The sequence below is a fragment of the Mesoplodon densirostris genome, chromosome 4, assembly GCF_025265405.1.
Source record: "Mesoplodon densirostris isolate mMesDen1 chromosome 4, mMesDen1 primary haplotype, whole genome shotgun sequence".
Classification (NCBI taxonomy): Eukaryota; Metazoa; Chordata; class Mammalia; order Artiodactyla; family Ziphiidae; genus Mesoplodon; species Mesoplodon densirostris.
Window position 1 is genome coordinate 57,021,673 of NC_082664.1, and position 144,179 is coordinate 57,165,851.

The 144,179-nt window shown below is 36.7% G+C and overlaps 1 protein-coding gene and 1 pseudogene across 1 annotated transcript; one reads left to right on the top strand and one right to left on the bottom strand.

Moving 5' to 3' along the window:
- Positions 1-5,884: 5,884 nt before the first annotated feature.
- LOC132488062 (14-3-3 protein zeta/delta-like) lies at positions 5,885-73,667 on the top strand (annotated as a pseudogene).
- Positions 73,668-76,072: 2,405 nt separating this feature from the next.
- On the bottom strand, positions 76,073-76,429 carry LOC132488063 (transcription elongation factor 1 homolog). The gene has a single exon (XM_060096061.1). It carries the CDS (start codon positions 76,427-76,429, stop codon positions 76,073-76,075), a length of 357 nt encoding a protein of 118 aa, XP_059952044.1.
- Positions 76,430-144,179: the final 67,750 nt, after the last annotated feature.

The following is a 144,179-nucleotide window of genomic DNA, read 5'->3' on the forward strand; positions in this document are numbered from 1 at the left end:
AAAAACATGGGATGGAAATATTTGCTGCAAAGATAATTCTATGGTATTGTTCATATTACAGTGTTAGATATCCTTCATTTGCTCCTCCAAACCTATTCTTCTGTCTTCTCCACACTGCTCTGTGACCTTGCCCTCTCGTTTCCCTTGATGTGACCAACAGGAGGTATTGGCAGGAATCAGAGCGTAGAAGAGAGTGAGGGCAATGTTATTTCTTCCCTTCTCTCCTTTCCAGGTCATCAATTGTTAGTGGCTGCTTTTCTCTGAATTGTAGTAACTTCTCTTTCCCTTGACTTTTTAGGCATAGGAGTGATAATGGTCTCCTATTCTTCTTTCACCAAACAGGGTGTTTCTTCCTGCCTTGATAGTTTGTCTTAACTCTTGTGGAATCCTTGTCAATTGTCTCTGTACTAATTTCCTAGGCCTGCCATAGCAAATTAATACAAAGTTGGTAGCTTAAAACAAGAGAAATTCTTTCATGGTTTTGACGGCCAAAGGTCCAAAATGAAAGTATCAGCAGGGTTCATTTCCTCTGGGGGATAGGAGCAGAATCTATTCCATACCTCTTTCTCTTAGCTTCTGGTGGCTGTCAGAAATCCTTGGGGTTCCCTGGCTTGTGGTCCCATCTCTCCAATCTCTGCCTTGGTCTTCACATGGCCTTCTCTGTGCCTCTCTGTATCTTTTACTTTTCTGTGTCTTATAAGAACACCTGTCATTGAGTTTAGAACCAATCCTGACCTAGGATGATCTCATCTTGAGATCTTTACCTTGATTTCATTGGCAAAAACCCTAATTCCAAATACAGTCACACCCTGAGGTTCCAGGTAGAAATGTTTGGGAGGATCACTATTCAACCCACTATAGTCTCTTCATTAAACTCTCCTCACTTAAGCCTGTTGGGCCCCTGACTAATAGAGGTAATGGTTCTAATATATCAAAATAAGAAAAATTGGAAGATTAAAATGAGGAAAGATGATAATTCAAAACAAAACAGTGGCATGGCAAGACTAACACTACAATAAAAACTAGAAATATATTTTCTAAAAAGAACTAGCAAAAATATAATTCTACTGTCTTAAAGGAGCACTTTTCTTTAGAGTCCTTTAAGACAATATACTTCTAGTTGTCTTTGGAAAATCTACTTTAGAAAAATAAGTTTATTTGATTTATTTGAAGTCATTCCCCCTACTAGAGAGTTTAATAAAAAAAAAAAAACCAAAAACTAAAAAACCCCTCAAAACTGGTTTAGGTTTATTCTTCCATCTAACATATATGAACTGTTGGGGTTCAGATATAGGCCTCATATTCCTTAGTCTGAGATGATTAAACAGCATATGTTCCCCACTCCATGATCTTATCAGCTTAAAAATGTATAATTGAATTGCACAGTATTCAACAAAATTCTTTAGTAGAGGAAATCAAGGAAGACCAAGATGCCAATTAGGATGATATTTGTTCCTGATAGTAGCAGAAAACACCCACAGAATACAAAAGAGCCAGTCATAGGAGCAGAGGATAAAGCTGCGGCCCTGAACAATCTGGGCCTTGGGGAAGACCAAAAACTCTCTATAGAAAATAGAAATGTAGGAAACCTATGCAGGATATGTAGAAAAGGAAGTATAATGAGAGGACCACAGAATCTGGACCCAACCAGAGTCAAGACTATTCTTTCAGTCATAGAGGGTGAAGCATTTTCATCAGTTTATGTTAAATCTTTCCCTCCTCCCACTGTGTTACATTTAAAGAATTTGTGCTTATTAGCTTTAGAGAAAAATGTGTAAGTTCTTACTCCTGAGTGTTCAGACATTGTTGATGAATCCTTTGTAATTCTTTTAACCTTGTCAATTAAAGAAACCCTCCAGGTTTTGTTAAAAATAGATATTGAATACATTCTTCTCATCTCTAAGTTGACTCTGTTGAACCAAAGAAAACTAAAACTCTATAAGACCCATCCCTTTCAGAATGTTGCTTTAATAAACTATTTTATAGAAAATCTGGATGTGCTTCACAGTGTGTACAGACAAGGTCTTATTCCTGTCATTCAGCTGAATAAACTAGAATGTTTAAATAGAGGAAGTAATCTCTTTGTTTCTTCATTATTCTTTGAGTAACCTATTTAAAAATGACATTTTCCTTATTGTGAAAAATGCAAATATTTTAATATTTCTAAATGTTTAATTTACATTGAATGATCTAGGAAAAAGTCTTTCTTCTCCCATGGTGGAAATGAAAAATTGTGAAACTGTAAATCTGTATATATTTTCATTCAAATAAAGGAAAATAAAATACCATTTCATGAGGTAAAAATGTCTTGATGAGTAACCGAGATAAATATGGCATGATATAAATTACCTAATAAACAGCTCACAACTGTGACTTATTTAATACATTATAGTTGACTCATCCTCCCTGTCCACATTAATGGCTGAGCATAAACCATTTTTGTCAGTGAGATTTTATTCAGATTTAAAAAGAATAATGTAGTTTATAATGGATTTAACTACAGTCATCAACTCTACACCATCCTGTTGCTTTCAGATTGTAGATTGAACATATGTTTTAAAAATCTTAATATGTCATACAATCAGAAGTGTTTTATGTTAATATATAGCTTTGTTCATCTGATTACAGCATCGGAAGTACATTAAAGTTTTATGAGAGTCTTATAAAGTTCAACAGTTTGATGGAATACTAAACAGAGTAATCACCATACTTTATGGAACTTTATTCTGAGATGAGTTAGATTTTCTCAAATGATTATTAGGTGGAGTGACTCTTTCAGATCATTAGCTTACCACATTCCATACATGAGAAAGGATGGTGCCTGGGTCTAGCTAGAGTCCTGAAAGATTAAGAATATCTCTCCAAATATTCACCATGTCACCAAAAAGTGACTCACACATTGGAAAGAGAATCCCTTAAGTATGTGATGACAAGCTTTTCTTTTATAAAACCTCAATAATAAATCCCCTGTCCTCTCTATCTCTAGGAGGTCAGAAAACTTTTTCTATAAAAGGCCAGATAGTAAATATTTTTAGTTTTGTGGACCATAGTACACCCTCTTTCTGTCTCAGCTACTCAATTCTGCCCTCTAGGTGTGAAAGCTGAGCAGATAACATGTAAACAAATGGAGTGACTGTATTTCAATAAAACTTTTATTTATAAAACACAAGGGGCAGGACTGATTTGGCCTATAGGTTATAGTTTGCTAAACCCTGTTTGTAAACTTTTTGGCTAGCTGCACTTTTCTTTTTTGGGGGGGAGGGGTACGTGGGCCTCTCACTGTTGTGGCCTCTCCTGCTGTGGAGCACAGGCTCCGGACACGCAGGCTCAGCGGCCATGGCTCACGGGCCCAGCCGCTCCATGGCATGTGGGATCTTCCCGGACGGGGACACGAACCCGTGTCCCCTGATTCGGCAGGCGGACTCTCAACCACTGTGCCACCAGGGAAGCCCTGCACTTTTCTTGATGATAACATTCAGAGAGAGGATCAAGGCATCAGGCTGTTCTAGTTTGCTTCGGTTTTTTAGCCAATAACCAAAGCCACCAGAACAGGAGAATGAGCTTTACCAGTCCCAGGATTTCAAACTATGTGGTCTTGACCACATAATACATTTATTTACTTTAACTGGTGAAATCAGTGAGTGAAATAACAGGTTTGAATCTGGATCATTTAAGAATTCCCTGCATGAAGGTTCATTAAATTATGTACAACCCCCCCAAACCATTTCCTCTGATATCACATTATCTCTTAAATACTTCCAGATTTCTTTCCAGACATTTTCTGAGGGTTCAGCTGGCTAAAACTCAGTATCCCTGATTACTGTTTCTTTCATTTGCATGGAGATTTTCTAATAATAATAAAATGGGTGAAGGGGCTCTGTTTCCTCACTTGTAACCTGGAAAGTTCATGTCCATTTTAATCTTTGTGGAGAACTTCACCTCACTGAATTCAACTACTACCATAACTTATTGGCAAATGGATGTAACTGGATCTTCTTCCTCATCTCAGTTACGTTGACAGCCATTCAGACTCTTTTCCTAATTTTACCCACCAGAGCATTTAAAATTCTCTCTCCTCTTTGCCTATAATCCAATGTGAGTAACACACTTTGTTGTGTATTTTTCTTATTTAATAAATTGCTTTCCTCATTTTATGAGATCCTGCCAATCACAGCTGATCTTGTAGTATGTGGCAGCCACACTTCTCTACCCTTGAGGTCTGATGAGATGCTGACTTCCAGGGAATAGACATTCTTCAGGCAGCATCAAAGTACTCCATCAAAGAATGGGAAGAAAGCAGAGCTTTTTGGTTTCCTCTTTGTGAACTCTGTCCCACTGAGTTGGAGTTATCACGGGGTCCTACTCTTCAACTGCACTTTGCCTTCCTTTGTAGGCACTGATTTCTATCAATATTTATATAGTGCCCTTGGAATTGATGGTATTTGGGGAGGTGGTACAAACCATGCATGTATATGAGAATTGGAAATGTCAAAGCTTTTTTTCAGATAATTTATTCATTCAACAAATATTTATGAATAGATTGACCATATAATTTACTGTACACACCACGACCCTGACCTTTCTTTTATTTTCTGAAAAGATATAAGATGGAAAATATAGACAAAAAGCATGGTAATTGTATTCAGTGAATGCTTCCTATGTCTGTTCCAGACCCAGAGAAATAGCAGTGGCCAAAGCCTGCCCACAAAGAGCTTTCACTGGAGTAAGGAGAGACATAATAAATAAGCAATAAAAAGGTTAACCTTTAAAAATAATTTTTCCTGGGCTTCCCTGGTGGCGCAGTGGTTGAGAGTCCGCCTGCCGATGCAGGGGACACGGGTTCGTACCCCGGTCCGGGAAGATCCCACATGCCGCAGAGCGGCTGGGCCCGTGAGCCATGGCCGCTGAGCCTGCGCGTCCGGAGCCTGTGCTCCAGAACGGGAGAGGCCACAACAGTGAGAGGCCCGCGTACCGCAAAAATAATAATAATAATAATAATAATTTTTCCTGCTTATATAAATTAAATACATTATAGAAAAAAATTAAATTCAGAGACTTTCTGTTGTTACTGTTGCTTCCTTCTTTTATATATTAGTATAAGGGTGATTAAGAAAAGTTAACCACTGGTGATTAAGGAAGTCTAAAAGCAGACTTCCTGGGTTTGAGTCCTGCCTCTCCAAGCTGAGATGCTAAGAAGGAGACTGAATAAGTTAACACATGGAAAAGACTTACAATTGTGCTCAGCACATAGTAAGGGTTCAGTAAGTAATATGTTACTTTTATTATTACTTGACAAGGACACTACATTGATGAATCTTCTGAGAACCTGGAAATAAGATTGTCACTATTCAATTGCAAAATCAATACATCAGAGTAGAGATATACAACTTTTCTCAAAAAAAGGATAGTGTTTCAGGGCACAAGGACTATATTGTAACTTTTTGCATGGATTAATATAGCTAAAACATTACTGTGTCAATCAGCTGTGGGCTTCGTTAGCCATAGATGTGTAGAGAAAGGAGAGCTACAGTGTAAATGTTGGTATTTCCTACCAAACGCTCCCAGGAGGGAGGGAGTCTCAGTCTGATAACTCCGTCAAGTGTTCCCCTCTGTTTTGGTAGGCATCCCTGGAACAAGTGCCCTGGAGCTTATGTCTGAAGAAAAATATCTCTTTTTTATTTCCCTTCTTTTTGTTGGTTACCAGATAGTCCTCTAAAGTAGCTCAAGCTTGTAGTGGGAGTTTGGCTGATTAACTTCCTCGTAGAGCAGTTGGGATTTAGTTTTCTTTGCTAGGCTTAAAATCTAAATTGGATTTGAGTTGTACTAGGTTACTAGTTGTACTAGTTGTACTAGTTTTTAAAGGAATTGCTGTCTTATTTTGGGGATGGAGTACAGAGTCTTTGATTTTATGGCCAGCTTGGATATAAAAGTTCAACCGTATGACATTGCCATTCTTGTAGGTCAAAATTGTCCAATATTGGCAATAGTACCTGGTTTAGTCGAAAGCCTGGGCAGCTGGATGTAAGCACCTGGTTGTGCTCACTGTGATTCGGCTGCCTGCCTCTGCTTGGCTGGCCGCACGGTCAGAGAGGACTCCAGCCAGCCAGCCAAGTGCGAATCTGTCTCTTCAGGATGGCTGAAAGCCTCAAACAGAACACATCCTGCCTTGCAGCCTCTTGGCAGCAGGCTGAGAGTGGTTAATGCAAGTGCTGCTACTGCTCTTGCCAGACACAGAAGAACTCATCTTCCTCGAGGATTGGTGGACCACGGGGGGGATAAATCTGCCCTCCAGACTCAACTGTCTATGTGTGCCAGACCCTTTCTGTAGTGATGATGAACTGTAACCCTTATCTCTCCTCTTCAGCTAAGCATCCTTTTCTTGCCTACTGGGTCTTGAGAGCCTGCATGAAAGCTCTCTTTGTTTTATCCACATTCTTTAAGACTAGGCCCTGTATGAAGACCCCCTCATCTCGGGGATGGGAATCTTCCTCTCAGTCACACTGACATAGCAAGGCCAATTTTGGCTTAGAGATCAAGGAAGGGAGCTGTAGTTGAATATTCTGGTCCTATTGGAAAGATCATCCTTTTGGTTAGAATCTTGCAACAAGATGTTTTCCCTTCATACCATTAAACATTTTATTCATCGAATTCCTTCTTCAGATTCCAGGCTCACCCAACAGCCTATCATCCAGCTTCTCATGTAGATATGCCCTGTCACATGGGCTTACAAGTATTCTGGTTTCTGTGACATTTATTTCTTGTTATGAATTAATAAATTTGAATTTGGATTTATATCATAGTCTTATGAGTTTAGTTCATGTAAATTTCTGCTTATGAAAGATGTCTCTATTTACAGTGTGCCAACACAATCTGCTTTCTAATCCTCTGAGAAAAGAAACCAAGACAAATTCAACAATGTAAAGAGGCCTTTGAGGTCTATTAAAAGTTGGGCAGAATATCGTTTTCTAGTCAGACAACATGTACCTTATATCACCGTGGGGCTGAACATGAGTAAAAGCTTCTTTTTGCTTAGCAATTTTTACAAACACTGTCTGCCCACCGCCCCAACAAAAAAACCCCAAACCTTAATGCAAACACTTTGAAGGATTTCCTGCCTAGCTGTTGTAAATTTCTAGCTTGGAAATTTTTAGGATATTAGATATTTTGGGGAAAAAAAAACATAATAATGTTAAGTAGTGTATAATATGCCAATTACATAGACATACCAAAATTTGTAGAACAATACCACTGTTGTTGAATATTCAGGTTTTTCATATATTTTTTTATATTACAAACATCTCTATGGTGAACTGTCTCCTTGACGCATTCTTGGGCACATCTATTATCTTTCCCTTATTATAAATTTCTAAAAGTGAGATTCATGAGTTATTATCTGTAGTCATTTTAGGCTCTTGATATTCACACTTTCATTTTTTTCAATGAAAGTATGAATTTGCACTCCCACCAACTTTGGAAGAGACTTCATTTCACTGGCACTCATCAATATTGGTTTTATTCCTGTTTTTGAATCTGTGCTATTGTTATAGGCAGAACATACTACTGCATTTTTAAAAATTAAATTTATTTTATTTACTTATTTTTGGCTGCATTGAGTCTTCGTTGCTGCGCGTGGGCTTTCTCTAGTTGTGGCGAGCGGAGGCTACTCTTCATTGCAGCACGTGGGCTTTTCATTGCAGTGGCTTCTCTTGTTGTGGACCACAGGCTCTAGGCATGCAGGCTTCAGTACTTGTGGCACGTGGGCTCAGTAGTTGTGGCTCGTGGGCTCTAGAGTGTAGGCCAGGAGTTGTGGCGCAAGGGCTTAGTTGCTCCGCGGCATGTGGGGTCTTTCCGGACCAGGGCTCGAACCTGTGTCCCCTGTATTGGCAGGTGGATTCTTAGCAACTATGCCACCAGGGAAGTGCCTACTACTGCATTTTTATAAGTAGATTTTCCATTATTTCTAGTCAGACTGAACTTTTCTGAATTTTTTCAAGTGTTTTTGGCAATCTTACTTTTTCTTAAAAAAAAAAAAACCCACACATTTCAGCCTCCTGATTGATGTCTGTGAAGCAGGCAGGAAGAGAGAGTGATGATCCTGGGAGTCTGAGGCTCAGAGACGCCAGTTATTTGCTTTCCCTTTGAGCAGTGGTGGGATCCTTGGACTGTAGCTCTTCAGTGACAGACCACTGTGACTAGAAGAGCAAGCCTGTTTCCATCAGAGCTTTTATTGTGGTAGCTGAGGTTTTTATTGTAGTAACAGATACCTTTTCACACGGTGCTGGAGGCTATGTCATAGGTTACAAAGGAAGCTACTCAATTTTATATACAGTAAATGTACCTTCTAACAATCAATTGACCTAATTCAAATCCTTTTTTTTTTCCTGTTTTTTTGAGGTGTGCATTTCAAGCAGCAACCCCAACAGTGGCATTTATTGTATCATCCTAAAGCAAAACATTCTCCTAAAGTCAAACGTGGTACACTTGAAAAGCAAATTTTTACCAAAACATGATTTAAAGCAGCACTCCAAAATAATTTGTTTACAATTGGTGGGCCTATTAAAATGACCTCCTAAAGCTAATCACCTGGAGAACATTATGGAATTTCTTGCTGAAGAAACCAGTCATGTAAAGGGTATTTTCTGGTGTCCCCCTTGGACTCTCTCTTGTCTCTGGTGCTTGCAATATCTGAAGAAAACCTGAAGCATGCCTTCCTAAATGTCAAAACCCTTAATCTCAGCCAGTGCTCTTTTCATTCTCAGACCCAGCTCTTCTCCTTGGGGTAGCACAGAGGGCAAGTCTCTCATCTGCCTCTAGACTGGCTGCTCTCACTGGGAACTAAGAACTTTCAAAGATGCCACAACTTATTGTCTGCATTATGTTGTGTTATTTTCCTTAAACTCCCAATAACCTAATCTGCATCTTTTCAACTGACCAGCAGCTCTCACTTGTTTACTTATTGGAATCTATTTTTAAGTGATGTAAATTACCATTTTTCAAAACTGTACACATACTTTTCACTTTACAATGTATTATAAAACATAAGGTGTGTTATACATTCATAATGGTGGTATGTTACTCCCTTTTTCTATTCACCTTTATTCCTTTTCCTTTTCCTTTTCCATTCCCACAGAAGCAGCTCCAAACCTTTATCATTTTTGAAATTTCCTAATTCAGAAATGTATTCCTTATTCTCAGTACCAGCCTTATTCTCAGTACCAGCCACCTTTCTCAACTGAGCAAATAGCAATTATGATCCCTCCATCTTTCCTCCTTTCCACCTCTAAATGCACTTACAGATTCAGACATCCCTCCTAGAGGGGAGTTCTCTCTCTTTTCCAAGCTTTATTCCAGTAAATATTTCCTCTTTCTTATAGCTTTAGTTTTTATTAGTTTCTTTACCTCATTTAAAAAATAAAGCTAAAGTTTCTCCCTCGTAAAATGTTAATTTTACTTCCCCCCAAATACTTTCATCCAACTTGAAGCTCAGCTTTGTTTACCTTTATCATTAAATTTCTTGACCAACTATCCAACATTTTTGTTTCCATTTGCTTGCCATTAATTTAAACCTCAACCCACTGTAATTTGAGGTTTGATTCATTCCTAAGACAGAGAGTTCTTTTCAGGGGCACTGGTGAATTTTTAATCAGATAGTCCATTTGAAGTATTTTCATTCCTTTTCTCCTTTTCATTCCTTTGACTCGCCACCATCATTAAAATTTTTTCTCCCATGACTTCCATGCTACCAATCTGTCTTGCTTTTCTCTCTTCCTCTTTGAATATTCCTTCTCAGGCACCTTCAGTTTCCTCTAACAGGTTACTTCCTGAGTCTCAGGATTCCAGAATGGCTTCTCTTGTTCTCTCTTTTTTCCTCTCTTTTCTCTACCTACACACACTCCTAGACATTCGTAACTCTTCCCATAGCTTCAAATTCTATCTGTTTACTGTCTGTAGTATACATTCTACTGAGGGAGAAATACAACACAAAACACACAAATCAGACAGTTACAATACCAGATGGTTGTTACTTGCATATGTGTGTTATTCTCAAGATATTACTAACCCCAATCATTTCAATCTTAATGATTTATGTGTATTATGGTTTGGCTAATTTTAATGTGCAAATTAGAATCAAAAGGCACAGTGAAAGAGATTACATGTTCCATGAGAGCAGAAATTGTTGTACTCCTTTGATTCCCTGAAAGACCCAGGATTAGGGCTTTATACATCCTAGGCATTCAGCAAATTTATGATACTTGTAAATAGTCACCGTGACAGTGTGTGACTGTGCTTGCTTGAGAAAGTTTCTCATAAAATAAAATACAAAGGATAAAAATAGATGCCACTCTTACCAACTGCAATTTTCCAGAGATTATTGAGGTCTTTGAGAACTGCAAATAATTTTAGAAATAATCTGGTCTTACCTCTTTGTTTTATGAGAGAAAATTGAAGCCAGAGGGGTTAAATGAGTTCTTCAATTTCATTTAGCTAATTATTAGTGGCAAAGCAGGGAGAATTCAAGTTTCAAGGCTCAGGGTTTAATGTGCTTTACTTTATAAAACGGTGCTTATAAATAGCTAAATTTGTTGTCAATTCTGGCAGAAAAATTAGACTTGTTTTAACATCATTATTTTAATTAAATAAATAGCCCTTACTCCTTACATCTGAATCTATTTCTTCCCTCCTTGACACACGAGGTGCTTTCCAGGTGAAGTGGGGCAATTGCTTTACTCAGCATGGTGAATAAAGTTTCCAGATTATTAATGTTGGTGATTATATTGCTTTTTTACATGACATCTTTTTGTTCCCCAAATGCACCAGGTAGCTATTTTATATCTAGCTTTATCCCTTATTTGGTCAACAAATATTCATTGAAAATGTACTTTATTCTAGTCATAATATTGGGAACTGAGAATAGAAAGATTAATTATAATTCAGTCTTTGCTCATAAAGGTGGTGTCAACGTCCATTGAAGATTGATTGTAATAACATATGAAAGTGCTCTGTTAATTGTAAATTATAGTAAATATATAGTCAAAATCATCAACTAAATGCAATTTAAACATTATAGGTGCTATAAATGTGTATGTAAATGTGTGTAAATATATGATACTGTGTGGATACAAAAGGGGTAGATGTGGGAAAGAGGAAGACAGAAGGTTATTATGGTGACAATCTCTACATTGAGTCATGAACAAGAGTAGATGCTCTTGAAAGGATGATGGTGGGAGGGTAGAAGTAGGAAGCAAGGGGTAAGGGACTAGAGGCAGAGATAGCAGAGGAAGTGAAGGCATGGAAGTGTGAATTAAAAGCAATTCTGTGAGGTTAGAATTTAAGAGGATGGGGTGGGAAGAGAGACTGGCAAGAGGCTGGAGAGATACGTAGGAGCCAGATTTTTGAGGGGCTTCGTATGTCCATGGTGAGGAATTTGTTCTTCATCCTTGATGTATGGGCCCATAATTGTCATCACTTGAAAGCATTATTGAGCATACCTTATATATGTATGTCTCTATAGTATTTGCTGTGGTATGGAAGGAAGAACCCTGGATTTAGTGTGAGCAGACCTGAGTTCCAGTTCTTATCCTTTTACTTATTAATGATGAAATTTTGATCATTCATGTAATCTCTTGGGACCTCAATTCCTCTATTTGTAAAATGGAAATAATAATTCACAGGGGATCAAATAAGAGATATTTGGAATTCAAAAGTATATACAGTGGTAGAGCATTGCTATTCTGATTATTTCAGGGGCAGAAAACTTTTGGGGCAAAGAAAAGAGTAAATGTGTTGATGAGGGTGTCATGCTACAGTTTGCTTCCAGTCGGTCCCCTGGGATTGCAGAGAGAAGTATAGCACATGTTGCTTCAGTGAGACGTCAGTTAAGAAAACAGAAACCAGTCTATGTATTCTGGTTTGGGTTTATGGATTATAGGGCTTTTGGAAGTGATTGGGGAGTGGATGTTAGGAAAGCTGCAGCTGAAAGATAAGGGAGCTGCCTTTGAAGGTCAAGGAAGTGAACTGTTAAAATTTAGCCTGAAGCACCCAGTGGGTGATTTTCAGATGTTTGCCTGAAAACCATTCTGAAGCTCACATAACATAACCTACACTTTTTAATACATATTTAGAAAAGCTTCACAATATGTAGAAAGTTTGACTAAATGGTGAATCATTTAGTTCTATGATCACAGGATGAAAGAAAGCAGGAGACACTATAGCAGAAATTATATAAGAAAATATCCAATTATTTTATGGAATTTGGGGACTGGAAAATACAAGTAAACCTAAATATCATGTTAACTATGATGAATGCAACTTCATGCAATACATTGAAAAATTGAAAGTTAAGTATGACGTGAATATTTTAATGATCCCCATTCAATAGAATATTTTGCAACTGGATTGTTCATTGGATTAATGGTTGGAAATGGACAATTGTAGCTGTGAATTTTTAAAATGGGGAAGAATACTGCGTTTACAAGTGAGTTTTTTGAGATCATTAAAAGAATGATTTTAAGTACTAATAAACAGATACCAGATCTGTGGTAGGGATCTGTGGTAGGAATTCTCCAAGATGGCTCCCAATGATACCTACTGTTGGGGATTTAGGCCCTTGTGAAATTGTCTCTCCTTGAATATTCTGGACCTAGTGACTTACTTCTAACCCATAGAATCCGTAAAAAATGGTTGGACGCCATTTCTGAAATTAGATTACAGAGGACTGTGACTTAGGTTTTGCAAAGATTCTGTCTTGCTCATTCTCCTTGCTTACTCACTCTGGGGAAGCCACGTGCATGCCATGTGACAGGAAACTGAGGGAGGCTGATGGCCAATAGCCAGTGAGGAATTGCATCCATATTAATTAATTCCATTAATTAATTCATGTAACGAACTCCATTTCATATTTAGAAAGTCATCACTCACCTTGAGATAAATGTTCACTCACATTTTCTTTAGTCTTTTTATGTTTTTATTTTTACATTGGATTCATTTAGAATTTATTTTAGAATCCTCCTTTTCAAAGTTGCATTTCTTACATTCAGGCCACAATGATCCACCACTGAGAAAACCTTCTAAACTTTACTCAGAGATTCCTGAAATCTAAGGCATTTTCCAAGTGATTTCACTACAGTGACCCATTTACTCAACTAATGATTTCCTGCGTTGATCCAAACTCTAACCCTGAAAGTACTCTTAGTCCAAATGTTGAGCACAGATGTACAGGAAAGAAAATACACAGTTCTTAAAATAAATGTTAGCAATCATTCCACTTAGGAGATGTGTGATTATTTCCTCTCCACTTAAAAAAAAATTCAATCAAATTCTTCTGTAAAAGTGTTACTTCCTCCATCTCTATGTGGGGAGTTATAAAGGAATACACTTTACAAATAATTAATACTAAAGACCACATATAGAATCAGGGATAATGAAGACATAACAATTGACTATAAATTACCACTGCATTATGCATAGCAAAAACCTGCCTGTGCTGAAAATCTGAGGTGTTACTTTGTAAAACAGGCTGTACATACAGATCTAGTGCCAGAATAGTTCCATGAATAATTCCTTGTCTAACTTTCAAACAAATTGGAATTGTCATTCTACTTGGCATTCTGATGACAACAAAAAACACTTTAGGAAATGCTTTTCTTCAAAATCATGCTGATTGGTACAAGCCAAATTTTGATTTTGGTGCCCCGAGTATTAAGAATAAAGTTTCATGTTTGAAGATAAACTACTGACTGACCAAAAGTCAGCATGTGCATTGAGTTGTCTTCTGGGCAGTATAATTTGCATAGATTCATCACCTTTTCTAGACTAGTTCCCCAGAAGGATATAACATGTAGCATTGTACATCGTGATTCTTATCACCCAAGGATTTCAAATCATAGGCTTCAAACTTGTGTGTGTGGTTGAGGATTCATTTTCTCTCCCTTGATTAAACAAACAATTTTAAAATGTCTTTGATTATTGTAGTGTATAAATGCACTAATAGCCAAATATGCAACTCCAAAGTGAAGTGTTTATATTTAGCAGAATCTTATAAAAATTGTCATTTTTGTAAATTAAAAAAGGTCAAACATCAGCAATTTCATTGCGTTTAACCTAAGTAATAAGGTTAACGAGCAAACAGTGATTAAAGTTCTCCTAAGGAAAGCAAAAATTGGGAGCACATTCTTAAGTGAGCTGTCTCTTTGTTTTCTTGTTGTCATATCATAGAAAAAATTTATTCCAGATTGAGGAAAACATGGTAGTTGCCTACCCAAACTCTCTTACTATTAGAACCCTGTTTTTGCAAAAGTCAACAGAGTATCCAGCTTAGGAAAAACCACAGAAAATCATGGTTTTCAAGAATCTTTGCAGTTGGTTATAGCTATGTGGCATAGTTTTATGATATAAGTGGAACCTAATAAGTTGGCTTTTGGGAAAATTTATAGTTTCATTGATAAAAAGAAAAGAGTCACTTTGCAAGCAGTCATTTTGTACATCTGAAGATGAACACTACATGTTAAGAATTGTGGGTCAGGAAGCTACATAGAACTTAGGTCCTTAATAACTTCCTTGAGCTACCTCGGGGTGCCTGTCTCCATACTTGATCTTATGTGAAAAAAATAAACCCCCTACTGGGTTAAGTCACAATTAGTTGAGCTTCTATTATGTGTTTCTTAACTTCAGTTCCTGATGTATTGCCTAGAGCAGGGGTTCTCCAACTTTAATGACCACCTGGAGATCTTGTTGAAACAGATTGCTGAGCCCACTCTCAGAGTCTCTGATTCAGTGGATCTGGAGGTGGATCCTGGAAATTTGCATTTCTAACAGGTTTCTAGGTGATGTTGATCCTGCTGGTCCAAGAACCACACTTGAGAAGGATTTAGCAGGTTAACAGACATGAAAACAACTAAAAATACTATGGAAGCTGCTTTCATTGATTCTATATCAAGTCAAAGGATAAATAAGAAAAATTGCATCTAAATCTTCCTGAAGGCAGAGGAGTGAATGGAGAGAGAATTTGAGTTGAAGAATGATTATGAGTGTGCTAGGCAAATAAATGGGAAGGGATGGAGAGGAAACAATTGGTGATGGCATGGAAACAGAAAAGCACTGTGGTACTGGAACTGTGGAGATGTTGGTCTATAAGCTAGAGACATGCGCACCTGTGTGTGCGTTCGTGTGTGTGTGTGTGTGTGTGTGTGTGTGTGTGGTATTAGGGTGATTAGGAGGATTCTGTATGTGCATAACTGGGGCCACATTTTGAAAAGTTTTATATACTGTGGCAAGGAGTTTAGATTGCATACTGTAGTTAGTGGGAAAACCATTAAAAAATCTAAGTGTAGGGACATGTTCCATGTGTGTGATAAAAAGGATGCTATACGCAGTGTGGAGGACAGGCTGGAGGAATAGAAGCATAGAAGCAGAAGAGAAGTAAAGGGTGCAGTTGTTCAGGTTGTGTTGATTTTCAGTTGAATGGCTTGATTTTAGTGGGAAGATAGATATGAATCTGAGTAAGAGTATCATCTGATCAAGATGGAATTTTCAAAATCCTTACTAGTAGCTGCATAACAGCACTTAATAAAGAACCACCCCCCTCCCTCCAGCTGCTATCCATCAGAACAAGGCTAGCTTCTTAACGGTGTTCCTTCTCCAACGTTGGATGTGGAGGTGGGAGTGAGGGTCCTTAATTATCAAGAGAAGATGTGGCAGTTCTAGAACCCAGAACAGTTCTCTAAGATCTCTTTAATATGTTATAAATTGAATCCAAAACATATATACTATCTCAACTGAAGCGTTAATAGTCTTGGTTGTTTCTTCAACAGGGATAAAGAAGTTCATAAGCGCATGTCACAGGGGAGGGCCTCTGTCACAGGTTGACACCTGCTCTCCCATATAGCATAGCACCCAAGAGACACACATGAATCCTGAAGAAATATCCTCTGTATATTTTTATCTAACCACAAATTTATAAAATTTTATTTTAGCTGGATCTATATAATATTTACATTTACAGTTCTTGTCATCAGTCAAACCAAGAGGCAAGCAGGATAATTTGACTTTGGAAAAAAATGCTAAGATATCAGGGATTTATAAATTGAGCTACCTCCTTTGTTTCAGTTGACATGTTTAGGGGCATTGGTAAAGAAGCCAGGAGGCTGGCTTTCCAGGTTAAAATTACTGGCATGTGTAACAGCTTGGTAATGACACCCAGGTGGTTAATTTCTCACGTTTAGAAACTCATTTTTCTTTCCTGTTCACTTAGGGAAAATCAGAGTACACAGAATGGTTATATGGTACCCAAAACAAAACAAAACAAAAATACAAAAAATTTACAAGAAAATGATTTATAAATGCATACCAGCTTTTAACTTATAATAGGGGTCCATAGGGGTGCTATGGAAGGGTAGTGTTATCCCAAGAACCATCATCATCCTCTTATCTCCTGGACCCATGCTTTCTTTCATCACGATACTAAGGCAATCAAATGATTAATCAGAAGTGTGCTTGGGGCTTCCCTGGTGGCGCACTAGTTGAGATTCCGCCTGCCGATGCAGGGGACACGGGTTCGTGCCCCGGTCCGGGAAGATCCCACATGCCGCGGAGCGGCTAGGCGCATGAGCCATGGCCACTGAGCCTGCGCGTCCGGAGCCTGTGCTCCGCAACGGGAGAGGCCATGAGAGGCCCGCGTACCGCAAAAAAAAAAAAAAAAAGTATGCTTGGTGAGCAAAGAGACTTGTGTCGTTTTGCAGGACTTTTAATCTGGATGGGCTGATGTAGAGGCTGATGACCTTCCTCCAGCACTGTGAACCTTCCTATTGCCTGAATCACACAGACCTCTTAGACTGTCTGTCTTTTGCACAGCCCTGGAGAATCATTCATAAAATGGTCATTTGGCTCTCCAGCTTTACACAAACTACCATATTTCTGTCATGAAACATTTTCTGGACAAATTGGATATTACTATATCATAGGTTACCTTAACAGTAGTTAAATTTTAGATATTTTGATGCCATTTAAGCAAAAAACTTATTCTTTAAATTTAAGTAATATGCCTTATTCTCATTAGAAAAAATGATTTCTTAGTATGCAACTGCATTTAAAAACACCATATATTGGGGGTTTTCCCCATTAAAATGAAAACCTAAGTTTGATGCAAGAACATAGGAACACAATAAACTAAATTTTTTAAAAAATCTGAACCATTATAAAAATTGAAATATTTTGTTAACGTATTTTTTCTTACAAAAATGGTAATATGTTGAAATAGCATTTTATGCACCAGATTTTTAATTATATTATGAATAGTATGTTTTCCTATTGTAATAAATATTCTTCTGTATTTGTATTTTAATTGATGAATATTATTCTACTATATGGAGATATCATAATTTACTACATCCTATTGGTGGACATTTAGATTCTTCCCAAAATTTCAGTAGTATAGATAATGCTCTAATGCAAGCCTCTGTTTAAATATATTTTATTTACATCTTTGATTCTTTCCTTACCATTTCTAGAAGAGTTTTGCCCTTTACATTGCCAAGTGAAGTGTACCACTCTTTTATATGACCATTCTAATCCATTGTATACTGACGTTTTGTCTCAAGTACATAAGGTGGTATCTTCTGATTACAATCTCAGAATCTGGTAATCTGGTCATTTTGTGAATTTGGAGTCTGCAGTTCCCTGTGTATAATATTATCGTGTATGTGTATATATGTACACACGTGTTAAATATAACATATATGGCTAAGAAAGTAAAGTAGATTTTACTTTCTTTGAATTTAGATATTTGTTTCATTAGCTCCTCTATAAGCTCAAATTTAAACTTTCTAAGTCAGAATTGAGGAATTGTTTTTGAAATAATTGATACGATTTATATTAAGTTCCACTTTGGGACTATAACTCTAGTTTATTTTGACCAAAAAAAATTGATATGTTGGAAATAACCCGTGCTAAAAATTCTTTTATTCTCATTTTATCATTTTATGTGTTTGTGATTTAAAGCTTTTACAAGGCTACCAATGGTAGAAGATTCTATTGAAATTTTTATATACATAGCTCTGGATCAAGAGGTGTGTGTGTGTGTGTGTGTGTGCACGCACATGTGTGTGTATCTGCATGTGAGTGCATCTGTGTCTATTATGGAAATAGATGTGTGTGTTTGCCTTTGTCTATCACAGAAACACCTATACTTTTGTATATTTTTAAAACATTTATAGTTATTATCTTGGTGTTGCAATATATAATATACAATTCTTATAGAAGGAGATGGGCATATCTCTCTTTATAAGGAAAAATTTGGCAGAAAAAAATTCAGAGGTTTATTCTTTCTAGATTCTTTAATGGATGTCCAGTCCACTACTTAGATACTAAGTTATAACTAGAAAATGCTTTTTTTCCCACAATAATTATTGGACATATAGTTAATTTGCCCTACCTTTAAGACAAACATTTTTAAACTGGGAGCATTGACTCCTAGGAGTGCATGAATGGGCTTCACAATGTGTGTGAGCCCACCAAAATTATACAGTCCTAACGTTATGTTTATGTGCATTTGTGCATTTTTCCCTATTGTGAAAATTCTATCATTTAAAATTCCATTCTCCGAAGGCTCTGTGACACTCAAAAGGGTTAATAATCATAGTTATAAGATGTATTAATTATGCATCAGAAAACATAATTGAATAGAATATCTATAAATTGGGAATCTAGGGATTTCAGGATATTCAGTAACATGGTGTTGTGTTTTCATATGTGATTTGACCTGTCAGAGCACAATTCAATTTTTATTGTGTTGCACAAATTGGGTAGTTGAAACAGACTATATTAGGCACATAAAGGTTTGTTTTGTTTTGTTTTTGTTTTTTTAAAGAGTGAAGATGTTGCAGAAAAAATAATCATAGCAATTTTTTGGTTGTTCAACTCAAGGTTAATTTGGATAATTGCCTATGGTCTAATCTTGAGTTTATTTGTCATTTATTTATTTGTTTGCTTGTTTATTTATTTATTTCAGTAAGTGAGGGAGCCAGGATGAAAAGAAATTATGTCAAAGAAATTAATAGTTTTATCATTTGTTTGGCTAACTAGCTTATAGTTAATCTTATACATTTGAACCTGTAATATGCAGGGTACTTTGTATGGTGAGGAATTGAGGGTATATGGAGACGTGTAAGAGATGGCTCAAATTTTCCAAAAGCTCACAATCTAGAATGAAAATTAAGTTTATAAGACCAACCACAATCTAAGGTAATGTACCTTATGGCATGAGTAACTCAAAAGCAAGACTATATCATGTCTATCCACACTATCACAATTAGGAATAGTTTCTACTTACAGCAGAAATTTGACATGGGACTGTATTTGAAAATGTAGGTTTTATTATTATTCGTGTATGGTGAGGTTAACAGATCAGGAGACGACTGCCATTGAAAGGATAGTTCGTTACAGTTCCCAAGAGGAGGGGGCACACCGCACAACTTGGGGTCCCATTGGGAAGTACTAGGGTTGGTCAGGAGGCAGAGGGAGGTGAGAGGAAAACATGGGCCAGAACCTTTATTGTGGTTTTCTAGAGAAGGAACTGGAGAGGCAGGGTAAGCAAGTTTAGGACTGGTGAGTTGAAATAATTTCTGTGGGCTCTGGGGTGTAGGGACTGCCTCTCCTTCCCTGATACCTGGCCTTGGTGTGATTACAGAAAGAGGATAGTGGCCCAGAGTGTAAGACCCCCAAGAAAGAGGTTGGGCTAGGTGGCTTCTAAATTGATTAGTTTGCATAAGAATGGCATGCTCCTGGGTCAGTTGTTTGCTCTTTCTGAGAATTAGCTAGCAGTGGGAGGGGCAGCCTTTCCAAGATTAGCAAGGCCCCAGATGTCAAAACATCAGAAAATACAGAATATAAAAAAGAATGACTGTTAACAGATATAAGGCTCTTGAGGCTATTCACTTCCCCATACTATTTTAAAACAATAACAAAGTATTGGACCTATTTACTAAATGCCAAATTGTGAGAAATTCAGTCCTTCCAGTGGTCCAGAAATTGGTTAGTTTGTAATAAGATTAGTTCTTAGAATGTTTCCATTATGAATTGATACTATATTCATAATATTAATAAAATTATCTGAGGAAAACTTCCATTAATCCTGGTGTTTCCTATTCCTCCCCCCAGCCCCCATTATTATTTCAGGAAAGTTAGCAAAAGGATGAAAATATTGTTGAACTCTTAATATGTAGCAATCTTGTCCAACTGAAATATAATGCTAGCCACACATGTCATTTAAAAAATTTTAGTAAAACTAAAAATAGAGTTACCGTATGATCTAGTAATCCCCCCCCCCGGGCATATATCCAGAAAAGATGAAAACTCTAATTTGAAAAGATACATACACCCCAATGTTCATAGCAGCACTATTTACAATAGTCCAAGACATGGATGCAACTTATGTGTCCATCGACAGATGAATGGATAAAGGAGATGTGGTATATATACACAGTGGAACATTACTCAGCCATAAAAAAGAATGAGATAATGCCATTTGGAACAACATGGATGGACTTAGAGATTATCATACTAAGTGAAGTAAGTCAGACAAAGACAAATATTACATGATATTACATATGTGGAATCTAAAAAAATAATACAAATGAACTTATTTACGAAGCAGAAACAGACTCACAGACATAGAAAACAAACTTATGATTACCGAAGGGAAAGGGGGTAGGGGTAAATTAGGAGTATGGGACTAACAGATACACCCTGCCATACATAAAGTAGCTGAACAACAAGGATTTACCATATAGCACAGGGAACTATGTTCAATATCTTGTAGTAATCTATAATGGAGAAAAAATAGAAAAAAAACGGATATATAAAACCAAATCACTTTGCTGTATACCTGAAACTAACACAGTATTGTAAAGCAACTATACTTCAATTAAAAAAAGATTATTTTGCAAAAAAAAAATTAGTAGCCACATAAATATTAAAAAAGTAAAATTAATTTAAATATATTATTTATATGCATGTTTAATATATAAAGTAATATATTTTATTTAATCCCATATATCCAAAATATCATTTCAGAATGTAACCAATATAAAAATTATTTATGAGATTTTTTTTCTTCTTTTTAATGCTGAATCTTTGAAATCTGGTGTGTATTCTATACTTATAGCACATTTAATTTGGATGTTAAATTTTCATTGAAATACTTGATCTGTATTTCAGTTTCATAAAATTTACAGTTGATTTAGTAGATTTACATATCCAAAATTGTTCCAGATGCACTTAGAAGTTTTCCAATAATTGAACTGGGTATCAGTTTTAAACATTTAAATTAAGTAAGAGTAAATAGAATTTAAAATTCAGTTCTTCAGCAGTACTATCTGCATTTGGTCAGTGGTTACTGCATTGGACAGTTGAGGTCTAGAGTAATGATTATCAAACTGTGCATTATAATCAGCCATGAATTATGTAAAAAACACAGTTTGCTGGACTCCACCTGAAACCTACTGAATCAGAATCTACAGGGCATTATATGATCAACAGAATAGTTTGAGGGTCACTGGAAACACCAAACATCCATGTGTCTAGAAACAGAGGAAGGAAGAAAGTTCTTTATGAGAAGGAAGTCTATAAATTCTTACCTAGGGCTTACCTGGTGGCACAGTGGTTGAGAGTCCGCCTGCCAATGCTGGGGAGACGGGTTCATGCCCCGGTCTGGGACGATCCCACCTGCCGTGGAGCAGCTGGGCCTGTGAGCCATGGCCGTTGAGCCTGCGCATCCGGAGCCCGTGCTCTGCAACAGGAGAGGCCACAACAGTGAGAGGCCCGCGTACCGCAAAAAAAAAATTCTTACCTAATTGGGTGCTCCTTATTCTCCAACCTTACTTCCTACAAATCTCTTCCTAATGTGCTCTTTCCTAATGTGCTCTGGCCTCTTTGTAACTCTTCCTCTCATGACTTTGAATTCAGTTCCTCTGGAATTATCTTCTCTTCCACGAAAAGCTTGGCTCACACAGATATCATCTTCTCAGAGAGGCATTTCCTGAGCACATGAAACATGAAATTAATGTATTTCCCACCATACTTTGTATCCTCACCTTTTTACTTATCAGTTTCAATAACTAGCATTTCATATGTTTCTCTATTTATTAGTTATCTCCCCCTTACTAGAATGTAAATCCAATGGGAAATGGGTCTTTGTTTACTGTTTTATCACCATCATCTAGAAAAGTACTTGACACTCAGTAAATCGTGTTAAAGAGATAAATATAAAATCTCATTCAGTCTGGAAGACTAGAACCTAACCACTAAATTTGTACAGCTCAGATAAGGTCAATGCAAAGTCAGCTCCAGTGTCTACAATAACCAAGTGCCCCTGATTGATTTAGAGCAGTGAATTTCTGGCCAAACTGACTTTTAGACCATATCTTGGGGAGTGTGTTGGACATATATAGTCAGTAACAGGCACTAGAGAAATAGAATACCATGGACACTGAATAGACTTTCACATTATGTAGTTGAGAGGATCAGAATGCTCAATGATATTTGATATCTATTCTCAAAGTAAGAAAATAGTTAATAGCAACGGTGGGGCTTCCAGCAAACAAGATGGCATAGACCCATTTTCCTCTGCTCTTCTCTGATAAGCATAACTATAAATCTGGTAATGGTGCAAGAGACAATGCAAGGATAACTCTGAAAGGTGTTCAGAAGAGGTGAGCTGGTTTAGGACACCAAGATGTGAGGCACAGCACAGCAGCAGGGTGTCTTGAGTCCCCCTGCCCAACAGAGAATGGTGTTCAGGTCCAGCATTTTCAGATGCAAATGGCAACAGAAGGCAGCCTAGGTATGCTGCTCTCCCCCGCCCCCATCCCCAGGTGGAATGGGAGTACCTCTGACAATATCAGGGGAGCAGGACATTGCCCACAAAGGGATCAACTGTGAGCCCCACCAGAGATAAGCATCCCGGGGAGATACTTCTTCCTCATGGGCCTGAGACTCTTCTTTTTGCAGAGAGATACTGAGGGGGCAGGCAGATTGGGCAGGGGAGCTATAGCAGGCGGCCTGGTTCGGGGAAGCCTCTTTGTCTCCCTGGGGACTCTTCTTCCCCACTCATAGAGTCAGGACAACCAGGAGCCACTGATAGGGGGGATCCTACCACAGTCTTCTCCCACTGAGAGAAACCCATGGCATTCCTGAGGAAACACATTCAGTTTCCTCAGGTGGGGCCAGGTGGGATCAGTGGGAACCCTAGGGGCATTAGATAGACCAAACTAGCCAAAGTAACACTTCTAAGCCTCTGAAAGTTAGACTGCCATTGGAAGCGGAGCCCACAGATGTAAGTTAAGACCCATGGGCTACACCTAAACAGAGTGACTGCTTGCTAAATAAAAGATTCAAATAGGACCCAGAGGCTCCTAACATGGCAGACAATATGTCCAGGATACAATATAAAATCACAACTTAAATGAGAAAAGACAATCAGTCCACTGATGTCAACACCAAGGTGAATCAGATATTGGAATTATCTGACAAGGGTTTTAAAGCAGCCGTCGTGAAAATGCTTCGACAATCAATTACAAATTCTCTCAAGACAAATGAAAAATTAGAAAACCTCAGCCAACACTTCAATTTATAAAAAAGAACAAAAGGGAAATTATAGAACTGAATGACACCATAATTGAAATTATAAAAACTCACTGGACGGACTCAATAATTAATTAAGCATAGATAATTGTTAGAGGATTATACATTCATTTTTAAAATAGTTACTGAGAATTTACAAAGTGGAAACAAGTCAGACATGTTACCTGTATAGACTGTCAGTGAAATAGAGGAGTTGGGTGTTAAATAAATCATGGCAGAAATAATTATAATTGTGACAAGTGCTATGAAGGCAATGCCACAGATAAGAAGTACAGACAATCATTCTCAAGGGTATGGAATTTGAAGGAAAGATGAGGAGAGCAGAAGACAATTCATGAGGAGAAGGACTCATTGAAGGGAGTTTGCTGAGTTTCCTGCAGGGTTCCTTCTGACTTGGTCAGCTCATGTTTGCCTCAGGAGTCTCTGCTGCCAGCTTTCTTGATAAAGCGTAGACGATCTGAAATCCTTATGCTTCCTCTGAAAATTAGGATTGTGATGAGGTGAGTGAAGGACGACTTGTAGGTTTCGGGTGTGGATGACGGGGTAAATAGGGCAACATTATTAGGACTGGTTGTAGAGGAAGTGAAACAGGTTTAGAACTGGACAAAAATGAGGTCACTTTTGCATACACTGAGCTGGAGATGCCTGGTTATCTGCTGCATCCTATTGGCAGATGGATTTGTGGTTTGGAGCTCAGCAGAGATCAGAGTTAGTGATACGGATTTGCCAGTCTTTAGCATGGATGGAGGTTAATGCAAGGAAGGAATGAGGTCATGGGAAGAGAGTATGTAGGATGAGAAAAGAGGGTCTAAGACATAAATGTAGGGATTGGGAGAAGAAGAGAGCCTGCAAAGATGAATACAGAGAAAATAGAGGAAAGTAATAGAAGCCAGATAGTGTTAACGAAGGAAGGAAAGGTTAATGTCAAATGCTGCATAAATGTCAAGGAGGTAGGAGGACAAAAACAATTTGCAACAAGAACACTCAGTGCCTTTGGCAGGAGCAGCTTCAATAATTTTTAAATGGAAAAAATGGAAACAGCACATATAGACTCTGTTTCTGGAAATTTGGCAGAGGGAGAGAAAGAAAGACAAAGGGAGGGGGTCAAGGTAAAGATTTTGTTTTTGATTTTGGTATGAGAACAGCAATTTGAATGTTTGTAGGCTCAGTAGAAGGGGCAAACTGAAGGGAAGAGATTGGGACCCAAATAAGAAAGGAGGTGGCAGATGAGGCAAGGTCCTGAAGTGGTGCTGGGAGCTGGATGATGGAGCAGAGGAAGGGGCATTATCCTTCATGGGGCAGGGGGAGGGAGGGATTCCTTTTCCAATGAGGGAAGGATCATTTATAAAAGGGCAGAAATTAAAGTATTATTACTTAATCCACTTTAATTTCCTTGTCATGTGGAAACAATGTGTCCTGCTAAAAATAAAAGGAGAAGTCATGGGTGGTGAAAGTTTGGAAAAAATGTTAGAAATATTAAGAGGAACAAGGAAAAGAAAATTGGAGGTTTTCTGGGAAGCATTGACTTACTAGTTGAGGTTAGAGGCACGTGTGTGATAGAGTCATTTGACTATTTCTTCAGCAGGTAATTTTTGATCGTGACTATCAGCTGATCAATTTTGGAATGAGAGTTTAAGGAAGTGTTGGCACTTTACCAAAGTCTTCACAAATGAAGTTGAATATTTTGTAGCATTGTTACTGTCAATGTTTATGTCGTGGCAAACTTTGTCAATTTACTAAATATATCACTAATTAGTTGATTAAAAACATGTTTTTCTTTTATTTATTATTCTGTAGGCACTTATCCCCGTTGCCTACGTCGTGCACAGTACTTTATCAGTCCCAGCGGGGAAGCCTAGAAAAGTCGCAATTCCTGCCTGCTATAAATGATCCATTTATTTGAAAGGAAATGAGAAATAGTGCAACAGGCAGGGAAGATAAGTAAAAATGAAAAGACAACTATTATTTTTGTTAAGGTCTACTACGTATCAGACATTGGACTTGAGTGTTTTATAGATATTATCTCAGAGGCAATATCAGGTAATGATTAAGATTGTGGACTCTGGAATCAGATTCTAAGTGCCTGATACATGATGGTGATTATTATCATCTAATTGATTTCACAATAAACGCAGGGAGTAGACATTATTATTCCCATTGTATAAACAAGGAAAGCGAAATTAAAGGGGTTAGATAATCTTGCACAAGATCACACAGTTGTGGTACATTAAGATTCCAATTTCTAATTGTGTAGCCTGCATTTGTTTCTGTGGACTCTGCAGCCACTCACCTAATGTATAATGTTGTACAAATTTCATTTTCCTTAGAAATTATGCTTGCAAAGTGGGGGGTATGCTCAGCATGTGGTGACATTAATCACAGAAAATGGACTGATGAAAATGAGTCTTATGGAGGGCATTAATTAGAGAAACAGAGTTAGAAAGACATTCTGGAAAGAGGAAATAACATAAGTGAAGCAATAGCCATGGGAATGACTTTTTTTTTTTTCTTTTTTTAAAGGCTGGGAAATGATAGGGAAGTAATTCTACTGGAGTTGGCCTCCATGCATTGTGAGATGAGAGGGTGAGTAACTATATGACTCATTTTCTAAAAATGATTTGATTTGTAGCTTTTGTTACTTACCTGTCCTTTTGACGTTATTGCATTTTAAGAAAAATTGGAGGGCTTCCCTGGTGGCGCAGTGGTTGAGAGTCCGCCTGCCGATGCAGGGGATGCGGGTTCGTTCCCCAGTCCGGGAGGATCCCACATGCCGCGGAGCGGCTGGGCCCGTGAGCCATGGCCGCTGAGCATGCGCATCCGGAGCCTGTGCTCTGCAACGGGAGAGGCCACAACAGTGAGAGGCCCGCATACCGCAAAAAAAAAAAAAAAAAAAAAAGAAAAATTGGAAATAATCATTTATATTCTTTCCAATTTAGGTCAATCCGGTGGGCTTATCCAGTTATGTGGCCTTTCTTTTCCTGTGAATCACTAACACTGAATAGAATACTTGTGCACAGCAAAATTTGTACATTAATACTTTTTTATAGATTGCCACATAAATACCAGCTATATTTCATCTGAATGGTTTTTGTTTCTAGGGCTTCCTAACTGGTTTCTTCATTTTCATCATGGCCCCTCTGTAGTAAAGCCTTTTCCCACAGTCATGGTGATCCTTGGAAAATCTAAGTCCAATTATGTTACTGCTCAAAATTTCTAATGACTTTTCTATTTTCTCAAAATAAAATCCAATGTTCTTACTCTCACCTATGCGGTCCTGTAGATCTTGTCTCGTGCTGGCAACCTCTCTGATGTATCTGCTGTGTTTCTTTCTCTATCCACATTGCCTTGTCCATCATTTCCTTGAACTCTCTGCTCAAATACCATCTAATCACTGGGGTCTTTCCTGACCACTTTCTCTAAAATTGTCCTGCTCTTTTCACCTCTCCCCACATCTGTCCCAGCAACCTCTGTTCTTCTTTACCTTGATTTTGTTCATATCACTCACCACCACCTGACATATAACATATTTATATGTTTATTGTCTGTCTCTTCCCACCTGATATATAAGCCCCATGAGAATGGGAACTTTGTCTTGTTCATTGTTCTTGGTATAATACCAAGAGCATTGGCATATAGTAAGTTCTAAACAAATACTTATTGAAGAAATGGAAATGAGTGAATAAAACTATTTTTACTAATGCTAATATATTTAACATTTTAAATTTATACTGGGGAGAATAGTACCTCTAATATGGGAGCTATGCTGTGCTACAGTACTTCACAAAATAATTGACGAAAACTTGTCATGCAGTGCCAGAACCCATGCTTATTTTCCTTATCCAAATAAGGGCTATTTTCATTATCCAAATACTATTCAGCACAGCGAAAGCATTTCCTAAAACAGACATGAATACCTTTTTTAAAAATAGAAAGTCATTAATGTACAGTGGATGGGGTTAACAATCCAGGGATTTGATTTGTTGTGAACAAATCAACAACAACAACAACAAAATTTGCATTTTTCTTTTGGTGAAGTGGTGACATTGTTGTGGAAAATCTGGGAGGGGTTATGAATGACAAATCTAACATGAAAATGAATTGCACTGCAAGCCTCTGCTTGAGAGAGTCTAAGAAACGCTAGAGTGGTTTATCTATATTTGAGATACAATATGAGACAGAGAGAGTTATTAATTCCTCTCAACCATCAACACACTTCATGAACTTGGATAGGTTCCCACACAAGCAATCAAACTCTGCCATTCCCCTTTGGGAACGAGCCAGACTGTCTTTCCTTTTTCAGTAAGGAGGCAGGAATTACTGTTTTGTCATCATAGTGATCTCTCAGGATAGAATAAGATGACTATAGAACCACTTGAGGCCAAATCAACATCCAAGTTTGTGTCTATCTGGGTATCCTCAGTCTAATCAGTTCAACCTGTTTGTCCATCTGCTAAGGTCAAATGAAAACTGGCAAACAAGAGAGTATTGTACTATTCAACCTCAAGTTTGTATCATTTGAATTCTTCATGTTCTACTTCCTTGATTTATAGATGCCTAGTAGCCTGGATAAGGCTGAGAAAAATGCAGTAGTGCGCTAACTGTAAATTATCAAAGACAACCAGGCCAGCTAGCCCTCTAGAGGTTTGTGTTGAAGAGATTGGCAAAGTGGCAAATCAGTAAACAGTACAGGCTTGTGGGTTATCATTGGCTTTTATGTGTGCCCCCAGATTTCTTGTTTTGGCATGACAGTCTTTAATAACGATTATATTACTAGTGAAGGTTTCAAATGACGATCAAGTAGATTATAGTAGAAATTATATCTGCATATGTTTGGTTGTCTACTAGACAAAAACATTGTTAGAAGTTCTTTCCTGACACCCAGGTTCTCATAAAAACATGCAAACACAGTGTGCTGCCTCAAGAGATTACAATCACAGTGGTGATATTCCTTTTTATATTTATGTTCTGAGAGATATCTCCCTGATGGTGGAATATATAACAAATTCCAGCAAACATCCAGTTTGAGAATGGGAGAGGAATTCCTGGCCCAGCACTGTTGGTCAACACATAGAATTCACTATGTTAAATGGTGTCAGACATATTGCCTCCAATGCTTGCCAACTTTTTTTCACTCAATAATGCCAACATTACCGCTTCATCATGCAAACAAACAATCCAAGCCTGAAATATTCTTCTGCAGATGTTAATGACAGCAATCTCAGAGGGAGCCTAGTTCTTGTTTCGGTACTGTTGTACCTCAGACCATCATGCAGCATTCTGCCAATAACAGGTTTTAAATTAAAAGTGTTTAGCTGTCTCAATGACTACAATAGAAGTGTTGGTGGCTGGCCTCTCCATGTCACCCCTAGGGTATCCAAAGTCACCAGAACACTGGATGCTTGGAGAGGAACCCTGCCTGTTTCCATCTATTCCCTCATCCCATGTCATCCTCTTTTTTCTGTGGAGCTTAAAAGACTTTCTTCCCAATAAGGCAAAACTAGGAGTTCAAATTCGAGTGATGTTATCTTGGTTAGTCATTCACTCACAGGTATTTACATTTTCTGGGGCTCCCTTTGTCCGTGGCACAGTTCCTGCATCTTTGGCATCATTGGCCATTATAACTCAGCCAGGAGACTTGCTACTGCTATCAGAGGAAATGTCTGCCGCCCCTTGGGTGACTCAGTTAAACTTGTTCTCTGCCTTTAGAAGCTTTTACTCTGGGACAAGCAGCATGGGCATGTCATATGGGTATGGGTGTGTAGTGGTAGGTATATCATTGTTTTAATTTGCAGTTATCTGATGATTAATGATGATAGCATCTTTCCATGTGCTTATTTTCCATCTGTATATCTTCTTTGGTGAGATACCTATTCAGATCTTTTGCTCATTTAAAAAAATTGGGTTGTTGGGGTTTTTTATGCTTGAGTTTTAACTGCTTTTTATATATTTTGGAGAGCAGTGCTTTATCAGATTATGCATTTTGAGAATATTTTCTCTAAGTTTGTGGCTTGTCTTTTGATACTGTTAACAATGTATTTTGGAGAGCAGAGGTTATTAATTTTAATAGAGTATAACATCAATTTTTCTTTAAAGTTCATGGATGATGCTTTTGAAGTTGTATCCATAATCTCATTACTAAACTCAGGCTTCTCTAGATTTTCTTCTGTTTCCTTCTAGACATTGTTTAGTATTTAATTTTTTTAACATCTTTATTGGAGTATAATTGCTTTACAATGGTATGTTAGTTTCTGCTTTATAGCAAAGTGAATCAGCTATACATATACATATGTCCCCATATCTCCTTCCTCTTGTGTAGCCCTCCCACCCTCCCTATCCCACCCCTCTAGATGGTCACAAAGCACCGAGGTAATCTCCCTGTGCTAGTGGCTGCTTCTCACTAGCTATCTATTTTACATTTGGTAGTGTATATATGTCCATGCCACTCTCTCACTTGGTCCCAGCTTAACCTTCCCCCTCCCTGTGTCCTCAACTCCATTCTCTACCTCTGCATCTTTATTCCTGTCCTACCCCTAGGTTCTTCAGAACCATTTTTTTTTTTTAGATTCCATATATATGTGTTAGCATATGGTATTTATTTTTCTCTTTCTGACTTACTTCATGCTGTATGACATTCTCTAGGTACATTCACCTCACTACAAGTAACTCAATTTCATTTCTTTTTATGGCTGACTAATACTCCATTGTATATATGTGCCACATCTTCTTTATCCATTCATCTGTCGATGGACACTTCGGTTGCTTCCATGTCCTGGCTATTATAAATAGAGCTGCAGTGAACATTATGGTACATGACTCTTTTTGAATTATGGTTTTCTCAGGGTATATGCCCAGTAGTGGGATTGCTGGGTCATATGGTAGTTCTATTTTTAGTTTTTTAAGGAACCTCCATACTGTTCTCAATAGTGGCTGTAACAATTTACATTCCCACCAAGAGTGCAAGAGGGTTCCCTTTTCTCCACCCCCTCTCCAGCATTTATTGTTTGTAGATTTTGTGATGATGGCCATTCTGACTGGTGTGAGGTGATGGCTCACTGTAGTTTTGATTTGAAATTCTCTAATGATTAGTGATGTTGAGCATCCTTTCATGTGTTTGTTGGCAATCTGTATATCTTCTTTGGAGAAATGTCTATTTAGGTCTTCTGCCCATTTTCGGATTGGGTTGTTTGTTTTTTTGATATTGAGCTTCATGAGCTGCTTTCTCTGTTGCTTCATTTGCAAATATTTTCTCCCATTCTAAGGGTTGTCTTTTCATCTTGTTTATGATTCCCTTTGCTGTGCAAAAGCTTTTAAGTTTCATTAGGTCTTATTTGTTTATTTTTGTTTTTATTTCCATTTCTCTAGGAGGTGGGTCAAAAAGGATCTTGCTGTGATTTATGTCATAGAGTGTTCTGCCTATATTTTCCTCTAACAGTTTTATAGATGTCTGGCCTTACATTTAGGTCTTTAATACATTTTTAGGTTATTTTTGTGCATGGTGTTGGGGAGTGTTCTAATTTCATTCTTTTACATGTTGCTGTCCAGTTTTCCCAGCATCACCTATTGAAGAGGCTGTCTTTTCTCCATTGTATATTCTTGCCTCCTTTATCCAAATTAAGGTGACCATATGTGCATGGGTTTAACTCTGGGCTTTGTATCCTGTTCCACTGATGTATATTTTTGTTTTAGTGCCAGTACCATACTGTCTTGATTACTGTAGCTTTGTAGTATAGTCCGAAGTCTGGGAGCCTGATTCTTCCAGCTCCGTTTTCTTTCTCAAGATTGCTTTGGCTATTTGGGGTCTTCTGTGTTTCTATACAAATTGTGAATTTTTTTGGTCTAGTTCTGTGAAAAATGCCATTGGTAGTTTGATAGAGATTGCACTGAAGCTGTAGATTGTTGTGGGTAGTATAGTCGTTTTCACAGTGTTGATTCTTCCAATCCAAGGACATGTTATATCTCTCTATCTGTTTTTATCATCCTTAATTTCTTTCATCACTGTCTTATAGTTTTCTGCATACAGGTGTTTTGTCTCCTTAGGTAGATTTATTCTTAGGTTTTTTATTATTTTTGTTGCAATGGTAAAAGGGTATGTTTCCTTAATATTTATTTCAGATTTTTCATCATTAGTGTATAGGAATGCAAGAGGTTTCTGTGCATTAATTTTGTATCCTGTTACTTTACCAAATTCATTGATTGGCTCTAGTAGTTTTCTGGTAGCATCTTTAGGATTCTCTATGTATAGTATCATGTAATCTGCAAACAGTGACAGCTTTACTTCTTCTTTTCCAATTTGGATTCCTTTTATTTCTTTTTCTTCTCTGATTACTGAGGCTAAAATTTCCAAAACTATGTTGACTAATAGTGGTGAAAGTGGACAACCTTGTCTTGTTTCTGGTCTTAGAGAAGATGGTTTCAGTTTTTCACCACTGAGAACGATGCTGGCTGTGGGTTTGTCATATATGGTCTTTATTATGTTGAGGTAAATTCCCTCTATGCCTACTTTCTGGAGGATTTTTATCATAATTGTGTGTTGAATCTTTTCAAAAGCTTTTTCTGCATCTATTGAGATAATCATATGGTTTTTCTCCTTCAGTTTGTTAATGTGGTGTATCACATTGATTGATTTGCATATATTGAAGAATCCTTTCATTCCTGGGATAAACCCCACTTGATCTTGGTGTATGATCCTTTTAATGTGCTGTTGGATTCTGTTTGCTAGTATTTTGTTGAGGATTTTTGCATTTATGTTCATCAGTGATATTGGCCTGTAGTTTTCTTTCTTTGTGACATCTTTGTCTGGTTTTGGGATCAGGGTGATGGTGGCCTCATGGAATGAGTTTGGGAGTTTTCCTCCCTCTGCTGTATTTTGGAAGAGTTTGAGAAGGTTAGGCGTTAGCTCTTCTCTAAATGTTTGATAGAATTCACCTTTGAACCCATCTGGTCCTGGGCTTTTGTTTGTTGGAAGATTTTTTTTTTTTTTTTTTTTTTGCACTATGTGGGCCTCTCACTGTTGTGACCTCTCCCGTTGCAGAGCACAGGCTCCAGACGTGCAGGCTCAGTGGCCATGGCTCACTGGCCTAGCTGCTCCACGGCATGTGGGATCCTCCCAGACTGGGGCACAAACCCACGTCCCCTGCATCGGCAGGCGGACTCTCAACCACTGGGCCACCAGTGAAGCCCTGTGGGAAGATTTTTAATCACAGTTTCCATTTCAGTGCTTGTGATTGGTCTGTTTATATTTTCTATTTCTTCCTGCTTCCATCTTGGAAAGTTGTGCTTTTTTTAAGAATTTGTCCATTTCTTCCAGGTTGTCCATTTTATTGGCATATAGTTGCTTGTAGTAATCTCTCATGATCCTTTGTATTTCTGCAGTGTCAGTTGTTACTGCTCCTTTTTCATTTCTAATTCTATTGATTTGAGTCTTCTCCCTTTTTTTCTTGATGAGTCTGGCTAATGCTTTGTCAATTTTGTGTATCTTCTCAAAGAACCAGCTTTTAGTTTTATTGATTATTGCTATTGTTTCCTTCATTTCTTTTTCATTTATTTCTGATCTGATCTTTATGATTTCTTTCCTTCTGCTAACTTTGGGTATATTTTGTTCTTCTTTCTCTAACTGCTTTAGGTGTAAAGTTAGGTTGTTTATTTGAGATGTTTCTTGTTTCTTGAGGTAGGATTGTATTGCTATAATCTTCCCTCTTAGAACTGCTTTTGCTGCATCCCATAGGTTTTGGGTCATTGTGTTTTCATTGTCATTTGTTTCTAGGTATTTTTTGATTTCCTATTTGATTTCTTCATTGATCTCTTGGCTAGTAAGTATTGTATTGTTTAGCTTCCATGTGTTTGTATTTTTTTTACAGGTTTCTTTCCTGTTATTGATATCTAGTCTCATAACATTGTGGTCAGAAAAGATACTTGATACAATTTCAAGTTTTGTAAATTTACCAGGGCTTGATTGGTGACCCATGATATGATCTATCCTGGAGAATGTTCCATGAGCACTTGAGAAGAAAGTGTATTCTATTGTTTTTGGATGGAATGTCCTATAAATATCTATTAAGTACATCTTGTTTAATGTGTCATTTAAAGCTTGTGTTTCTTTATTTATTTTCATTTTGGATGATCTGTCCTTTTGTGAAAGTGGGGTCTTAAAGTCCCCTACTATGATTGTGTTACTGTTGATTTCCCCTTTTATGGCTGTTAGCATTTGCCTTATGTATTGAGGTGCTCCTATGTTGGGTGCATAAATATTTATAATTGTTATATCTTCTTCTTGGATTGATCCTTTGATCATTATTTAGTGTCCTTCTTTGTCCCTTGTAATAGTCTTTATTTTAAAGTCTATTTTGTCTGATATGAGAATTACTACTCCAGCTTTCTTTTGATTTCCATTTGCATGGAATATCTTTTTCCATCCCCTCACTTTCAGTCTGTATGTGTCCCTAGGTCTGACGTGGTTCTCTTGTAGACAGCATATATATGGGTCTTGTTTTTGTACCCATTCAGCCAGTCTATATCTTTTGGTGGGAGCATTTAATCCATTTACATTTAAGGTAATTATCGATATGTATGTTCCTATTACCCTTATCTTAATTGTTTTGGGTTTGTTGTCGTAGGTCTTTTCCTTCTCTTGTGTTTGTTGTATTGAATTTAATATTTAAATCTGTGACCCATTTGGAGTTAATTTTTGTGAAAAGGATAACTTGTATATCTATGTTTAGACATTTATTGCATATGGATATCCAATTGTTCCAGCACCATTTGTTGAAAAGACCATCCTTTCTATATTGTATTGCCTTTGGTCCTTTGTTAAAGATCAGTTGACTATATTTGCATGTGTCTGTTTCTGGCTTTCTGTTTTGTTCCACTGATCTATTTGTGCTGTCTTTTGCCAGTGTCATGCTGTCTTGATATAGTGAGTCTTGAAGTTAGGTACTATATGTCTTCCAGTTTTAGTCTTCTTAGTATTGTGCTAACTACTTCACCTTTCCATATAAAAACCTTAAGATTAGATTGCTGATAGCCACAAAATAATTTGCTGGGAATTTTTGCGAGGATAGTGTTGAATCTATAGATCAAGTTGGGAATAAATGACATCTGAACACTGTTGAGTCTTCCTATATGAACATCAAATATCTCTTCATTTATTTAGCTCTTCTTTGATTTCTTTTATCAGAGTTCTGTAGTTTTCCTCAGGTAGAACTTAAAATATTTTGTTAGATTTTTACATGATTTTCCTGGTGCTTATATAAATGGTATTATGTTTTTAATTTAAAATTTCAATTGTTTATTGCTGCTATGTAGGAATCAATTGGCTTTTTTTAACTTTGTATCCTGAAACCTTGCTATTGTCACTTATATGTTCCAAGAGATTTTTGGTCTGTTATATGGGATTTTGGTATAGATAGTCATACCATCTGTGAGATAAAACCATTTATTTTCCTTCTGTTTCAATATGTATACCCTTTTTGCACTAGATAAGACTTTCAGTTGTTGTCTCTTGTTTCCTATTTTAGGGAGAAAACATTCAGTTTCTTTCCATTAAGTATAATGTTAGCTGTACATTTTTGTGAATGTTCTTGTCAAGTTGAGGAAGGTCCCCTCTATTCCTAATTTGCTGAGAATTTTTTGTCATGAAGGGATGTTGGATTTTATTAAATATGTTTTCTTCTTTAGCCTGTTAATGTGGTGGATTATATTAGTTGATTTTCAAATGTTGAACCAGCCGTACATATCTGTAATAAATCCTTTTTGGTCATGGTGCATAGGTCTTTTTATACATTATTGGACTCAGTTTATTAATATTTTTATTGAGGATTTTTGTCAATAGGCAAATATCTTTGATTCCCTTTCCTATGTGAATGATGTCTTGGCTGAATATTTGATTTTTGAGTGGTAGTCTTTGCCCCTTTGGAAAGTAGGGGTAAGAGATGGCAGGTTGTCAGGCCTCTTTGAAACCACTCAGTTCCCAGTTCTCCTTAGCTGCAAAGTCTAGAGTTCTTCTAAACTTTGAGGTCAGAAGGGTAGGAAAGAAACAGTCCATTTTTACAGGGGTAAATTTGCCCAGCCAAGCTTTCACCATTAGTGCAGAGCTTTGATATTTTTCTTAAGAGCCTCTACTTTTCGTCCTCAGGCTGTGGTCAAAAACAATGCACAAGAAAGTTGAGTAAGGACTTCTCTCTCTCTCATTCTCTCTCCCTCTCTTAGGAGAGCCTAAAGCCTCAATCCTTATTCATACCCTCTAGTCTCCCTCTGCCGGCTAAATCTAACAGCTGAAAAACACAAAACTAAGGAAAATTAATTGGCAATTAGCTTCCAGTGAAGGGGAAAGAGAGCAAAGACTCATGGTTAGAGCAATAACTTCCCAGAATCCCTGTGTCACATTGAAATCTATTTAGCTCCTCTTTTTCCACTTCCCAACATATAATAAATTTCATTTCATGCCTTTTAAATGAAATGGTAAAATGCATCAGAGGAGCCATCATTTTTGGTGTCAGCTATACATAAACTTTACACTTACAAAAGTATTTTACATATGGTAGGGGATTCAATTTAAGCCTCAACTTTACTGACATGGACACTACAGACAGAACTGAAGCAATTTCATGCAGCTTAGTTAGCATCAGAGGCCTTGGCAGAAGTCCGTGGAAGTGAGCTGTCATTGAAGTGGACAAGTGGAAAAGGAGGAAAATGGCAGAGTCAAGTGATGACAGACAGGACGAGTTCAGTATTACAGGTGAGACCACTCTCAATAACTCCAAAATAATTCAAGGTTTTTTACACGGAACTGGAGATCTTATGGGGATGGAGATTCAGTAGCAAAGCCAGGGAAATCCAGTCATTACTCTTAATATGACCCCTTTTAAACACCCAAGTGTGGCTTAGGTAACTCAGGTCACACAGTAGAAGAATGTAGAGAGGAATTCACTTAACAACTGTATTTAACCACAAAGCAGATCTGCTGTATCTTTTGACACAAGTCTTTTCTCTTTGTTCCAGTATCTTTTCTGTGTGTGATTTAAAGAGGAAAAATAATTAACACATTTTAATAAACTCCTCATTATTTTCTTGGATAATATGACTCTATAAATTATGCAGGATCAGTTGATCAAGGGAAAAGAATCTTTAGATGGTCAACAACTGCCCATGTTCATTTATAAGGAGGCACAAGCTTTTTCTCTGTTACCGCTACTGTCTTCCTGACATATCCAGCAGACCTTGACAAGTACAGCACATAAACCTTATTTCTGTAGTGATAGGAATAGGGCTCTGCTCCTGACTAAGAAACCTTTTGTGGAACTGAAGCAAGGCTTCAGTTCCACAAAAAAGAGCTGAGTCAATCTTACAGCTTGTTCAAAACGTAACTCACTATCCTTGCTTCATTTCACTGGGTTTCTGAAAGCAGCCCTGAACCACTTGTTGCTCCAAGTGATCTCTTCAATTCATCCATCAGTATGGGGTACCATTTTTTTATGGAACACCAGATTGCTTAGGAACCAAGATAGAAGAATTTGAAATCTGGGTCTTTCGTGCTTGGGAAGGAGTTTTTGTGCTTTTCCTACCCATAAACTCTCAACTTATATTCATTTAGAGTGTTTTAGTTTCTTATGTACAAAGAATGGATTTTCCACAGTTGATGAGGAAAGTGAAGAGGAGTGTGAATTTTTACTGAGCTTAGAGCTAACCTGCTTGAGTGACTAGGAGCATCTTAGAAACACACACTGTCAGTTTAAGAATGTGATGTAATCTTCAGGGGAATAGAGTATTGTTTGGTCCAGGAAAGATGGGATTTGTTTCATTTGATTTGGTAGATGGTATTATATCTGACAGACAGTAGCATTGGGATAAGTATAGTTTCTTCTCTTTTCTTTTGACTTGCATAAAGAAAGGATTAAAATAACAATAAAATAATACATTTTAAATAATATCCTTTTCTCAGTTATGTAGAAATAGAACTGAGAATGTGAGCTTCATTTGACATTTGACAGCTGAGTTGGAAAATCATTATAACTTTACTAAGGTTGATGCAAAGCAGTGTTTCTCAATGTGTTCTGATCAGCATCACCTGGGAAATTGTTAGAAATGCAAATTCTCAGGCTTCACCACAGATCTACTCAATCAGAAACTCTGGGGTGGATGCCCAACCTTCTGTGTTTTAATAAGTCCTCCAGATGATTATGGTGCATCGCTCACTCCCTCAGGCCCTTGAAGTCTTTGCTCAAATGTCATTTCTCAGCGAGGCTTCCATGTCCACTTTATTATATACTGGAGCAGCCCAGCCCCTTCCCTTGACATTCCCTATTTTTCTTACCTTGTTCTGCCCTTGTTTAAATCCATGCATCTAATCACCTTCTAATATAATATCTAATTTATCTATTACATTTATTGTTTGTGATCTGTCTTCCCTCATCAGGATGCAAGCCCCTCGAAAGCAGGGGTTTTGTCTATTTCATTCACTGTTTTGTCCCACACACTTAGAATAGTGCATGGCACGTAAATAGGTGCTCAATAAGCATTATTGAATGGGTTATTTTGTGAGGTCAGAATTCATACAAATCCACGTCTCTCCCAAAGCTCTGAAGCATTTCACACCAGGAGAGCTGAGATTCCATAGTGACAAGCTCCCCAAGCGTTTCCCCCTGCGCTCTTCTCCTCCCATCTCCCCATCCACCCCCTGACACATCCCCACAGCGTCCCACCCCTGAGTCATGCTCAGTCGGGTATGCATGTGTCCCCCCCACCACTCCTCCACCGTATGCTATAGCACCAGCATCCCAACCCCTAAATGGTCACTAGAGACCATAACCCTGTCAGGAAAAAAGGTAGATGGTTCACCCCCTCCCACAACCCCCTTTAAATTAGTTCTAGTCTCCATTTCTGGTTCTTAATGCCTTTGCTGCTGATTTATTGCTAGGAGCATGGAAGAAGGTGTTATCATTCTGTTTCACACACGATATGCTAATGAAATGTGTATTTTAAGGATCAGTTTTAGAGATAATGCTGTAACTAATTAATTCCTGTTTTAGAGGTAGACCCTAAGTGCTAAACTACTCTGCTTTTCTGGAAGGGTAGATTGGAGTCAAATCTTCTGTATTGAAAGGGGGAAATGTATTCATTTTGTTAATGGAGAATATACATAGTGAATCAGGGTGTAATATTGTAACAGTGGAGATTAGGTTAAACATAGGGGATGCTTTATGCCAGTGTCATGTTCTCAGTGAAGCCTAATCCGACCACTGTAGGTGAGGTAGCAAGTGCTTTCTTCCCCGTTCTGTCCATTCTTTCTCCCCCTTATCATCTCTGCTTTTTTTGTCTCTTCCAGAACAAGTAATATAACATTACTTCTGTTCTATTATACTTTTCTCATTTATTATTTTTGATATTTATTGTCTCTTCCCCCTCCCCACCAAAGAATGTAAGCTTCTCAAGGGATGGTATATTTTTTACTCTCTTGATCAATGCATTGATATTAGTGCTAATGAGATAAGGATAACTAAAACTGTGCCTGGCACATAGTAGGTACCCAATAAACACTTGTGAATGAATAGAATATACAGTGTTCATATTCTTGCCACTATAAGAGTGAAGAGTTGTGGGAATATAACCAAATGGAGAAGATAATTCACCTAAGGTTGATGTGGAGGAGCACTTATGCTGTTTGCCCAAGTTATGGGGTTTCCTTATCATATTAATGATTTTTTTTTTTTCTTTTTGGCTGTACCTCGCGGCAAGCTCAATCTTAGTTCCCCGACCAGGGATCAAACCCGTGCCCCCTGCAGTGGAAGCACAGAGTCTTAACCACTGGACCACCAGGGAAGTCCCACTAATGATGTTATAATGAACCACTTACAGGAAAGTAATATAATTGTAATTAAGAGTGGAGAAACAAGTGTTCCAGCGGGCTCATACACTGGAGGATAGTTAAAGGGGGAGGTTTGGGAGGATCTTTTTTTTTTTTTTTTGCGGTACGCGGGCCTCTCACTGCTGTGGCCTCTCCCGTTGCAGAGCACAGGCTCCGGACGTGCAGGCTCAGTGGCCATGGCTCACGGGCCCAGCCGTTCCGCGGCATGTGGGATCTTCCCGGACCGGGGCACGAACCCGTGTCCCCTGCATCAGCAGGCGGACTCTCAACCACTGTGCCACCAGGGAAGCCCCATTTTCTTCTTCTTAAATTCCCATCACCTCTACGTGTACCTGAAAGTTACACTCCTGTCCCATCAGTAACCCTTATAAGGAACACATTTTTTCCCCAAGTTATCATTTCAAATATCTTCTTTTACTAAAGAGAGTGCTAATTGTTGAAAGGACACGTTTAACTTCAGTCATCACATTTGTAGCCCGAGACTAGCTTATGATCAGGAGAAGTTGCTTCAGTAACTAAAGATAACACTGTTAAAGATAGACAGTGTTTAACACTTAAAATTCACCATGGTAGGTTCTGAAAAAATTAAATGAACAGCGAGCCACCTTTTTTTTATTTTTATTTTTATTTTTTGCGGTACGTGGGCCTCTCACTGTTGTGGCCTCTCCCGTTGCAGAGCACAGGCTCCGGACGTGCAGTCTCAGTGGCCATGGCTCACGGGCCCAGCCACTTCGCGGCATGTGGGATCCTCCCAGACCGGGGCACAAATCTGTGTCCCCTGCATCGGCAGGCGGACTCTCAGCCACTGCGCCACCAGGGAAGCCCCTGAACCACCATTTTTTGAAACTGTTTTATGCTTTATCCCTGGGCTTTTCCTGATCATAGCCCAGAAACAAGAAACATAACCATTTTCCCTAAGCTGTGGCTGTTCATCTCAGCTGTCATTGTCCCCCACTCTGGTAAACAAGAATGCACATGAAAGGAGCCATGTTGGCTTCTGTTCTTTGTGAGACTCTAGACACAACTTAGCATCTGGCAGATGGAAAAAAAATAGTGGGTGTGTGCTTTACTAATTATAGATTTCTAAAACAATAGCTATATCAGGAAAACCCGCGTTAAAAAAAAGAACAGCAAAGCATAGCTATCCACAAGTTCCTTCAGAGAATCATTCTCACATTTTAGGTGTTATACTTGAGTGCTTGCTAAAAAAAATCATTTTTAGCAGAAGAAAAGAAAACTGCACCCATAAACATGTCTGTGTGTGTGCCCATGTGAATGAGTGAGGTGAGAAGGGAAGAGGGAGGAGAGAGGGAGAAGGAGGCAGGCAGAGAAGTAGAGGAGAGAGACTTTGATGGATTTCCTTTCCAGGAAGTTTGGTTTAAACTTGTTTCCCTGAAAGCAGAAGCCCACCTAGGGGCAGCAAAGGTTTAGGACTCACAGATCTTGAGTGACAATTTCATAGTCAGAAGAGGACACTCCAGTTTTCTTTGCTGAAAGAGTAGAAGTGGGAAGTTTGCGCATGGGTTCAACGGTTCGCTTTGGATATTTATTTGCTTTGGATATCTATGTCTCCTAGAACTTAGGAAATGCCTGGATGAGGAATATATATGGAGATGAAAGAGATGTCCAGAATTTTATAGCACTTTTGTAAAATATAAGGGGTTTTCTGTTTCCATATAACATTGAACTTGATCCATATCAATAAGTTATCTGAATCTTCAAGGAATTAGGGTGTATTTGTACTTGAGGATATAAACAGTGAAATCCATTTCACAGTTGCATATTTTTCTGGCCAAAGCTAACTCAGTGTTAAGTAAAGCAAATTAACAGTGTAAAATATAGCTATTTTCCAGAAATTTATATTTTTAAATGTGATGTCATTAATGTTATTTATTCTTTTCATTCTTCTGTGGTATAATTTTAGGGCTTGATACATTTCATTAAAATATAACAGCGACCATCCAGTGGGCAGTAGACATTGTATCTAGTTAATGGCTCTGGCAAATTTAACCTTTGGGGGTAAGGGAAAGGAGGTCATTAACAAAATTAGTAACAATTACTGTTATAGACAAAGGCCTCTGAGCACAGTCTGTGGGAGTGGTCTGCTCTAGGGGGCAAACAACAGTGATGTGACTTATCTGTAGAATTTAAAAACAATTATCAAATTAAGTGAAAGTCAGTCTCCTATTTATTATCACCAAACACTTGGACAACTCTAAATGTCAGTTAACTTAACAGGCCAATTTTCCTAAATAATAGAATCAGTCAAGTTGTGCATGAGGACTGCACTCATAATCAATATGCCCAATTGCTTTCCTAAAACACTTTGAATGTTAAACTGCATCATCCTCCCCTTTGCCCCACCATACTTTTTTTCTACTAAGCCAGGTAGAAGAAAATCTGATCAGTTCATAAATTAATTTCTTTCAGATAACTCAACTCTGTTCTAGAAATTTTTCTATCCTCTGTAAAGCCTTGTAGCAGCACTTGTGAACAGAAATCAAGGTTCAGATTTTCACTCTCAGAAAGAAAAGTCACTCATACATCTTTGACTGATTTTATTAGATCCTTGTCAGATGTGGTCTTGAATCAAAAGCAGGCATTATAGAGAAAATACAATATTCTGCAATTCTTCTCCAGAGTTAGGTTGGGTGGTTAGAGATTGTACTGGTCAACCACCAATGAAAAAAAGGAAGTATGTGTATCTTGCACATAACAGTAAGTATGACCTTATCAAAATGTCAAGGACATTTGGGGATATTTAGCATCCTTAGAATTATGATGGTCAGAGATTTTTCCAGTAGACATTTTTCACAGCCCTGACTAGATATCTAGGAGATATCTAAGTGGAGAGTTTTGAGGACACGCAAGTGTGTGTGTATGTGTGTGAATGCACGCATATGTGTAGAGATATACAATTGATTAAGCATGAAATAATGAGAATATATGAGAAGCAAGTTCCATGGAGTATAATAAACTCTGAGTTAGCTTCAGGTCTGTGCTAATAACCTGGGAGCCCAGGCCCAAAGAATAGGATGTGAAAGAAGGGCTCCAGTATTCAGAACAGGGAATGTAGGGTGAAATCCATCCAGAACACCAGGACCTGGTGGAGTTCCACCTTGACAAAAGGAAGACAGGATTCCTGCTAGTGTGGAAGGGGGCCAGGACTCAGACCACTGTCACAACAATGGTCTCTTCCAGCATAAAACACAAAACAGTTCAGAGATCAAATACATATGGACATTTTTTACCCTTTTGTTAACGAAATATCTTTTCCATTTCCCATAATTTCTTTTCCATGCTTTTGAAACATCGGGTCTTATTGCCTTTCCCCTCAGAATAGAAATGTAATTCCTAATTTCTAATGATCATAAAGGCCACAGGTGGGAACTCCAACTTTCTACCAATAAACAGAGATTTGGCTCGGTCTACACTCATTTTTGGAAATTTCTTTCTTCCTGTTAGAATAAAATATATCTAGGAATCTCCTAAAATAATCTTCCCAGTTTTGCTCTAGGTGTCATCTCCTTCGTCCGCAGGGAGATTAATGTACTGATCATTTCCTCTTTCCTATGTCTTCAATTTCTCCCTACCTCCTTCTTTCCAAAAGAATTTAAACAGCCTGAAGTCTCTTACATCATAGAAACCCAACATAGCTCACTCTGCTTTCCTTACCACCAAATACTCTTAGCCTGCTGTAATATAGCTTTTGTGTCCACTCAGTTACTAAAATTGTTTTCACCAAGATCACCAAATACATCTTCATTGTTATTTCTAGTGGATACTTCTCAACTTTTTCTAAAGCGAACCACTGTCATTCACTCTCTCCTTTAAATACTCCTTGTTTTGTTTTCTAGATTATCCATTGTCCTGGTTTTTCACAGATTTTTCTGATAGCCACTAAGCACCTGCTTTGCAGGATCTTCTTTTACCAGGAATTCCAGCCCCTCCTCCTTTCTTTGCCTTCTTACCTGCACTCCTCCCTTTATCCTCAACACGCCTACTCTTCTGAAAATCAGTTTTGTTCTTACATACTCTAAGAAGTTTTTCCTGAATTTTGAAATATGCGTTCTGTCCAAGTTCATATGCTTTCATAGCACATTTTCCTCAAGTAGTGCTCACCACTGTAGTGTTGTAATCACCTGTATACACACCTGTGTTCCTCATGTTCTTGCTTCTCAAATTATGGCTCACAAACCCTCAGCATCAGCATCGCCTGAGAACTCCTTAGAAATGCAGAATCTTAGGTCCCACCGCAGACCTACTAAATCAGAATCTGCGGTTTAATGGCATCTCAGGGTGATTCGTATCCACATTAAAATTGGGAATCTTGCTGTGGTCATATTAGGCACTTGATAAATATTTGTTCAATGAAATGGAAAAATCCCCGTCTACCCAAGAAATCTGTACAGAAGAAAGCAAATGGGGGGACTTCCCTGGCAGTCCAGTGGTTAAGACTTCGCCTTCCAATGCAGGGAGTGCAGGTTTGATCCCTGGTGGGGCAGCTAAGATCCCACATGCCTCAGGGCCAAAAAACCAAAACATAAAACAGAAACAATATTGTAACAAATTCAATAAAGACTTTAAAAATGCTCCACATCAAAAAAAAAAAAAAAAAAAGAGAAAATGGGATGGATTGCCTTAAGGCTAGAATGATGTATTTAAGATGCAGCTTAAAGGTATCGCTGAATTGAGAAGGCTCTTTTGCTCAGGTGTAGAAGACAATTGCGCACAGCTGCTCTGCTTCTATTTAATGAAAAGATGCGGGGGTGGGGGGGTGTGAGTGAGCGTGTGACAGAGAGAGGGAGAGAGAGACAGAAAGAGACAGAAAGAAACAGAAAGAAGAGAGGAAGTAAATACAGTTTAGCTAGTGAGCTTTGGAAATCTCCATCTGTTAAACTTCCATTGATCGCAGAGCCCCGTGGTGCAGCTCATAAGTGATTGGGTAACTACCGTCTCAAGTGAAGCTCATGGAAGAAGCAGAATTCAGAAGCTCCTCCTAAGGCAACACCAGGTCTGCTGATTTTATTCCATTTAAAAATCATAAGAACAGAGGTTTTGTATTTGGTAAACGTTTGCTGCTACATACTCTTGCAACATGTTCCACAGCCTAATGATAATTCAAAGGGGTCAAACTAGGCCCCGAGGGGAAAATTCAGCCTGTATCCCATTATTATTATTATTATTATTTGCGTTACTCGGGCCTCTCACTGTTGTGGCCTCTCCCGTTGCGGAGCACAGGCTCCGGACGCGCCGGCCTAGCGGCCATGGCTCACGAGCCCAGCCGCTCCACGGCATGTGGGATCCTCCCGGACAGGGGCACGAACCCGTGTCCCCTGCATCAGCAGGTGGACTCTCAACCACTGCGCCACCAGGGAAGCCCTGTATCCCATTATTGAATAGACAAAAAGCTAAGAATGGTTTTCACATTTTAAAAGGTTTTTAAGAAAACAAAGGATATATAACAGAGATCATAAGTGGCCCTCAAATCCTAAAATATGTACTCTCTCTGTCTTTACAGAAAATATGTACTTGTCCTAACTCAAAAATTTACACCAACATCCATAACAGCATCAGAAGAACCATTTTAGGGCAAAATCGTGCAAGGTGGAAATTGTTCAGTAACAGGAAAAGATTTTAAGTTGCTACATGCCATCGCTCTGGTGTGAATGTGTACACACACACACACACTCTAATTTATTATCTACCAGAAACTCCTGGATGTGCGTTTTGGCACAATCATTATCACAGAAAATAAGGAAAATAGAACTTTCCTTAACAATTCCTTGCTTCTGTTTAATGGGTAGTAAAATCTATTTGGTTTGAAAAATAGATTTCACTTAATGTTTTAGAAATAAATCATTGTTATGCCAGAATAAAATAACTTTTTAATAAATAAATGCAGTCATTTCACAATCTTGCCATTTTTTGGGTGTATGTTAGTTTAAAACAATGGGTTCTGGCTTCACTTCATCTGGAACAAAGTGGTAGCTGTGCTTAGGAAAATACTTTATTCCGGAAAGTACTTTATTCCTACCAAGAGAGTAATTTCCTATTATGATCTGATAATCTGATGTAAACATAGTGGCGGTTTGAGCAAAAGATCCCAAGATTTGACTTGGAGTACATTCAAATTATAGGGTGGAAAGGTCTCTTTATAGACCTGTTTGGGGTATGTAAAGAACTTTGTTTTAAAATTTCTCAATAGTTTGATCATGGGGTACGTGCGCATATGTGTGTAATTTTTGACACATGACCTGATTAATGAAGTGAAAAATACTTTTCTCAAAAGGTTAGTTATTTTATGCTATTTTTATCTTTCTGTTTAGTCTGGAAACTGTGGCCTTATATACATGTAAAATTATCTCTCATTACATTTGGTAGGTAATTTTTTGGAAGCACCTATCGGTATTCATAATTTCTTTGGCCTTCACAAGCTAGATAATTCAACATTAAGTAAAAGTGATGTTCAGGGGACTTTCTGGAATAAATCCCTTGTATATGATCATATGCAAATTATGGAGGGAGGGAATACTCATGAACAATTGAAATTATCCCCAAATTTAAATTTGCCAGATATTTTGTCTTTATTGCAACTTCAATTCTGTGTGCTTATGCATGAAAAAATAACTTTATAAAGTACATGTATCTGTGAATTATTTGAAAAGAGTTTTAATTTCTGGGGTTTCTATGATTAGACTGGAATTGAGTTTATCCCCCTTCTGTTTTATACAACAACATATAATGTGACCCAGAGGGTGCTTTTTTTTTTTTTTTTTTTTTTTTGTGGTACGCGGACCTCTCACTGTCGTGGCCTCTCCCGTTGCCGAGCACAGGCTCCAGATGCGTAGGCTCAGAGGCCATGGCTCACGGGTCCAGCTGCTCTGCGGCATGTGGGATCTTCCCGGACCGGGGCACGAACCTGTGTCCCCTGCATCGGCAGGCAGACTCTCAACCACTGTGCCACCAGGGAAGCCCCAGAGGGTGCTTTTTAAAATGTAATGTGTTTAAGGAATCATTAATGATGTTAAAAGTTTGATCTTGCCTGTAGGATAGAACAGTCTTGTAAAAATAAATATTTTTAAAAATTAACCTGTGTAACATTCCAGGCTATTTTTTTCCATATTAGGTAGCATCCCCAAAGTTAGGGTTAGTAAGTACCTTTACCTTGTCAATTTTACATAAGATACAAAATGGTCAACTACATTTCTTATTTTTTGTATGTTATCAACACTTAAGTTGTAATGACTTAAATTATGCAATATCTGTTGTATGACTAAAATATGCACAATACTGTGCAAAACATGAAAGGTAAAGAAAATGAGCGGGTCATGCCTTCAAGGTAAATTTCATGAGGCCAGGATAATGTCATATGTGTCTTTATTGAGTCAGATCATAATACACAGTCTATACATAGAGAATACTCATTTGATATTGTACATGTTGAATATGAGTGAATTTGTTATGAATGTAATGGGGAGTGGATCTAAGAAAAATGCACAGTTAACCATAACACAATAGAAGCATGAGACTGTAAGTACCTTAGGAAGGTTCAAAATGACGTGAGGGTTTCAAGGAGACAGTAATCATATCAGGTTACAGTTGGAGAGGAGAAGAAATCTAGGATGGCTGCATGGCAAAGGAATTTTTGAGATGGCATTGGAGTATAGAATAGTGAGAAATGGGTTAAGGAGCTGTCCAGACAGAGAGAACTCACATGAAAAAGGCACAGAGGTGGGAACACATGGCAAGTGTTAGGGGACTGGTAACTGCTTTGGAGGGGTTGTAATGTGAGGTACAGATAGGGAGGGCATGGGGAGATTGGGATTTAACATGCTACTCTAGAATAAGAGAAAAAGGAGTAATTTATATCATCTATCTTTCTGTAGGATTGCCAAAAGTCTCTGCAATCAAGTATTTAAACAAATCTCCTCAAACAAGTTGACAGTGAAAATTATGTAGCAGCTTTAGGTAAATTGTTCCAGTTTTTAAAAGGCAAGGTTATCAGGTGCTTTAAGTTAAGCCCAAATTTGCTTCAGAAGTAGACGACATAACTTTGATAATCCTTTTAGCAAACACACTGTAAAATTCTCTCTTGTATAAGTTTTACCTTTTGTGAATGGAATAAGCTTAGATATTCTTACATGCTCTTAAAGTTAAAATTATTTTACTAATTGTTTGCTTTCTTCTTAAACCGTCAAAATACTGGGCAATAAATTTGGTTCTAAGAAATCATGTATTTAGTATACATTTAAATCTTGGTTCCTCATATTTATTTATTCTTTGTTTTTCATATATCATTTGAAAAATTATTTCCTGACCATACTTTTATAGGGAGTATTGGAGAATATTTCTTGAACACTTGCATTTCCAATATATGGCAATTCTGTCTTATGGCCATTTGAAATTGTAACACAATCATAATGAAAGGAAGCAGATGTTTATTGCCGAGGAGGAACTCTATGTGATGCTACTTCCAAAATATACATCTTCCATATCAAAAAGATATTTTTCATTTCTGCCTTTCTCTATGTGCATTGGAATTTCCTATGTATATTATTCACTGCAGGAAATATAATGTTAGAGGGAATATCATAATAAGATTTAAGTGTCATACCAAAGGAATAGTTTTGGGAAATTAACTCAGGAGATTTGAACAGCTGATTTCCCCTTTTTATTATTTCTAGGAAGTGAAATTTATAAACTAGATTTTCCCGAGATGGTTTACAGGTAGCTATTATACTAGGAAAAAATAATAAGGTGCAGGAATCCAGGGAGAAGAAAATACTTGTGTCTAAAAAATATGTTTAAAAATTATTTCGTGTGGGGCCTCCCTGGTGGCGCAGTGGTTGAGAGTCCGCCTGCCGATGCAGGGGATACGGGTTCGTGCCCCGGTCTGGGAGGATCCCATATGCCGTGGAGCGGCTGGGCCCGTGAGCCATGGCCGCTGGGCCTGCGCGTCCGGAGCCTGTGCTCCACAACGGGAGAGGCCACAGCAGTGAGAGGCCCGCATACCGCAAAAAGAAAAAAAAAAAAAAAAAAAATTATTTCGAGTGAAATATTGCCTTCACATCTTAATGAACTTTATTAAGAGATATTTTGATGTAATGTAAGTTTATTAAGAGACATTATTTTTCTAAAACTCACTTGAATAGGAATAGTTTCCTAGAAAGTCCATGACATTTATTTGGAGTCAGTGTCTGGTCTTTATGATTCTCATTTAATGAGGCAATGTTGAGGATCTTCTCAGTACCACCTCCTGGAGGCTTGCATGTGGATTTCTGTGCATCATCATACTTAGGCAAAAAGCTACAATAATGTAGTAATAAAAACATTGATTGTAAGTCAAGATTAAAAATTTTCCTCATACTTGATTCTCCAATCAAAGGTCAGTTGGTCTGACCTTAGCCTAGCAGAGATAATAATTAAATAATGATAATACCTTAGATTTAGACTAATATTTACAGGTAACATAATTTACATTAATAATGTAAGAACAAAAGTAACAAGTCACAGAAAATAAAAATAATACCTTGATATTACAGATAACACTATTATAGGTAACAATTATTTTATTTGAATTTGTGAATTAAGAAGAGAGTGATTAAGTCCCTTAATCTCAGTGAGACTCAGTTTTTTCACCTATAAAACAGACTTTAGTAACCATTCTCTCTTGCTTGAGTTTACACAGCTAATGAGTATGAGAGCTAGGACTCTAACCCAGGATTCTTGAATCCCAAATGATAACAGTTTCTCTTTAGTAAAATGTCAGTTATCCTAGGAAATGACCTTATATGATCTATTCAAAGACTGTTGACTCCAAACCTTCACTTTTCTTTTATTTTCTCATATATTTGAGCTAATTGCATGACAGAAAACATTTGAAAACTAAAACATTCAGTTAGGAATTCAGACATTTTTGTCTCTGTGATATTCACCACATGGTAGATGTAGAAACACAGAATCAAGAAAGTTCTGAACTAACAATTTCGAGAATATATGATCCAATATCCTCATTCTACTGAAGACAACACTGGATTGGTGGCTCTCTTTACAAAACACAGCAGGGCTCTCCATGAACCCAATAAAAACTAGAAATGATATTATAGTAATGATATTTTTGGAGGAAATGGTTTTGCTCTTTTGGATTTTTCATTTAAATAGTCCTTTTTATATTTGGAGACCATTTGTGCAAACCGAAAGGCATGTAATTCCAGGGAGTTAACAATCTTGAAGGAAATTACCATTTGAATTCTTTGGCTTATTTTTATTACCAGATCGGTTTAAGAAATTTAATAGACATGACAATGCTGATGTTATGGCCCGACAGGAAACAAGAATATGCCATAGAAACCAGACAGTAAAAAAATAATTGACCTTGTTCTTTGTAATGTATGAGTTCTCCACGATCTGCCGGGACTAAAGCACCATTGCCTTAGCTCATGGGCTATGCCACAGCCTGAGTCATGGATCACAAAGAACTAAGAAATGTTGTGAAATGACATCAACAGAGCCTGGACTCCAGGCCACTAAAAGGATGTGGGGGGTTTCATTTTATCATATTAAAGTTTTTTGCTTTAATTTACTATATTTCATTGAATCTAAGATGCTACAATGATGCATATTACAGTTGAATGGTGTTAGCTGAAACCTAGATTGCATTCTCTCACCTTAAATCTGCATTATTCTGAGCTGAGTGAATTCTCTCCATAATAATAAAATAAAAATAATCTAGGACAGCAAAATTATTTTTCCAGTTTCTGTCAGTTTATCAATCCTCAAAATATAATTGAGCACCTATTGCTGCTTGGGAAAATGCTAGGCATGACAACCTGGAGCCTGCCCTCAGAGAGCTTACAGTTATACATGCATTTGTAATACAAAGTGATAAGAGCAATAAATAGTCAAATAGAGAAGAAATTACAGCACCTATTAGAGCATAGGTAGGGCATGTGGGCCAATAGCAGGGCTTAGGGAATCAGTAAAGGGACAGTTTCAATAATCAATGTTTTATGACATTTAAACTTGTATAACTAGCAACACTTCTGTTTCTCTTTTCTTTGAATACATTTTTTAAGTTTATAATGTTCTCAATATACAATAATTATTAATAATTGCTAATGATAATGATGCAACATATACTCTTGCTATTATATAATGAATGGTTTCCTGCCCCTTTAGTTGGCATCAGCAATCAAGAATCCTGTCTTTAAGAATAATATTTACTAGTATTTCAGGTTGAATAATATGAAATTGTTGTTTCTATAGGTTAAAAACAGCTGAATATTGGCAATTTTATGTGACTCAACCTATTCATCTTGCTAAATGGAAGAAATTTCCAACGTGACTCTTTCATGCTATCATTTTTTGCCTCCTTTTTTGTTGTTGTTGCCTAGATCTTACTAGGAATTAAAAATCAATAATTTTCAGTTTTTTTTTTTTTTTTTGCGGTATGCGGGCCTCTCACTGTTGTGGCCTCTCCCTCTGAGGAGCACAGGCTCCAGACGCACAGGCCCAGCGGCCATGGCCCACGGGCCCAGCCACTCCGCGGCATGTGGGATCCTCCCAGACTGGGGCACGAACCCATGTCCCCTGCATCGGCAGGCGGACTCTCAACCACTGCGCCACCAGGGAAGCCCTAATTTTCAGTTTTAATGAATCTACCCCTCTTACCAAATATCAGAATTTATATGCATATTTTTTTCACATATGATTGGGAACCAGAGGAAAGAGATTTTGAACTGAAGTAGTAGAATTCTTCTCTTAACTTAATCAATGGCCTCAAAGACAATCCTAAATTCTCAAGATGACATAAGATACTACCAGATTCCATAAATTAACAGTAATCTTGCCCAAGTTAAGTAATTGTTCTTGGACAAGAAAAACAGTTGACTTGTTTGGCATACAGTCAAAAGGAAAGTTCATACCCTCTTCTGGAAGTGGCCAGCTCCTGTCTTAACACTAAGCTCTTTATTGCCATCTTCTTTAATTGAGTTCCACTTGGTACTGAGACATGCATCAGTAAGAAGCACCTCTACATACTCAGCTAGAATGTTCAGAAACTTTCTTTAAGAGATGGGATAATGGAAATACTATACATATGGATCATTAGCGATTTGACTCTTAGAATCACTTCTACTCCAGTTTCTACTGTAAATTGCATGATCAATTATCAAGCAGTCTTCTGCTGGAAAGATGAAACAAATAATTATTTAAAAAATTTTTTTAAATTTTGAATCTTTGAGAGTTGTTTTGCCTTTTGAGAGTGGTTTAGAAAACCACTAGGTCTTCTGAAGCTAAAGTAGAATGATGAGTATTTTCTAAAAAATGAAAAAAAAAAAAGAAATTTACAAAAACTATATATTTTATTTCTATCAATTTAGCAAAAATTTTAAATGTCATTATAGTCTATGAATTTCTGTGTGTGATAAGATTTCTTTCATTTATCCCTGGTGGGAATGTAAATTGCTACCATATTTTACAAAGGGCCATAAGATAATTAGGTATAATATCATGTAAAATGTCAAGATATAAAATTATATAGAAAGCCTCAGTTATGAAAAAATAGGAAAATAAAAAATTTCAAGAAGGAAATACATCAAAATATAAATAGTGATTATTCTTGGGAAGTAGCATAATGGGTTATTGACTGGAAAAATAAAAAAACCTCACAATGTGAGAGCTGTGAGTTTCAGTTTTATTTAGGGACTTACCGAGGACCAGACTATAGTCCAGGAGACAGCCTCTCAGATAGCTTCTGAGGAACTGCTCCAAAGAGGCAGGTGAGGAGCCAGTATGTATATGAGTTTCTTTTCTTTTTTGGTCTGGGAAATACATGTAGTCAAACACACATCTTGGTAAAAGGTTACTGTTAGTCATGAGGATCAGATATCTCAGTTAATGATTTCCGTGTTTATCTAGGTATGGGAAGATGCAAGAATCTGGGGCCATTGAAATTCTTCCTTAGATATGCATTTTAACTATGTAGGGGCTCATATATACAAAACACAGAATGCTTTATCCTGAACTCCTTTCAGGGTGTACTTGTACATCAGCTATTTCAGTGGCTAATGACTTGATTCTTGTAGAACTGAACGGTGAGCAACCTTCTTTTGTTTACAGGGTGTAGACGAGGAAAAATAATTTTACCTCTATCCCTCTATGTTCTTGTCTGAGACCCCTGTAATAAAATGATAGATTAACATGGGAAAAACAAACAGAAGTTTAATAACATGTATACCTCCTGTATATAAAGGAGACATCCAGGAAAACTGAGTAACTCCCTGAAGTGGCCCAAACTACCACCTTAAATACCATCTTCAGGCAAAAGTAAAAGAAAGATGTTGGGGGTAGGGAGAGGCTAGTTATGGGAAATTTTCAGAGAAAGCAAAGTGAAAAAGAGTATGATTATTATAACAGATTTAAGTGTCTTCTCCACTGATAAGAGTTTCTAGATATTATTCATCCTCCTCCTCCTGGTACAGAGAGGGAGACACCCTTACAAATGGGGATTTCCTTTACAACTATAAATTTCTCTTGTAAAAGGGTAAGCTCCTACTACATTTTCAGAGCTTCTCCTATGTCTGCTATTTCTTAAAAACAACAAGCTAAAGATAATCCTTATGCCAAAGAGGCATATTTTGGGGTAGTAAATTCTGCTCCCCATTCATGGATAAGCTTATACTGTTTTATATTTTCTTTGAATATATATTTAAGATAGGTTTTTTACATTTTCCAAGTGCTAAGCATGCATAATTTTTATATTTAAAAAAATGTCCAAACATTTTATTTTTTAAAAATGAAGTAATGGTGATTCCAATAAATGATACTGTTAGGAATAATGACATGAAGGACAGGGACTACAACATAATACTAAATATTCCCTGGAGCTACATATTGGCTCAGGTATGCTAAATTTTATATAATTTTAAATAAATTCATATTATGGCTAAATTAAACAAAGTTCAATTTAATTTTTAGAATTCTCAAACAAAACAGGTGTAAAGTTCAGGGAATTGCACTATCCAGTTATTATCTCACTGTAGAAAATCTCCCTTTTCCTTTCCTCTCTCTTCCTGCTCTTTCCTTACCTTACATACTTGATGAGCACTGACTATATGGGTGGCACTGTGTTAGGTGCAGAGGATATAAAAAGATTAAACAGCTCCTGTCTTTAAAGAGTTTTCAATTAAGGGTATAAACATTCTTGAAAATTTAACTTCATTTGAAGAAAGTAAACTCAAAGAGATTTAAAAGGAGAAAAGTCTTTGTGACAGCACACATTCAAGTTTAATTATTAAGAATCTCAGAAGCAAGATATACAACTGTATTCTTTGTCTAATGTGCTTAAGAGTGACTTTACAATTTATTAGCTCAACTAGGAGAGCTGTCAAGTTGCTGGAATGAAACAGGTAGCCTTGTTTCTTCCTGGATTATAGAGACAGCAAGTGGGAGTGGAAGACCACAGGGGACAGATCTTTGAAACTGTGTCTCTGATGTCACATTAACAACCACTTTCCTTTTCCTTCTGAAGTGAAAATAAAGGTAAAGGGGTAAAAAAGGGGGAAATAATAGAAACATTTTTATAGTTGCTCTATATAGCACAAGTCAATAATTTTAGGAAGATATTTGAAGAATTTCTTTGTCTTGTGGTTATTTATCTTTTCCAAGTCAAAAGAGTTTAGCAACATGACAACATAATGAACAGTTCAAAAACACTCTTAGGTGACCAGTTTGCAATCAAAACATACGTTATAAATCCCTATTATTATTCCTCCTTACTTTTGTTTTTTAATTTTCTGTCTTATTCTGTTTAAAGGATTTCCTTACTCAACAACACGTCCTTTCAGTAGCTCATGTCTATAAAATCAACTGCCAATGCTAATTGCAGAGGCATTGTACATAGGCATTGAGGGGAGACCTCAAGGATAACATCTCTATCTTAAGTTTTATAGAACCTAAGACTGCTTTTATCTTTGAATTCTCTCTGCAGCAGCTGCAGTTATCTTTCAGGAACAGATTTGAAATGTGAGGAAAATGCTAACAAATTTGCCAGTATGTAACCTTTCCTTTCCAATATCATTAAGGATTAGGATGAGTGACTCATTTCCTTATATTATCCATATACAATTGTGGCCATTACTGACCCCTTAATTATACCTATTAGATGCCATAAAATTTCAAAACACTTTGCAACCTTCCTGTTATTTGCAAACCAAGTCTTTTATTTCAGGGGTGCCAATATGACTGCTCCAATGTTCAAGCATTTTTCTTTAATAGTTAAATTTTGTATCCTTCTACTCATGAAGGAAGATAATATTAATGAGGAATATCTCAAATGATCTCCCCACTGCCATGATCCCCACAAAATATTCATTTTTAATGAATAATAAATAATGTAAAGAAATGTACATTTAAAAAATAAATGCCTAGAAGTCAAAGTCTACTTTAGATGCAGACAAAATCATTGATATGCCTGATTGAAAATTACCATTTTTTAATTCATTTGGATAAGGGTTATGTTGTCAAACTCAAATTCATGTGCCCAATGCACACTAAGGCCAAACAAACTGAAATGTTGGAGTGTGGAGCAGACAAAGGTTTATTGCAAGGGTCAAGCAAGGAGTATGGGTGGCTCATGCTCAAAAGACCCAAATACCCTGATAAATTTCAGGGAAGGGTTTTTAAAGGCTAGGTGAGGGACAGAGTCACAGGGTGTGTGATCAGCTGGTGCACAATGCTCTGGTTGGTTGATGGTGAGGTAACAGGGTGGTGTCACAAGGGTTAACATCAATTCTCAGGCTCCAGCCAATCTGAAGGCTACGTGTTCATGGTCATCATGCAGTTAATTTCTACCATTTGGTGGAAGTTTTAGTATCTGCAAAACAACTCAGGAATATGTATCAGACACTGTTATATATGTCCTTCAGGGAGGAACTAAAGATTCTGTGACTCTGCTATATGGCTGATCTATTGTTTAAATTGTTACCAGTTCCCCTGGTTCAACTGCTATTTTTTGTTACTACATTTCTTCTGTCATTAATTCTTGAGCCAGCCTTTTTGACTCAGGTGAGGCCTGGGAGACTAAAGTTTTTCTACACTCATGAGGCAGGCAGAGGACATGGGGAGGTAGGGTCTGTCATGGGAAGACCCCATAGGGTCCTGCTCAGTAACAGTAATAATAATAATAATAATAGCAGCTAACATTCATTTTGTACTTACTATGTGACAGCCATTGTGCTGCCTTACCTGGAATATTTCATTCATTCACACATAACAATAACAACAATACTACTACTAATATATATACTATATATAATAATAATAAAATGTAATACCTACATTTTATAGATGAGGTTAAACACAGGTGGAAACTGACATAACTAGGATTCGAGCAATTGTCTTCTAGAACCTGCTGCTCCCTCCTCCATACTCACATTAATCACTATAGTATAATTTGTTCTTTGTTTACCTTTCTATCCAGGTACCTCTAAAGAAGAATGTAAACTAATTTATATATTTGGGATACTTAGAGCTATATTTTGCGTGATAATGATTTTCTTTCTATCCTTCAAATTGCCACTTTATTTTCTATCCGTAAGGTCTATGCATTTTTATGTAATTGTTTTTTTTTTTTTCTGAGAACATGGTTGCTTATCTCTGTATTCCCTGTGCATAGCACAGTTAGCTCCTGGCAAACAGAAGACACTTAGTAAATATTTACTGAATGAGTAGATCTGCACATAATTTTTATTTAAAAAATTGATCAACCTATGCATATAATTTTGCTAAAACTTATTATCCAATAACGGTTTCAGAACACCAATAAGGAACATCATCCTAAGTCAATAAGTCTACTTTTGATGCACTAAGTAACTCTGACTAATTTTTTAAGAAATAGCACTACTAGGTCAAAGGGTTTATACATTTTCAAGTTTTGGTAGACATTGGCAAAATTCCAAAAAGGTACACAAATTTACGTTCTCATCAAAGAAGTAGAGGTAGAAAAAAAGCATGATTAGATAAAACATGACTTGATTTACTGCTACAACAGATTACTACAATATTCTGAGCAATCCACCTGAACTATGTGTAAGAGTTTCTTGATAAGATCCTGGATGGAGATTCCATTGCCTCCTGTAATTACAATTCAAAAGTAGTCACAAGATGTATAAAAAGCACTCAAGGGCTTCCCTGGTGGTGCAGTGGTTGAGATTCCGCCTGCCGATGCAGGGGACACGGGTTCGTGCCCTGGTCTGGGAGGATCCCACATGCCGCAGAGCGGCTGGGCCCGTGAGCCATGGCCACTGAGCCTGCGCGTCCGGAGCCTGTGCTCCGCAACGGGAGAGGCCACAGCAGTGAGAGACCCGCGTACCAAAAAAAAAAAAAAAAAAAAAAAAGCACTCAAAATTCAAAAATAAGAAAAGAAACCACCCAATTCAAAAGTAGACAAAATATTTGAATAGACTTTTTACCACAGAAGATATGAGGATGGCAAACAAGCACATGAGAAGATGCTCAACATAATATGTCATTAGGGAAACAAAAGTTAAAATTACAGTGAGATACCAGTACACATGTTAGAATAGTTAAAACAAGACAAAACAAAACAACAAAAAGCTGACATTAGCCATTTCTGATGAGGATGTGAAACAGTTGGAATGATTGTTCATTGTTGATGCAAAATGGTACAACTACTTTGGAAAACAATTGAGCAGTTTATTATAAAGTTAAATGTATTTGTGCCATATGATTCAGCAGTCTCACTACTAGGTATTTACCTAAGAGACACAAAAGTTTATGTGTACATCAAAACCTATAGTGCATGTTTATATCAGCTTTATTTATAATTGCCCAAAACAGAGACAATCGGTATCCTTCACCATGTGAATGGATGAACCAACTATGGTATATCCATACAATGAAGTAATGCTCATTAATCAAATGGAATAAACTATTGATACAAACCAATAACATAGATAAATGTCAAATGAATCATGCTAAGTGAAAGAAGTCAGACACAAAAGGCTATTGTATAATTCATTCTCTTTCTTCTCTCTCTCCTTGTATAAAGATATGAGATAAAGTTATTTTTAAGGCAGGATAGGAAAATTTTTGAATATAAAATTCTCTCTGCCCATTTGGGCCACTATCTCTCTTTAGTGTGCATTGTGCATCTCCATTATACATAACTAGACCTCCTTAGAAGACACAGGAATGCCTGCTCAACTGAAAAGAGCAATTTTCTCCTGGTGCCAGCAAGGTAACTCCTTAAGAGATAACATTCCTTTCTTAAGGGGTCACGATGACCCACTACTCGCCTTGTATGTGCAGATCTGGACTATGTAAACTGTCAATCTATTACTTTGATGTGTGACTCTTTGTTTTGAAAACGTGTATAACTGTGCTTTGACCTCTAACCAGTGGAACAATCCTCAGGGCTTTCTGAAAGACTGTCTGCCAGGTTATAACCCTCAGGTTGGCTCGAATAAAATTCCCTACTTCTTTCATAGACTGACTATTAATTAATTTGTCATCAACAGTATAAACATTCTGGAAAAGGTAAAACTATAAGCACAGAAAAGAAATCAGTAGGTAGCAGGTTCTAGGGATTGGGAGTGTGTGAGATGTTGACCACGAAGGGACAACGTGGGAAAATTTTCTTTGACTGATAGAATTGTTCTGTTTCTCGATTGTGGTGGTTGTTGTAAGACTTTATGCATTCATTAAAACTCATAGACTTCTACACCAAAAAAGCAAATTTATTGTATGTAAATTAAAATTAAAAGACATAAAAATTCAAAAGAATAAAAGAGGAATTACAGAAGCTCACTTTGACACCTGCAAGGCATTGAGAAGGCATGGTGTAGCGTAGTGTGTGCAGCTGTCTGTGTGTGTGACTGTGTATTTTTTATTGTTGTTGTTGTTATTATTATCACTACCATTGCCTTGTAGTACCCAGATTTAGTTAGGTAATGAGATGATTAGGCTTGTTTTCTTCTCTATCGTTTCCAGTTTGGACCCAGAGAGAAAATTATTGCTAGATTTGGATTTTGTTGCTGTGAGAGTTTGTCTTGATTTACCCCTCTCATTTTATAAAGAGATGCTCATTTAGATTGATCAAGGGGGCTGATATAAAATCATCCAACTTACTTTGGAATCAGAATCTGAAACAGACCTAGCTTATTTGTTTGTATTCCGATTTAATCAATTTCCCCATTTTAGCAAGGTTATATACTAATATAACTCCTCATGTATTAATGTTGCTCATAACTTCAGTCTTTGGAAATCTTGGGTATTTTGTATTGCGTGTCATATACTTTTGGAAGTTAAAATTGTCCTTCAGTTAAATAAAGACAAGATTACCTAACTGCAGCATTAATAAAATTGCAGCTAGAAATTCATTTAAGTTCCTCTGAAGAAAATACACTTTTAAATTAAGATCATATAATTACTATTTTACTCACCTTAAATTAAACTAGATCAATACATATACAAAAAAATTAGAAGTAACACCATGAATCACTCTTTACTTTAGCTGTTTCTTACTTAGATTTTGATTTTTGATTTGACTTTATATTTTGAAGTGTTATAATATTACACATTTAGATTGTGGAGTTTTGTCAAAGTTGGCTGAAAGGTATACCAAAATCAGATTTTTTAGAAGGTGAATGTCTACTCAACATATAAAAGGATTAGAATCCTGTTTTTGTGTTCAAATTGAGAAAACATTCTTGAGATATAGACTCAGTTCAGGTGTTATCACAGCTGGACAATCTACTTCCCTGGGCATTTATTAAAAGTAAAATACTGTGGAGAGGGCAAACCTCCATACAGGAGTAGAAAAATAGGAAGAAGCTTAGTCAGTGTCGTTAATGTTTATGATAATACTAAGGTGACAGTGAAGGAAGAGAGGTGAGAATAGCATCACCCAAAGTGATATTTTTCCCCTTAGAAAATGTTTTCCCTGTAGAAACATTTTAGTAAGTATTATTCCATTTCAATTTTGCTTTTTACCTTTATTTCCAATTAAAAAGATAAAATGTAATCATATAGCTTTTTAAAAAAGTGAACAATCTGAACAAGTTTTAAGCTATGACATTGAGTCAGTTACTAAATCTAAAGTATTACTGAAAAATAAAGGGATTTATCCCTCAAATTATACTTATTGCAATTATAGTTATTCCAACAGCAGAGGTTATTTTACTTAATATTAGTGAGTTTTAAATTTATTAGGCAATGTAGCTTTAGCTATGCTGAGGGGAAAAAAAAATCAAACTCTTACCTCAGTGGCTTTAAATAACAAAGGTGTACTTCCTGCTAAGGTTATAGCAAGTTGCAGTTTGAGCTGCTGTCCTGCACAGCTCCTTTCCAGGTAGGGGCTAAGAGGCCCAAACCCTTCCATCTTGCAACTTTGTTATCTTGGAGTCTATTCCAACATCATGGAAGGAGAACACAGAGTACAGAAAAGGCGCACCTGATCTTTACTTCCTCAGGCTACAAGTGATGCAACCCAGCTGCTCACATTCTGTCAGAGAGAATTGTCCATATGATGGTCTCTAGATGCAGGGAGGCTGGGAAGTGAAGCTTAGCTGTGCTTGTGAGAATATGAAATAATTGGGTGAATAAATAGCATTTTCTCTGCCACATATTAAAAAAAATGTTCCTGACATTTTCTAGTTTCTATTAACATAAACAGATCCATTTACTTTGAAAAATGAAGTAAATAAAGTGGCTTGATTCTTTTGGATGCGCAACCACCATTTTCTAAGAATAGTTTCAGAGCTAAAATTTGGTCAAAGAATTTCAGACACCTTTGTTTTAGATCCAGTACCTTTTTACCACGGATAATTTAGGAGCTGAGTCATGCACTTGATTAGGAAGGAAGAAATGAGTTCTGATTAACAGTATCTCTGAGATAGTTAATTATTAAGATATATATCATATATATCTATATATCTATATTATATCTGAAAAGAAAATAAATCCTGAAAAACAATGTGCTTATATGAAAGAGATGTGAATGTTGGATTTCTGTGAAGCCATAGGATATCTTTATTTGTATTAAATCTATTTATTATTTTGTTTATTTATCCTCTAATTCATTCATGGACTCAGTAGAACGTTACTGAGTCTCTAAACATAGGCCAGACACCCTGCAGGGCATAAGGATAAAGATGAAAATAAACATGTTCCCTCCCTTTAAAGAGTTTCTAATCTAGTTGGGGAGAGTTATTTCTCACTACTTAAAAACAAAAACAAAACATAAACTATAGAGTCAAGCAAGCACTTTTGAAATAGAAAGAATTTGTTCTGCAGGGGAGGAAAATTTGCCACCCTAAAATATATCTCTTTAGCATATTAGTCGTTTTTAGCCTGTTACATTCTGAGAAGTGGCACTCTGAAAGGCTCTGAACGGCTCTCAACACCAAGTAGGAGTTGCCCTTTTGTAAGAAACATTTACATTTGTAAGGGAAATTCCCATTTGTAAGGGTGTCTCCCTATTTGTCCTGGAAGAGGAAGGTGACCAAGTCTCTCAAAAGTCTTATCAATGGAGAAGGCAAGACTTAAATCTGCATCACAGTCACCCAGTTGCCACTACTCCTAACCTCCCAAAGCTGACTCTCCCCACCCTAGCATCCTTTTTAGGTGAGGAAGGTATTTGAGGTAAGGACTTTGGCCATTTTTGTGAGTTACTCAGTTTTCCTGGATTTCTTAGGTATATATGTTATTAAACTTTGTTTGGTTTTCTCCTGTTAATCTGTCCTATGTCAAGTTAATTCTTAGACCAGCCGGAAGAACCTAGAAGAGTAGAGGAAATCTTTTTCCTCCCTGACAGTTCAAAGTGCCACTGGGGATAGAGATGAGGGTGCTACTAACTCTGCTTGGGAAAGAAATCAGATTATATTCTTACTGAGGGATGGGCCTATGTTTAAGATTGTTGTATATTTTCTATAAAAGTTTTGTAAAGCTGTCACTGAATTTGTCTAGAACTGAGTAGGATGATAAGTGTCCTCACAATATATTTGAATGAAATAGTTCACCAACTTCAAAGACCATTTTGGGAATAAACAGATTTTTCTTTCTGGCTTTGGATATATGCTCCTAAATTGTAATTAGGCATACATGACTAGGTAAATATAGATTTATATAATCTAATTGGGGTATTATTTATTTTCAAAAAACATTTTATTTAAAAAATCTTTGAGATAAAACATGGATACATTTCCAATAAGAATAGAGCAATATGGCAGCACTTATGTAAAATCTCATATTTTTCAAAGTCAGTATTCCTTCAGAGAATATGAATAATGAACATGAACATGCTGTTCTTTTGAATTTAATAGCATCACATAACTTTTCCACAAAAAGTTTGACATTTAAAAATCATACTAGTAATGGTACTTATGATGCTGAAAACTCAGCCTCTGTGCACTGGTGCTGAATTGAATATTGAAGACAGAGTTTTGGGTGAAGTAGAAAAGAATAGCTTTATTGTTTTGCCAGGCAAAGGGGGACACAGCAGCCTCCTGCCTCAAAAACTATGTTCAAAGGAGGGAGGAGTTTTATAGCAATGGTTCAAGGGTGGGGTTGCTGATAAGATTAGGGTGTGTGTAGGACCTGCACTCCTTTAATCTGGCCTCAGGTGGTCTTCTCTGGAATGAAGAATGCTGACATCATCCATTTGTTGGGGGTTTTAGTTCTGTAAAGGCTCAAAGATATTGTTATGTGTATCCCTTGAGGTGGAACCAGGACACTGTCCCAGGCCTGGACTATTATTTTTTGGCTACTCCTCCCTTGTCTCTGCATCCCCTCCCTTCCTTGTAGCAACTGTTCAAATCTGCCCTTTGGGACTTAGGGAAGGTCATGGAGGCTGGAGTCATTTCCCTAAAGATAAGGAACGGGGGACACAGAAAGGCTTCCATGCCCAGGAGCCCCAAAGGGTCCTACTCGGTTTCACTTATAAAGGATAAAAAATTACATTAAATTATATTGTCATTAGTTGAAAACACTATTTCTGCATTTTTGCCCTTTGCGGTTGTCTTCTTGTATACTCTTTCTGCCCCCCTAAATTGTATATGTGCTCTTTCTCAGAATTAAAATTTTCTTAATATCATTATATTTTATAGATATTGTCAAAATTCTTGCAGTCAGGATAGGCACATTTAGGTCAGGTTATGGGGCAAATGGCATAAGACATATTGAGAAAACTGGTTCTGGGAAATGACAGACCTAAAGGGTATGACATGTTGTTGGCTTAAACAGTAGTCTAGAGTGACAAATACCTATTAATATGTGTTCTGAGGGCAAATGAAAAGTTGAGGTGACATAATATGTTATTAGTTTGAATTGGACAGGGCAAGTAAAATACAGAGGTCCAGGAGTAATAGAAGTTAGCATTACAGCATTAAGCTGAATGAGAATAAAAGACATTACATGGTGAGAATAGTTATTTAGATTTTGTTCATTTACTTGTGTGTGTGTGTATATGTGCACGTATGTGAATGTGTTGAGTGGGTGTGAATTTATTTCCTGACTTTATCAAGAAAGGATTCAAATCAATTATAAAACACACATGCTAAGACCTCTGCTTCTGGTCAAGATGGATTAACAGGGACAGAGTTGGATGCCTGAAACAAATGCAAGACAGGATAAAATGATGTAACCAAAAGCGGGTTCTTTGAGAAGACTAATAATATTGATAAACATCTAACTAGATTAACCAAGAAAAAAGAGAGAAAACACAAATTAGGAATAAAGAGAGATGACATCACTACGGATTCAGTAGATATATTTAGGGAATATTATAAACAACTCTATGCCAATATATTTGACTACTGAGAGAAAATAGATTCCTTGAATAACATAAACTATTAAAGGCTCACTCAAGAAAAACTAGATAAGCTTAAAAGCCTTATATCTATTAAAGAATTGAATTTGCATTGAATTTGCATTTCTTAACACAAAGAAAACACCAGGAAATTCTACCAGACATTTGGAGAAATAATATCAATTCTACATAAACTCCCCTAGAAAACTGAAGAGGACTGAATACTACCCAATTCATTTGATGACACCAGCATTTAAAAACAAACAAAAAAACAAAAAAGAATAAAACAACTACACAATATCCTTTAAGAATACAGATGAAAAATGAATCCTTAATAAAATGGTAGTAAACCAAATCCAATAATACATAAGTTGAATATATCATGAACAAGTGGATTTTATCTGAGAAGGAAAGGTTGTTTGCATATTTGATAACTAACCAACGTTCAGAAAAAAATACACGATCATCCCAATAGACACACAGAAATGCAATTGACAAAATCCAAACTCCATTGCTAGTAAAACTGCCAGTAAACTGGGAATTGAAAGAAACTTACTTAAACTTGATAAAGACATCTACAAAACTCGTGCTGCCATAGTCATTTTCACAATATTGATTCTTCTAATCCAAGAACATGGTATATCTCTCCATCTGTTTGTGTCACTTTTTATTTCTTTCATCAGTGTCTTATGGTTTTCTGAGTACAGGTCTTTTACCTCCTTAGGTAGGTTTATTCCTAGGTATTTTATTCTTTTTTTGCAATGGTAAATGGGATTGTTACCTTACTTTCTCTTTCTGATCTTCCCTTGTTAGTGTATAGGAATGCAAGAGACTTCTGTGCATTAATTTTGTATCCTGCTACTTTACCGAATCCATTGATTAACTCTAGTAGTTTTCTGTGGCATATTTAGGACTTTCTATGTATAGTATCATGTCATCTGCTAACAGTGACAGTTTTACTTCTTCTTTTCCAATTTGGATTCCATTTATTTCTTTTTCTTCTCTGATTGCCGTGGTTAGGACTTCCAAGACTATGTTGAATAAGAGTGGACATCCTTTCTTGTTCCTGATCTTACTGGAAATGCTTTCAGTTTTACACCATTGAGAATGATGTTTGCTGTGAGTGTGTCATATATGGCCTTTATTATGTTGAAGTAGGTCCTCTCTGTGCCCACTTTCTGGAGAATTTTTATCATAAATGGGTGTTGAATTTTGTCAAAAGCTTTTTCTGCAACTATTGAGATGATCATATGGTTTTTACTCTTTAGTTTGTTAATATGATGTATCACATTGATTGATTTGCATATAGTGAAGAATCCTTGCATCCCTGGGATGTCCCACTTGATCATGGTGTATGATCATTTTAATGTGTTGTTGGATTCTGTTTGTTAGTATTTTATTGAGGATTTTTGCAGCTATGTTTATCAGTGATATTGGCCTGTAATTTTCTTTTTTTGTGATATCTTTGTCTGGTTTTGATATCAGGGTGATGGTGGCCTCGTAGAATGAACTTGGGAGTGTTCCTTCTTCTGCAATTTTTTGGAAGAGTTTGAGGAGGATGGGTGTTAGTATTTCTCTAACTGTTTGATAGAATTTGCCTGTGAAGCCATCTGGTCCTGGACTTTTGCTTGTTGGAAGATTTTTAATTGCAGTTTCAACTTTATTACTTGTGATTGGTCTGTTCATATTATCTGTTTCTTCCTGGTTCAGTCTGGGAGGCTTGTACCTTTCTAAGAATTTCTCCATTTCTTCTAAGTTGTCCATTTTATTGGCATGTAGTTGCCTGTAGTAGTCTCTTATGGTCCTCTGTATTTCTGCGGTGTCAGTTGTAATTTCTCCTTTTTCATTTCTAATTTTATTGATTTGAATCCTCTCCTTTTTTTTCTTGGTGAGTCTGGCTAAAGGTTTATCAATTTTATTTATCTTCTCAAAAACCAGCTTTTAGTTTTATTGATTATTGCTATGGTGTTTTTCATTTCTATTTCATTTATTTCTACTCTGATTTTTATGATTTCTTTCCTTCTAGTAACTTTGGGTTTTGTTTGTTCTTCTTTCTCTAGTTGCTTTAGGTGTAAAGTTAGGTTGTTTATTTGAGATTTTTCTTGTTTCTTGAGGTAGGATTGAATTGCTGTACACTTCCCTCATAGGACTGCTTTTGCTACATCCCATAGGTTTTGGGTCATTGTGTTTTTGTTGTCATTTATTTCTTTGTATTTTTTGGTTTCCTCTTGATTTCTTCAATGATCTCTTGCTTATTTAGTAACATATTGTTTAGCCTCACTGTGTATGTGTTTTTTTACAGTTTCTTTTCCTGTTATTTATTTCTAATCTCATGGCATTGTGGTCAGAAAAGATGCTTGATACTATTTCAGTTTTTTAAAATTTACCAAGGCTTGATTGGTGATGCAAGATGTGATCTATCCTGGAGAATGTTCCATGTGCACTTGAGAAGAAAGTGTATTCTGCTGTTTTCGGATGGAATGTCCTATAAATATCAGTTAAGTCTATCTGGTCTGTTGTGTCATTTAAAACTTGCGTTTCCTTATTTATTTTCTGTCTGGATGACCTGTCCATTGGTGTAAGTAGGGTGTTAAAGTTCCCCACTATTACTGTGTTACTGTCAGTTTCTCCTTTTATGGCTGTTAGCATTTGCCTTATGGATTGAGGTGCTCTTATTTGGGGTGCATAAATATTTACAATTGTTATGTTTTCTTATTGGATCGATCCCTTGATCCTTATGTAATGTCCTTCCTTGTCTCTTGTAACAGTCTTGCCATCCCTATCAAATACCAATGACATTTTTCACAGAATTAGAACAAAAAAATTTACAAGTTATATGGAAACACAAAAGACCCTGAATAGCCAAAGCAATCTTGAGAAAGAAAAACAGAGCTGAAGGAATCAGGCTCCCAGACTTCAGACTATATGACAAAGCTACAGTAATCAAGACAGTATGGTCCTGGCAAAAAACCAGAAATATAGATGAATGGAACAGGATAGAAAGACAATAGATTATCCCACATACCTATGGTCACCTAATCTATGACAAAGGAGACAAAAATATACAGGGAGAAAAGATAGCCTCTTCAGTAAGTGTTGCTGGGAAAAATGGACAGTTACATGTAAAACAATGAAATTAGAACACTTCCTAACACCATATACTAAAATAAACTCAAAATGGAATAAAGACCTAAATGTAAGCCTAGACACTATAAACATCTTAGAGGAAAACATAGGCAGAACACTCTTTGACATAAATCACAGCAAGATCTTTTTGACCCACCTCCTAGAGTAATGAAAATAAAAACAAAAGTAAATGGTACCTAATTAAACTTAAAAGCTTTTTCATAGCAAAGGAAAACATAAACAAGATGAAAAGACAACCCCCAGAATGGGAGAAAATATTTGCAAATGAAGCAACTGACAAGGGATTAATTTCTAAAAATATACAAACAGCTCATGCAGATCAATATCGAAAAAACAAACAACCCAATCCAAAAATGGGCAGAAGACCTAAATAGACATTTCTCCAAAGAAGATATACAGATTGCCAGCAAACACATGAAAGGATGCTCAACATCACTAATCATTAGAGAAAGGCAAATCAAAACTACAATGAGGTATCACCTCACACCAGTCAGAATAGCCGTCATCAAAAAATCTACAAACAATAAATGCTGAAGAGGGTGTGGAGAAAACGGAACCTCTGGCACTGTTGGTGGGAATGTAAATTGATACAGCCACTATGGAGAAAAGTATGGAGATTCCTTAAGAAATTGAAAATAGAATTACCTTATGACCCAGCAATCCCTCTAGTGGGCATATACCCTGAGAAAACCATAATTCAAAAGACATATGCACTCCAATGTTCATTGTAGCACTATTTACAGTAGTCAGGACATGGAAGCAACCTAAATGTCCACCAACAGAAGAATGGATAAAGAAGATGTGGTACATATATACAATGGAATATTACTCAGCCATAAAAAGGAATGAAATTGGGTCATTTGTAGAGATGTGGATGGACCTAGAGTCTGTCATACAGAATAAATTAAGTCAGAAAGAGAAAAACAAATATGTATATTAATGCATATATGTGGAATCTAGAAAAATGGTACAGATGAACCTATTTGCAGGGCAGGAATAGAGACACTGACGTAGAGGATGGACAAGTGGACACGGTGTGGGGGGTATGTGAAGGGGGATATGGGATGAACTGAGAGATTGGTATTGACATATATATATGTTTAAAACAGATAGCTAGTGGGTACCTGCTGTATAGGGCAGGGAGTTCAGCTCAGTGTTCTGTGGTGGCCTAGATGGGTGGGATGGGGTGTTGGTCAGGAGTTCCAAGATGGAGGGAATATATGTATACATATAGCTGATTCATCTTTTTGTACAGCAAAAACAGAACATTATACCCCCATTAAAAAAAATCCCACTGCTAACATAATACATCATGATGAAAGAAGGAATGCTTTTCCCCTATGATCAGGAGAGAATGCTTTCCCCTATGACAGAAATCAAGGATGTCTTTCACTACTTCTATTCAGCTTTATATTAAAGCTAGTAAATAAGTTTTATCAGGCATGTAGAAACAAGATCAATACATAAGAATAATTGTATTTTGATATTACTAGCAATAAATATTCACACATTGAAATGAAAAACTGTGCCACTTATAAGATCAAAGTTATTAAATACTTAGAGGTAAATCTGACAAAATGTAAAATATATACATTAAAATTATAAAATGTTACAGAAAGAAATTAAAGAAAGCCTAAATAAATGGAGAGATATACCATACTCATGGCCTGAAGGATCAATACTGTGATCAACAAATTCACAATCAAAATCCTACCAGGATATTTGTCTTGGTAAAAATTACTAAGTTGACTTTAAAATTCATATAGAAATGCTACGGAATGGTTATCACAAAACTGGGTTTGCCTCTTTGTGGGAGTCAGGCCAAAAGACACAACTAAGTGAAAGATCAAGAGAAGGAAGGAATTATTACTTGCAGCAAGTAAGGAGAGCACCAGGGGTCTTTCCCAAAGCAACATCTCTCTGAACAGCAAAGTTGGGGAAGCTCTTACATGTATATTCACGAAGGGACTCATATTCAGAGTCTAAGCTTTAGCTGATTGAAGTCAGGAGGGTCAGAATAGGTCAACATCATCCTCCCTTAATTTCCAGTTGATCTGGTGGTTGAGCACTTCAGGCTAATCTTTAACATTGAAACAGAACTGGGAGTTTTTACAACTGATATATTATCTTTACTATTATTACTGTTGTTGCCTGATAACAGACCTTTGTTCCTACATTCTTTTGTTCCCTGAATGTTATTAATTGCTGGGACCTGTTCAAGGACAAGCATTGTGGCCAAGCTTAGATCACAAAATGTCTTAGGCCAAAAATATCTTCTCTTATGTCAAGAAAGCTACGCTTGGTTCTCTTTCTCTGGGGACCCTCTACTCTATCTGCTTACAGAACTACACGTAGCTCCCAAATTTAAAGGTGCTTAACAAAGAAAAAAAAATGAATGGCTAATACTGCCTGATATCGAGGTTTATTATAAAGCTACAATAATCAAGACAGAGTGGTATTGGCATCAAGCTAAACAAATAAAGCAACGGAATAGAAGGAGGAGTCCAGAAATAGACTCATACATATGAAAAACATATTTGACAAAAACACAAAGGCAATTAACTGGAGAAAGGGTCATTGCTTTCAAGAAATAGACTGGGATAATAGGATACCTATATGTCAAAAGCAAAACAAAGCAAAGAACATGAACTCTGATCTTTAGCTTGCATTATATAAAATATTAACACAAAATGGATTATAGACCTAAATATAAAACCTAAAACCATAAAACTTCTAAGAAAATAAGTTAGTTTGGCTAGAGGATTTGGATTTTTTTTTTTTCATTCTGCAACTCCATGTGTTCTTCTGAAGTACCTGCATGTAGGGAATACACACTCCTTTTAGCTAGAGAAGGTAATAACAAAGAATCTAAAAACACTGGACACAAACTTGTTCTAAATTATAGTCTTGATTAGGACACTCTATATTTACATTCAAATATAATCTCTAAGGCGGAGCATTCATTTTGATAGTGCCTAAGATAGGACCTTGCAAAAAGTTGGCAATTAATGAATACATTTCTTGGATAAGGTGAAAAATTCTATAAACAGTGTCAAAAATTGTACTAGACAGAGTTTAGCAGGAAAGAAAGACATTATTCAGGGCTATTGCAACAGGGTAGAGAGATTAAACCCAATTCTGGGGAACAAAAGGCCAGAGGATTTTTAAGCCCTGGGGCAAGCTGATGGAAAAGTACTGGAGGACTTTAGAGGAGGTTGGTCAATGTGTTAGGCCATCTGTGTTTGCTAATTGGAACTTATGGAAGATAGGCTTCTATCCTCCCATAAAGACTGGGAGATAGTGTTCCTATCTTTCTTGATGATTACATTTCAAAGGAATGGCTCCCAGGTCCCTGAGAAAGACATTCTTGAGTTGTAAAGTGGACAAAAGGCTAGGAGAAAATTTATATCTCAAAGGGACAGAGAAATAATTTATGATTGAAAGCTTTCTAAAGTACTTGATCTAAGAAAAGGGAGGTCAGAAGTTTATAGTCTTAAAAAAAACCTGCTTACAATTTAGTCAAACTGAGGGGAACTTTAAAGGCCTCAGGCCATCTTGGTCAACAGATTACTGGGAATATTACTCAGAAGTCTAGCCTACTTAACGTTTGCTGTTTTTGACAATTGTAGATTTAACTACTCAAAAGAGGATGAAATGATTAACATGATATCCATCATCGTGATGGAAAGCAATAACTTAGAGGATGGGTATATGGTATCTTTTTATATTAAAATACATACAATTTTACTTATTTTAAGGACCTGAAATACTGCAGCATAATACAGTGTAATAGTTCTACTTGAGGCTCATTATTGTGATTTATGATGATTTGAATTTTGTAATAATGATTCTTTTTTCTGACAGCTAAATGGATTCTAATTTTTTATCCTTTTAATATATCTGACTTTATTCAACACAGTTGGCTTTACTATGAATATATTCAAAAATTATAAAATATTTTATTTTGTGGATTTTTTAATGTATAAAATTACAAATTATATGTTAATCTCAAAATTTTATGCCACATTTTGCTAAATTATCATGTTGAAATTATATATTCTGAAAAGAGTAACTTAAAGTTTTGTTCATTCTTCTAACATAGGGTAGAAGAATAAAAAGTACATACTGCATGTTACTTTCTATTTTTAATTAATTTTTATTGGAGTATAGTTGCTTTACAATGTTGTGTTAGTTTCTACTGTACAGCAAAATGAATCAGCTATACATAAATATGTATCCCCTCTTTTTTGGGTTTCCTTCCCATTTAGGTCACCACAGTGCATTAAGTAGAGTTCCCTGTGCTATACATTATGTTCTCATTAGTTGTCTAATAGTACCAATAGTGTATATGTGTTAATCCCAATCTCCCAGTTCCTCCCACCCCCTTCCCCTTTCCCCCTTGGTATCCATACATTTGTTCTCTCCATCTGTGTCTCTATTTCTGCTTTGCAAATAAGATCATCTATACCATTTTTCTAGATTCCACATATATGCATTAATATACAATATTTGTTTTTCTCTTTCTGACTTTTTTCATTCTATATGACACTCTCTAGGTACATCCATGTCTCTAAAAATGACCCAGTTTCATTCCTTTCAATGGCTGAGTAAATTGCATGCTACTTTCAAGAAAAACATTCATTTTTTGAAATATTTGCATTAATTAGGTATTGACTGAAAAAAAATGCACAACCTAGAAGTTGAGAATTATGTTTTATTTGGCAGACATACTGAGGACTTAAGCCAGGGAGATAGGCTCTCAGATAGCCCTGAGGGACTATTCTGAAGAGGTAAAGGAGGAGCAAAAATATACAGAAGTTTTTGTCAAACAACAAACAAACAAAAAAAACAGATAGTTAGAACATGAAAAAGATTACTATTAATTAAAGAAACACCAGAAGTCTCGCGTTCATGAATTTAGTGCTTTTCTATGTATGGGAAGATGCAAGAGAGGCTGAGCTCATTGAAATCCTTCCTTTGATAGGCACCTTAATTATCTAGGTCCAGTATTCTGCTTTCTCCAACCTGAATCCCCTCAGGGTGTGGGGCCTGCTGCAGTGGCCAGTGGCTCGATGGCTGCAATGTCTCTTGTTTTTGATATCACAGGCAACATTCTTTGTCCACAGAGGTGAATTTAAGAATTAAGTGATATCATTAATTATAGGAAATGCTGAGTATGTACAACTTGTATTATATACAACTTTGTTGTAACTATGGAGGTTACAGTACTTGTGGTAAAAGTGATTTAGAAGGAAGCAGAGAGACCCAAGGCAGTCAAACCCAGGCGATCACCTGAATAAGTGAGAATTACTCCCAAACCCTGTAAAAGACTGGAGAAATATTTACTAAAAAGGTTGGTGATGGGATAAACATTTATCATCTCCTGAGCTGAAATTTCTGCAAGAGTTCATAGGATCAGTTTGGAATCCTCCACAAGGAAAAGGAAGCTACTATAATGAATTTAAGGATCAAGGCATAACACAATTATTACTTCTTTCATATTCACTTTGCCACAAATTGAAGACAGAAACACAGAGCCTGTGAGCAGCAAGATCCAGGGACAGTTTCAGCCTCGCCACTGCCATTGCTCAGAGCCAGCAGGACTCCTCTCCATCCACCACCATCCACTTCTGGCACAAACTTCCAGTCACGGATGAAAACACGCTGGTGCAGAGGCCAAACTGAGCAAGCAAGCTGTGTGATATGTTGACATGGCAGCCTGCATGAAGTCTGTAGCTGAGCAAGAAACCGAATTAATCTTCTCTCAGTAGCTTATGAAAATGTTCTGGAACCCATGGATCATCTTGGAGGGTTGTCTCAAGTACTGAGAAAATGATGGAAGGTTCCAATGGCTTGAGAATACAGAGAGAAAATTGAAAGTGATCTCTGAGATATCTGCAAATGATTTACTGTCTCTTTTGGAAAAAATTCTTCATCCCCAGTGTTTCACAAACCCAGAGCAAAGTCTTCTACTTGAAAATGAAAGGAGACTACTACTGTTACTTGGTCAGTTTACTGCTGGTGATGACAAGAAATGATTATGGATCAGTCACAGCAAGCCTACCAAGAAGCTTTCCAAGTCAGAAACAGAAAATGCAACCAAAAACATCCTATCGTATTGGGTCTGGGCTGTAAGTTCTCTGTGTTCTATTGTGCGATTCTAAACTTCCTGGAAAAAGCCTGCTCTCTTGCAAAGAGAGCTCTTTCCCCCTCCAGTTTTATTTAAATCTGCAAAGAGAGCTCTTTTCCCCTCCAGTTTTATTTAAATATAATTCACATATAACACTATATGTGTTAAGGTGTACAACATAAAGCTTTAAAAAATGTATATGTTGCAAAATGATTACCATAGTAAGTTGAGCTAACATCCATCACCTCACATAATTATAATTTTTTTCCTTGTGATGAGAACTTTTAAGATTTACTGTCTTAGCAACTTTTAAATATACAGCACTGTTAACTATAGTCATCGTGTTGTACATTATACCCCAGAACTTATTTATCTTACAACTGGAAGTTTATACCATTTGACCATCTTCACCCAATTATGCCCCTGCCCCCAGCAACCACAATTCTGACTCTGTTTCTATGAGTTTATTTTTTATTTTTTTTTTTATTTTTATTTTTTTTGCGGTATGCGGGCCTCTCACTGCTGTGGCCCCCCCCGTTGCGGAGCGCAGGCTCCGGACGCGCAGGCCCAGCGGCCATGGCTCACGGGCCCAGCCGCTCCGCGGCATATGGGATCCTCCCAGACCGGGGCACGAACCCGTATCCCCTGCATCGGCAGGCGGACTCTCAACCACTGCGCCACCAGGGAGGCCCTATGAGTTTATTTTAGATGTCACATATAAGTGAGGTCATATGATATTTTTCTTTCTCAGTCTGACTTATTTCAGTTAGCATAATGCTCTCAAGGTCCATCCATGTTTTTGCAGATGGTAGAATTTCCTTCTTTTTAATGGCTAAATAGTATTCCATTGTATATGTATACCACATTTTCTTTACATATTCATCTGTCAATAGACTTAGATTGTTAAGTCAGCATTTGATGAAGCCATTGCTGAACTTGATATGTTAAGTAAAGAATCACCCAAAGACAGCATGCTAACAATGCAGTGACTGAGAGGCAGCTTGACATTGTGAACACTGGATGCCCAAGTGGACAAGGCTGAAGCAGGAGAAGGAGGGGAAAATTAACCAGCCTCCCAACTTTTGTCTATCTCATTCTGAAATTTACACATTTGTTATCCATACTGCCCCACAAATAGATTTTTTTTTATGACAAGTATATGTTAATTTTATTTGAATTTCTATTTTTTCCCATAAGGTTTTTATGTTTAATGATAGGGGAATAGAGTCAGTTAACATTTAGAAATTTACCTGCTTTTTCCCTTTTCTTTCTTTCTCTTTCTTTTTTTAAAATTTTACATTCAGATTTGCTTTGTTTTTTCATTTATTCAGCTCTTGTTTTAACAAGATATTTTATCTTGCTGAAATAAATTTTGTTGTTTCTTCATATAGGTTTTGAACTTTTGTTACCTTTTCCTAGCTATTTTATCATTTGGCTATTGCCAATTAGATTTTTTTTAATTGAGATATAATTGACATGACATTAGTTTCAAGGTGTAAAACATAGTGATTTGATATGTGTATATATTGTAAAATAATTACCACAGTGTCTAGTTGACATTCATCACCACATATAATTTTTTTTTCTTGTGATGAGAAGTTTTAAGGTCTACTCTCTCAGTAACTTTCAAATATACAATACAGTCATATCTCGGAGATATTGTGGGTTCAGTTCCAGACCACAGCAGCAAAGTGAACATTACAATAAAGTGAGTCACATAAATTTTTTAGTTTCCCAGGGCATATAAAAATTATGTTTATATGATACTGTAGTCTATTAAGTGTGCAATAACATTATGTCTAAAAAAATAACATACATACCTTAATTAAAACATACTTTATTGCTGAAAATGCTAACCATTTTCTGACAATGCAGGATTGCAACAAACTGCATTTTTATAAAAAATGTAATATCTGTGAAGTGCAATAAATTCAAGTGCAATAGAACAAGGTATGCTTATACCATCTTATTAACTATAGTTGCCATGCTATATATTATATCCCATGACTTATTTATTTTATAACTGGAAGTTCGTACCTTTTGGTGCCCTTCATCCATTTCACCCATCCCCCACCCCATTTCCCCTTTAGAAACCACCAACCTGTTCTCTGTAGTTATGCATTCATTTTTGTTGTTGTTTTTTGTTTTTTAGATTCTACATATAAGTGAGATTGTATGGTATGTCTTTCTCTGACTTATTTCACTTAGCATAATGCCTTCAGGTTCCATCCAGGTTGTTGCAAATGACAAGATTTCCTTCTTTTTTATAGCTAAATAATATTCCATTGTATATATACCTACCATTTTTTTTTGTCCATTCATCCATTGATGGACACTTAGTTTGCTTCCATGTCTTGACTATTGTAAATAATGCTGCAGTGAACGTGGGGGAGCAGATAACTTTTCAAGTTAGTGTTTTGTTTCCTTTGGATAAATATCCAGAAGTGGAATTTCTAGATCACATGGTAGTTCTATTTCTTTTTTTTTTGCGGTACGCGGGCCTCTCACTGTTGTGGCCTCTCCCGTTGTGGAGCACAGGCTCCGGATGCGCAGGCTCAGCCGCCATGGCTCACGGGCCCAGCTGCTCCGCGGCATGTGGGATCTTCCCGGACCGGGGCACGAACCGGTGTCCCCTGCATCAGCAGGCGGACTCTCAACCACTGCGCCACCAGGGAAGCCCCGGTAGTTCTATTTCTAATTTTTTGAGGGAACGCCATACTGTTTTCCCTAATAAGTGTACCAATTTACATTCCCACTAACAGAGTACAGGGATTCCCTTTTCTTTATACCCTCATGAACACTTGTTATTTCTTACCTTTTTGATAATAACCATTGTGTGTGTGTGTGTGTGTGTGTGTGTGTGTGTGTGTGTGTGTGTGTTGGCTGCTTTATTTAAGGGCTGGTGACTGACAGCTATCCCCAACCCAGTCCCTCCCTCCTCTACAAAAGTGGCCAAACATGAAAACAGGCCGCTCTGCCAGGGGGCCTGTGGGGCTGTGGCTTGAATCCCAGGCCACAGGCCTTGGAAAGCAGGGAAGGAGGATGGGCAGTCAGTCCAGTTCAAATGGACAAGTGCTGGTGAGGTGGGGGAAGATGCTGGAGAGTCCTGAGGCAGCCTCTGCTGGGCTTGCCCTCACCTAGGATGTCAGGACACAGGTCCCTGGAGGAGCCAAGGCCCCAAAGCCAGGGGGCCAGGTGCCAGAGGAGGGAACAAGTCAAAGGCTTTTGGAGCCAAGGGAGGCAGTTCAGGACCCTGGAGCCCAGCAACCCTTCAACACTACCCCATGCTCACGAGGACACCCCCAGAGTCACACCTGCAGCCACACCCACACTCACACCCACACCCACATCCATGCCAATTCCACATACACACAGGGCTGCAAAGGCCCTGGACCCACACCCTGGACCCTGGAATGTCTCTGGATTGGTACCCAGCAGGTGAGGCTGCCAAGGGGGTGGGTCCTCTGCATTGCTAGTGATTGGCTGCCTCGCAGGCATCTATCCAATCACTGTACACGTCCACTGGTTCTGACAGATAAGTGATGGGCGTCTGGAATTCTTCTCGGCACATGGTACAAGAGATGACTCTGGTGTTGCGGGCCCAGTCCATTTTCATGTCACAAGACTTCTCGTGGTTGCAGAAGGGGCAGGTGAACTGGGCATCTAGGGAGCCTGTCATCTTCTTCTTGGGGGGTGGCTTCTGTTTTGACTTTCTGCGCACCACATCTGCAGGAGGGCAAACCTGCACTTGCCTACCCTCGTTGCAACAGCCTCGTTCACCCGGGAGACAGTTGACTTCCAGCTCCCGGCAGAAGCCGATAACAACCATTTTGACAGGTGTGAGGTGATACATCATTTTGGTTTTAATTTGCATTTCCCTAATGATAGTGATGTCAATCACAATTTCATGTATCTGTTGGCCATCTGTATGTCTTCTTTCGAAAAATGTCTATTCAGATCCCCTGCCCATTTCTTAATCAGATTATTTGTCTTTTTTGCTATGGAGTTGTATGAATTCTTTATATATTTTGGATATTAACCCTTTATGGGATATATGATTTGAAAATTTTTTTTCCCATTCCATTGTTTGCCTTTTCATTTTGTTGATGGTTTCCTTTGCTATGCAGATGCCTTTTAGTTTAATGTAGTACCACTTGTTTATTCCTGCTTTTGGTATCAAATCCAGAAAATCATCACCAAGACCTATGTCAAGGAGCTTATAGCCTGTTTTCTTATAGGAGTTTTATGGTTCTAGGTCTTGTATTCAAGTCTTTAATCCATTTTGAGTTGATTCTTATGTATGGCCTAAAATAGTGGTCCAGTTTCATTCTTCTGCATGTGGCTGTCCAGTTTTCCAAACACCATTTATTGAAGAGACTGTCCTTTCCCTATTGCCTATTTTTGGTTCCCTTGCCATAAATTAATTGACTGTATATGTGTGGGTTTATTTCTGGGCTTTCTACTCTGTTCCATGGATTTATGTGTCTGTTTTTATGTCAGTACCATACTGTTTCGAGTAATATAGCTTTGTCATGTAGTTTGAAATTGCAGCACATAATGCCTTTAGCTTTGTTCTTTCTCAAGGTTGCTTTGGCTGTTTGGGGTCTTTTGTGGTTCCATAAAAATTTTCAGATTGTTTTTTCTATTTTTGTGAAAAATGCCACTGGGATTTTGATAAAGATTGCATTGAATCTGTAAATTGCTTTGTGTAGTATGGGCATTTTAACAATGTTAATTCCTCTAGTCCAGAGCATTGAATGGCTTTCCATTTTTTTGTGTTGTCCTCAATTTCTTTCATCAATGTCTGTCCTCAGTTTCTTTCATCAATGTCTTATAGTTTTTCGAGTACCTCCTTGGTTAAATTTACTTCTAGGAATTTTATTCTTTTTGATGCATTTGTAAATGGGATTGTTTTCTTAATTTCTCTTTCTGATAACTTGTTATTAGTGTAGAGAAATGCAACTGATCTTGTATATTGATTTTGCATCCTGCAACTTTACTGAATTTATTTATTAGTTCTCAAGAGTTTTTTGGTGGAGCTTTTGGGTTTTCTATGTATAATATCATGTCATCTGCAAATAGTTACAGTTTTACTTCTTCCTTTCTAATTTGGGTGTCTTATACTTCTTTTTCTTGTTTGATTGTTGTGTCTAGGGCTTCCAGTACTGTGTTGAATAAGAATAGTGAGAGTGGGCATCTTTGTCTTGTTCCTAATCTTTGAGGAAAAGCTTTGATGTTTAGCTGTGGGCTTGTCATATATGGCTTTTATTATGTTGAGGTATGTTCCCTCTATAACCACTTTGTTGAGAGTTATTTTCGTCTTGAGGTGGTCAGTATGGAGATGTGGAATTTTTATACATAGTACTTTTGCTATGTTGTGGCTTTGCAGGGACTTGTGTTAAAACTGCTTCTATGTCTAAGGAAAGAACTGCATGCCTATTGGCTTGTCCTGGTGCAGGATAGGAGATAAAGTTGGTTCCTATCAAAGATTTGGTTGTTGTGGGTACTTTAAGATTTGGAGAAATTATAGGACTGTAGTAAAAATAGATCCCCCCATGGATATTATTACCAAACATGTTTGTTTTGCCTGATGCACAGCAAGCCAAAAGGCTGAGACACTGAGATTTGTAGCAAAGAGAGAGTTAATTGGTAAGGCATCCAAGTGAGGAGATGGGAGAGCAAGCCTCAAATCTGCCTCCCCTAAGGCAAGTGGGTTGTTGTATTTTTTTTTTTTTTTTGTAGAGTAGTTTTTTTTTTTTTTTTTGCGGTACGCAGGCCTCTCACTGTTGTGGCCTCTCCTGTTGTGGAGCACAGGCTCCGGACGCACAAGCTCAGCGGCCATGGACCCAGCCGCTCCGCGGCATGTGGGATCTTCCCAGACCGGGACACGAACCCGTGTCCCCTGCATCGGCAGGTGGACCCTCAACCACTGCACCACCAGGGAAGCTCCAAGGTTGTTGTATTTGTGTATAGAGAATAAAGAAGCAGGGTGGTCTGAGTCACGGGGAGTGTGGGGAGCTTGGGGAAATGTGATTGGAAAAAAGTGCAATAATCATTGTTCTGCACAGGCCTAACCCAGCTACAGGCCTCTGCACATTCAAATGCTCACTGAGCGGACATTCCTGCACGTCCCGCTGGAGGGTCAGTGGGCCTATTCAGTCTTAGCCAGCTCAGCTGGAACTTGACACAGCTGACTCTCAGCTCAGCTTGTGCTAGACACAGGTGGCTCCACATGCATGGAAAATAACTCAGGCAAACATCTTATTGTTTGGGCTATGTGCTGCTTGGAGGACATATAAGTCTTAAAATGACCTTAATTGATAGGGCAGATGAAATGGATTTAACCCAAGATTTCATTACATTTTGAACCATGTGTACCTGTGGAGTACAAAATCTCATCCTGCATACCTTTGACTACAGCTGCAGAAGTGTTCCTTTAGACAAAATTGTGATCCAATTTTGTCTAGAGAAGGGCAGAAATTATTCATATTCCATTGTTTGTAAATTTACCTGTTGTTTTCTTTCATTAGTTTGGTAACACTCATTTTATTTGTATTTAAATATTTTAAGCAACCTAAGCACAAATGTACAAGTAAAGATGTGTTAAAATGAATTTCTTTTTTTTTTTTTTTTTTTTTTTTTTTTGTGGTATGCGGGCCTCTCACTGTTGTGGCCTCCCCCGTTGCGGAGCACAGGCTCCGGATGCGCAGGCCCAGCGGCCATGGCTCACGGGCCCAGCCGCTCCGCGGCATATGGGATCCTCCCAGACCGGGGCACGAACCCGTATCCCCTGCATCGGCAGGCGGACTCTCAACCACCGCGCCACCAGGGAGGCCCAAAATGAATTTCTTGATATCCATTATTTCATGGATATCAAGCAGAAAAGTAGAACAAAAGCCCCCAAAAAGCAAAAAATGATTTTTGCTTTTGTGATTTCTTTGAAACTTGTCTAACATGCATGTTCTGTAAAAACAGTGAACAGTGGAATAGCTTGAGATGGTGGCTAGATTTATTTAATATTTTATGAAATCTTTATGAACAATCCAAGTATAATTGTTCAGAACATGTGTATTAAGTTGATGTAAGTGGAATAAATGTCTTATGAATGAAAAAAACTAGAAATATGAACTCTCAATTTTTCTTTTACTTTATTCTTCAGTTTAATATTAAGGAAGTACATTTTATGTTTTTGGTGTCAACATTTATCTTAGAAGATGCTTTCATCGTTTTTCTCATGGTTTCAGGTTGTTCTTTTGAAACATGACTGATTTTAATATATACTTTCCATCAGTCTTTGCATTTGTTGTATTTATCGATTTACAATGCTTTATACATTTTAGTTATTTGTTCTAACAAAAATAACTTTAGTATTGCTCATATAGGATCCAAAAATTGTCTTATTCATTGTTGAGGAAATGAACATGTGAATATCCTAGAATATCTTTAAGAAATAAATACTAGAAGATAAAGTCAGAAGAATTTTTAGATCTTTATAAGATATACAGGTCTTTTCTGCTGAAGCCAGAACATTGGTAGTAACAGCAGCAGCTAGAGGGGGCCAGGAGTCCAGTAGGTCAGTGATCTCATTGGGGTCACAGAGTGTTCTAAATCTGGAGTCAGAGTAGAATATGAAGAATCCTGTCCTAAGCATATGAATTTGTAACTAGAAGTGACTGAGTTGCAAAGACTGACTAATTTTGGGCAATAAAGCTAGCATCATATTTTGGATGATAACTTTCTGAAACTGTGTTTTAAATATTTAAGTATAGGCATAATTTTTTAAATTGCACTTTATTGTGCTTCGCAGATACTGCATTTCTGACAAATTGAAAGTGTGTGTCAATTCTGCATTGTCATACAATGGTTAGCATTTTTTAGCCATAAAGTATTTTAAAATTAAGGTATGTACACTGCTTTTTAGACAAATTACTATTGCACACTTACTAGACTACAGTATAGTGTAAACATAAGTTTTATATGCACTGGGAAACCAAAAAATTCATGTGACTTGCTTTATTCCAATATTAGCTTTATTGTGGTGGTCTGGGACTGAATTTGCAATGTCTCTGAAGTATGCCTGTATTTATTGACTGATTAACAACCATAGCTTTTTATTTTATGAGATGTTGGGGGAAAATCTCTGAGTTGTATTTGATGAATTTGATCTACTTTAAGAGAAAATTCATACCTTACAGTACATTTTAGTTGGTAGGTAAGATATAAATAAATATCAGAGAGTTTTAATAAATTAAAGGACAGCTTTTACTATAGATTAGTATTTGACCTTATAGTAGAAATAATTTTATAATGAAATACGTATATATCTGTGAGAGGCTGAATATACAAATGGAATATGGCCAGGCTATAACTAAAACATAGAACTCTGATCCACATCCTTAGTAGCAACCAGGCAGGGAAGCCAAACCACAACCTCTGTATCAATCAGCCCCAAAAGGCAAAACTTGATCAATAACTGCCAACTTCCCTAATTTTTGCCCTGCTTCTGACTTCAGACCAACCAGAGGAAATGAAACATGCTTCCCTAGCCAATCACATAGGGTGCCCTTCTTCTAAGTTAGCCTGTCTCCAGATTCCTCATGCTGACAGCTTCCATTCAGGGTATACCTAAAGCCTTTTCTTTTTTCCACTTTAAAGCTTTACACTTCTTTTACTGCCTTTAAATCCCTATCAAATGCAAGTTATGGTAATGGACTCTAGTTCTGAATAAAAAGCCTTTGCTTGTTCACATACAGGTGGTCTTCACTTATTTACACAACTGGAAATGTAAATGTATGGAATATTAAGAATTATAAAATCCAAACTATATCATCTAAGATTTTAAAATAACAACTTCAGGGTATAAATTACTTCGAGTTAAATAATCTCATGATAGTAAAAATCTGCTGACTCTCATCTAGAAATTGAGAAGCAATCAATTCTAATTTACACACTAGCTTTCCAACAATTTCTTGATTTTGAAATATGGATTTTCACATCCACACTTTTAAAAGTAACTGAGATCATCTGAAAGTTATTTTAATACATAATTTATAGTGGTCCTTTGATTCATTAACCCAGAATAATACCTGGTGATTTAAAGTTTTATCTAAAAAAGAATTTTGACTTTCAGTTAGTTGGTAAGGAATATCCAATATTTAGATAAGAAATTCAATTATCTTTTCATAGAAGCCAAGATGATTAGAGTCAGAGAGCCAGAGGCACTATGCTGTTTCATTTCAACATATACCTAAACCAATTCTCTTTTTAAGTATATATTTTATTTCAAGAAATTTCATCTGCCTTGAGATCCATAAACTCACACTATTGCATTCATATTTATTGCTTTTAAAGTAATTATTGTGCTAACTAATACATTAAATTTGTTCTGTTAAATATAAGAAGCCCTTAACTTTATAAAAATCTCCCTGGAGTTTTCTCCTGGACTATTATTTAGTTATGTTCAAACACAAATTATAATAGCCAATAACATAAGAATGTTTCTGGAGGGCTTTTAAAGAAGAAAGAAAAATGAAAAAACACCTGGTAATGTGTATTTCAGTCAGGAAATCCAAGGATTCACTAGTGGTTTTCAACCTTTTCTAGCCTTTGTAATAGTGATAAATACAAACACATATAGTGTATATTATGTGCCAGTTATTGTTCTAAGCACATTATAGGTATGAACTCACTAATCCTTATAACAATTCTAGGAGGTTAGTGTAATAATTCCTTAACACTTCCTTTAGATTTATAATTTTTGTGACCTAAATCAATGGCATTTATTTTTTAGATATGAATGTAATTTAAAATTAAAAAGAATGAGAAAGAGTCACAGAGTTTTTTCACCAAGTAAAGTTATAAGAACTACCCACCACCATCAACACAACTACTATCTACTGTCATCACTTTTTCATTGAAAACAAATATTTAACATCAAAGCAGTGAGCCTAAACTCAGAGTAAAGAGCACTCTTACTGAAAAAAAAATTGCTTTATGGAAAGCTCATTTTATTCCTTATTTTTGTCAAATGTTTACATGGATCAATAAAAGCTTTATTGACAACCAAAGACAATCTGTGGTTTTACTTGAAAAATAAATTAGAAAATTTAAAGGGTCTGACTAGTTGAAGCCCAAAACAGTCAATTTTTTGTGAATGATACTAAAAACAGCCAAATTTCCCAAGTTTTGTGTGAATAAATTATAAATTAATTGGCTGGTTGAATTCTTTACTCTTTAATTTTTTAATTTTTTTTTTTGGTCTAATGACTGAAAGCAGTGTGAACAGTACTAGAAAAAAATAAAGCCACACAAAGAAATGAATGCGCATCCATGCTCATTTGTCTGTAAAATTGTGGAATAAATGTGTTTTGCATATTGAGCAGTCAGTTTATTTTCCTCATGCCTGCCATTAAGTTATATGGTTTCTTGATCTGTGAGTTAGCACTTGGTTTTCCAGGGTCCTCTACTTTGCCTTTAATGTCACTACATCCTTAGGAATAGTAAGCATCACATTTGAAGCTCCAGGGATTTGGTGCCTGTCTGTAGAGCATACAAAGCATAGCTCAATGTTTTTTTTCAAGGGTTTAGCTTTCAATCTGTGTTAATTTGTTATTTGGTTGCCACACTGATTTTTTTTCTTTTATTAATTATATCTTCAGCTCTTTGGTTGGTCTATAATAGGAACATATTGATTGTTCTTGTGGATGAGTAATTGAGATATAATAGTTCCAAAGTCTATATCCAGAAATCAGGAAATAGCTAATAACTTGAATCAGTGTCAAACTGTACATTATTGGTTGAATAGAGTTGGATGATAATTCAACTCTGCAAAGGGATAAATGATCACTTGAGAATAACATAAGTACTAGATTAATGTCTTATTGATTTCTGAAAAAGAATGGAAATGTAGTCATGTTTTCTGCGTTTAAAGAGAATATTTCTTTTGGGGAGGTTATTTTGATCACATTAACACCTTAATCAAAGTAATCAGAAAGTGACATGATTGTGTAGCTATCAACTAGCAAACTGTTACTCAAAAATAACTGAAACAATATTGTGAGTGTGACTATGGAAATACCAATTAGGACAAGTGGATTTGGTTGGTGATTCATATATAGAGTTCATAGAGGAAAACATCCTAGTAAAAATAGTTTTATACTACATAGCAATATGTTTGATCTCAGATATTTCATTGTATTCGAAAAATTAGTTTAAAATAATTTGTAATAAAACATACTGTAATGGGCTGAATTGTGCCCCCCAACAACAAAAAAAGATATGTCCTAACCCTAATGCCCAGTACCTGTGGTTGTGAATTAATTTGAAGAAAGGGTCTTCACAGATACAGTTATGTTAAGGGTCCCAAGATGAGAGCATCCTGAATAACCCAGGTGGACCCTAAGTCCAATGAAACATGTCTTTCTTAGAGACACAGGGGATAAAGCCATGTGAAAATGGAGGCAGAGATTGGAATGATGTGTCCACAAACCAAGAAATGCCAAGGAATCCTGGAGCAACCAGAAGCTAGGATAAAATCATGGACAGATTCTCCCCCAGAATTTCAAGAGTCAGCCAATCCTACCAGCACTGATTTTGGACTTCTGGCCTCTAGAACTGTGAGAGGATATTTTTTGTTTTTAAGCCATCAAAATTGCTGTAATTTGTTGCAGCAGCTCTAATAAACCAATACATACACTTATGCAGAGACTAAAATGTCAAAAAATTGAAAAACTAAAATAGGAAAGTAGTTACATCATATTGATTCAACAAGAGCTAAGTAGAGAATTAACTCTGAGTCATCCCAACTTTGATCTCATATCTATATTAACAAGCTTAAATAAAATTAATTGAATTTGTAACAACTCATGATTTCATTACATTCCAAAATCATTAAAGATATATATATATATATATATATATATATATATATATATATATATATATATATTTTTTTTTTTTTTTGCGGTACGTGGGCCTCTCACTGCTGTGGCCTCTCCCGTTGCAGAACACAAGCTCTGGACGCGCAGGCTCAGCGACCATGGCTCACGGGCCCAGCCGCTCCACGGCATGTAGGATCTTCCCGGACTGGGACACGAACCTGTGTCCCCTGCATCGGCAGGCGGACTCTCAACCACTGCAACACCAGGGAAGCCTGTGAAGTCCAAATTTATAAGCAGAAACTGATTAAAGATGAAAATTAATTTGGAATCCAACCATTTAAAATATCTAGGGAAAATACTTCCTGAAACAAATATTTAGGGGGAAAGTCATTTGAGAAACCTTTAAATGCTTAAGCAGAACATGAAAGATATTAACCGAATGTGATATTAATTGCTGTGAGATTAAATAGCTAACAGCAGAACAATGATCTTTATGCACAAAGTCTTTCTAGTTTTCAGTCAGTTATTGTTTGTATAATTAGTAAGCAATTTCATCATCTATGCTATAGTTATTTAAAATCAAGTCAAAAAGAATTCCATTATAGTTTGGGGAGATGTTTTTATGCCTTAAGTTAGGCTGACTCATAACAAAATGCTCCGAGATTTATCTATTTAGGCTTAACCAAATATCTTTTTAAAAGAACAACGAACTGACATAATTTAGATCATAATCCTCTTAAAAATATTTTAGAAAAGGGTTACGTTGTATTAAAAAAAAACTATCCAAATTATATAGAATCTGGATGGTTACTGTCATTACCAAGTATTATCAAAATAATTGTATTCAGACGTGTATACACTGCCGGGCGTGGGGTGGATGGTTGGTGGGGTGTGGCCGCGTGGCGCGGGGGGGATCGGCTCGGTGCTTTGTGGCCGCCTGGAGGGGTGGGATGGGGAGGGTGGGAGGGAGGGAGATGCAGGAGGGAGGGGATGTGGGAACAGATGTATATGTATGACTGATTCACTTTGTTGTAAAGCAGAGACTAATAAAAAAAAAATAATAATAATTGTATTCATATAAATGCCCGAATTTTAAATCCTTCATAAGCTTCACAGAACATAGAGTTCTCACTAAACAAACAAAATATGGCATCAGGCCAAGGGAATGAAGAGAATTGAAATCTCACTTTGGATGAATGTGTAGTTAATTACTGTTGACTGATTAATTCAACCCTCATTTCTCTTCTAAGCTTTTCTTATTTGTTATTAGAATATATAACAAATGGAGTTTCAAGAATATATTTTGAAAGACACTGTGTCAAAGTAAAGGTTATCTCCTGATGAGATTTTTAATTAATTAAAATTCAATAGAAGTTTAATATGAAAAAAAGTTACTGTAAATATGTTTGGTAATGCTACAATTTGTTCTGATGTGCTACTGAGTAAAATAAGTTTGTAAGGCAATATGAAAATATGTTTTAATAACTGAAGTTTTCTTTATCACTTTGTATTAAGCATTTTCTGTAAAAGTTTTTAAGTTTTATAAATTTTTATTGCAGATGAAAGTAGGTATTTAGAAAGGGTATTGGAGAGATATGTTTTAATGGTTTATCAGTTTTAGATTTGATTCCTTGTCCAACCTACAATACTGAATAAGCTAATCAATGTAATCACATACTAAATGAAGCAGATTAGGTACTCAATAAATGCTATTTATTATTATTTATTTTTAAAATTTATTTTATTGAAGTATAGTTGATTTACAATGTTGTATTAGTTTCTGCTATACAGCAAAGTGATTCAGTTTTTTATACATATATATATATATATATATATACACACACATATACATATATATTCTCTTCTACATTCATTTTCATTAGGTTTATTACAGGATATTGAATATAGTTCCCCATGCTATACAGTAGGACCTTGTTGTTTATCCTTTCTATATATAATAGCTTACATCTGCTAATCCCAAAATCCCATCAATCCCTTCCCCACTCCCCCTCCCCTTTGGCAACTGCAAGTCTGTCCTCTATGTTTATGAATCTGTTTCTGTTCCATAGATAAGTTCACTTGTGTCATATTTTAGATTTCACATATAAGTGATATCATATGGTATTTGTCTTTCTCTTTCTGATTTACTTCACTTAGTGTGATAATCTCTAGGTCCATCCATGTTGCTGCAAATGGCATTATTTCATTCTTTTTTTAATGGCTTAGTAGTATTCCATTGTATATATGTAGCACATCTTCTTTACCTGTTAATCTGTCAATGGACATTTAGGTTTTTTCCATGTCTTGGCTATTGAGAATAGTGCTGCCATGAGCATAAGGGTGCATGTATCTTTTTGAATTATAGTTTTGTATGATTATATGTCTAGGAGTTGGATTGCAGGATCATATGGAACTCTATTTTTAATTTTTGTGAAGAACCTCCATACTGTTCTCCATAGTGGCTGCACCAATTTACATTCCCACCAACAGTGTAGGAGGGTTCCCTTTTCTCCACACCCTCTCCAGCATTTATTATTTATAGACATTTTAACGATGGTCATTCTGACTGGTGTGAGGTGATACCTCATTGTAGTAGTTTTGATTTGAATAAATGCTATTTCATTTTTTCTTTATTCATCTTTCCTAGATGTTCTAAGTTTTTTGGAGTTGTACCAATTCTCTCCTTTTAATATCTGAAAAAAATTGAAGATATTAGTGGATTTTAATAAACCTATTGATTATTAATATATATCATATCTTTTTAACCTTATTTATTAAGTGGAAAATTGGCATGGATTAGAGTTCATGTGTGCTCTTAAGTAGTAGGATCAATAGCTGGGTATTTCTGATATTTTCCTGACTGATGTCAACATCAGGGTGGAGACATTTATAACTATCTTTGCCTTAACATTCCTGACCTCTTCAACTCCCTTAACCTTCACCTTCATGCAATTTCAACAACCCAGTCCCATGAACACACATTCAATTTTGTTATCTTTTAGAATTGCTATTTTCCAAAATTTTTAGAAACATAGTGTTTTTTTGCCTACCACTTTCACTACTATTGCCCCACTTAATGGAATCTTTGACCTCATGGAGACTCCTAAGTCCTTAATCACCTGACTACTTATTTATAATTATTTTTACTAATTTTGGGCCCTTCCTGCCTTCACTTTCTTCTCATATTAAAGCATGTCATATGCTCAATATGAGCCAACACTGTTTTTATTACAATCAATAGAAGAACAGTTAAGTCTTTTTAAGGCAAAAACATTAATAACTACAGGAAAGGCAAGGTTTAGCTGGTGCTCATGGAGCACTGGAAATGGATGGTTTATTCAATAAATGGTTCTAAAACAATTGGCTAACCAGATGGGAAAACAAACTAAAATATTAATTTAATTTATATTTTATTTTTTACATGAAAAACAAATTTATAACTCCAAAAGGAATTACAGAAACATTTAAAAAATAAAATCAGGGTAGAGAAGAATTTCTTAAAGGACAAAAAGTGAAATATTTAATATATTTCACAACCTTATATTTTTTTATTTATATATATCTCTACCACAAGAAATATTATAAACTCAGTTCAAAGCAAGCTGTAGATTAAACATTTGTAATGCATACAAGTGATAAAAAGTTTATAATCAGAGTATGAAAATAATTTCTACAAATCAATAAGAGAAAACAAAAAGAATGGAAAATGGGCTAAAGAACATTGTATCAGTCAGGGTTCATTAGGAGTCATATGGTACATTGAAAAGGGGGTTTGATGAGAGTTCAATACAAGGACTGTTTACAAAGGTAAGGGCATGATTTTGTAAACCAACTAGGAATAGACTAATTCTGTAGGGCCAGCAGAAGAAGAAAGAAAAATGAAGGGGGGAAGAGAGACGTTATCAGAACACAAAAAGAATAAGAGGGTCACCTGACAGGAGCTGTAGCCCTTGGCAAAGGAACACAGCCAACCCACAGCACTCTGCAGGGATAATGTCAATGGGACAAATATCCAATATCACTCCCTTCCTAATCTCTGAGATTTTTGCTAATGGCTCCGATGGGCAAAGCCAACTGGAAGCCAGAGGGCATGGAAGCCAGCGCCTAACTTGCACAATTAAATCTCCAATTAAGGACGTCAAGTCTAAGTTTCCAACAGCCTAAATTTTTGCCCAGATGGGTGATAAGAGGGATTCTGTTACAAATAGGTTTTAAGTCAAAGGGACTGATTTGGGTGTATGTCATTAATAGGGTGTCAGGTTGTTTGCAAATGAAAATATCCATGGCTGAGGATATTACAGAGTTCCAGCATTTGCCTATAGGCAGGCCCTCCAATTGGACCAGTTACTATGGGCCCTTTGCTTCAGTATTTAGTTTGTTTGGTGATGGGCAAGCCAGCAAGATCTCTGAGTGTTAGAGATTATATTAACCAAACTGAATGAAATGGAGAGAGAGAGAGAAGAGACAACTTACCATAAGCTAGTTAGGTTAAGAAATGAAAGGCTATAGAGTGGTGAAAAAGAAAGACATTGTTTCTCATTGACATAGGACACATTTAAGATGTAATAGAGAATGTGTATCCCATATGTAAGCCTTATTAATTTGGTTCATGAAACAGATATTGGCTATTCTGAAAAGCCTTACATTATATTCTATGTTTATAAGCCACATCCAGTCTTGCTGCAAATAATGGTGTCAACCATAGATAAATTAGTAAAACTCTTGGATGCACTGCTGATACCATGTTGCCATATTATCACCATGATATGTGATCTAGGTTATTTTTTTCCTACTCATCTACCATGGGATCTATCATATGCATTACACACAGTGTTTTGATGCCTGAGAATCTTTCTGAACTTATGGGACTTTGAATGACCTGGACCACTATCAACCCCTGTGATGAAGACTGAGTCTTGTGTGGAAGCACCCAGTTTCAGTAGGGAACAATAATAAAGTAGTACCTCATTGGCCAGGTAGTAGTAACTGCCATTGTTTAAAGAAAGCTGCATTATAGTGGAGGTAACCGTATGGCTTCTTAGTTACCTGATTGATATGCATGCCTATGAACAGTGCACTTAAAACACTTGGAAGACACTTTAGCATCTTAGTGCAAAATCCTTTCATAAAATATTTTTAAAAATTAAATCTTAATATGATACTCTATAGAGATTATTCCTGTGGCTGATTAATTATATACTCTGGGGAACAGAGGAGCAGTTTCTTTGAATAGTGGTAAGCATGTAAAAATATTAGCTGTGCCTTAGACTTTTCTCTAATTGCTTGCTATCAGTTTGTGTGACACAGAGGGAAACAAAGCTAGAGATTTGCTTTAAAACAAACAACAAAAACAAATCTTATTCCTCCATGTAATAGGCATAATATGAGCCAGAATTAGCAAAAACCTTGCCAACTGCCCTAAGAAGAGAACTTCTCCAGACTATAGTAAAATCAGATTAGAGTAAGTCATTCCATATGCAGGACTTGCTAAAGATATCAGTGGAGATTTCATCTGTTTTGAGAGAGAAAGAGTAGGCTTCTTTCACAGGGTTTCTTATGAGAACCTAGGAGTGTTCTTCAGCCTCTGTTTAAAGTTGGAGGTACAATAAAAGGAAAAAAATTAATAATTATGCTACTTAGTGATATGCTAGTTAGTGTTGACACTAGTTAGTGATGATACTAGGGGGTAATAGTATCCATTAGTAACCCCAATCTGCTCCATGCTATTACAGATATAGAGTGTTTCAATTATTGGACTTGTTACGGAATCTTACGATTGGAAAGGGCCTTAATGATCATCTAATCACACCAACAAGTTGGTGTTTGAATAATTTCTATAAAATTCCTGATGGGCACAGCCCAACCTTTGCTAGAATACCTACAGTGAAAGGGCATTTATCTATTGCCTTCCCAAATTGCCCACTCTTATCTATGAATAGGTTTGATTTTAGATGCTCTCTTGTGCGTATGTCTCCTTATGACTTCTATTTAGTGTTCTTGGTTTGATCTATATGAACCATAATAAAAAATGTCAACTCTATCTTCCATAGGAAAGCCTGTCTAAGGTATCATGATTTTTGAGATTTTTTTTCATCTTAGGCTGAATCTTCTGTACCACATAAGAAGTGAAGCTTATGGGTAGGGCTTGCCTTTAAAAGGTTGTTTATCAGGTAGTATTTGTCTTTAATAACACCTTTCTAGAGCATTTACACTGGTACAGCTTCTTCATCCCAATAAGTGCCATGTTCCACTTAAGGTATAGCCTTATTGCCACTTCTCATCAACATCTTCATCCATCCCAGCATTCACTGAGCAGTGAGATGGTAACATCCTTTTGATACCAGCTCTCCTATCATCAATTATTATTATTTATTTTATAGCTGTGCTTGTGTTTCTATTTTATATTGAAAGGTCTTAAGAGTGGGGAAAAGCTGTATTTTTATCTGTATCATCCCAATAATCATCTTCATCTTTGCAATAGCTAACATTTATTACCTGCTCACTGTAAGACAGACCATTTTCTAAACCTTTACATGTATTAACATTTCAAAATAACCTCATGAAGTAGGTACTAGTGTTATTCACATTTTACATATGAGAAAACTGAGGAATAAGAAGGTCAAGCAATTTTCTCAAGATTACATGCATCATAAGTGTTGGAACCATTATTCAAACCTGTGTGGTCTGGCTTCAGTGTTCAGTATCATAACCACTCTGTTACACTGTCTTCTACAATCTAAAACCTTCATTAGCTCTCAGCAGACTTTCCTTGGATGAGTTCATCTGTGCCCCTGTGTTTAACTATCACTTGGATACTGGATCTATTATCTTTTGTGCTTCAGATCTTTATTTTGAAGTGTAAAGTGTGTGACTGTATATGGAAGCACTATGGCCGACTTGATCTATCCTAAAATGTGTTCATTATTTTCCATTCAAAATGCTGCCTTCTCTTGTATCCCCTCCTTTCATTAAATGGAATCATCATATATCAGTTCGCCCAAGCTAGAGATCTAGGATTCCTCATAGATTCCTCCTATTCTCATGCTCTACCACTTCCAGTTAATCTCAGAGTCCTATAAATTCTAGTTCTTCAATATCTGTCTAATCAGCCCTCTCCTCTCCATTTTTATTGTGATTACTTTTGTTCACAATTTTTCACTTGGAGTATTGTAGCTTTAGCCTCAGAAAAGTCCTCCACTCAAATGTTGCTACCTTCTAGTGGATTTACCACAGCACAGCCAGGGAATTTGATAACATAAAAGTGATACTGTCATGTATCTGTTTAAGATGCTTAAATGCCTCCACCTCCCCCTTTCAGGATAAAAGACAGATTCTAGCAAGTCAAAGAAACCCTTCATAATCTGGCTTTGTTCACCTTTCCAGTCTTACACGTTATGATATATTCTTAAGCAACCTGCTATACACTGTTTTCTCGTCCTAGGATGACCTGACCCTCATGGCCTGTCCTTGGCCAGTTCTTGTCTATTTTTTGAAGATTAGTTCAAATGTCACCCTCCCTTGGAATTGTTCCCTACAGCCATCTCCACTCCAATATCTGATTAATTTCCCTCCTCGCTCTGTTATGTACATCTATGCTTTTTCTATGTGATTTCAGCAGCATAGTAATGGTTGATTTTTCTTTTCATTCTGTTTACCTCATAGCCTGTGAGTTCCTTGAGGGTAAGTATTACATTTGCTGTTGTTGTGGTCCTAGTACTTAGTGCCTGGGAAATAGCAGACCTACAACAAAACTTAGCTGGATGAAGGTCAATAATGCCTCCCAGTCTATTAACAGAAATGAAAGGGCCTACATCCAGGATGGGAAAAGGTTCATCCATGTGCTAGTTCTCACTGTTTGAGGAGCTGCCTGGAGCATAGTGCTGACGTGGATTCTAAGGCAATGTTTAGGCTCAGTGGAAGTGTATTGGAATTTATTACTGGTATTTATTATGGGGGATAGGGAGACGTGGCATTTGCCTATCTTGATACCGCTTTAACAATATTTTTCATTAGGATTTGCCTTCAGATAGGAAATCCTCAAAGCCTATGAAGACATTAATACTCCCTGGAGTTAATTTTTAAAAATAATGATATCTTTGGGACTTGTTCCCAGGGCTAAAACTTGCCTTTGTCCTTCAAATTATACCAATTCTTCCAAAACTAGGAAGCAGCATAGTATGATAGTTAAGTCCCAGGGTTGGGGTGTCAGGCGGTATTAGCTTGAAGCTCTATTTTACTACTTATTACTTGCTTGACCTTGAGCAAGTAGCTTAAACCTTTCTGGCCTCAGTTTCCTTATCTAGAAAATGAGAGTAATAGTGCTAGTATCTACTGTTATTATAATTCTACCAAACTCTACCAGAATAGTTCTAAACAAGTGTGTCCTATATAGAGACTTAAACCAAATACAGAGCATTACAGTTTAAATCTAATTACATGTGCCATTGGTAATTATACTCAGGTTATATAGTGTAGGACTTCACCAGTGCCTTTATGTAATGCAGAGTGTAATTGATTCACAGTAGAGCTAAGTAATTCTAAGCAAGTCAGTTTATACACTGAAATAGGCAAATAATGGTATCACTATTGACTTCCTTCTGAATGCTGGGCATTATTTAGGTCCTGTATACATCTGCCAAAATATGTTTAAGAGTCTTAGAAGAGTGTTTGATGCATTAATAAATGTGCTACTAATAGTATTATTTATAATCTTCACAAAAACTAAACAGAGAAGGTGAATTTATTTGATGCTGAGATATATGTTAAACTATTCACTATAGTTAGCAAAAGTAGAGTCAATCCTTGTATTTAGTGAGCAATTCATATGTGACAGATACTGATTCTAACTTTAATAATCTCTAGATAATATCTTACCCCAGGTAACCATTACGGGACCATGTGATAGTTCCAAACATTGGTGAATGACCACAGTAATAGTGCTCGGGTTAAGTTGAATATAATGACATGTTACTAAGAAGAGTTAATAATGCAAATGCTTTTCCAAGGAGGAACTTGGGGATACAAGCCTTATTGTGGAAATCTCATCCTGTGGCCGCTATCCTAATACTAGGTTATACAATATTATACTATTACTAATTTCTCACAAAGATCAGGATTTTAAGGGAGTGTGAAATTATTAGAAGGAATGTATTTCTTACCAAATTAGATAAGATGATAATTTCTTGATTTTACCTGGAGAGGGGAAAAAGACAGCTTTAGGAAATCTGAACCTATCCTTTAAAGCCAAATTTCTACTTAACTGAAAGTTACCCTTGAAAGGGTTTGGCCTTAAGAAAAGCTGAACATTTGATCATGCAGGCAACAAGCCCGTGATGCCTCACAACGCAAGTGTTTAAACCAGGCTTCTCAAAACAATAATGAAGTGTGTTTAACAGCTCTTTCATTTCATTTTGGAGTTGTTAAAAGAATATTAAAGTCAATTCATGGAAATGAGATTCATCTGTATAAGTATATTTAAGTCGGGATTACATAGAGATGAGTTTTCTAAAAGTATCTCCACTTCTAAGCATTTGAAAGTGGTTCTTAGTCACTTACCCCAAGTTAAACTTCATTGCATTGGGATCAGGCTTTTATCCTTTATTTTCAATAATAAAAATCACACCCAGCAGTGTGACAGCTAAGGCAGCCCTGGAAATTAAGCATTTTGCTGAGGAGAAGGAAAACCTTGTACGTAGCTTGGTTAAGGTTTTTTTTAAGCTTATTTTTTTTGTATCTTTTGGTGGTTTGATCATGGGCCATGCAGCTCAGTGTGCTGCAGTGGCTAATTTAAAGTTCTAAGGGAGTTTAAAGCAGCATGCATTTTTTCATCACAGATAGGTTAAAAGGTTTTTAAAGTATTCTACTTATTCATAGGCAGCTGGAATCCAGTAGGATTGCATATCTGCTACGACTTCAGCAAATATCATTCCCAATTTGGCCCTTAAAGGACAGCACTAGAAATTCTTTACACTTTTCCTACCTAGAAATAGACGGCAAATTTTGTGGCAACTTTAGCTGTGAACTCTTCATTTCAGGGCTCTACATCTTCATTTTAATATGTATTGCTGTTCTTTATTTGTGTGCCCAAGAAATACTAAATTCATGGTGGCTGTGAATGATATGGATCATTGTAGCTCCCTTTAAACTGGGACTACTTATAGTATGTAAGAACTTGTGACCACAAATTACATTAGTGTAGTTTTCACTACTTTCAGTTCTCCATATAGGCCACAGTAGATTGATTTTTACAAAAAAAAAAAAAATGTACTTTTGGTGGTCTCGCTGCCATATATGAATATGCATCCTATAAATATATTGTCTAGGCAGTGCACTGTATTGATATCGATACTGCCTCTTTATTCAAAATGAGAATGGTTTAACAAATGTAGGCATGTGTAAGAGGGAAAAAAAGATGTCACAACAGAGGGGTCCTTCATATGGCAGAGACGTTGCTGTCCCCTGATGTCTTATGTAAATCCTGCAGCCTCAGATGTACTGTAGATACATAATGACATGTTATCAAAACCACACCATTGAGTGAAAATGGTCGATGTCAAACTAATTCTGCCTCACCAGGTATTTCTTCCCATTTATAATACCCTTTTAAAAATAAAAAAGGGCCCAACAATTCAGATGTGTATATAATAGGGATGATATACAATTGTACTTCAAGCTGACTGCAAGCAACCTGTCAAAAAAACAAAGCTAAATTCTGAGTAATAAAATCCATCACATGATTGATATCTTGCATTAAGTGTAAGTTGAAGAAAGCAATTTTGTTTATGGGGAAAGTCTTGGCTTGGCACGTTTTTCATGTCACACAAAGATGGAAATCTTACCTTATGGTTGTAGATTACAGTTATATTTCAGCTTCTGTAATTGTAAAAGGACACACATCTCTTTTAAAATAAGAACCATTTTCTTCTGATAAAAATGAGCTCATTTTAATATAGTTATTTCTTCCAGTACATATCATGTTCTCCCTTGCTTTCATTCCCATGTTAGCTCTTTTATGATATAGATTTTACTGTGGTTTAGTAAACGAATGCATCGTCTAAGAATTTTCAGTTTCCAATTGCTGTGTGTTTGTGGGCACTTCATGGCAGAAACAATGAATTACAGATAAAGAATTTACCTAATATTTAAAAATACTGGGAATTGAAGAAAACTGGGTCAATGTGTTCTCATTTTTCTGTGTAGAAGAGAAATGTGTAGTAATATTAAAAATCTTGTATAATTTTGGATATTTATCAAGTTCTGATTTCTTTGTATTAAATACTTTAAAATAAAGCTTTCTAAAAATGCACAGTATTTTATAGTTTACAAAATGCTAACACATATATCATTGATCTTCATCTGTCCTTTGAAATAAGAATTAATATTGTTATGATTTTTATCTTCTTGTTTTATGTACCAGAAAACTAAGGCTCTGTGAGGTTAAATAATCTGCCCAAAGCTGACCCTCTAGAATTTAGTAGACTCTAGTATTTTGACGTAGTAGAATTCTAAATGATTTAAGCTCACTTGACTTCTGACTAAAATGTGGGTAGACCAACTCTAGCATTGGTGTTAACCTACTTTGGCTAAATTAGAGCTAATCAAAAAAGTTTTAAATCAAGAGATTTGTTTTTGTCTTTTTGTTTTTTAGAGGAGTGTGTGTAGATTTGTATAAGAATGGGAATCGCTATTGAAAGGGATGAGGAAGAGAACTCTTACCTCTGAAGTAGTAAATGTTTTCAATATATAAGTAATTAATGCTTAATAAATATTGAGGAAAATAGAAGTATCAATGCTACATCATACCTGTGTAAAATTTGTGAAAGCTGAGCTGTGTATTCTCTCTTTGGACTATCTTTGTATATCATGCAAAAGTAACTTTGTTAGGAGACGGAGATTAGCTAAGTCTGGATTCACACCAGTATTATTCAGGTCTGCATTTCTCTTTCTGATAGTATCACAACTGCATGTTCTTTTCTGCCTTTCTGATTCCCTATGAGGTAGGCTGATTCTAACATAGTTCCCAATGATTAAATCCAGACTTCTGGTATTCACATTCTTGTGTAATGCCCTCCACTTCTGTGTGGGCTGCTCCTAGGGACTTGCTTCTAATAAATAGAATATGACAAAGTGACAGATGTCATTTCTGAGATAAGGCTATAAAAGAATGACTTCTGTCTCTCCCTTTCTCTTGGTACTCCTCCCTGTTTGGCTGACTTTGATGAAGCCAGCTGCCACGTGAGCTGCCTAGTGGAGAGAGCCATGTGGCAAAGGACTGAGATCCTCAGTCTACTAACTCACAGAGAACTAAGTCCTACTCACAACCACCAAGTAAGCCTGGAAGCAGACTCCACACCAGTCGAACTTTGAGATTACTGCTGCTTTGGTGGACACTTGTATTGCAGCCTAGTGAGAGACCCTAAATTGGAGGACCCAGCTAATCTGTGTCCAGATTCTTGACCCACAGAATATATGTGTACTGTTTTAAGCAGCTACACATTGTTGTAATTTATTACCCTCATAGATATTCTATGTCACATCATCTTATATTATTTCCATGAAAACTCATCATTATTTGAAATTATCTTAATTTATTTATTTGTTATTTATTCTCTCTCTTCCTCCAATTAAACTATAAATCTTATAAGACTTGGGACTTTGTCTATCTTGTTCATCTTTAGTTCCCCATAGTGTCTAGAAGAGCACCTGGCACATAGTTACTGGTACTCTGTAATTATAGGTTGAATGAATGAATAAACAAATTTTACTTAGAGTTTTATTTCTAGGCCCTCATTTTTGTCTCCCTCTAAAATAGTGAAATAGCTTAAGATAAGAACATTTGATTTTTCTTTTTATCTCTACCTACAGAAGGATTATTTCTCAAATATTTTTTAACCCGCTGCTAATCTTCCTTCTAACAGCTGTCTCACTAGTAACTTCTCCGTGTCCAAAGGTCTTCAAGAACAATATTCTCATCATTTTTACTTTGCATAAAATTAGGTAAAAACAAAAAAAAATTGATTCTTTGACATACAATACATTTTCAAGTTTGCTTTTCTTTGGATTCTGAGCTTGTGTTCACTAGAATTTTGATGGAACAATATATTATCTGCAGTATTAAAATTGCTTCATTTTCTTTGTTGTTTCCATGTGAAAGGTGTTGGCTTCCTGAGTAAAATTCATAAAAGTGAAAATAAATACCGTCTCTCTCTCTGTCTCCTTATAGCTCTTTCACTCTTCTTGTTTGTTTTTCCTAGAATATTGTTGGTTTCATAAAATAAATTTCTGGCTTTTGGACCAAATTTGGTCCTTGGCTTCATTTCATCCAGTTCTCAAAGCAATTTTGCTGTTGTCATTGATATAGAAACTTGTAAAATAAAGGACTTCCTTATTCTTTCATTTATTGTAAAACCTCTTAGGATTTAAAATTACAATAGTAAAATAGTTATAAACAGTAGGTTCAAGGTTCAGAAAGTGTTGGTGGTTGTGTTCTAAAGTTGGACCAAAAATAAATATCATATGTATTGTTACCTATCTTTTGCCCATGGTTCCAGGAGCATGATAAGGGGTACATAACTAATCCCATGCTCCTCCCTATTTAACGGTGATTTCTACTGATGATGATTTTAGCCTAACAAAACAAAGTATTCAGCTGTCAGTGAGGTAAAAGCAATTAAAGTTTACAGTCATCAGTTGCCTAATATTATATTTAACTACTTTGAAATTTAAAGTGATTAAAAATTCCAGTCAATAAATTTAACACATGTAGTCCTGTGTTAGGTCAATGTGTGTTTGGCCAGTTAAGGGAGAGTGTAAGAGGGGAAGCAAGTTGGGAGAAGAAGACTGATAGAAAAACATAGTCCTAAAAGTCTTTTTAATCATTTTCAATAGACTAATGTCCTAATAGTCTTCTAGTGAGTTAGGAGTTGAAGAATTCACTTTACAGAGGAAAAAGACAAAGTATGGGAGAAAGTGATAAAACTTACAGGGTATCTATGATATGCTGGATACTAGATTAGGCACATCATGTACTTTATCTTATTAAACACTTACAAGAGTCTTACAAGGTACTTTCACCATCCCTAAGTGAATCCAACTCTCTGTCTTCCAACACAGTCAGAGCTGAAGTAAACGACACATGATCTTTCTATAACTTCAACCTCAACCAGGCCCTTAGCCAACTCTGAGTTATTTTACTTTCTTACTTACCCAAATAAGATTTCACACATTCTGTACTTTCTTTAAATCTCTCACTCTACCCTTTTCACAGCACTCTCAGTTAGTGATTTTGTATCTTCAGAGAGGAAATAGAAGCCATCAGACATTGCCTACTTCATTTTCCTATCCCTCTCCCCTGCTACTAATTTACTGTCACCTATTCTCTCCTCCTTCTCCCCTGTTAACATGGGGGAATTATGTTTCTTTCCATGGTGTGGATTAGATACTCTCTTGCCTTTTCAGAAACTACGTTATTAAGTACTCCCTTTCTCTCCTTTATCTTTAATATATTCCTCTCATATGAACCCTTCTTATTAGCAATTAAATATTCTACATGTGAGTATATTTTCAATTTTAAATGTAATATTTAAATATGTGTCTTACAAATTTTTATACATTGTATTATATATTAATTTCATTAATTATGAGCCTATAGAAAAATTAATAACTATTTTCCCCTCTCCTGAGGAAAATAATCATTCCCCTCTTCATATGAGCATACTATTATTTTTTTAATCTAAAACCACCTTCTCTTTGCCCATTTCTGCATCCAACTGTTACTGTATTTCTGTCCTCCTTTCAGAGTAAAACATTTGGAGAGTATTGTATACACCTGTTTCTAAATTTTTTTCTCTTCTTTTCTCTTATTAAGTTTCTTGTATCAAGATCACCAATAGATGTTATTAAATCCAGTAGTCACTTCTCAGTTGTGATATTTCTTAAAATTTTAGCAACATTTGCCATGGTTGATCATTCTTTTCCTTGAGCCACTTTCATCTTTTGGCTTCCAAGATGCTGTCCGGTTTTCCCACCAATTCTCTGGCTTTTCCTTCTCATTGCTCTTTGCTGAGTCCTTCTCATCGTCTTGACTACTAACATGGGATTGCTCAAGGTTTACTACTTGGACTTCTGCTCTTCTCTATTTAATCTCGCTTCTTTGGAATTCTCATCAAGATTCAGAACTTTAAATATAAGCTGCCAACTCCCAAATGAATACCTTCAGCACAGATCGCTTCCCTGACTTCCAGCATCACATAGCCACCTGACTACTTGTCCCCTCAACTTAAATATGTAACATGCATCATAAACTGAACATGTCCCAAAATGAGCTCTCACAGCGTTCTCTAATGCAGTAAATGACAAATTCACTGTTCTAATTTCTCAGGACAAAATCTTAGAATCATCTTTAATGTCTCTTTTCCTCCTCACACTTGGTATCTTAGGCTCTACCTTTAAAGTATATCTAGGATGCAAATTCTTATGTCTCTAGTGTCATTCTACCCTGATCAAAATCATAAAGTCTCTTAATTTGTCTCCCAACATCTACCTTCAATCTATGAAGCCTGAGTAAATGTGGTGAAACCCAAGGTGGATCATGCTCAAAATCTTCCAAAAGTTTCCCATTCTAATCTGAGTAAAAGTCCAAGTCCTCATAGTAATCCACAGGACCCTACATTATTTGTTCTAATTTCATATTACCTCTATTTCATCATCTCTAACTTCTACTTCAACCATAATAGCTCTTTAGCTCTTCAGCTCATCCTTAAACATGTCAGCGTATTTGGAACTGAGACTTTTCCACCTGGTATTGCTTCAGCCTGCAATGGTCTTTCCCTAGATATGTTTACCTTACTACTTTGATCTTTTCATTACAGAAGATATGCTTTATTTATTGTGTTTTTGTCTGTCTCCCCCAATAAAATATAAGCCCCATGTATTGGCTAGAGTAACACTAGCTGTTGCAATAAATAAACCCCCCAATTTCAGTAGGCTAACATAATACAGTTTATTTTGGGCTCATATAGGTGTTCAAATATTTTTAAAGTGAGTAATTTGAGAGGGTTCTTTGCCCCACTTAGTCATTCAGTGACCCAGGCTTGCAAAAACCCTGTCATTTCTAATGTCATCATCTAAGGCCATTCTCAGGTCACTCCTGTTTCTTAAAGGTCATAGCACAGAAATGACCAACTTTATTTGCATTCCAATTTCAATGAAGATACCCAGTAAGATAGCCATATCTGGAGGAAAGCATGCGGTGAATGTAGCCCTTGATTGGGCAGCTATGCTCCTATGGCAACAAAGAGCCTGAATATTTGGTAAATGCCTAGCTGTCTATGCCACATTCCATACGAGCAGTGATTTTTGATTATTTTATTTACTGCTATATGCCCAACACCTAGAAGAGTTAAATGAATAACTGAAATATAAGCAAATAAAACAAATAAACAAACCATTTATGGATCTATAACCCCTGTCCTTTCCCTTCTCAGGGCTTATCAAAATGGCAGTCCAGACCTCCTGCTTCACTCTAACTTTCTAGTCACTCATCCTACTCCAATCTGAATCCCAGCAAACCTGAACTTCCTCCTTGTAAATAAATTCACTAGAAAATGTGGCAGGATGATATTTTTGAGATATATATCTATATATCTATATATCTATATATAGAGATAGATCTATATATGTTTTTACATAGCAGAAAAGCATACTTGGAAATATGTCTTTTGCATTTTAATCTAAACTATAGAGTAGACACAGTATGACATGGAAATGGTTTCATTTCACTCTGGAAGAAGGAGGTGACAAATTGTCCCTTTGTTGCAGTAGGAGTGTAGTCTGGGGTAGGGGGCATCTCATCTTGGGTTTTCCAAGAACTGAGGCTGTGATAAGGATTTAACATGTAACTTGTTTATTTGGAGAGGTAATCTTCAGGAACAGAAAGAGGAATTGGTGTGAGTGCAATAGAGAAGCTGACAAAGCCAATGTAAGTGTATTATTGAAGTTCCTATTGTGAGCAATAGAGATTTTATTTTGCTGGAGCCTCCTGAGAAATCCAGAGACTGCCTTCTAAGACTATCTTTCCAAGGATGGGAGACAGAAACATTTTATTCATTAGCTCCCATCCCAAACTGGTTAAGATTTACTCCTGAGAGTGTTAACTTTCTTGTTCTTCTGAGCTATATATGACATTCAGGCTATCACAACACTAGAAAAAGTCCTGGGGGAGAAAGCGTAAAATGTGGCAGTGTGTCTTAGTAGTGGGATACCAGAGGCATGAAGGGACTTAAAGCCATTATGGAACTTTCTACTCCTGTTATGACTGAAGTGAGGTGAGGCCTTAGGGATATGCACTGGACACCAGAGCATCTCATATAGAGAGATTCTGAGGTGATATGACAGACATTTAAAATTAGTAAAGGACCTTACTAATTTTTGCCCTTCCCAGATTTTTGGACTAGAAGAAACTGGAGTTTGAAGTTGGATAGTCATACTGTACAAATATTGTGCAAGTTAGGCATGGAAGGGACTGTGTATATCAGCAAGTGCATGCCATCCCAAGCAACAAAAATCAGTCAGGACAAGCTATACAATAACTGGAGGACATTGAAGGTCTGAGGGCTATAAAATTACTAGACCCTTGACATTAGACTGCCCCAAGCATGGATAAAGGAGGGGAGGGCACAGGGTGAGAACTGTGAATTTGACTGAGTACTTGACTAAAATAATGTTTGTAAAAGGGAATTCACTTCATACTTCCAAAGTTTATTCACCACCTCTGAAACAAAAAAGAATCAGGAGAAATAGGAGCTTAGGAATAAGCTAAATTCTATTACGGAGAAATAAAGGTGTATTTACATTTTGATCACCTGAGTTATACTTTCAGAACTAAAATCTAGAACTCACTAGAATTCTTTTATCTCCATCAGCATTAAACTAACTTGGCCACTGTTGCTTGCAACCAAGGAAGCCTAACTAATGCAAAAATTGCTTCCATAGAATGAATTAGCTGTCTATACAATTCTCCTGGAAATGGGACTTGGTATTCTGATACAATGAGATTCCACTTCACATTCTGGGAAAGGGAACTAATAGCCCATGAGACAAAAAGGAACCATGAGAGTGAAGCTCTGGGATCCAAGCAGCTGTCACCATAGAATAATTTTAAGAAGAGTGTGAATTCCAAAATCGCTGTGTATGGTGAGTGCTTCTGATAGCACTGGCTAACTTAAAGCAGATGAGAAGCTCAGATCACTAAATTGTCACTTTGTATCATGGAATGAAACCTATGAGCTTTCTGACTCTGCTGAAAGACATTTTTTCTTTTTATAGCAGAAATGCTGAAGTCACTAATGGATTACTGATGCTGAAGATTCAGTTGAATTCATAACCTCATCAGGTCTCTTGTATGAAAGTTAGGTTACTAATCAATAACTGATCAAGATTTGACTATGTGAAAAAAAATATCTTCTTAAAGGATCCGGACATGGAGCTTGCCAATTTGGAAGTCATCTGAAACTCCCTAATGGCCTGCTGTTCACTAGGAAAAAACCTTCCTCTGCTAACTGGAGGAAGCTAACAATTCCCTTTATGTCCATGCCGTTACTTACGAGTAGCCCGAATCCAAACTCCTCATTGCCAGGACACTGAAATGCAGAGTCAGAGGAGGGAATGAAAGGTACACAGAGACAAACTTGAAAAATTTGCCAATTTGATGAATCAAAAATCTGAAAAAATTGAGGGAGTTAGTTTAGAGGGTAGATCAACTAAGGCAGGTGTAGCCAAATTGTAATTATGCCTTATTTATTGAGATGGCTCTCTTTTTCTGAGATTATAAATTTAATGGATTAGCCAGAGTTACAGCCATGATTCTAATGATTTCTGGGCTGAATAGTAAAAACCTGAACTCAAAATTGGCCCATGCTAAAAGACATGCATTGGCCAGGAATCCCTGTGCATCATTCAGAACAGAGGTTGCAATCTGGGAGACTGCAGCCTGGATCTGGCCTGTTGACATGCTTTGTTTGGTCCTCATAGTTTTGGCCCACACAGTGTTTTTAAAACAGTTGATTTAAATGCCAAGAAGCCTACATAAAAACTTTGATTTCTACCCTACTTTTAAAAGATCTGGCAACATTGAGCTCATATTCCTATGTGGCACCAATTTGCTGCCGTCTACTTAAGATGGGGCAGGTATACTTCATTTTTCTATAGGTTCATCACTTTCTATAGCAACTCTCTTCCAGTTGACTGCACTAGTTTAAATTTGATTTGTGATCCCTATTAATAAGGAAGGAATAAAAAGACTTTGAATAATAGAACTCTGATTAAATTTGCCCTATATCCTACCTACCCAGCCAGAGAGGCCTGGAAACATGGGTGGATGAAGAAGAATCTATTTAAAAAATATGTTTAATGACTCTCTAGGCCTGGAATACTGGTGAAAGTGTTACTGAACCAAACTTGGGTCCACTCACCCATGCACCATAAAGCCAATTTCCTGACACGGGTTGTGGTGAAGGAAAGTACAGCATTTATTGTAAGGCACCAGGCAAGGAGTCTAGAGCAGCTAGTACTCAAAAAGCCAGAACTCTCCGGTGGGTTTCAGCAAAGCATTTTTAAAGGCAAAGTAAAGGAGGGGAGTCCCAGAGTATGTGAATAGCTCTTGCACCATTCTCTGATTGGTTGATGGTGAGGTAACAGGGCGGTTACCTTATCGATCCTTAGATGCCAGTAGGTCTGGGGTCTACTGTGCTCATGGTCATCAAGTAGTTAATTTCTTCTGTTTGGTAGAGGTTTTAGCATCTGTAAAACAACTCAGGAAATATGCATCAGACTACTATCTAGGTACTTCCGAATGGAGCTAAAGCAGAGGATATGGGGGAGGGTTCTGTGCTGGGAATGCTGCATAGGGTCCTGCTCCCTTAAAAAAGAACCTGCAATTGAAAGGGGCTCAGATTTTAGCAAGAATGGGGAATCTCACAGTGGCAGAGCCCAGGCTGTAGCAGTAAAGTAACAGAAGAAAAAACAATATACCTAGGAATATGACCTAATTGAGAAAAAGGGTATTTGCAGATGTATTTAGTTAAGATGAGGTTATACTGGAGTAGGGTAGACCCCTACTCCAGTATCACTAGTGTCCTCATAAAAAGGGGGAATTTGGACACAGACATGCACACAAAGAGACGTCATGTGAAGATGAAGGCAAAGATTGGGGTGTTGCAGCAGAAGCCAAAAAACACCAATGATTGCCAGCAAACCACCAGAAGCTAGAAAGGAGACATGGAACAGATTCTCCTTCATAGCCCTCAGAGGGAACCAACCCTGCTGAAACCTTGATCTCTAACTTCTAGCCCCCAGAACCATGAGACAATAAATTTCTGTTGTTTAAGCCACTCAGTTTGTGGTACTTTCATTTCAGCCTTAGAAAACTAGTACAGTTCTAATACTTGGTGGGAACAAGATCTTGAGCTTTTCCTTCCGTTTGTTATCCAATATTCTTTGAATTATTTCCTTTTTTAAGGGGAGGAGGCTTAAGATAAAATCTGTTTTGTCTTTATTTTTTTTCAAAGACAGTAACAGACACACATACATATATCGCATAATGCTATGAATAGGTCACTATGGACCTATTCATTATCACTACCCCTTACTCATACTTACAATCCCAGCTAAATCAAAGAAAGGGGGGAAGATAAATCATCACACACATACACTAACTTAGCACTCTGTGTTTTTCTTCTCTAGAAAGATTTTAATTTTAATGAAAAACAATTATATAAATATATCAATGTATATCTCCCCACTTGACTGAGATCTATTACAGCAAGCAAGAATTGTTTTATGTCTACTTAGTAGTATCTGGAATACGGTAGGCACTCAAATATTTTGGAATGAATTAAATATTAAGTTTGTCTTATTCTTAAAGTCAATAGTAGTCACTAAGTATAATTAACAATGAAAAACCTCTCATAATTAATTAAACTAAAAAGTTTAGTATTTGTGTTAGAGTTCTTAAAATATCTGCCATTATTGCTTTTGTGCTAGAATGTAATAATTCTTTTAGAATTAATTTTAAAAAGGTTATTTCTCCTCTGGTCCTCTATTCCTTTCATGTGTTACTGTTACTATGCAATAATATAGGATATATTTACATATTATCAAGTTGAGTTGTCTGGAATTAAATGGAAGCTCCTTTTAGTGATTTAAAAGTAGAAAATAGCATTAATTATAACTGAGATGAAAAAGCTATAAACCATTTGTTTCCTGATGGGAGATCACTCAAATTTAAATTGATTTATCGATCTCATAACTTACTGTAAAGGAAATTGTCAAGATTACCCTTGCCTTGTCAAAAACATGTCAGTGGAGAGTTGAACATAATTGAAGGAATCATTTTCAAATATAATATTAAATGCTAGTAAAAAATGTTCAAATGCTGGTTTCACACCAAAGGAAAAATAAAAACAACCCAGCAACAAACTTATAAAACAGCTCTCTTTTATAATGATATTTCTACATATGTATTTATCCAAGTGTCCACCTGACACTGCCACTTCAATGGGTAATAGGCATTCCAAATTTACATGTCTAAATAGAACTCTTGATTTCCCCTGCCTTTCAAAGGTGTTCTTATCTTTTTTTGTTTGTTTCATAATTCACCCAGTGTCTCAAGACAAAAATCTAGAAGTCAAACTTTTACCATGCTTTCCTTGATCTTCACATCCAAACCAATAACAAGTCCTATTGATTTTAGTTTCAAAATGTGTATTTAATATGAATACTACTCTTGATCTCTTTTGCCACAACCTAAGCCTATACTATTATTTTGTCAGGCCACATCAATAGCCTCCTAAGTGGTCTTCTGCTTGTACTCTTTCCCTCTTAAAATCCATTCTTCACACAAGAAATCATCTCACCATCAATGGCTTCCCATTGTATTTAGATTAAAATATAAACCAATTACTACAGTCTTTGTATCAGTTGGGTCCTTGTTGAAATAATTAAGAATGCTAAGGTTTTGGGGGAGAAACATCTTTGAAAGAAAAAGAGACAGAGCAGGATTTGGTAGAGATAGCAATGAAAGGCAATGCAGATCTAAAATGTCTCTGCACGCCAAACAGCTTTCTGTGGAGCAACAGTTGTTCCCTAAATGAGTCCTGCAATGGGTGGACATGGCTATGGCCAGGCCTTGTACTAGATTCTTGCTCAGTCACTGGCTGAGACCACCCCAAGAAAAGAATGCCATTAGCTTAAGAGGTGAAGTGGATCTGAGGGTGCTTGCTGACAGCTTGAAACTGTCAGTTAACCACATTCCTTGCAACTGGGCAGGGAGTCATCTCTCTCTCTCTCTCTCTCTCTCTCTCTCTCTCTCTCTCTCTCTCTTTAAAATTTTTATTGGAGTATAGCTGATCTACAAGACTGTGTTAGTTTCAGGTTTACAGCAAAGTGAATCAGTTATACATATACATACATCCACTCTTTTTTAGATTCTTTTCTCAAATAGGCCATTTCAGAGTACTGAGTAGAGTCCCCTGTGCTATGCAGTAGGTTCTTATTAGTTATCTATTTTATATGTAGTAGTGTGTATATGTCAATCCCAGTCTCCCAACTTATCCCTCCCCCCCATTACCCCCTCTCAACCATAAGTTTGTTTTCTACATCTGTGACTCTATTTCTGTTTTGTAGATACGTTCATTTGTACCCTTTTTTTAGATTTCACATATAAGCTATATCATAAGATATTTGTCTCCTATAGATGAATTTGGCTAGTGAGTTTCTGTTCCTGCTTTGTCTTAAGGCCCTAGGTGCTTTGGGTCCTCATTCAAATCTTGAAACTCATCTCATGGCACCCTACTTTGCAGTCACTGCCTTCTAATTTTCTTGTACACACTAAACCCTTTCCTGCCTCAGAATCTTTGAACGTTCCATTTCCTCTGGAGTATTTCTGATATGTATTAAGTTACTTAATTCTAACAACAAGCCTATCAGGTGGGTATGATGATAATTACCATTTTACAGACTAGGAAACTGGCACAAAGAGGTTAAGTAATTTCCCCAGGGTTCCTCACCTAGAATATTATACAGCAAGGCTTCTAACCCAAGAGTCTTCTCCAGAAGCCTTGCTGTTAATGATTATACTTCACTGTCTTTACAAATATTACAAATATTCGTATGGCTCAGGTTTCAGCTCAATGATTACTTTCTCAAGGAAGCATCCACTGACAACCCTAACTTTAGTAATACCCACCCCGGTTCCTATTTGTAATTCCTACTATATTTTCCTAGACTTAACACAATATAAAATTATCTTTTTGTTGTTGTCTTTCACATTTATTTTGTCTCACCATATGAGTATGTACACTCCTTGAGGTCTGGAACCATGTCTGTCTTCAATTCATTGTGTTCTCCCTAGTGCCCATAAAAGAGCCCTGACCATCAGAGAAGCTCTTTATTTTTTTTTTTTTATGAATGAATTACCAAAGCTTTCATTCTCTAGAAAAAGGAATATTAGGCTGTATTCATCTTGGAAATGAATTTAGCTACTATATTGAATAAGTAGATATTGAAATCTATTATATTTCCTTTTCCTCTTCCCTAAGAAGGGTTTCATGTTAATTCATCTCTGAAAAACATCATATTAAAAGGGAAACCTAGAAAATATTTGGGCTGTTGAAGGTAATATACGTATCTCTCTGTTTCTTTTTCTAATTATCTATCATCTATCACCTCTCTCTCTCTCTCTCACTTACCTATTTACAGACACATGCACACACACACACACACACACACACACACAGCCTACAAAGGAGCTGCTTCACTAAAATAGAAAAATCTTGGTCAGTGAGCATTAACATAACTTGAGATACTTTACTGGAGATTCATAACTTCTTATCCATTTCTCAATAAGCCAGTTTGCATTGTAGGAGTCTCTGATTGAGAGTGGTGCCAGGTCCATGAGGAAGGACCATGTACCATGGTTCAGAGGTATACACACCATTGATATTCCCTCAAGCTTATCCCAAAGGGGTCTGTGGCTTTTAGCCACATTGGAAAAAAGAAAAAAAACAGACATTTCAGGGATTATTAGATTAGATTAAATTAGATCTGAACTAACACTAATCTTTATTGGAAATAAATTCTACATGGTTAACCAGTCAGAATGGTGACCTATAGATCAGATGATAAGTGAAGTTTTAGGCCAAATCCAGCCCACAGTGGGTTTAATGCTGTCACAGAACCATTATCAGAATGTATCAATTACTTTTCAATAATTGATATACTAAGTAATTGGAAGAACTCCAAAATTAGTTACATGATTCATGGAGTGAAGGCCATTAAGTTAGGAAATGTCAAATAAGCCCTAGGATTTCCCTTCTATTTTTCTCCCACCCCTCAAACCCCAAGATAGTGAATTAATACTGAATCCTTGGGGAAACTGAGAGTTTAAATGCACCAACAAAGACTTGAAAAACGCAGGTTTAACTTTTTTGTTGGGTGAAAAACTAGGTAGGTCTTAGAGAATGATTGTGGATTATTACAGATGGAGATACCAGATACAGCTGTAGTTCCAAATTTGTATTCTTTATTGGAGGAAATAAAAATATTCCCTGCACCTAATATACAGTTATTATAAATCTTTTCCCCCAACCTTATCAGTAAAATAATCAGAAACATGGTAGAGACAGCAGATTATCTTTACTGATTTCCCATAAAGCTATGCCAGTTCTCCTGCTCTCTATCATATCTTTTTCCTTTAAGCTTTCTAGAGTATTCATACCCATGTTAGTATCTTAAATAAAATGTGCGTTCTTTTCTGACTATAGTTATCTTCAGTAAAACATTGATATTCATCTGAACATCTTTAAATGACTCATGTCTCCTAAAATTTTATATTTCTTAAATAATTAGAAATAGTTATATCTAGTTGAGATGTTACTAATTAAAATATTAATTGAAATTTAAAAACACATAATTCAGTTTATTAGGAGTCTTGACAATTTTTTACCATCCCATTAATTGAAGGGCTCAAAAAATTTAGAGAAGATAAATTTTATGGTACAAACTTTAATTATAATATCCTTAGTATTTCTCCCTGTGCAGTTCATGCCCTTTAACCCTAGGACCCTAAGGTAGATCAATTCCTAGGCTGGATGTATACTCTGTTGTCTCTGGAGATGTAACTCATCAATTCTGGTGCCTCCACCTTTTTCTAGATATCATGGTACAGTTTTCTTTAATTTTTAACTAAGTGGGATACTGCACAATGGGGTTGCAGATGAGGAAGATATTCCATGTTTGTGTTTTTAAAAAACAAAAATTTAAAAAAATATTATACCGAAGAGAATTTTTGGAAAATGTAGTAGCAGTGGCAGCATATGTTTTGGATCTTCCCAAATCCTTGCATAAAAACAAAGCAACCAGAAAGCAAAACCAAAAATCCATGGATAATATTTTCCACCAAACTACATATCTCTTCAGTTCCCAAAATGAGTTGGAACAAAGTACCAACAACTACCAGACATGCCTGTTATCAACATGTGTGCAAAGAAAAGCAGAGGGAGTTACCCTTTTGGTGGGAGAAAGTTGTTTTGTTTTGTCTCTTGTCTTTTTGTATCTCATTTCATCTTTTCCTAGGCTGGGCTTTCATATGTGTGTGCAATTAGGGAGCAGAGAGCTGAGGGCTGTAATGGAATAGGGGGTAGTTCAACATCTGCTTGGCCAGTGGCGTGCTTTCAAGTCTAATGGTGGCTGAGGCCCACCCCTTGGGTTTAGGTGGATAAAGCCCAGGGCACCAATACTAGATTAAGTTGGGGGCTTTAATTCCTACAACACAAGCCCTGTTGGCCCAGGAGCATCCAAGCCTTAGGGGACTGCAGGGAGAAATGAAAACAGAAGTGTCCTGGGTCTGGTCTGAGGCTGGCTGCCCCCAGGCATGCATCTGTGTGGTGTGCAGTTGTTCTGGGTGTCTAGTACCTCTGCCCAGAGCAGGATAACTCCAACATAGTCATCTTGAAGGTGAAGTGGGAAAACATTAGGACAGCAGCTGCAACTGGGGGTGGGTGTTACGCTCTTTAAAGTGAGTGTAAGGGGTTTGTGTTCAGATCTATAGGGTATGGAGCAGTATAGCCCCCAGGAAATTTCCAAACTGATGTTCTAGGGCTCTTTTTCAAGGTAGGTCTCTACCATGAGGGGAAAATACTGACATCGGGATGTAAATTGACAGAGACAGGAGTAAAAAAGGAAATATAATTAGAGGATAGGGCAAAAACATCAGAGAATCTCAGAAAACAAGGTGCCATGTTTTTAGCACTATACAAAAGCAAGAGAAGAGAGGGCTTTTTTTTTTTTTTTTCAGTATGCGGGCCTCTTACTGTTATGGCCTCTCCCGTTGCGGAGCACAGGCTCCGGATGCACAGGCTCAGTGGCCATGGCTCTTGGGCCCAGCCACTCCGCGGCATGTGGGATCTTCCCGGACCGGGGCACGAACCCGCCTCCCCTGAATCGGCAGGCGGACTCTCAACCACTGCGCCACCAGGGAAGCCTGAGAGGGCTTTTTGACATTAGAAAATACCTGAATAAAATTCTACTAAGAGTGAAGAAAAATGAAATTTACACAAAAATGAAATACAGAAAAATGATCAAATCTCAGATACAGTTGCCATAGGAAAAATGAGTATAAGGAGAAAAGAATATTCCTACAGAGATTAAAGTCTGTCAGAAAGGTTTGTTTAAAATGCAGATCAAACCTGTAATATATTATCTTAAAATAAGCCAAAAGACATTAAGAAAATGATTAAAAACATTAAAGAACAACATAAATCTGAATTAGAAAGCCTCAGAAAGGGAAAAAGAATTCAAGTAAAATTAGAAGCAAAAGAAAAAACATTTTAGAAATGAAGACTAAACTAGAAGAAATATAAAAAGAAACAAATATTGAAGACAGGCATGGTAGGTGAATAGTGTCCTTGCTTCTCTGCCCTCATTGCCCCCCTCCCCCAAAGGTATCAGGTCTTAATCCCTGGAACCTATAAATGTTACCTTATATGGAAACAGGGTCTTTGCAAATGTGATTAAGTTAAGGGTCTTGAGAAATCAGGAGATTATCCAGGATTATCAGGGTAAATCCTAAATTCAACCACATGTCTCCTAAGAGGGATAGAGGGGAAGATTTGATGATACATAAAAAAGAAGGCAATGTGGTGAAGATGAAGGTAGAGATTAGAGTGAACACAAGCCAAGGAACGCTGGCAGCCATTAGAAGTCAAAAGGGTCAAGGAAAGGATTCTCCCCCAGAGCTTCTAGAGGGATGGTGGGTGGCCCTGCTAATACCTTGATTTTGATCCAGTGATACAGATTTTGGACTTCTGGTCTTCAAAATTGTGAGAGAATAAATTTCTGCTGTTTTAAGGTACTAAGTTTGTGGTAATATGTTACAGCAGCCATATGAAACTAATATAACATACAACTAACACCACATGTGGAAAATAGGAGTCTAAAAAAGAAACTCAAAGCAAGGAGAATATAGCAAATACTAAAAACTATAATTGAAGAGAAGCTTACTGAAATAAAAAAAAATGAAAGTACATATTGAAAGTATTAAAAGAACACACCATATATCTGATAGTATTAACCTAAAATGACTAACACAAAGATATATTTCAGTAAATTTACTGGACTTTTAAGAAAAGGAAAAGAAATCATTTGGGCATCCACCCATAAAAGGTACATGTAACTTAGAAGAAAAATAAAATGGAATCATCATCAGTCTTTCTGATAAAAATTTTTTGTGCCAAAGAAAATATAGTAATATATTTGAGATATTTAGGGAAAGCATATGTGAGCCACGGATTTTTAGCCAGAAAAGCTGCCCTTCAGATAAAAAGGAAACACACACATTGTTATCATTATTCAAGAAATCATGGAGTATTATTTCCATAAGTTATTTCTAAGGAATCTACTACAAAATTAATTTCAGAGTATCAAAATGAATTGAGATATTGATATAAAGCTGGAGATAATCATGTATGGTTTTTGGTAAAACTAAGATTAAATGAGAATATGAAGAGAAAGATATTATAATATGCAATATATAGTGGATATATGATTCAACAATATAAACATAATATCATAAAAATGGAGAAAGTGTGGGAATGATATATGCAAAAAAGTAACTGCTTCTATTATTTTATAATCAGTGGTTGTCCTGTTAATATTCTTATTTCTGAAACATTTGTATTTTTAATATGGGATAAAAAATAATTATGAGATAACCTAATTTCATCATCTGTCGTCTTGAGAACCATAATCCTCAGTATGGAAGAAAGGAGATAGAGTAATGTAGATGAATTTAAGCAAGAACCCTGTAGTACTGTTTTTGAATTGGAAATATTATTAGCTCATAAGGTATTTTATCTATCAATATCTATCTATATTTATCTATATCCCATTCTGTCCACTGAAAAGGAAACAATGACCAAACCAGCAGGAATGAGCATGCTTTGTACAGATCGCCAAATTGAAATATTACTTCTCATTAAAAGGAGCCAGGGCTTCTTGGATAGATGGCTGATTTTAGAATAAGAATTGTAACAGATGAACCTGGAACATGTTGACATATAACTATCAAACATACTATGGTCATATCAAAAAGACTTAGGAGCTGTTTTAAAGAATCTTTCACTAGGTGTAGATTTAGCAATTTGAGGTTAAAAAAAAGATAAGTGTAAGACTGGATTTAAACTCATAAACTTTTTCATCCATGAGTTTATAATATTTTTTTAAAAACCTAATTATTTTACATTTTGAAAACTAGAGAGAACCAATTCTTTATCTTGAAAACTGGTTAAATCAAAGTAAGAACTGAGCATTTACATAAGAACCATTCAACTATGTAACCACATAGAAGTGTCTTTTTATAAAATTATTGAAGATAATACATGAAAAAAATGATAGAATTAGAATATCACCTTTTTACAACCTCACTGAATTGATGGATCCAGTCCTGAGCATCAACCTATGCTAGCATCAAAAAGGAAATGACCTGATATAATATGCATCCTGATGACAGAAACCCCTTTTCCTTGTCAAAGGGATTGAATCTGAGTTTGGTCAAGCATCTTAATCCAGATGCCAATTTGCAGGAAATTCAGAGAATAGGTCAAACTGCACTGTGGGTATACAATTAGCAAAACAAATATTGTGGAAAATCTACCTGTCAAATGGCCCAGGTTCTTCAACATATAAACTAACAAGTAATGAAATAGAGGAGAGACAATTGTTGCCTTAGGCTTTTCTTTCATACCATCATCCCATTTCTTTACTGTCATATTTGATTAAACATTTAACTGGATATAAAATCCTAGGTTGGCAATAATTTTCCTTCAGTATTTTGAAGATATTGATCCATTGTCTTTAATCTTGCCCTGTGACTATTGAAAAGTCAGAAGCCATTCTGATTCCTGTTCATTTGCTTTTGAGTCTTTTAACTTCCCTCTCTGAAAGTCTTTTGGATATTTTCTTTGTCTTCAATATTCTTAAATTTCACAGTGATGAATTTCAGTGTGACTTACTTTCTTATTCCTTATGTTGGAGATTCTGTGGAATTTTTAACTTGAAAAATCATATCCTTCAGTTCCATAAAACATTTAAATATATTATTTGATGTTTTCTTCTGAGAACATCCTATTACTTTAATTTGGAAGTTCCTGGATCAGTCAAGGCATTAGCAAGTTAAGTCCAGTGATGTATAAAACAAATGTATCATGACTAGATGGGGTTTATTCTAGGAAGGCATGTTGGTGTAAATTTGATTAATTTGCCACATTAACAATGTAAGAAGAAAGCCATGGGAAGATCTAAATAGATACAGGAAAGGCATTTAATAATTTCAATATCCATGCATGATAAAAATCTTTCAGCAAGCTAGAAAAACAAGGCAATTCCACAAACTAATATATCCCCAAACTTGCTGGTGACCTCAGACCCCTAGTTCCTCTGCATCCACAGATTCAACCAACCAAAGACTGTGTAGCACAGTAGTATTTAATATTGAAAAAAGTTTGCATATAAGTTGACGGGCGCAGTTCAAACCCTCATTTTTCGGAGTCAAATGTATAAAAAATTGAATACTTTAGAGTTTTGGAAAAGGACAAGTTATGTTGACCCACTCCATTCCCAATTCTTGTTCCTTTCTCATATTCTAGACACAGATTAGCTTTCTCCTAAGATTTCTCCAATTCAGGTGGCTAAGAGTCTGCTTCCTCACATGGGTTCAAACTTCCAAAAGTTCCAGTTTCTTGTCAATTATTTTCTTTTTTCCTGTTTTGGTTTTATTTATCCTTATAGTTTTTTTTTCCCTCCCTGTACTTAAAAATAATCTTTTTTCTGTTGTTGTAACGAGGTTTCAGGTGAGACTCCAATGTGCCATGATTAGTGGAAAATCCAATAAGCAGTCTTTTTACTTTGTTTATGGTATCTTTTGTAGTAGATAAGTTTAAAATTTTTGAGGTTTAAAATGTCAGTCTTTTCATACAGATCATTGAAGTTTTTGTGTTTTCTTAGAAAGTTCATTGCCAACTCAATATAATTAAAATATTTGGAGTCTAATGCTTTACTAATTACTTTAATGTTTAACGCTTTAATCAATTTGATGTGTGTCTCTGTGTGTGTGTGTGTGTGTGTGTGTGTGTGTGTGTGTAAGAATAAATAGAATGGGTCAGGGGTCTGATATGATTTTTGCATGAATAGCAGATTGCCCAATGTAATTTCTTTTTTTTTTTTTTTTTTTTTTTTTTTTGTGGTACGCGGGTCTCTCACTGTTGTGGCCTCTCCCGTTGCGGAGCACAGGCTCCGGATGCGCAGGCTCAGCGGCCATGGCTCACGGGCCCAGCCGCTCCGCGGCATATGGGATCCTCCCGGACCAGGGCACGAACCCGTATCCCCTGCATCGGCAGGCGGACTCTCAACCACTGCGCCACCAGGGAGGCCCAATGTAATTTCTTAAATGATCTATTCTTTCCCCACTAGTGTCAATGCCACTTTTATTTAGACTAAAGTTCTAAACATGTGATTTTATGTGACACCTGTATTGTGCTCCCTTTATATCTTCATCAATTCCAATGCCAGTTCATACTGTTTCATTTACAATTTTTTAAAACATTTTTATTGGAGTATAATTACTTTACAATGGTGTGTTAAGTTCTGCTTTATAACAAAGTGAATCAGCTATACATATATGTATATCCTCATATTTCCTCCCTCTTGCATCTCCCTCCCACCCTCCCTATCCCACCCCTCTAGGTGGTCACAAAGCACCGAGCTGATCTCCCTGTGCTATGTGGATGCTTCCCACTAGCTATCTGTTTTACATTCGGTAGTGTATATATGTCCATGCCACTCTCTCACTTAGTCCCAGTTTACCCTTTCCCCTCCCCGTGTTCTCAAGTCCATTCTCAACCTCTGCATCTTTATTCCCGTCCTGCCCTTAGGTTCTTCAGAAACATTATTTTTTTTAGATTCCACATATATTTGTTAGCTTATGGTATTTGTTTTTCTCTTTCTGACTTACTTCATGCTGTATGACAGACTCTATGTCCATTCACCTCATTACAAATATCTCAATTTAATTTCTTTTTATGGCTGAGTAATATTCCATTGTATATATGTGCCACATCTTCTTTATCCATTCATCTGTTGATGGACACTTAGGTTGCTTCCATGTCCTGGCTATTGTAAATAGAGCTGCAATGAACATTGTGGTACATGACTTTTTTTGAATTATGGTTTTCTCAAGGTATATGCCCAGTAGTGGGATTGCTGTGTTGTATGGTAGTTCTATTTTTAGTTTTTTAAGGAACCTCCATGCTGTTCTCCACAGTGGCTGTACCAATTTACATTCCCACCAACAGTGGAGGAAGGTCCCCTTTTCTCCACCCCCTCTCCAGCATTTATTGTTTGTAGATTTTTTGATGATGGCCATTCTGACTAGTGTGAGGTGATACCTCATTGTAGTTTTGACTTGTATTTGTCTAATGATTAGTGATGCTGAGCATCCTTTCATGTGTTTGTTAGCAATCTGTATATCTTCTTTGATGAAATATCTATTTAGGTCTTCTGCCCTTTTTCGGATTGGGTTGTTTCTGTTTTTGATATTGAGCTGCATGAGTTGCTTGTAAATTTTGGAGATTAATCCTTTGTCAGTTTCTTCATTTGCAAATATTTTCTCACATTCTGAGAGTTGTCTTTTTGTCTTGTTTCTGTTTTCGTTTGCTGTACAAAAGCTTTTAAGTTTCATTAGGTCCTATTTGTTTATTTTTGTTTTTATTTTCATTCCTCTAGGAGGTAGGTCAAAAAGGATCTTGCTGTGATTAATGTCATAGAGTGTTCTGCCTATGTTTTCCTCTAAGAGTTTTATAGGTGTCTGACCTTACATTTAGGTTGTTAATCCATTTTAAGTTTTTTTGTGTGTATGGTGTTGGGGAGTGTTCTAATTTCATTCTTTTACATTTAGCTGTCCGGTTTTCACAGCACCATTTATTGAAGAGGCTATCTTTTCTCCATTGTATATTGTTGCCTCCTTTATAAAAAATAAAGTGACCATATGTGTGTGGGTTTATCTTTGGGCTTTGTATCCTGTTTCATTGATCTATATTTCCGTTTTTGTGCCAGTACCATACTGTCTTGATGACTGTAGCTTTATAGTATAGTCTGAAGTCTGGGAGCCTGATTCCTCCAGCTCTGTTTTTCTTTTTCGAGATGGTTTTGGCTATTCTGGTCTTTTGTGTTTCCATACGAATTGTGAAAATTTTTGTCCTAGTTCTGTGAAAAATGCCAGTGGTAGTTTGATAGGGATTGCACTGAATTTGTACATTGCTTTGGGTAGTATAGTCATTTTCACAATATTGATTCTTCCAATCCAAGAACATGGTGTATCTCTCCATCTGTTTGTAACATCTTTAATTTCTTTCATCAGTGTCTTATACTTTTCTGCATACAGGTCTTTTGTCTCTTTGGTAGGTTTATTCCCAGGTATTTTATTCTTTTCATTGCAGTGGTAAATGGGAGCATTTCCTTAATTTCTCTTTCAGGTTTTTCATCATTAGTATATAGGAATGCAAGAGATTTCTGTGCATTAATTTTGTATCCTGTTACTTTACCAAATTCATTGATTGGTTCTAGTAGTTTTCTGGTAGCATCTTTAGGATTCTCTATATATAGTATTATGTCATCTGCAAACAGTGACAGCTTTACTTCTTCTTTTCCGATTTGGATTCCTTTTATTTCTTTTTCTTTTCTGATTGCTGTGGCTAAAACTTCCAAAACTATGTTGACTAATAGTGGTGAGAGTGGACAGCCTTTTCTTGTTCCTGATCTTAGAGAAGATGGTTTCAGTTTTTCACCATTGAGAATGATGTTGGTTGTGGGTTTGTCATATACAGCCTTTATTATATTGAGGTAAGTTCCCTCTATGTCTACTTTCTGAAGGGTTTTTATCATAAATCCGTTTTGAATTTTGTCAAAAGCTGTTTCTGTATCTATTGAGATGATCATTTGGTTTTTCTCCTTCAATTTGTTAATATGGTTTATCACATTGATTGATTTGCATATATTGAAGAATCCTTGCATTCTTGGGATAAACACCACTTGATCTTGGTGTATGATCCTTTTAATGTGCTGTTGGATTCTGTTTGCTAGTATTTTGTTGAGGATTTTTGCATCTATGTTCATCAGTGATATTGATCTGTAGTTTTCTTTCTTTGTGACATCTTTGTCTGGTTTTGGTATCACGGTGATGGTGGCCTCATAGAATGAGTATGGAATTGTTCCTCCCTCTGCTATATTTTGGAAGAGTTTGAGAAGGATTGGTGATAACTCCTCTCTAAATGTTTGATAGAATTCACCTGTGAAGCCATCTGGTCCTGGGCTTTTGTTTGTTGGAAGATTTTTAATCACAGTTTCAATTTCAATGCTTGTGATTGGTCTGTTTATATTTTCTATTTCTTCCTGGTTCAGTCTCAGAAGGTTTTGTTTTTCTAAGACTTTGTCCATTTCTTCCAGGTTGTCCATTTTATTGCATAGAGTTGCTTGTAGTAATCTCTCATGATCCTTTGAATTTCTGCAGTGTCAGTTGTTACTTCTCCTTTTTCATTTCTAATTCTATTGATTTGAGTCTTCTCCCTTTTTTTCTTGATGAGTCTGGCTAATGGTTTATCAATTTTGCTTTTCTTCTCAAAGAACAAGCTTTTAGTTTTATTGATCTTATCTTTTGTTTCCTTCATTTCTTTTTCATTTATTACTGCTCTGATCTTTATGATTTTTTTCCTTCTGCTAACTTCAGGGTTTTATTGTTCTTCTTTCTCTACTTGCTTTAGGTGTAAGTTTTGGTTGTTTATTTGAGATGTTTCTGGTTTCTTGAGGTAGGATTGTATTGCTATAAACTTCCCTCTTAGAACTGCTTTTGTTTCATCCCGTAGGTTTTGGGTCATCGTGTTTTCATTGTCATTTGTTTCTAGGTATTTTCTGATTTCCTCTTTGATTTCTTCAGTGATCTCTTGGTTATTTAGTGGCATATAGTTTAGCTTCCATGTGTTTGTATTTTTTCCAGTTTTTTTCCTGTAATTTATATCTAGTCTCATAGCACTGTGGTCAGAAAGGTTACTTGATATGATTTCAATTTTCTAAATTTAAAAAGACTTGATTTGTCACCCAGGATATGATCTATACTGGAAAGTATTCCATGCGCTCTTGAGGAGAAAGTTTATTCTGTTGTTTTTGGATAGAATGTCTTATAAATATCAGTTAAATCCATCTTGTTTAATGTCTCATTTAAAGGTTGTGTTTACCTTTTTATTTTCATTTTGGATGATCCGCCCATTAGCGAAAGTGGGGTGTTAAAGTTCTGTACTATTATTGTGTTACTGTCGATGTCTCCTTTTGTGACTGTTAGCATTTGCTTTATGTGTTGTGGTGCTCCTATGTTGGTTGCATAAATATTTACAATTGTTATATCTTCTTCTTGGATTGATCCCTTGATCATTATATAGTGTCCTTCTTCATCTCTTGTAATAGTCTTTAAAGTCTATTTTTTTCTAATAATGAAAATTATTATTCCAGCTTTCTTTTGATTTCTATTTGCTTGGAATATCTTTTTGCATCCCCTCACTTTCAGTCTGTATATGTTGCTAGTTCTGAACTGGGTCTCTTGTAGATAGCATATATACAGGTCTTGTTTATGTATCCATTCAGCCAGTCTATGTCTTTTGGTTGGAGCATTTAATCCATGTAGTTATTGATATGTATTTTCCTAATACCATTTTCTAAATTGTTTTGGGTTTGTTATTGTAGGCCTTTTCCTTCTTTTATGTTTTCTGCCTAGAGAATTTCCTTTAGCATTTGTTGTAAAGCTGGTTTGGTGATGCTGAATTCTCTTAGTTTTTGCTTGTCTGTAAAGGTTTTGATTTCTGTATCGAATCTGAATGAGATCCTTGGCGGGTAAAGTAATCTTCATTGTAGGTTTTTCCCTTTCATCACTTTGAATTTGTTCTGCCACTCCCTTCTGGCTTGCAGAGTTTCTGCTGAAAGATCAGCTGTTAACGTTATGGGGATTCCCTTGTATGTTATTTGTTGCTTTTCCCTTGCTTCTTTTAATATTTTTTCACTGTATTTAATTTTTGATAGTTTGATTAATGTGGGTCTTGGCATGTTTCCCTATGGAATTATCCTGTATGGGACTCTCTGAGCTTCCTGGACTTTATTGACTATTTCCTTTCCCATATTAGGGAAGTTTTCAACTATAATTACTTCAAATGTTTTCTCAGTTCCTTTCTTTTTCTCTTCTTCTTCTGAGACCTCTATAATTCAAATGTTGGTGAATTTATTGTGGACCCAGAGGTCTCTGAAACTGTCCTCAATTCGTTTCATTCTTTTTTCTTTATTCTGCTCTGCTGGAGTTATTTCCACTATTTTATCTTCCAGGTCACTTCTCCGTTCTTCTGCCTCAGTTATTCTGCTATTTATTCCTTCTAGAGAATTTGTAATTTCATTCAGTTTGTTGTTCATCATTGTTTGTTTGCTCTTTAGTGTTTCTAATTCCTTGTTAAATGTTTCTTGTATTTTCTCCGTTCTATTTCCAGGATTTTGGATCATCTTTACTATAATTACACTGAATTCTTTTTCAGGTAGACTGTGTATTTCCTCTTCATTTGTTTGTTCTGGTGGGTTTTTACCTTGTTCCTTTATCTGATTTGTGTTTCTTTGTCTTCTCATTTTGCTTAACTTACTGTGTTTGGGGTCTTATTTTCGCAGGCTGTGGGTTCTTAGTTCCCGTTGTTTTTGTGTCTTCCCACAGTGAGTAACGTTTGTTCTGTGTGTTTTGTAAGCTTCCTGTGGAGGGGACTGGTGCCTGTGTTTTGGTATATGAGACTGAATCTTTTCTTTCTGGTGGCAGGACCATGTCTGGTGGTGTGTTTTGGGGTGTCTGTGACCTTATTATGATTTTAGGCAGCCTCTCTGCTAATGGGTGGGTTTGTTTTCCTGTCTTGCTAGTTGTTTGACATAGGGTGTCCTGCACTGTAGCTTGCTGGTCGTTGAATGATACTGAGTTTTAGCGTTGAGATGGAGATCTTTGGGAGAGCTTTCACCATTTGATATTATGTGGAGCCGGGAGGTCTCTGGTGGACCAATGTCATGAACTTGGCTCTCCCACCTCAGAAGCACAGGCTTGACACCTGGACAGAGTACCAAGACCCTGTCAGCCACACAGCCCAGAAGAAAAGAGGAAAAAAAAAGAAAGAAAGAAAATGAAATAAAGTTATTAAAATGAAAAATTTTAAGATTATTAAAAATAAAAAAAATTGAAAAGTAATAAAAAAAAAGAAAGAAGGAAAGAAGGAAGAGAGCAACCAAACCAAAAAACAAATCCATCAATGATAACAAGCACTAAAAAACTATACTGAGAAAAAAAAAGAACAAACAAACAAACAAAAAAATCAGACAGACAGAACCCTAGGACAAATGGTAAAACAAAGCTGTACAGAGAAAATCACACAAAGTCCATCACCTCAATTTTGTGGTGATTCATTTTCTATTCAGGCATTCCAGAGATGCAGGGTACATCAAGTTGATTGTGGAGTTTTAATCCACTGCTCCTGTGGCTGCTGGGAGAAATTTCCCTTTCTCTTCTTTGTTCGCACAGCTCCTGGGGTTCAGCTTTGGAGTTGGCCCCGCCTCTGCATGTAGGTCGCCTGAGGGCATCTGTTCTTTGCTCAGACAGGGGGTGGTTAAAGTAGCAGTTAATTAGGGGGCTCTGGCTCACTCAGGCGGGGATGGGGGAGAGAAGGGTATGGAATGCAGGGCGAGGGTGTGGTGGCAGAGGCCAGCATGATGTTGCAACAGTCTGAGGGTGACGTGTGTTCTCCTGGTGAAGTTGTCCCTGGGTCACAGGACCCTGGCAGTAGTGGGCTTCACAGCCTCCTGGGAGTGGAGGTGTGGACAGTGACCTGTGTTTGCACACAGGCTTCTTGGTGGCTGCCAAAGCAGCCTTAGCATTTCATGCCTGTTTTTGGGGTCCGTGCTGATAGCCACAGCTCATGCTCTTCTCTGGACCTTGTTTAGGCAGTGCTCTGAATCCCCTCTCCACACGCACCCTGAAACAGTGGTCTCTCTCCTCTTAGCCACTTCCAGACTGCTTTCCCAGACTCCCTCCCAGCTAGCTGTGGTGCACGAGCCCCCTTCAGGCTGTGTTCATGCAGCCAACCCCAGTCCTCTCCCTGGAATCTGAACTCTGAAGCTGGAGCCTCAGCTCTCAGGCCCCACCCACTCCAACAGGTGAGCAGACAAGCCTCTCAGGCTGGTGAGTGCTGGTCAGCACTTATCCTCTGTGTGGGAATCTCTACTCCTTGCCCTCTGCACCACTGTTGCTGTGCTCTCCTCCGTGGCTCCAAAGCTTTCCCCCCCACCCACCCCCGTCTCCACCAGTGAAGGGGCTTCCTAGTGTGTGGAAACTTTTCCTCCTTCACAGTTCCCTCCCCGAGGTGCAGGGCCCGTCCCTATTCTTTTGCGTCTGTTTATTCTTTTTTCTTTTGCCGTACCTAGGTACGTGGGGAATTTCTTTCCTTTAGGGAAGTCTGAGGTCTTCTGCCAGCTTTCAGCAGGTGTTTTGTATGAGTTGTTCCACATGTAGATGTATTTCTGATGTGCTTGTGGGGAGGAAGGTGATCTCCACATCTTACACCTCCACCATCTTGAAGGTCTCTCTCATTTACTATTACTACATATTTTATTTTAATAGCTGATGAGGCAATGTTTTCTTGACTGTATTTGCTAAATTTTTCTCCATATGCACTTTACAATTAGATTTTAATGTTCCATGAGTATTCTGTTGAGGTCTTATTTGAGAATACTTTGAATTTCTAGATGTATTGTGAGATAGTTAATTTTCATTCTCAGTCCGGTTAGTTTAAGACTATCAGCTCTCTGAAGGTTGTGATCATGTTTGTTTGGTTCATGACTTAATCCTCATTGCTTAACCTGGTGTAGGGACCCAATAATATATTTATATGTAATACACTATGTGTAATAAATAAATAAATTAATTAATTAATTTTAAAAATGTGTAACCTTTATTTTTTTTTATTTTTATTTTTTTTGGTCATATGGGAACACTTTTACTATCTTTGCAATTCTTTTTTTTGGTTTATAACAAATTTAATCAGTTATACATATACATATGTTCCCATATCCCCTCCCTTTTGCGTCTCCCTCCCACCCTCCCTATCCAACGCCTCCAGGCGGTCACAAAGCACCGAGCTGATCTCCCTGTGCTATGCGGCTGCTTCCCACTAGCTATCTACCTTACTTTTGGTAGTGTATATATGTCCATGCTGCTCTTTTGCTTTGTCACAGCTTACCCTTCCCCCTCCCCATATCCTCAAGTCCATTCTCTAGTAGGTCTGTGTCTTTATTCCTGTCTTACCCCTATGTTCTTCATGACATTTTTTTTTCTTAAATTCCATATATATGTGTCAGCATACAGTATTTGTCTTTCTCTTTCTGACTTACTTTACTCTGTATGACACACTCTAGGTCCATCCACCTCATTACAAATAGCTCAATTTCATTTCCTTTTATGGGTGAGTAATATTCCATTGTATATATGTGCCACATCTTCTTTATCCATTCATCGGATGATGGACACTTAGGTTGTTTCCATCTCCGGGCTATTGTAAATAAGGCTGCTATGGACATTTTGGTACATGACTCTTTTTTAATTATGGTTTTCTCAGGGTATATGCCCAGTAGTGGGATTGCTGGGTCATATGGTAGTTCTATTTGTAGTTTTTTAAGGAACCTCCATACCGTTCTCCATAGTGGCTGTACCAATTCACATTCCCACCAGCAGTGCAAGAGTGTTCCCTTTTTTCCACACCCTCTCCAGCATTTATTGTTTCTAGATTTTTTGATGATGGCCATTCTGACTGGTGTGAGATGATATCTCATTGTAGTTTTGATTTGCATTTCTCTAATGAGTAAAGATGTTGAGCATCCTTTCATGTGTTTGTTGGCAGTCTGTATATCTTCTGTGGAGAAATGTCTATTTAGGTCTTCTGCCCATTTTTGGATTGGGTTGTTTGTTTTTTTGTTATTGAGCTGCATGAGCTGCTTATAAATTTTGGAGATTAATCCTTTGTCAGTTGCTTCATTTGCAAATATTTTCTCCCATTCTGAGGGTTGTCTTTTGGTCTTGTTTATGGTTTCCTTTGCTGTGCAAAAGCTTTTAAGTTTCATTAGGTCCCATGTGTTTATTTTTGTCTTTATTTCCATTTCTCTAGGAGGTGGGTCAAAAAGGATCTTGCTGTGATTTATGTCATAGAGTGTTCTGCCTATGTTTTCCTCTAAGAGTTTGATAGTGTCTGGCCTTACATTTAGGTCTTTAATCCATTTTGAGCTTATTTTTGTGTATGGTGTTAGGGAGTGATCTAATCTCATACTTTTACATGTCCCTATCCAGTTTTCCCAGCACCACTTATTGAAGAGACTGTCCTTTCTCCACTGTACACTCCTGCCTCCTTTATCAAAGATAAGGTGACCATATGTGTGTGGGGTTACCTCTGGGCTTTCTATCCTGTTCCATTGATCTATCTTTCTGCTTTTGTGCCAGTACCATACTGTATTGATTACTGTAGCTTTGTAGTATAGTCTGAAGTCAGGGAGCCTGATTCCTCTAGCTCCGTTTTTCGTTCTCAAGATTGCTTTGGCTATTCGGGGTCTTTTGTGTTTCCATACAAATTGTGAACGTTTTTGTTCTAGTTCTGTGAAAAATGCCAGTGGTAGTTTGATAGGGATTACATTGAATCTGTAGATTGTTTTGAGTAGTATAGTCATTTTCACAATTATGATTCTTCCAATCCAAGAACATGGTACATCTCTCCATCTATTTGTATCATCTTCAATTTCTTTCATCAGTGTCTTATAATTTTCTGCATACAGGTCTTTTGTCTCCTTAGGTAGGTTTATTCCTAGATATTTTATTCTTTTTGTTGCAATGGTAAATGGGAGTGTTTCCTTGATTTCACTTTCAGATTTCTCATCATTAGTATATAGGAATGCCAGAGATTTCTGTGCATTAATTTTGTATCCTGCTACTTTACCAAATTCATTGATTAGCTCTAGTAGTTTTTTGGTAGCATCTTTAGGATTCTCTGTGTATAGTATCATGTCATCTGCAAACAGTGACAGCTTTACTTCTTCTTTTCCGATTTGGATTCCTTTTATTTCCTTTTCTTCTCTGATTGCGGTGGCTAAAGCTGCCAAAAATATGTTGAATAAGAGTGGGGAGAGTGGGCAACCTTGTCTTGTTCCTGATCTTAGTGGAATTGGTTTCAGTTTTTCACCATTGAGGACGATGCTGGCTGAGGGTTTGTCATATATGGCCTTTATTATGTTGAGGAAAGTTCCCTCTATGCCTACTTTCTGCAGGGTTTTTATCATAAATGGGTGTTGAATTTTGTCAAAAGCTTTCTCTGCATCTATTGAGATAATCATATGGTTTTTCTCCTTCAATTTGTTAATATGGTGTATCACGTTGATTGATTTGCATATATTGAAGAATCCTTGCATTCCTGGAATAAACCCCCTTGATCATGGTGTATGATCCATTTAATGTGCTGTTGGATTCTGTTTGCTTGTATTTTGTTGAGGATTTTTGCATCTATGTTCATCAGTGATATTGGCCTGTAGTTTTCTTTCTTTGTGACATCCTTGTCTGGTTTTGGTATCAAGGTGATGGTGGCCTCGTAGAATGAGTTTGGGAGTGTTCCTCCCTCTGCTATATTTTGGAAGAGTTTGAGAAGGATAGATGTTAGCTCTTCTCTAAATGCTTGATAGAATTCGCCTGTGAAGCCATCTGGTCCTGGGCTTTTGTTTGTTGGAAGATTTTTGATCACAGTTTCAATTTCAGTGCTTGTGATTGGTCTGTTCATATTTTCTATTTCTTCCTGATTCAGTCTTGGCAGGTTGTGCATTGCTAAGAATTTGTCCATTTCTTCCAGGTTGTCCATTTTATTGGCATAGAGTTTCTTGTAGTAATCTCTCATGATCTTTTGTATTTCTGCAGTGTTAGTTGTTACTTCTCCTTTTTCATTTCCAATTCTATTGATTTGAGTCTTCACCCTTTTTTTCTTGATGAGTCTGGCTAATGGTTTATCAATTTTGTTTATCTTCTCAGAGAACCAGCTTTTAGTTTTATTGATCTTTGCTATCGTTTCCTTCATTTCTTTTTCATTTATTTCTTATCTGATTTTTATGATTTCTTTCCTTCTGCTAACTTTAGGATGTTTTTGTTCTTCTTTCTCTAATTGCTTTAGGTGCAAGGTTAGGTTGTTTATTTGAGATGTTTCCTGTTTCTTTTTTTTTTTTTTAATTTATTTTTATTTTACAAATTTAATCAGTTATACATATACATATGTTCCCATATCCCCTCCCTTTTGCGTCTCCCTCCCACCCTCCCTATCCCACCCCTCCAAGCGGTCACAAAGAACCGAGCTGATCTCCCTGTGCTATGCGGCTGCTTCCCACTAGCTATCTACCTTACGTTTAAGGTAGGATTGTATTGCTATAAACGTCCCCCTTAGAACTGCTTTTGCTGCATCCCATAGATTTTGGGTCATCGTGTCTCCATTGTCATTTGTTTCTAGGTATTTTTTAATTTCCTTTTTGATTTCTTCAGTGATCACTTCATTATTAAGTAGTGTATTGTTTAGCCTCCATGCGTTTGTATTTTTTACAGCTCTATTCCTGTAATTGATATCTAGTCTCATAGCATTGTGGTCAGAAAAGATACTTGATACAATTTCAATTTTCTTAAATTTACCAAGGCTTGATTTGTGACCCAAGATATGATCTACCCTTGAGAATGTTCCATGAGCACTTGAGAAAAATGTGTATTCTGTTGTTTTTGGATGGAATGTCCTGTAAATATCAATTAAGTCCATCTTGTTTAATGTATCATTTAAAGCTTGTGTTTCCTTATTTATTTTCATTTTGGATGATCTGTCCATTGGTGAAAGTGGGGTGTTAAAGTCCCCTACTATGATTGTGTTACTGTCGATTTCTCCTTTTATGGCTGTTAGTATTTGCCTTATGTATTGAGGTGCTCCTATGTTGGGTGCATAAATATTTACTATTGTTATATCTTCTTCTTGGTTCGATCCCTTGATCATTATGTAGTGTCCTTCTTTTTCTCTTCTAGTAGTCTTTATTTTAATGTCTATTTTGTCTGATATGAGAATTGCTCCTCCAGCTTTCTTTTGGTTTCCATTTGCATGGAATATCTTTTTCCATCCCCTTACATTCAGTCTGTATGTGTCTCTAGGTCTGAAGTGGGTCTCTTGTAGACAGCATATCTATGGGTCTTGTTTTTGTATCCATTCAGCCAATCTGTGTCTTTTGGTGGGAGCATTTAGTCCATTTACATTTAAGGTAATTATCGATATGTATGTTCCTTTTCCCATTTTCTTAATTGTTTTGGATTCGTTATTGTAGGTCTTTTCCTTCTGTTGTGTTTCTTGCCTAGAGAAGTTCCTTTAGCATTTGTTGTAAAGCTGGTTTGGTGTTGCTGAACTCTCTCAGCTTTTGCTTGTCTGTAAAGGTTTTAATTTCTCCATCAAATCTGAATGAGATCCTTGCTGGGTAGAGTAATCTTGGTTGCAGGTTTTTCTCCTTCATCACTTTAATTATGTCCTGCCACTCCCTTCTGTCTTGTAGTGTTTCTGCTGAGAGATCAGCTGTTAACCTGATGGGGATTCCTTGTGTGTTATTTGTTGTTTTTGCCTTGCTGCTTTTAATATGATTTCTTTGTGTTTAGTTTTTGACAGTTTGATTAATATGTGTTTTGGCATATTTCTCCTTGGATTTATTCTGTATGGGACTCTCTGTGCCTCCTGGACTTGATTAACTATTTCCTTTCCCATATTAGTTAAGTTTTCAACTATAATCTCTTCAACTATTTTCTCAGTCCCTTTCTTTTTCTCTTCTTCCTCTGGAACCCCTATAATTCAAATGTTGGTGCATTTAATGTTGTCCCAGAGGTCTCTAAGACTGTCCTCTGTTCTTTTCATTCTTTTTTCTATATTTTGCTCTGCATCAGTTATTTCCACTATTTTATCTTCCACCTCACTTATCTGTTCTTCTGCCTCAGTTATTCTGCTATTGATCCTATCTAGAGTATTTTTCATTTCATTTATTGTGTTTTTAATCGATGCTTGATTCATCTTTAGTTCTTCTAGGTTCTTGTTAACTGTTTCTTGAATTTTGTCTATTCTATTTCCAAGATTTTGGATCTTGGAAATAGAATCTTGGATCATCTTTACTATCATTATTCTGAATTCTTTTTCAGGTAGACTGCCTATTTCCTCTTCATTTGTTAGGTCTGGTGGGTTTTTATCTTGCTCCTTCTCCTGCTGTGTGTTCTTCTGTCTTCTCATTTTGCTTATGTTACTGTGTTTGGGGTCTCCTTTTTGCAGGCTTCAGGTTCGTAGTTCCCGTTGTTTTTGGTGTCTGTCCCCAGTGGCTAAGGTTGGTTTAGTGGGTTGTGTAGGCTTCCTGGTGGAGGGGCCTAGTGCCTGTGTTCTGGTGGATGAGGCTGGATCTTGTCTTTCTGGTGGGCAGGTCCACGTCTGGTGGTGTGTTTTGGGGTGTCTGCGGACTTTTTATGATTTTAGGCAGCCTCTCTGCTAATGGGTGGCGTTGTGTTCCTGTCTTGCTAGTTGTTTGGCATAGGGTGTCCAGCACTGTAGCTTGCTGGTCGTTGAGTGAAGCTGGGTGCTGGTGTTGAGATGGAGATCTCTGGAAGAGTTTCGCCGTTTGATATTATGTGGAGCTGGGAGGTCTCTTGTGGACCAGTGTCCTAAAGTTGGCTCTCCCACCTCAGAGGCACAGCACTGACTCCTGGCTCCTCAATTTGGGATGATTTGTTGTCTATTCATGTATTCCACAGATGCAGGGTACATGTAGTTGATTGTGGAACTTTAATCCGCTGCTTCTGAGGCTGCTGGGAGAGATTTCCCTTTCTCTTCTTTGTTCTCACAGCTCCCGGGTCTCAGCCTTGGATTTGGCCCCGCCTCTGCTTGTAGGTCTCCAGAGGGCATCTGTTCTTTGCTCAGACAGGACAGGATTAAAGGAGCAGCCGCTTCAGGGACTCTGGCTCACTCAGGTGGGGGGGGGAGGGGCATGGAGTGCGGGGTGAGCCTGCAGAGGCAGAGGCCGTTGTGACGTTGCACTAGCCCGAGGCATGCCATGCGTTCTCCCAGGGAAGCCATCCCTTGATCCCAGGACCCCTGCAGTGATGGGCTGAACAGGCTCCCGGAATGGTGGCGTGGACAGTGACCTGCGCTCGCACACAGGCCTCTTGGTGGCGGCAGCAGCAGCCCCAGCGTCCCACGCCCGTCTCTGGGCTCCGTGCTTTCAGCCGCTCTTAATCCCCTCTCCTCGCGCACCAGGAAACCAAGAGGGAAGAAAAAGTCTCTTGCCTCTTCGGCAGCTCCAGAGTTTTCCCGGACTCCCTCTCGGCTAGCTGTGGCGCATTAGCCCCCTTCAGTCTGAGTTCTCGCCGCCAGCCCCAGTCCTCTCTCTGCTCTCTGGCTGAAGCCCGAGCCTCAGCTTCCAGCGCCGCCCACCCCGGCGGACGAGCAGACAAGCCTCTCGGGCTGGTGAGTGCCTGTCGGCACTGATCCTCTGTGCGGGAATCTCTCCGCTTTGCCCTACCCAGGTACGTGGGGAGCTTCTTGCCTTTTGGGAGGTCTGGGGTCTTCTGCCAGCGTTCAGTAGGTGTTCTGTAGGAGTTGTTCCACGTGTAGCTGTATTTCTGGTATATCTGTGGGGAGGAAGGTGATCTCCCCGTCTTACTCTTCCGCCATCTTCCCCGGAAGTCTCTGTAACCTTTCTTTACAACTGATATACTATCCACTGCAATGAAAATGAGATATAATTAGCTAGCACCAGGCCCACTGAGGCAAAAATATCTCCCATCATTAAAGCATTATCTCACTGAATTCGGAAAATCTCAGTTAAGCAAGAAAAAATAACTTGCTTTGTGTATGTTTATGAACATACATTTGTGGTGATTTGTGCACAGCATAATAAAAAAGCACGTTTGGTTTTATTTAAGAATTACTGCTAATTACATGATTTGGACTAATGCCAGTAATAGTAATAAAAGTATTTAAAATGTTAGCTGTATGCTGCTTTGTGACTTTAACATTTAAGTAATTAGGCTTTAAAAAGAATGTTATAAATTTGACTTTGTTAAGGCAAATATCTGTCATATATTTCATATTATTACTTAGATAGGGTTGTGTGTTTGTTTAAAAATTTTAGCCTTGGCTCTTAAAATGAATATGCCTTTATTTCATCCAAAACACTAGAGGATACTTTTTCTTTCTCCTCATTTCACTTTGTTGACAGATTGCTTTATGTACTCCAATCTTACTGTAGATTTTTCTGTATTCTCTGTGCATCTTTCTCTCTAAGAGTTGGGAACACAGAACTACCTGGCTTTGGCATTGTTCCTCTGGCTGCTGACTATAAAAACAAAAGTACCTCATGTGGTACTTTTGACAGGTCCCTGATTTAACAAATGCAGGATTCCAAGTTTACAATTCATTTAGACTCTCATTATGTAATACAGGGACCCTAAAGCTGCAAAGATAATAAAATAAAAAATTAGAAACCTTTAGGGACAGATGAATTGCCTTCCTTATGTTATCTGAATTGCTGTCTGTTAATCTTTGGGAGACGTTTATTAACTTCATATATTTTCGAAGTGAAAGGGATGTTGATACATTTCCCTTTTCTTATCTAGATGTTGCACATGAAGTAAATGCTTTGATAAAAAGCCATGAGGGGGCTTCCCTGGTGGCACAGTGGTTGAGAGTCTGCCTGCCGATGCAGGGGACACGGGTTCTTGCCCCTGTCCTGGAAGATCCCACATGCCGTGAAGCAGCTAGGCCCGTGAGCCATGGCCGCTGAGCCTGCGCGTCTGGAGCCTGTGCTCTGCAACGGGAGAGGCCACAATATTGAGAGGCCCGCATACCACAAAAAAAAAAAAAAAAATCCATGAGGGAGAGTATGTTTTACTATAGTGTCAATTCTCTGGTGTAAATATTATTTGAATTTATTGATATGTTAAGCTCCTAGCTCTTAGGTTCATATCAGACCAATGCAGGGAGGTATTGAGAGGCTTACCTATGTAAATTTCTTTCTGTTGTATTGTTTGACAGCATGCCAACTTAAATCTTTTCCACTATTTATTTTAAATTTTGAAAATATTTTTGTTCATATATTTTAGGCTACAAAAGAACTTAAACAGTACTTTGCTCTTTAGCAGCTATTTGCACACACATTAAGGACAATGAAATAAAAGTAAAGCAAAATCCTTTCCAACTGATTAAGAAACAATTTAATAGAGCTGTTTCAAATATATGTTACATTAGGTTTTTTAAAATATTATGAGTTTCTTTAAACTAACTTAAGATTATTATGTTTTTTAAAAGAATTTTTTTTACTAGTCATAACTGTTAAAATTTACTAGGTTACTAAGTCTTCTTAGAAAATGTAAGCCCTTGTTTAGAGTTACATAATAGTTCGTCTTGTGATTGTATAGTGGTTTATTTAGTCGTTCTCTTATGGACTGAATTGTATCCTCCCAAAATTCATATGTTAAAGCCCTAACCCCCAATGTGACTGTGTTTTGAGATAGAGCCTTTAAGGAGGGATTTAAGGTTAAATGAGGTTATAAGGGTAGAGGTCCTAATTCAGTAGGACTGGTGAGCTTATAAGACAAGCAAGAGTTGCCAGAGCTCATTCTCTGTCTCTCTCCACAGAGGAAAGACCATGTGAGGACCCAAAAATGGAGGCACCATGAAGGGTAAGGAGAGAAGCCTCACCGAAAATCAACACTGATAGTGCCTTGATCTCAGACTTCCAGCCTCCAGAACCATGAGTATAAAATTTTTGTTGTTTTAATCACCCAGTCTGTGATATTTTGTTATGGCAGCACAAGCAGAATAGTATATCCTCTTAGTGAACATTTACTATTACATTTTGTTTTGTTTGTTTTATATGTTTTACTGTTACTATTTTGCTATTATATATTACTATTTACTATTATATTTTATTTTACTAATATATTTACTATTATTTTTTATAATATAGTGACTAGTAATTTTACATTTCTTACTGCAGTGTTTTACTATTATATTGATACAATGGGAATTCTTGTCATAAATATTTATGTATATCTAGTAAAATTTTTCTAGTAAAATTCAATGTGTGGCAATGCTAAGCCAAAAGCTATACGTTTTGGGTCAAAGCTAGGGGAAATTTTTATCAAAAATTTTTGTCCAAATGTGTTTTATACAAGCTTATATGGCCATCAGTTGCATATGAGAGCTCCTTTCATCACAGGCTTGCCCAAACTGCATTTTAACAAAAAAATCTTTCCTGAAGTAAAAAGTAAAGAGCTTTTTTTCTCCTTTGAATATATATTTATTTGATTATTTTTGAATTTTGATATTCTTTACATATTTATGGGTTAATTTTTATTTCTTCTATACTGGATTGCCATTCATATTCTTTGCCCATTTTTCTGGGTGTGTATCCTTTGGATACTAATGATAAAACTGATGAAGCTATGCTCGAAAAAGAGGTCTGCCATTTTCATTTCTTAGTACAGAATTGATGTATGGCATAAGGAAAAAAATAACTACCTATGTTGCATCTCCAATAGACATTTAAAATATTCATTTATTCACCTATCATTTGATGAATATTGAATGTCTTCTATGTGCCTGGCAATTCTCTATGCCCTAGTATTAGAGAACTGAACAAAATACTGTCTTTACTTTCTGAAATTTACATTCTCATGAAGAAGAGACAGAAAGCAAGCAATGTGTTGGATGGTGTTAAGAGCATAAAACAGAGTAAAGGGTATAAGAAGGGCTGGGAGTGAGGAGGGTAGTTGCTATTTTACAAAGGTGTGTCAGGGATGGTCTCTAACAAAGTGACTTTTAAGATCTGAAGAAAGTTTGAGAGTGAGCCAAGTAGCTGTCTGGAGGAAAAACTTTCCCTGAAGTAGGAATTGCAAATGCAGAGATCTTGAAGCCAATGTGTCCTTGTATAATATCAGTTTTTAAAAATTGTATATTGTTGTTAATGTTGGAGAGGGGAAATTTCCCGCTCTTGAGTTCTTGTGGCTGGACTAATAATAACATTGACATAAGGCAGATTAATAGGAGAAAAAGAAAAAAACAATTTTGTGCACATGGAAGTCTCATAGAAATGGGACCTAAGAAGTGGCCAAAGCTGGCAGCTTTTATACTTTTCCACAATGACAATGAATTTGTGAGGAATTGACAGGACAAAGAAACTTAGGTTTGGGTGCTTAATTAGTACAGAATCTAAACAGAATTTGGACTTGGAGTACTAAATTAAAGAAGTAACAAAATTTGTTTATATAGTCTTCTCAGTCCAAATTCCCTATCTCTGGTGATAAGGGTGTCCTTCCACTCCAAATACAGAGAGTGCACCTTTCACATGAGAGATTCATTTCCTGCTTTCAGGGAGACAGAGAGGAGGATCTAAGTGTCCCTCTTGCATTAGCTGGTTCTTAAGTAAGTTTAATTCAAAATAATCAATATGCCACTGAAGGAGAAAAGACAGTCTCTTCAGCAAGTGGTGTTGGGAAAGCTGGACAGTGCATGTAAGCCAATGAAGTTAGAACACACGTTCACACCAAACACAAAAATAAACTCAAAATGGTTTAAAGACTTAAGTATAAGACACGACACCATAATACTCCTAGAAGAGAACATAAGCAAAACATTCTCTGACATAAATTGTACCAATGTTTTATTAGGTCTCCTAAGGCAATAGAAATAAAATGAAAAATAAACAAATGAGACCTAATCAAGCTTATAAGCTTTTGCACAACAAAGGAAACTATAAATAAAATGAAAAGATAACCTACAGACTGGGAGAAAATATTTGCGAATGATGAGACTGACAGGGCTTAATTTCCAAAATATACAAACAGCTCATACAACTCAATCACAAAAACCCAAACAACCCAATCAAAAAATGGGCAGAAGACCTAAATAGACATTTCTTCAAAGAAGACATTTCTTCAAAGAAGACATACATACAAAACCAAACAACCCAATCAAAAAATGGGCAGAAAACCTAAATAGACATTTCTTCAAAGAAGACATACATTTACATATTGCCAGCAGGCACATGTAAAGATGCTCAACATCACTGGTTATTATAGAAATGCAAATCAAAACTACAGTGTGGTACCACCTCACACTGGTTAGACTGGCCATCATTTAAAAAGTCTACAGATAACAAATGCTGGAGAGGGTGTGGAGAAAAGGGAACCCTTCTACACTGTTTGTGGGAATGTAAATTGGTGCAGCCACTATGGAGAACATTATGGAAGTTCCTTAAAAAATTAAAAATAGAGTTACTATATGATCCAGTGATCTCACTCCTGGGCATATATCTGGAGAAAATGATAATTCAAAAAGATACATGCACCCCAATGTTCATAAGAGTACTATTTACAATAGCCAAGACATGGAAGCAACCTAAGTGTCCATCGACATATGAATGGATAAAGAAGATATGGTATATATATATATATATATATATATATATATATATATATATATATATATATACATACATACATACATACAGTGGAATATTACTCAGTCATAAAAAAGAATGAAATAATACCATTTGAAGCAACATGGATGGACCTAGAGATTATCATACTAAGTGAAGTAAGTCAGACAGAAAAAGGCAAATACCATATGATATCACTTACATGTGGAATCTAAAATATGACACAAATAGACTTATTTACAATACAGAAACAGAGTATTTTCATAGGCATAGAAAATAAACTTATGGTTACCAAAGGGGAAAGTGGGTGTGAGAGGGATAAATTAGGAGTTCGGGATTAGCGGACACAAACTACTATATATAAAATAAACAACATGGTCCTATTATGTAGCACAGGAAACTATATTCAGTATGCTGTGATAAGCCATAATGGAAAAGAATATGAAAAAGAATATATAACTGAATCATTTTGCTGTACACCAGAAACTAACACAACATTGTAAATCAACTATACTTCAATTTTTAAAAATGCCATTGAGGCATATTTTAGGGTGGCCTGCCCTTGGCCCCAACACTCTTATTGTATTTTTAAGAGCCTTCATTCTCTATGAATTTAGTATTAAATAGAAGACGATTCCTCATTTAAGTACTAAAGATGGTTAGGATTAGACTTACTAGTATGTATTCTCTCTGGTTAATTGTTCAACCATTATTTTTGAACTGGGCCATTTCTCAGGTACTTGGGCACATCACTGAACTAACAGATACAACGTTCAATACTTTTTGATTAGGACTATATGTTATTGCTGTGTTGAAATGATGGTGGAAACTATTGCTTGATTTTGTATAATACTTGAGATATATATGGCAGCATTTCTAAGCATGGATTCCATGGAATGCTATTTGAGAAATTTTAATATCTTTCCAAGAAAATATTCTTTGTCAAATAGATTTTGGAAATGCTACATATCCTTCCCTTTTCTGAAGAGCTTTCCACTAATGAATTGCAAATGCAAGTGCCTTGAAGACTCTGTGCTTGTATTAGCTTGCTAATAGCTATGTAAAATCCCAAAGAACTATATGTTTCTGATGAATACTTATTGACATGATATGGGAAAACATCTTGTGAAACACTAGCTTTAATTATTAGATAAGTACATTGAACTTCATTTTTTTCCTCCTGGAAACCAGACGAGAATTATAACAGAAGATAAACTACCTTCCCAAACCATAGTTTATTATTTTAAAATTATCTCTTTTTTTAGTAGTTCTGAATTAAACCCAGTTATAAAATAATTTGGAGTAATATTAACATCAAGACCCTGTATTTAAGACGATACTTTATTAGACTGTCTTTCGTGACCCAAAATCTCTGACTTCCATCTGAAGATAAACCACCAATGGAAAATCCTTACTTTGTGTAGGCAGATACACCCTCTTGAGTGGCTTCCCTTCTTGGTAAGTATCCTTTTTCTTCCAGTGCCTTGTAAAGCTTTTCAATTTACTCTAAAATGAGGAATCACATACTTCACCTTTCAGTGAGCTAATTGATATTTGTTTCACATTGAATTTTCACTCAGTGGATTACAAAACTAGAGAATTTCAGTCTTAGATTTCTAACAGCCCAGCTCATTGGAAAGAGGAGGAGAAAAAGGTGATACCTTTTTCTGGGACCAGGAGGTTAGAAGTCCTTTCTGATGGAAAATATTCAGAAGACCCAATCTGGTCTGTCTTATTACAGAAGTTAATACCTTGGAACTAAAGCATTCACATACTAAAGCCTTGATCACCTATCGTCTTGTGCATATGATTGTTATTTCACTAGATACCTAGTAATAACCTCATATTTTAAAAGGAAACTCTAAATATGAAGGTGTCATTATTCAATGCAGCAATATATTTATCAAATATTTTTACTATTCATAAAATATTTTGATTAGTTTTGGTTTAGTTAGATACATCTATGATATTTTTTTTTCAGAAAGTATATGTAAGGAGTATACTTTCTGTACTTCCACAAGTACTTATGTGCCTGAGAGTTTCATTCATTTACTTCCAAATGAGAATAGTAGCTTGGATGGGTTGATTTTTGAATTGAAAGGTTTTCTCTTTGAAACTCAAATTTAGGATTTTTCCTTATTTTTGAAATTAAAATTTAAAAAAGGGTATATTTAGTGTGCTTCCTTTTCATTAATAATGCTTGGTACCAGGCAATGTCTTTTCATCTGAAAAACTGAAGTTCTTCAGGTCATTAAAAATTTATTGTATTATTTCTTTATTTTTTGCATATTTTCACCTCATTTTTAAAAATCCCTTTTTAGTATTGGTATAACTATATCTTTTGGATACAGTTTTCTATATCAGTTATCTATTAAATTATGGCAAACCACTTTAAAACTTATTTTTATGAGTTTAGTTTTATTAAGATACCACAGAGAGGTTTTAATTTTGTTAGTATGTTCATTCAGTCTAGCTAAACACAGCTAAATTCATTGTTAAAAAATAAAACATGTGATGTGCCATTATAAATACTTTTTTGTTATGCCATACAGTTTAATTTGTTGTCTTTTTAATCTATCTTTAGAATCAACCCTAACTTGGCTAGCATTTTCACCTTTTGTGGTTGTTGTACATAAGCTAAGTTAGCTCTCAGGAATCAACCTAGGATTGTCATCAGTATTCCCTGGTCATGTCTTGATCCTTGCTGTATTGGTGACAAGTTGTGTGGACACTGACATTGCCTTCCAGTGGGCTTGTGTTTATCAACACTGTGATTATATGCTTAGTCCTGCTACCTATGAAACTATTTTCAAACTAGGGCAAAGTATAAAGAACTTGAATAGAAAAAGCTACCAGTAGCTTACTTACATAGTGAGCTTCAGTGAAACCTGCTGCTTTCCTTTCAGAGTTACTTAAATAAAAATAAAAGTAACCATTATGAGACATTGTATATGGTAGGAGCTCAATAGATATTTCCTTCCCTCTCCACTTCCTCCTTGTGTTTTTCCTAATCCACCCTTTTGCTAGGCTGTGCAGATCTTGTCATTATTAAGGGGTACATTTACTAAGTGAGTATGAGAATGGTCCTCATATAAAGAAAGGAGTGTCTTTTTCACATATATGTAGGAGAGTTGAAGGAAATAGTACTAGACTGAATACCCAAAGCCATTTCTTTTAGATATATACATATATTTACTGTGTGTGGATATTTACAAACCTTTTACACTAGTATGTATTTATAGTTTGTAGAGCAGGGCTGATATTACAAATAGATGAATAGTTGATTACTACTCAGTGTGATTTGGGGGCAGTGATTTCTTTCAAGTATCTTTACTGGCTTGTACTATAAGGAGTATAGCCTTGAACTGTATCCTCCTGTATTTTTCATGCTGAACTTGGCTGTCTCTTTATTGAGTTTAGTCTTGGGGGTCTTCATGTTTCCCCACAAATGATCTTTTTAAAATTTTGTTGATAATCTTAAAAATTATATAAACATATTCTGAATCACCTGAGGCAGAAAGAGTCAGAGCAAATATGTGACTTAAAGTTGTTTATCATTCTGTTCTGAAAAATAAGTTTTTGATATAGAATGCTATTTTATCAGTAGGTAAAAATGTTTGACTTAAACCAGACATTATGATATATAATAATTCAATCATTTATTTATTCAGTCATTCAACACTAACCATTGAGTGCTCGGGAGTAATAAAGGCAAGCATTTCTCTTCTCTTATATTCTAGTAGGCAGACATTAAACAAATGATTATTACATATCTAATTATATCTGCCCTAGTGTATTTATAGAAATTCAAGCTCATTGAAATTCACTAACAGATATTAATATTTCAGAAGACAGTTACATGATAAATGCTCATTATAGAATTGTAAATAAGGACTGAATTAATACATTTATCTGTATTTCCTTCCGGGGTATTCATACTTTGTCTTAAAATGATAAAACAAGTTGCATGTTTACTTTTGTTTGGTTGAGTATAAGTTTTGCTTATATTCAGCTGCAATTGTACTAAACTTTTGATGCTGTAAGCTTCTGAATAGGTGTGCGTGCTGCTTCACAGCTGTATATAGTAATTAGTAATGTAAGGCAAGACCTTAGATGAAAGTGATAATGGTAATGTTTTATTTCTCTAAAGAAATGTGAATGCTAAGGAATGTAATCAATTTAGAAGATGATGTTTTAGTTGGAAGATTGATGACTACACGATAATAAACTGTTAAAAGGAGATATGAATAATCTTGCCATAATGGAAGCATAGATACAAATATTCCTTTTTTATGAATAAAAATAATTTTACCCCATAATATATATTTTTAAATCTCCACAGGAAATGAACCATTTAAATAGAAGATAGGAGAAACTTAGATAATGGTGTTTTCCAGTTGTAAGCATGTATGTCAGTGGGCAAAATGGGTTGCTTCAATAAAAATATTTATATCATGTCATCACCATTCATAGTCAATGTGTATGTGACTTCAAAACTTACAAAAAAACCCTTAATGTATATATATATATATATATATATATATATATATATATATATATATATATATATATATTTGCCAGAATGATGTCAAATTATCAGCTTGACATTTTAAATAACTAAATCAATAGGGTTTTTGAATGGATCCAGTAAACTGCTCTTACAGATTCAGATATATACAAACCAGGTTTAAGATGATATCTCTAAGAGGGGTGGGATGGGGAGGGTGGAAGGGAGACGCACGAGGGAGGGGATATGGAGATATAAGGAGACGTATAGCTGATTCACTTTGTTATACAGCAGAAACTAACACAACAATGTAAAGCAATTATACTCCAATAAAGGTGTTAAAAAAATTTAACCACCCCCAAAATGATATCTTCAGGGATTAGTGAATGTCTCTCTTCCACCCTAGCAGTTTTAATATAGAAAATTATCCCAAAGAGTGAGTCTAATTCTACCTCCTGTGTGTGGCTGGAGGCTAGCAACACATCCTTCAGGAACTGCAGGAAACCTCCTTGCTTTCTTCTGAAATGATTCCCTTGACACACATTCAAATAGGACTTGAGAAAATAATCTCCAACATTAGTGGAGGTCAATTATGTAACCACTGCTGAGACAATTACATCATATTCTTCAAGAAAGTTGCAAGAAGTTGCAATTGAAAGAAGTGTGTGTGTGTGTGTGTGTGTGTGAGAGAGAGAGAGAGAGAGAGAGAGAGACAGAGACAGAGACAGAGAGACAGAGAGAGTGATTCTGCTGCTGCTGGTATTTTGTTGTTTATCTTTGGTAATAAAAGAGTAAATCTTATTGCTGAGCTGCTTGCCACGTGGTGTCTACTTTTGGTGCTCCCTTTGTACTCCTTGCCATGACCCTTCTCCAATTATGGGTCAGGAAAAAGAACTGCTTTCTGTCATTGTTTTTTTTTTTTTTTTTTTTTTTTTTTGCTGTACGCGGGCCTCTCACTGCTGTGGCCTCTCCCGTTGCGGAGCACAGGCTCCGGACACACAGGCTCCGCGGCCATGGCTCGCGGGCCCAGCCGCTCCGCGGCATGTGGGATCTTCCGGGATCGGGGCACGAACCCGTGTCCCCTGCATCGGCAGGCGGACTCTCAACCACTGTGCCACCAGGGAAGCCCTCTGTCATTGTTTAAAATGGACTCAGCCACAGACATTCTGTCTGAAAGTTTACTCTATTCCCTCATTGGGAAAGCAGTTTTTAAAGCACAAGATTTTTTTAAATAGAGTTTTTAATGTTAAAACAAAGGGAAACACAACTTTGGAAATGTTGTGTTCCTAATGAATTATTATTTATAAAGGGGGAAAGGTTTTCAAAATGAGTTTTATATTTTTAAGAGGAAATTATGTTTTTTCCTCTAGTGTATTTATAAAATAAATGAATAAACCCGAAGGGCTTCATTTTGAATGTTGTTCTTCTATTAACGTTGCAGCTTTTGTCATACATTTTTAGCAAGTTTCATAAAAAAGTTTTTTGGAAAATTTGGTTATTTAAATAAGGCTTAACATATCATGCTTTTCTAACAGATAGAATATTTAACTTTTTGCCAAATGCACACTTCACAAATTACTAATTTGTCTTGGGTTAAGTACAAGTAGTAAGTTTGGGGTAGCATATCTGTTACATAGCTTCTAGAGCTGGGGACAAGTTCAACTGTTAATGTATGTCTCTCCTTCCTTCATTTCACAGTATAATTGCCTTCCATGGTGGACTATTTTATATAGAAACCTGTCTAAAGAATCGTTTCCCTTTTCTCCTATGCCACAATGTTTTTTCTTGGCAATGAATTTTTAACTTATTTTCATTTTTTTGTGAGGTGTTTATTACATATGAAAGTAATACTATATACTAAAACAAATAATAAAGTGAATACAACTGTAAAGTATTCAGGTTATGAAACCAAACATAACCAATATCATTAAAGATACTCCTCCTCATTCTGTAATCTCATTACTCCCCACCAGAGGTAAGTGTTTTGTGAAACACTCTGTCACTTTGCGTAGGGCCTTTTCACTTGATTTTGTCTTACCCTTGCTTTTCCTAAATCTTTGCTGGTTTCTTCTCCATTTCCAGCTGTTGTATCTTTACTGGCATAAACAAGCATAGCCACTAGTACCTTATATGAAACGGTTTCTCTAGCAAATACTTATTCATCCATCTATATCGTTAAAGAAAATCAAAATCGTTTTACTCTCATATGACAGTGACAAAAGTATATATTTATTTCTTGACTCAGGGCCCCATCAACTCTGTTGCTTTCTATCATAATATAATCTGGGAATAACTTGATAGTGATGACATCCCAGAGAATATCTGATGATGTTATGCTAATTAGTCCTTTCTTTGGTTATCCTATTACTGCATAACAAATTACCCATTACATAGAAGCTTAAAACAATCATTTTAATTTTGTTCACAGTTTGGGAGATAAGGAATTTGGGAAGGGCTAGAACACATGATGGTTGCATTCATATTTTGGTTGGAGATTTAGTCATTTGAAAGCCTGTCTAGGCTGGACATCCAAGATGGTTCATTCACATGGCTGGCCTTGACATTGGCTATCAGCTGGGAACTCAGCTAGAGCTATAGACCAAACACCTCCCATGACTTTTTCATGTGACCTGGACTTCTTACAGCATGGCTACTGGGTTTTGAGAGGGAGTGTCCAAGAGGCAGTGACAAAGAATGAACATTTCAAAGGTTCAAGGAGGAGAGTCTCCAAGTCTTTTGACTTAGCCCTGCAAGTCCTGTGGCATTACTTCTATTTCCAGTCAGTCACTAAGGCCAGCCAGATTCAAGGGAAGGGAATTCAATTTTACCTCTCAATGGGAGGAATGTCAAAGCATTTGTAGTTGTCTTTATCCCACCACAGACCTGGTGAGTTTAAAGAACTAAGGCCCCTATTTGCCTTAATAAGAAACATGAATTCTAGAGGGTAGATTTTATATCTTATTAAAGCTCAGGGACCTGTCACATGGGTGAAATTTCTAATGTTCATTTATTTGGGTCATGTTAAGACATACCTTCTAAAGTGAGAAAAAATTGTTGCACTTTACCTTGCCTTCTATAAAGACAGAGACACAGTAGTAGGTAGGTCTCATAAGATCTGGAAGACAACATATAACAACTCGTGGTGAGCTGCACTGACCCAAGTTCTAGATCTACCATACAGCTCCTAGCCTAAAGTGAGAATAGAGCAAGACCACCTGTAGCACAAGTCCCCCCTGCTACTTGGGTCTAGGACCTAGTATTGGGAGGATCTATGGCAGACAGAGATGTATCTGTCAAGTGACTTAGAGAAAGCACAATACAATCTCTAAGGTTTTTAGAGAAAGGCCATGCCCTTCTTCACTGACAAGTATTCTCCTTGGGCCATGGAAGACAACTCAACAGCTGACCGTGGTACTCTAAGCCTGGACTGCCTGAACTCGTTATTATGTGATTTAATGAAATATGTAATTGGAGGGGAGCAATAGAATTAGATTGTGAAATGGAAATAATATGTATAAGGCTGAGGCTAAGTAGATATTAATAAATACAAGGCATTAGTAAACAATATAAGCTGCTGGCTCAGAATCCAATCATAACTGCTTCTAAAACCTCTCCCTCGACTCCTGTTTCTTTTTTTCTTTTCTACCTACCTGTCTGTTGTTACTATATATAAAAAAATAACTTTTACTTTATAACAAACTAACTTTTTAAAAATAATATTAAAATAAATTCAATCTTATTAATTCTAATCATTTCTCTCAACAGTTATGCAGACATATACATAATAATGACAGTTTCTTAAAGTACTTTTCAAAACCATATTATTTGTTTCTTTTACTTTCTTACTGTACTAATATTTAAGTTAGATTTATCCAAAGTGATATTAGTAAGTATGTAATATAATCTATTCCTTCTGATATCAATAGAGCTATGCAAGTTTCCATATTTTCTTTTTGTGTCTAATTTGTATTGCACATCTTTAAAAATTCTTTTTTTTATAATACAATTTTTGGATGCAAAGTTCTATGTGTGTTCATTAAGTCAAAGTTATTAATGATAATGTTTTAGTATTCTATATCTTTACTCATTTTTATCTGCTTGATATCACTGATAAAATATTTATTTGAAAATTTATAAAATTTTATACTATAAAATTTGAATGTACATGCCCTGTTTTATCAAATATTCTTGAACATGGACAGGGCCAGTGAATATGATGGGCTAATACTCCTGTGATTAAGTTACTAATCAGTTAACTTTGAATTAATCACAGAGGAGATTGTTCTGTGTGGGCCTGATTTAATCAGATGAGCCCTTTCAAAGAAGTTGAAGCATCAGAGAGATGCTATTCTGATGGTTTTGAAGGTACAGTTTATGACTTCTACAAATGCAGGGAAATGACTCCTGCCAATAACCACATTAGCCTGGAAGAGGGCTCTGAGCCTCAGATGAGGCCCTTGCTCCAGCTGTCACTTAGGTTTCAGTCTTATGAGACCTGGAACAGAGAATCCACTTGAGCCCTGTCTGTACTTCTGACATACAGGAACTGTGAAGTAATGAATTTGAATTATTTTAAATTGCTAAGTTTGTGGTGATTTGTTATGTAGCAATAGAAATGTAAAAGAGCCCCCCATTTTAAAAAACATATTTATGAAGTCTCATATCTTTATCTCTTATCATGTTGTCTACTCTACCACTAGCCTAAAAAGGTAATCATTCTAATATATTTATTTTCTATCCTTTTATTATATGTGTATTCTTGAAAAATACATGCTATTTTTATAGGTATGTATTTTTATTTTATAAGCTGTTATAGGTCTCATTTTTATCTTATAATTTTTACACAGCCATGCTTCTGTGAACTATTTAAATTACATTTACATTTAGCCTATTGCTTCTCATAGCCTTCCAGTATTCTATGGTTTGCATCCACCATGTTTTTATGTCCATTCCCCAGGAATGGTCGTCCAAATTGCCTCCAGTTTCTCACCATGATAAGCAATGCTGTAGTAGTCTTCCCG

Coding starts and splice junctions, on each gene's coding strand:
- LOC132488063 (XM_060096061.1), bottom strand. CDS start 76,429: ATGGTTGTTATCGGCTTCTGCCGGGAGCTGGAAGTCAACTGTCTCCCG.